The sequence below is a fragment of the Phaseolus vulgaris genome, chromosome 9, assembly GCF_051622355.1.
Source record: "Phaseolus vulgaris cultivar YP4 chromosome 9, ASM5162235v1, whole genome shotgun sequence".
Taxonomy (NCBI): Eukaryota; Viridiplantae; Streptophyta; class Magnoliopsida; order Fabales; family Fabaceae; genus Phaseolus; species Phaseolus vulgaris.
In genome coordinates, this window is record NC_143506.1 from 16067287 (window position 1) to 16210600 (window position 143314).

Here is a 143314-nt window from a genome sequence, read left to right on the forward strand (position 1 = left end):
AAAGTTTAAAATTATTAAGGGCAAAATGGACATTTCATGTGAGTGTGTTGGTTGCATGATATGGTGCAGGGAGAATCAGCCTCATATTTTAGTGCAAGCCCAATGATGGAAACCTTTTTATACACACACTTTTGGTCAAACATAAAAAATTTAGTCAGTTTACCATACTTTTTCGTGTTATTGGTAAATAAGTTATATAAGAGGATTTAGTTGGAAATGTTCTTAATTTCCAACAATATTTAACAAACTTCAAACATTTTATCACTTCAAACTTCAACAAATTTAAAACAATATTTAACATTACATTAAGGTCAAAACTCGTATAGCATTGATCTAGCTCAAATTGACTATCTCAAACTCGAAAAACATGTAATATAATCATAGTTCAAGTGCTTAAACATTTGTCATATTCATACAATTTCAACCAAGTTTAACTAAAGCATTCATTATAACATGTTTTACTTCTCATAACATCAATATTAATTACTTTAAACTTTAAATTCTAGCAATATCACGTTTAAATTCTAATTAACCACAACAATACTACAATTATAATAGCTTCATATAAAATTTCTAACTGAATTAATTTCTACTTTAAATATCCATCTCAAAACAAATCAACCTATCTAAATCAATTCAAATGACTATATACAAAAGCGTTAGATACCTTTACCTTAATTTTTGTATTCTTCATTGAATTACTCCAAAATCTTAAAAAAAATTAAAGAAAGTCAAACTTGCTTTGAGACACCTAACTCACAAATCAAACATAACATTATGAATTCTGTCTAACAAAAATTATGTATTAAACATTGATCTCACATGTGCTAACATCCCACTGCATGCAACCAACACAAGAAAAAAAAAGTCAGATATGAGGAATGAGAACAACTTCTTCACTTCACTCAATCACCTTGTTGACATTCTCTAGTTGAGAAAAAAAAATGGAGATCAACTACAAAATCAGAGATGAAAAATAATAAAAGAAAGAAATAGAAACATGTTTTCCAAGAAAAAAAAAAAGGAGTGACACCAAGTGCAGACTTGCATTCTTCCCTGTTAACAAAAAATCGTGTCCTAATAAAAAATTTGGGTTTTTGACCATGATGTTATTTTTTTTTTCTTTTTATCAAAATGGGGTCCGTTTAAAAAAATTATAAATTTAGGTAAGTCGTGTCAATTCGACACGACTTCATATGCACAAATCGTACCAATTTGATACGACTCTGCTATGTCATCCTGAAGTCGTGTCAACTTGGCACGACTTCTGCCCTGTCATAGACTTCTGCCACGTCATATTTTTTGAAAAAAAATTTATTGTTTATATGTTGGGTAGTAAATTATGTAATGTTAAAAATTATTTTGATATATAATTTTCTAAGAGTGTTAGTTTTAAGGAAAAGAAATGGATAATCGTGTATGGATCATGTCCGGCGCCATTATATATCAAAATATCAAAAAATTTGCATACATGAGACATTAAATATCAAAATATACTTTTTGGCTAGTGAGAAACCATGTCCGGCATAAATGTCCTCAGGAGTTAATGGCTCAAAGTTTGAATAAGTTGATTATCCAATTTTTTGTTCCTTAAAACTAACACTCTTAGAAAATTATGTATCAAATTAATTTTTAACATTACATAACTTACTACCCAATATATAAACAATAAAATTAGAAAAAAAATATGACGCGGTAGAAGTCGTGTCAAATTGGCACGACTTCAGTATGACATGACAAAAGTTGTGTCAAGTTGGCACAACTTCAGTGTGACATGGCAGAGTCGTGTCTAATTGGGACGATTTGTGCATATGAAGTCGTGCCAAATTGACACGACTTACCTAAATTTGTAATTTTTTTTAAACGGACTCCATTTTGATAAAAAGCAAAAAAATAACCCCATCGTGGTCAAAATCCCAAAAAATTTAATTACTAAGAAAGAGATAAAAGGTAGGGGTGGCAAAGTGGGTTGAACAGTTCGCGGTCGGTAGAAAAAACGCAAGGTGAGTTACTTATTTTAACTCGTTGGTCTGCCCCGCATAATCCCCAGCCCGCACGGGCTAAGTGGGGGATGGGACGAGTTGACCCGCATAACCCATATATTAAAATGTATAGGTTTTGTCTGCACCTCCATATTTTCTTTATGTAATCTCATATTTCACATTCCAAAAATTTTAATAACATCTTACTGCGCATGTCTCGTGAAAATAATATAATGAACCTATTTACCTAATGCATATAAATAAAATAAATTCAAATTCACCTTTTCACCTAGATAAAGGTAGACTTATTTCACCTTTTCTTCAAAATTTCAAGTGAAATATTCTAATTTTGCATCCTATATAATCTGTTATCATAATAACTTTATTCCTCACATGTTTCACTTATTGTGCTTTAATTCGAAGAAGTTTATTTTCAAAGACAAATTATCTACAATTTAAACTTCATCTATTTTTTATTACTATTATATTCAGTGTACACCATTCGAAATATTTAATTTCATATACAATCCTTTGTAAAGAACCCATCAAAATGAAAAAAATATAAAAAAAAAATTGAATATGCAATCTGGCCTTTACAAGAAAATAAAAGTAAATTAAAAACCTCACTACAAAAATAAAATCTTCTTGAACTTTTCAATATTAATTTATGATATTTCGTACAGGTATGGACCGAACAGTCAACACCAGGTTCGGCTTCCACAGTCGAGCCGACCGAACGATATACATCCGTGTAGGATGACCGACACCTTCGGCCTATTAACGCTCAATCAAGGTCAGCAAAACTAAACCATCATTATGAATTAGGTAATACACTTCTAAGTACGACCCACCTCACTAATTTGACCCAATAAGGCAAGCTCATTAAAATAATATAAATAACGCATATTTCAAGAACAAAGTATCTCATTAATTATTGTACTTTGATATCCGAGTGTCATTTACTGACTTGAGCGTCGGAGTGCCTTCTGCATGTATCTCCGATCCGACAACCGAGACCTAAAGGAGCAATAGAAAGACTAAAGGAGTAAGCTGAAGTGTGAACTGAACGACTAATAAAAAAAAAAAAAGACGAAGCCAGTAGGTTCATCTTCCTACAAGGAACACAATAAAAAATATCCAAAAACATTAAATTAAAATCCATACATTGAAATGGTCCGGTAAGCACACATTCCCCTTTAAAAAAAACAACTTTTGTATAAATGTATATAATAAATACACATAAGTGAATAAAGCAAGATTATAGATATATCTATCTCACGTGGGATGCCAAAGAAAATCTCATATACCATCAATAAGTCACACATTCCCCTCTCACCCTCTCACTGTTATGCTTCCAAAATATAATAATAATAATAATAATACTAATAATAATAAATGCTCTTCTACATCTGCATTATTGAGAATTAATTGAAACCATGAGAGAAATAAATGCAGCAACACAGTCTGAGGAAATTGTCAAAAAAATACAACGAAATGTTGTACACGTAGTGGTATGTCACATAAAAAATCATACAGTATGATACACCAAATATTATGTGATACGTATTTTATACGATGAGATACTGAAGGAACATGTTGAGCAAGCATCTTTTATTAAAAAGAAAAGTGACCTCAGAGATTTTCACAAGATTCTCTTTGGTACCTCAGATTTGATTCAATGTATAAATAAGTGTTTAATTTTCTAATATTTTTAACCTTTGTTATTATTATATTATTACTATAAGAAAAGAATATCCTGGTTCAAATTACAAGGTCGATCTTATACCTTTTCACACAATTATTTATCTTCTAAATCCTCACCTTACTAATTATAGAACTAAATCCATGATTCATCGCTTTAACCCATTTATTATTAATTACACCGTGTTTGGTTTTGAGAAGAAAAATATGAGTTGTGCACGTTTGTTAAGGTAATTTGTTTATCATTTTGTCTTGCAGTTGCCCCAACTTCCCCATACATTCAAAAACTGTCATGGAAAAAGTTGAAGATTCCCGATAAAGTCATTCTACAATTTAATTAATATAATTATTCTACTTTATCATTTCATTTTTATTTAAAGAATTAATTCAAATATCACTAATATGATTTAAAGAATTATAAAATAATTTTCTACAGTTTTCAATTAAAATATATTATGATTTACAAACATTAACGCATAATAAAATTTAGGATAAAAAGAATCAAATAGACCTTTCATTTTTTCTTGTTATTTTAAAAGTATTTATAATATTTTAATATACAAAAATAAATTGTACCAAAACAAGATTAATAGTTTATTTAAAATAGATGCTAATTATTTAACATAAAAACGCTTATAACAAAAAAAATTAAGAATTAATTAAAATAAAAATAAATTTTAGACTTCTATTTAAAAAGAAATAAAATTTAAAGTTCAAATAAAATAAAATACAATAAAAGTTCAATGTGTCTTTACAAATGCGATAAATTCAATAATTTATTAACATAAAATTAAAGTTTAAGGTGTCTATTTGTAGAAAGACAAAAATTAAGAAATAAATATTTAATTTTAAAAATTTGATAGAAAAAATCGATTTAAAAATAAAATAAAATTTAAGAACTGTTTTTTGACAAATCCATAAAATTTGAAATGGAGGAAGATATTTGCTCACCTTTAATCGCTCCGATACTGTATCTTATAATAGAGTATTTTATTGTGTATGTGAATTTTAATAGGATAAAAATATAACGTTTTTTATGATATCAGTTAATAAAAACATTTGTAGCATAATTTTTTTATTAAATTTAATGTTTTAAATTTAAATTCCTTATAACTTCTTGCTTTATAAAGAAACTATTTTCTTAAACTATCTCACTTGATAATACGAAGATATCTTTCTATATTCTCGTATAACAATTTTTGTAAATATTCAGTGTTTTCTAAAGTCACAAGTGAAAAATGGATAATAATATTACAAAAGAATTTTAAAACACTCGAATATTTATTACTAAATTTGGAAGAATTTTTTTAATATTTTTTCATGTGTATATTTTCTTATCTTCTCATGTCTTTCACGCATTACTGCACTTAGTCTTAAACGAGATACTTGTATTTCTTTAAAATTTACTTTCTTTTGTTTTTATCTTTAAACTAAATTTGAATAATTTTTATAGCTAACAATGATAAATTTTTCATACATTAAATATTTTTTTATAAAATACAAAAATAATAATCATATATTAACTTAAGATAGTGTTTTTAAGATCTGTAAAATGTTATGAATTAAAAGTCATGATGAGATAAAGCATGACGTCATATTCGGCAACGAATCAGATCGAATCAGAAGGCTGGAGTCAAATCCGGGCCATGGATTTGTCTGATAAGCATTGTTCATCACCAAAACATTTAAACATCTTTTATTATTATTTGACAAATTATTTATTTATATTTGCAATTTGTGTATAATAGTTGAAACAGAAAGAGGGAATAAGAAAGGGATAAGAACAAAGAGAATCCAAGAGAGAGAAAGAATGAAAACGGCTTTAGTCTTTGAACGGTCACCTTGAATTCTTCTCACTCTCTTCTTCCCAATTCCTGTTTTCTCATCAATCTTCTTCACTTCACACTCAGGTACCTCTTCTTCTTCATCTCTTCTTTTCTTTCTTGTTTTAAAAACGAAGATTTCGATGTGTTGTGATTCTTTTCATTCATTATTCATTCTGCGCTTTTCTCTTTTGCCCCCAAACTGTTAACTCATCATTTCCAACCACAACTCGCCATCTATACTCGTATTTTTCTTGTTTTCAATCCTAATTTCTTTTTTTTTCTTCTCTTTATGATTCTTTGCCAGATTCTTAAAACTCGTCGATTTGTTCAGAAATTCCTTTGCTGAATCAAGATTTAAATACGTCAATTTCTTCTTTAAAGTTGTTACTCACCCTCCATTAAATTGGAACTTCTGTTTGTCGTCAATTTCTCAGAACTCATGCTCCTCTTTATCGAACTTTCATGGCACTTGTCAATTTTTATATTTTGATTTTTTTATTTATTGCAAACAGTTATATCTTTCATATAGTTGAACAGTGTGATTTTCTGGAAAATGCTTGAGTGGAGAAGCACTCGGCAGAATCTCTATTTACAATCATTTCAGATTCAAATACATTTAAGAGCAGTAAAGAGAAATGTAACTTCCTAGAACAACTATAAGCCACTAATCTTGAATCTGGCTATTCAGCTTTTCTGGACGTTAATTCCTAGGAATTGAAGCAATTTCCAATACAGATATGTTGCTTGTCTTTCCATTACTCATGCTAGTTTTCTTTAATCTTGTGAGTGAAGAGAAAAGTAAAAGCTTAGATGGCTCTTTGGTGGCTGGAGTCTTCTTTCTAATTTCAGTCTTGAAAAACATTTTCTTATATTTTGTCTAAAACATTTTCTTATGCTGGAATGCAGCATTGCTGAAGTTTTCCTTGCATTTCTCTCCATTCCTTTGCTATTTTGAACATTTTTTCTTAACTTCTAACAAATATGTTACTCTTGTTGTATTATCTGTTGCACTATGGTGAAAGCAATATAATAAAAACTAGAGAAAACAATCCAGAATCTTTTTCAAGTTTAACCAACTAGAGCGTGAACATCTTACTATTTTTACCCTCTTTTGCATCACGGTTGGCAAATTAGGTGGCTGATCCTTCAAAGACTATTTAATGTTATCCAGAGACACATTCCAAGTGGGGTTGACCCCTTTTAGTGCCTGAAGGTGTCTTTTAGTGCCTGAGGGTGTCTTTTAGTGCCATTGACTACATTGTATTGGAACCCAAACTTCTCACCAGTTTGGGTTTCAAAACGTTGGATGCAAGTGCACTAATATCCTTTCCAACTTAGTGGTGTTTCTATTTTTTTGCAGTTGCAAAGCAGTTGCTGCTATTTTTTGTGTGTTTATTACTTGGAATATCCATCTGGTATGAAGTCTGCGCATCATATTTGCTTTGTTTCTTAAGAATAGGTTAATATATTTGTTTGCTTCTTGTATTACTATTTATTTGTATGCAGCATTTGCAGTCATAGGAATATTATCAATGACACTTATTTTTCCTGTCTATCATTTCCTTTGATTTAAGTTTTCTTTTATTTCCCTTCTTCAAGAAAGTAAAGTTAATGTGTGTGTGTTTTTTTTAATTCAGTTCGGAATGGGAATATATCTCAGCACTCCCAAAACTGAAAAGTTTTCTGGAGATGGTGAAAGTGAGCGTCTTAGATATGGTTTATCATCCATGCAAGGGTGGCGCGCAACAATGGAAGATGCTGTGAGTAATCATTGTAAAAGTTGCTTGTTTTATAAATCAAATGACTTTTGCATATAAATCCAGAATTCCAAAGTGAATAACTATAAACCACTTGGTATTATGGCAATGTCTAGTAAGAAGTATACTGAATTGATTGGGTGTTATGCTTCTTGGTATCTGTCAATATTTTTATAGTTGCATTATTTCCCCCCTTTTCCATCAGTGCCTCAATTTGTTAAAAACTAGTATGACACGTGGAATGACAATGAAAGTTGCTTAAAAAAAGTTTGAGTTGATTGTAAAAGCAACTCTTGCTTACAAATAAAAAAAATATCATCGTAATAAATATTGTTATATATCATAATCAAGTCTAAATAAAAAGAATATCAAATAATGAGTTGCTTGGAGTTGTTTAAAATTTCTTCTATTTGAACTAATGGAATGTGAGTTGCTTGAAGATGATGACACTGTGGGACTCATGTTTCACGTTTTTCAATGTGTGAAGCAACTCATGTGAGTTGCTCTCATTGGAGATGCCTTAACACACTTTACTGGAAGTTGAAATTCATTGGAGATCACAAAATCACGAGTAATTAAAAATGTGAGACCCACAATTTTTTTTTTAAATTTCAATTAATTTCAACCAATAAGAAGGAATAACAATACATTGTTTCCCTAGGCATGTAAGCATGCTGAGTTTCAGTTGGTCCTGACTTGAGCAGGTGTTTGTGCTGTTGGGCTTACTCCAACAACACATCGTTGCCTTAGGCATATAAACACTAAAAGAGTGTGTAGCTAGCATTTATCTTTTAATAATATTATGGTTTGTGGATTCACATTAAATGTTTTGTTGGAGAAAGATGGACTTTCATGTTTTATTTATCTTGTTCTTTTATATTTTGATGCATGCAGTTCACAAGGGGACATCGTTAATTATTCTTTTACAGTTTGTACTCTCTTTAATCATGGTAGAAACAGATAAATATTTGTTAGCAAATTCCAAGAAAGGTGGAAGTCCCAGCATTTCTGTAGTCTCATTCTTCTAGCTATTTTTTCAATAGTGTGTGGCAACAATAGTATATTTGTAAAATACCCGATTGATCTCTTGTATGCATAATTGAGCTTGCCTTCTCATTTCAAAAGTTGCAATGATTTGTCTAGTGAAATGTGATTTCAGGAGTAAATGTGATGACATCGATTCTGCTTTTAAATTTTTATCTCTTAATTCATTTTATTATTTTTCACTCGGATTGCTCGTTAATATGCTGTTGATCTTTTTTTCTCTTTTCATTTTGTTAGCATGCTGCATATACTGATCTGGATGATTCGACTTCATTTTTTGGTGTCTATGATGGTCATGGAGGTGAGGTTTGAAAATTTTGGCTACTTTTATGGCAGAATTCCGTTTTTACTACTTTATTACTAATTTACAGATGTTTTTTAGCACGTTAGGGTGGTATTTTACTTTTTTCATTCCAGCTCTTTTGGAGAGCATCTCACACTCCTAATCCTACCTACTTTGTGTCTAAGAAGGCATGGAAGAGTAATTTACAATTTCTTCTAAAAGATAAGAGAAAGTAAAGAGGAAAAGAAAAATGAAATTTGGAAGCCCTATATAATCTAATAGAAAAATTTCTCTGAATATTCCCAAACGAGACACTTCCGCAGAACCCAAACCATGGTCTAAAGGGTATTTCTATTTTTTTCTAGTAAAATTTATTTATCTATTCTGAAGAATTGATAAAGTTAACTTTTGTGTTGCTTCTAGTTGTAGTTGATTTCAGCTTTTGAGGCATGAATTAAATTTAAAAAAATTTGACATATCTTTTGTGACTTGGGCATGGATTATAATGGGACATGCATGAAGACCCTGGTGCATTACCTTGCTTCATTCAATCCCATTTACACCATTGTAACTTGTGTTCCTTGATTCTAGATTCTCAAGATAGAACCTCACAGGGCTTCCATCTCTTGGTCAACTGTATTTTCTGCCGTGGTTGTAAATGCGTCTATACTTATGCTCTATTTATTGAATTGATTTTCAAAGAGATTCTGTTTGGCCCTTTTCAAACCATTTTTTATGGTAGAAAAGATCAAGGTTCTTTTATGCTTATCCTCCTCTACTACTTGGGTTTTTACTATTGTGTGCCATATATTTGACTTGTGCTACAAATTTCAATAATCCCCAACAAAACAAGAGGAAAATACTTCATTAATTATTTCTAGTTTGAAATCAGGTAAGGTGGTTGCGAAGTTTTGTGCAAAGTTTCTCCACCAAGAGGTGCTAAAAAGTGAAGCATACGTAACTGGAGATATAGGAACCTCCCTTCAGAAATCCTTTTTAAGGTTAGATTTAAAATAGTGTCCACTTCTATACAGTACTTAATGGAAGTGCCTGAATTTTGCAATTAAAAGACAAACTGGTTTCAATGTTTCATTCTTGCAAGGAGTTGAACTTTTATTCTATTAAAGAGTTTCGATTTGGTTCATCAGCTAAGATCTCAGTTTTGTAGTTCTTATTTTCTATCTTTTTCTTTTCTTTTAATACACTAAGAAATATTATTAGCAATGGTCCCTCTCAAAGTTACTTAGGTTTGTTTTATTTTATGCACTTGAATAATTGGAAGAGTATGAAGAAATTATATTTATCCTTTTTAAGTGACAAGTTGTAGCTCAATTATTAGTTGCTGATTATGGTTTGCGTATTCATTAATTTACTTTGTCCTGTTAAGCTTAGATATTATTCAGCAGAAATGGAGTACAATATTACATTGCTTCTCTTTCCTGGTCTAATTGAGAAAAGAGTAACTATTGATTACTTATACATCTCTCACTGCACAGTAAAACGAAAATACAAAAGTAAAATGTTACAAACTGGCATTTTCAATATTATGCAGAATGGATGAGATGATGCGTGGTCAAAGGGGATGGAGGGAATTATCAATATTGGGGGATAAGATAAACAAGTTTACTGGGATGATAGAAGGTTTGATTTGGTCACCAAGAAGCAGTGATGGTATCCGAGTTGATGATTGGGCTTTTGAGGAGGTAAGTGTGACATTAAAGATGGATATCCTAAATAATAATCTTCAGTATCACTTCTTCATTGGATATACTTGGTAAATTGGAGCATGCTGTGTGGCTTTTAGTAGAAATTTTCTTCTGTATCTCACAAATTTGAATTTACTAATTGCAATCAGGGGCCTCATTCTGATTTTGCTGGACCAACTTCGGGAAGCACTGCCTGTGTTGCAGTTATTAGAAACAACCAACTTGTTGTTGCAAATGCTGGTGATTCGCGATGTGTGATATCTCGGAAGGGTCAGGTAACTTCAGAGTGGAAATTCTTGGAAAATTAATTATGCATATTACATTAATTATGCATATTATCCACAGGCAGATACATACATAGGTACAAAAATTCTATTTTGCTTGTCTAAACACTATACATTATTTGGGAATGTGTGCCTTAATTTGGCTGGTCTAAGTTATTAAGGGGGCTTTTTTTGAAGGCATACAATATGGTTTGTCCCTCTTTTTTTGTAAACTATATGCATAGATGTTGTAGATAAATTACTTACAATGTTTTGCTATGGCTGTCTTCTACAGGCATACAATTTGTCTAGAGACCACAAACCTGATCTTGAGATTGAGAAGGAAAGAATCTTAAAAGCTGGTGGTTTTATTCACGCTGGGCGAGTTAATGGAAGTTTAAATCTTGCAAGAGCTATTGGTAATGTATCTATGGGCCAGTGAACTTTTTAAAATGAATAATTATGCTTCTTTTTTTATTTCTTCTTTCTTTCATTTATAACTTGAGTGGACTGTCTGGGCTGGGCTTCTGCATCTTTAGCTCAGGAATATCCATGAATTTTGTGTACTTGATGAATTCAACACCCAAACAACTTGTGTTTTGCATGTTTTATGTTGGTTCTTTACACGAAAAGGAAAATGATTTAAAACCATGTAATTGGAGATTTCAAAATTGTATGTGTACTCATGAGTCATGATGATATTTTCTTCGTGAAGATACAGATTCCTTTGGGATTTTGTGGGGGAATGGAAATGGTTTATAATGTTTTCATTCTTTAATAAGTTTCAATTAACTGCAGGTGACATGGAATTTAAACAGAATAAATTTCTTCCTGCTGAGAAACAAATTTTAACTTCCAATCCAGACATAAACACTGTAAGTTTGTTATTGTAATACAATTCAGCTAGCTGCCTCAGTGATAAATGTGCCACCGTTTCTATTTTTCTATATAATGGTAGGATCCATAGTAAAATGCATGGATAGGGCTTATTAGTAGTCTAAAGTATTAAACTTTATGTATGCATCTGCTATGACTAATACATTATTGTTGATTTCATATTTTTTACAGGTTGAGCTCTGTGACGAAGATGAATTTGTGGTGTTAGCTTGTGATGGCATATGGTATTCTTCTGGCTTCCTCATCTTCATTTGATTCGGAATGTTATGATGTATTTAGAAGATGTCATTTACATTATTAAAGTGTGATGATAAGCACCAATGGATTTTCATTCTAGGAACAGTAGTGACTAGGGGTGGTCATGGATTGGATTTTTCAAAATCCAATCTAGATCCAATCCAAATCCAAATAAATGGATTGGATTTAAAATCCATATCCATTTTAACTAGATCAAATTTAAATGGATTTTTTTTAAATCCATTTAAAGTGGATTAAATCTAGATTCAATCCATTTTGTTAATTAGATTAAATCCACTTTGTCAATTACATTGAATCCATTTTAATATGGACACAAACTAACTTGGCTCGAACTAGGCCTAAGCCGACTCAACCTGAATGCAGACCAACTCAGTTCAACATCGGCCCAGGCCTGGACGACTCGACATCAGCCCGAGCCTGAACGACTCGACATCAACCCGGGTCCGAACGACTCAACATTGACTCGAACCCCGACGACTAGGCAACGGCTCGGGCCCGAACGACTCAACATCGACCTGAACCTGGACGACTAGACAATGGCCCGGGCCTGGATGATTCAACATCGGTCTGGGCCCGTTTGGCTTGACATTGGCTCGGGCCTGCTCGACTCGACATTGGCCCGAGCCTGGACGACTCGACATCGGCCCTAACTTGGACGACTCAACATCGGGCCGGGCCCACTCTACTCGACATCGATTCGGGCCCGCTCTACTCAACATCGATTTAGGCCCGTTCGGCTCGACATCGGCTAGGGCCCGAGAGATTCGAAATTGGCTTGGGCCTGATCAACTCGACATTGGCCTGGGCCCAGTAGACTCGACATCGACCTGGGCTTGCTCAGCTCGACATTGGCTTGGGCCCGTTCGGCTCGACATCGGCCTATGCTCGGGAGACTCGACATTGACTCGACCTTGCTCGGCTTGAGATTGGCCCGGGCCCGAAAGACTCGACATTGGCCCGGGCACGTTCGTCTTGACATCGGCCCAGGCCAACTCGACTTGACATCAGCCTGGGCCCGCTCGGCTTGACATTGGCCCGGGCTCGCTCGACTCGACATCGGATGGATTGTCTTAGCTTAACTTAGATAGGGTCAAGTTAAAATCCATCCCAAAATGCAATTTGGATAATCCAAAAATGTATCCAATTTATATCTAATCCATATCCAATTAAATGGATTGGATTTAAAATCCAAAAATATAGATTTGTGTTTGAAATAAATCTATTTAAATGAATTAAAACTAATATGGATATGGATAATTATGGATTGGATTTGTACTTTGAATTTTTTGCCCACCCTTAGTGGTGACTGTTATTTGTGTCTTGTGTGGGTGGAATGAGTTTCTTGATTCATACCTATACACTGATGCAAACACCTGTAGTTTCAGAAATCACAAAAACCTGGCCTATTTTCAGTTTCCATCCCACAAATGTCTTAATTTACCCTTTTTCAGATAGATGTAAATTGATGCCTTACTATGCCAATGGCATCAATGGCATCCACAAAAGCATTGTTGATGGAATGTGTTAGGACACAACATAAGGGAAATAAGGAAACAGCTTGGAGGGTGTATCATAGGAGAAACAAAGGGTATGTGGCAGTTCAGTGGTTAGGAAGGGTTGGTCTTTAAATAAAGACTAACCGGTTTGGGGGAAGGGGACTTTTTGTGAATTCAGTTTGTAAACAGGATAATTCCTGTGGAGAAGGAAAACTTCTTTTCCTTGGTTGATATTCGAATACATTGCACAGTTCCACTAATAATACGGAGGTCATTCAGTATTTTTTTCTCGGTGTCTTTGTGGTGTATCGGTGAGTGAGTTCAGTGTACGTAACAATTGGTCCAACTTGACGGATCCAAAAGAAAAACTGAGGTCAAGGAATAAGGGATGGAATAGAGAACAGGGGCATTAGAAAAACTAATCAGCGAATGGTGGAGATGAAGACAGAGATTCACGGGTTGAAGGAGAGTCTTCTTGACATAAAAGAATTGCTGAGGGACATCAAGAAGGGAGATAGAGCGTCCGACGGAGGGGAAAACTTGGTGAATGAGGGAGAAAGGAGTGAACGGTCACGACACAGGTCAAAATCTGATATGGAAGAGGAAGGAAAACTGAAATCATGGACACGGAGGGTGGAGTTACCCAGTTTTGAGGGTACAGATTCGTCGGGATGGTTGGCAAGAGCTGAAAAGTTTTTCGAAGTGCAGAATGTATCAGGCCAAGAAAGTTTGCATCTGACTTTCATCAGCATGGAGGGCAGTGCTAACTCTTGGAGAAAGAACTCCAAGAACCATTCTTGGGAAGAATTTTCTATGGCTTTAGACAAGAGGTTTGGGGGAAAAGAAAGGTGTTCGGTCTTTGAGAAGCTAGCCAAACTCAAACAGAATGGGAGAGTGGAGGATTACATTCAAGATTTTGAGGGGCTAGTGTCCCAGGTACCGTTGACAGGGGAAGAGCAGTTACTGGGATATTTCTTCGCGGGATTGCAACCCAGAATTCGAAATCAGATCAGACCCCATGATCCAAAAGAAGTGATGAGGGAAATGGAGATTGCTCTTGATGTAGAGGAGGCCTTCAAAGAAGAAAAAGGAGGCAGCACTGGGTATAAGAGTATGGGCTCTTTTGGGTGTCCGGGAATAACCGGTTGAACGAAAGTGTATAAGGGGAACAACGGTCTGATGTCGTCTAGTATGGCAAGTAAAGCGAGGAAGTAAAGCGAGGAAGGAAACTGCATCATCCAGTCGAGAGTTCCGACCTGGGGAAGGGTCAAGGGCACTGCCTTACCCAGAGTATGTGAGACGAAGGGAAGAGGGAAGGTGTTTCCACTGTGGAGGGGCTTACGGCTCCAGAGAAGAACTTAAGAGTGATCATTTGCGCAAAGGAGGAAGGAAGTCCAGTGGATGAGAATCAGGGAGTGCTTGGGCAAATTGAAGAGAATGGAGATGAGGAGGAAGAAGAGAGGGAGTATTGCCAAATGGATCTGTCCATTTTCTCTACTGGAGGTCTAATACAACCGCATACCATGGAGTTACATGGGACTCTAAAAAATAGACCAACAATGTTGTTAATTGACAGTGGGGCTAGCCACAATTTTATCTCGACAGAGCTGGTAAAACAGTTGGGATTACATGTGGAACCCACACCAACATACAATGTGAGACTGGGGGATGGCCATAAAAAAAAACAAGTGGGTGTTGTCCAGAGGTAGAGGTATACTTGGAAAATCATATGATCAAGGAGACCTTCTTCCTATTTGAGTTACGAGGGGTAGACGTGATTTTGGGGGTGGCATGGCTGGCAAAGTTGGGGAAGTGAAAATAACGTTGACTACGAGTTTCTGCATAGGAGAAAAAGTGCTCATTAGAGGAGATCACAAGTTAGCTAGAACGTTGGTAACGCCAAAGGCATATCATCCCGAAACGGATGGTCAAACCGAAGTTTTGAATAGAACACTGGAGACCTACCTACGGTGTTTTAGTTCAGAACAACCTAAGATGTGGGCGACTTTCCTTCCATGGGCGGAGTATTGGTATAACACTAGTTTTCATGGGGAGACGCAGTGTACACCCTTTGAAGTAGTGTATGGCCGGCCACCCCCATCGTTGGCATGCTTTGTTCTAGTAGAAACTATGGTAGAAGCAGTGGAGCAGGATTTGATGATTCTGGATGAGTTTAGACTAGCTTAAATTTCATTTAAGGAGGGCACAAGATCGAATGTCTCATTTTGCCAACCGCCATAGAAGACCATCTCCAATTAAAATATGAGATATGGTCTACTTGAAGATTAGGTCGCATAGGCAGCTATCCATGCCCACTCGACTGCATCCAAAGCTGGCAGCCAAATACTATGGGCCTTTTCTAGTGGTAGCTGTGGTAGGATCGGTGGCTTTTAAACTCCAACTACCTGATGCAGCTCGAATACATCCAATGTTCCATGTATCTCAACTAAAGCTAGCAGTAGGGTTGCACGAAATTCAACCTGAATGCCGAAATAGTTGTAAGGACAGGTGGGAGGTTGTTATCAAACAAAGATCTTGGATAGACGGGAGCGAGCCATCCAAGGAGCAAACATTCCGCAGATCCTAGTAAAATGGAATAATGGGAAAAAGGACACGGCTACATGGGAAGACGTGAAGATCATCTAGGACTAGTTTCCCGAATTCAACCTTGAGGACAAGGTTGTTCTGTCCGAAGGGAGTAATGTTAGGACATAACAGAAGGGAAATAAGGAAAAAGCTTGGAGGGTGTATCATAGGAGAAACAAAGGGTAGGTGGCAGTTAGTGGTTAGGGAAATAAAGACCAACCGGATTGGGGGAAGGGGACTTTTTGTGAATTCAGTTTGTAAACAGGATAATTCCTGTGGAGAAGGAAAACTTGTTTTCCTTGGTTGATATTCGAATACATTGCACAGTTCCACTAATAATACGGAGGTCATTCAGTATTTTTTTCTCGGTGTCTTTGTGGTGTATCGGTGTGTGAGTTCAGTGTATGTAACAGAATGTGATTCTGAAAATAGTAATTTTCTTACATAAGCCCCTTTAGCTGCCTTTTTTTAAATAATTTGTTTCTCATTATTTCCAGGGATTGCATGTCAAGTCAACAACTCGTAGATTTTATTCATGAACAATTGCAATCGGTGAGTTCTTAGTTTTAACCCTTTTCTAATTGGATGATAAAGTATTGACTCAATTAAGAGTGACTGTATGCTTATTCATGATATTTAATGCGTACCGAGTGCTTTGACGGATAAGAACTCCGCCATTTGTGCTTGTAGTTGTTGAAGAGAATTAATAAAGGAATATATAATGTTTCTTGTGGTGGTCAGAGTCACACTTTCTTTGACGCTTAATGCATTTTTTCACTATAGCCATTATCTTTTACTCGATCTCTAGCACTGTGCCATTTCTGATCAATTCTGTAAATGTTTTGTGCCTAAATTTTTATGGTCTGGATGATAATGTTTTTGGTGCCACAATTTATAAAAGTGATTGTTTTATACGCAGGAAACGAAACTTTCTGTTGTGTGTGAAAGAGTACTTGACCGGTGTTTGGCACCATCAACTGCCGTTGGCGAGGGATGTGACAATATGACCATGATCTTGGTGCAGTTCAAAAGACCTGCTCAGTCCAGTGCATCAACAGAAGAGCAATCCTCTTCAAACGGACAAGCTGAACCTGAAACACAACTAGAGAGAAGTGAAAGTTAGCATTTTTCCTCAACAACAGTTCAAATATTGTATCATATATATATATATACACATATATTAAATATATGTAGTACCAATTATTAGAATGCGTTCGAATGGTCATTTTCCCTGCTTTTTCAGCATGCGGCTCCCAAGCATCAGTAATTGTTTGTAGTTTGTATTCAACTACTTGCAAGAAAGCTACTAGCTCGGTAAAAAAAAGTCTTTATGCTAAAGGAGGCATAATCTAAAACGGGTGGGGTTCTTGATTTGGAAATATTGTAACACACTCCTTTTGATACACAACTTTTCATTTTCCAAAAAATAAAGACGCCTTGTAATTTTATCCTTAAATGTGTTAAAGTTTTAGAAGTAAACCAATAACTCACTGTTGGTGAGTATGCATAACGGTCTATTTTTGCCATTTTGCTTAGGAACAGAGCTATAAGAGGGGGCGCCTTTTATGGTCTATCCATTGAATACATAGAAAATTGAAAAATCCTATTCGTGAGTGAAGTAGTTAATGGTGGCAGAGTTGGCAATCTATGTAGCACTGATCTGACACAGACACAAAGATACGTATAATTTCTAAAATGTAGAACATGAGAATACATATCTATATATTATATAATTATGAATTATATGAATTGACAATAAATAAATGTTTATGTGTATAAGTATGTTTTAAATTATTTTTTGGAGCTGAAAGATGTTTTTCACTACTAGTTCAAAATGATTTACTTTTTATTTTTATAATTATAATAAAAATTATACAATAAAATTGAGTTTTTAAAAAATTAATGTATTTTTTTTAAATTGTATTAGAATCGTATTAGAATTGTCATAAATCCAATAAATATTTTTTGAATTAGACACTTTAAAGAATATGTGTCTTACAAGTATCATACGAGCGTCGATATCCGATACGAGTATCTGACACTGACACGTCATTTTAAGAGAAGTGTCTGAGTTTCATTGCATAGTCTCTAGGCTTGATCACTCAGGTTACTGACCACTGCACATTACAAACAGTGAAGTAATTTTATTTTTTAAATACTGTCGAACTTATCAATATCTAGAGGGAGGAAAATAGTAGTTTTTTAATTTAAACAATCCCTCTTTTGTGATTTGGATTGTTTTAGTTATTTATTTATTTTTCATTTTTTTATTGACTGTGTGAAATTGTAAAACTTACTTTCTCATTTTTTTAATACCTTAACAAAACTTTATGATCCTTTATTTGGCAATAACGGCCTCAATAAGCTCTCGCATTTTTTTATACAAATCTTGGTGTAAGGTATCTTATGTTTTTGTACATTTCATCATCGATTTACATCTTGGTGTTATGCAATCACACCTCAATTCCCTTACTACATACACCCCCACCCTTCTGTCATCAGCACCGAAAGCCTCATCTAGCAGCGAAGCTCATGCCTGTAGTCACGAAAAAATATTGTAGGAGCCTAAGTAATCCCAACCGTATTGTTCGTATGGAACATGAAATATACTTGTGGGTAGAAATACTCACTGTCTAATGTTCGGAATTGATCCTCAAAAATTATTGCAAGAACAAGGGAGAGACTTTTCTTACACAAGTATTTCTCAGCATTAATCAGCAGGAATTTCCAGCATGATACAATCTTTATGCATGCCAATCATCCACTGAAAAATTGAGGTATGCGATTCTAATATCCAAGGCCATTTCCAAGACAAAGTAGTCCTACAAAAAACATGATAAAAAGTTGATAAAATGAATCAATAATACATATACAGACAATGTGATAGTCTATTTATTACATTGTAACTATCTTAAAAGTTATATCTAGAATGATTTCTAATTGATTGACAATTTGAGACAGCAAAAAACTTTTACATTGACAATGCACTGAAAATAAATAATATATGCCTGAAAATATAAAGATTGTTATCAATAATACCATTGATGATTTCTAATCAGTTGATTTGTAAACATTTACAGTGATATTACGTGCCAATCAAACTCCACATAAACTATCAGGTAAAATCAATTCTTAGTAAAACATTAATACCTTCATGCCTCCCTTTTGAATCAGGAACATACGAAAGGCCCCATGAGATAACTCAGTAAAATCAACATTTATCAGGCAATTGAGCAAATGTTCCTGCATTGGGGCTACACCCCACAACCATCATCTTCTTGAGGACAGAAAAGGCTCGATCTTTGTTCCCTGACATAGTATGCCCACGAATGAGAGCATTGTAAGTGAAGACATTAGGTTCAAGACCCATAAGCTGCAGTTCCTCGAACATCTTTCCGGCTCGGTCCACCATTCCAGCATTTCCAAAATGAAGAATCAATGAATTGTAAGTATAAAGATCAGGAGTGATTCCCCTATTTTTCATTTCACTGAAAAGAGAAAGAGCTTCCTCAAACCTGTGCGATTTTCCAAGGCCATTGATCATAAGATTATAAGAAACAGTATCAGGGTCAAGGCCAGTCAACTTTAGTTCCTCAAAGTAGTGCACGGCATCATCAACTCTGTCACTCATGCACAGGCATTCTACAAGAATGGTATAAGACTTCAAGTCTGGCCTTATCCCTTCCTTAACCATCCTTTTGAACAAATCACAAGCAATGTCAACGTTACCTGCTTTCCCAAATCCGTTGATGAGAATATTATAAATAGCACAGTTGGGCTTGCAATGATAGTCTGACATCTCCTCAAAAATATTCATTGCTTCTTCTAATCTTCCAGCCTTTAAAAGGCCGTCTATAAGAGGACCATATGTACAAGGAGTGGGAAAGAAATCACCACTCACGAGATCATAGTATAAATCTAATGCCTTATTTATGTTTTTAGATTTCACAAGGGCAGAAATGACGATATTATGGGTTATAGTATTCGGCTTACATCCCCTACAGAGCATGTTATTGTACAGTTCAAAAAGTTCATCAATCCTCTTTGACTTACCATGAGCATCAAGCAACAAGTTGTAGGTGAAAATATTCGGGGAACAACCTGCATTCTTCATCTCAATAAAAAGTTTGAAAGCTGGTTCAGTGATATTACTTCCAAGAAGCCCATCTATCAAGCAGTTATATGATTCCGAGGAAGGGTGAATTCCCAAAGTTTTGGTGAATTTGTCAAACAAATTTTGAGCATCAAGAGCCTTGTTCCGCTTGCATAGGATTCTAATAAAAGGTATTATCAAATTATCATCTAGGCAAATAGAATTGCACACCAATCCTTCAGCAAATGAAATGGCCTCTTCTATTTCTGCTTCAATTAAAATACATTCCATTAATTCTCCCCAGAATTGACTACTTGTCTGTAAACCTGGTTGATTTACAAATTCCATGACAATCTTGATTGCATCCTCAATCCTTCCATGCTTTACAACACCAGGAAGGAGGGTGTACAAAGTTACAGGATCAGGGGAGAGAAATTTCTTCATTTGATGGTAAAACCAGAATGCATAATCAGCCCTGCCTTCCTTGAGCAAGCCATAGATAATAGTGTTATAAGTCAGAACATCAGGACTACAGTTCATGATTGTCATTCTACAGAACATTTTCAAAGCCAAATCAACTGAATCATTCTTGCAAAGACAATCAAGGAGTGCGTTAAAAGTCACTGTGTTTGGAGGACATCCAGACTCATTCATACTCCCAAACAAATCAAGGGCCCTCCGGAGTTTTCCCTCTTTCCCTAAACCAGTAAGTAAAATGTTGTATGTCACAACTGTAGGAGCTAGCTTCAAATCCTTCAATCTCCCAAACATTTTCCATGCCTCATCAACTCGGTCAGCCTTGTAAAGTGTGTCAATTAAAGAATTAACTACAATTATATCTGGTTCACACCCTTCACTTAACATCTCAGTCAAAAGTTTTGTAGATTTGTCTATTTGCCCTGCTTTGCTGTAGCACTTCATCATCATGTTATAGGTTACTGAATCAGGTAAAAGCCCACACTTGTGAAGATCATTGAATATATATCTTGCTTCTCTGATCCTACCTGTTTCAGCAAGACTATATAAAGATGCATTACATGCGGCTATACTAGGCAAAATACCTCTCTTCTTCATTTTTTGAAAGGTGTCAAGAGCTTTTTCAGGATCACCCAACTTTCCATAGTAGTCAATAAAAAGAACGTATGAATAAGCAGTTGGTTCAACACCCAAAGATTCCAGATTGTTGAACAGCTCTAATGCCTCATCTAATTTTCTCAGGTTCAAAAGTCCAGAGATCAACGTGTTGTAAGTATGAAGATTTGGAAAAATCCCTTTCACTTTCATCACATCTAATATATCAAATGCCTGATCAACTTTTCCAGACTTACATAAAGCCTCAACAATTATAGTGTAGGAAACCACATCAGGAGCATAACCATCAGCCTCCATCTCACTCCAGAATCTTTTCACCATTTCCAAGTTGCCATAATTACCGAAATTGCCCATTAAAGTAATGTAAGTCACCTGATCTGGTTTGTGACCGCTAGCTCTCATCTTTGTGTATAATTCCATGGCCTTATCAAGTTTTCCTGCAACACAAAGTGCATCAATTAGAACCGTATAAGTGACAACATCCGGCCCGCATCCTTCATTGTCCATTGTCTTTAAAATCCCATACGCATCATCGATTCTCCCTGCCCTCCCAAGCACTCTAATGCATATGGTATATGTGTAGATATTTGGCTTCAAACCTAAAGTTTTCATCTCTTCCAATAAATCCATAATGGTTCCGGTCTCCCTCCTCTTCCCCAATGCTACCATTAACGCTGAGTAAGTCTTCATACTAGGTTTCATCCCTTCCGAGATCATTCTTTTGTAAACCTTCAAAGCCTCTTTACAAAAGCCAGGTTGGAGCAGGAAATGAATCAGTCCATTATATGAATAAGCATTCAAGACAAACCCAGCTTGCCTCATCTTTCCAAGTGCAAATGGTGCTTGCCGAATCCCACCTTTAATCGAAAGAGCCTTAAAGATAGTGAGATATGTATTCGGATTCCTGTTAATCACTTGCTCTTGCATAAAATCAAAAACAAAAACCATATCCTCAACTCTCCCATGAGCCCTCAGGAGCTCCAGCATGTAATTACATGTTTCAGGTGTATGCACAAGATTAGGCAACTGGGAAACCATCTTAAAATACAAAAGAGCAGAATTGGGATCCAAAATTGACTTCAAAACGCCAATAACTTCTTCAGAAGACACTCTAGTTTTGCTCTTGCCATTTACTGCAACCACTTCAGGGGCACATCTTGTCACTAAGACACCAATACCCAATTGTCTTTTTCCATGTTTCTTCCAGTTTACCAAAGACCCATTAGGCAAAGATTTCATTTTGACAAATGGGGTTCCTCCAAAGAATCCATTATTGCTCATAGCATAAACATTGGTGTCACCGAAAGCACAGCAAGAGGTAGAAGAAAGGGGCACTACAACAGCCATAGAAACACCAACGTCCAACAGTAACAAAGCAAAGGAGAGACTAAAATTCAGAACAAGCACATTGAAGAGTAGATGGTGGCAAATCAAAAGTGTATGAACCTGTCACCGTAATTGGGTATGCAAACTGAGCACAGCAGAGGGTAATGTTTGGTGAAAGACAGAGACTTTGACAAACATCAAGTTTGGGTTTTGGATATTTTTGCCACCAAAATATCAGCATGTGTAATGAAATTGTAACATTGCAGGTAACTGGGTAAGGTTTACCCTTACGATTGTGAGGTGATAGGTGAGGATACTCCAACCTTATCAGTGATGAAATATCTACATGTTTATTATACAACTGCTACTAATAAAAAAAGATAAATTCTAATCACCACTTATTCATTTAAAAGTGAAAACATTTTATTCAAATACAAATATGTGTTGATACATACATACACACTTTATACATACATATATGATTAAAATTAAAATGTTTTTTAAAACAATTGTTGATTCTTTGTTTGCCACTTTAGAAATATTAGTTGATGTAGCAATTTCTTTATTTTTAATCAATAAAATTATTTTTTTAATAGGTAATCAATAAAAGTATTTTATTTCACAATAGTTACTTTAAAGTTTAAATATTTTGGTGAAAAAAAATTATATTTAATTTACTTTATCTAATATACTGGTATGGACGAGACCGAGACACGTGTCACCTGACCGAGACACGTGGAACCGGTCAAGACTTTGGAAACTTGGCTGAGACTCCAAAGATCGTCACGGTCGTCCTGATCGACCGGCACATACACCCATTAACACTCAAGTCAATGTCAGTGAAGTTAATCTGTCATTAAGGATCAGGTAATGCAACCTTAAGTGAGATCTATTCCATAACACACATCTCAAAGGTACGTCATTTATTACTATACACCTACCTGAGTATCTATCACTCGCTTTACTGACTTGGGCGTCGGAGTACCTTTCCGCAGGTACCCCATCCGGTGTTCGCCCGAGACCGAGAGCCGAGGGAAAAACACGAGAAAGACCCCAATCAAGCACCCAACAACCTGCCCGATCGAGGACGAAGACTTCAATAATTCTCTAACTCTCATCTACCTAGCATAGCAGGAACATCTAACTTTAATAAAATACCCTTACATAAAAGAATTATTATTGTTCATAGATAGGTTTCACAAAAAAAAAATATTATTTGTTTTTTAAATAAAAATTATTCATTTTTTGAAATTTATAATTAACAGTAATGGTTTATTTATGTGATACATATTTTTATATGATCTTGTGTATTTTCTCAACTCATACTTTATGTTTCTTCATTTTACTTGTTATATTTTTTAAAATTAATTTTCATGTGCAAGAGAACAAATATTTTTCTTTTAATTTTCAATAATTTATAACTTTTAAATCACTATTCGATGTTAAAAATATACATGAACTTAATATATATATATATATATATATATATATATGTATGTATGATATACTTTAGAAATCTGATTTTTTTTTAAATTTTCTTATATTTAGAAAATAAAGAAATTAAAAATACTTACATTATGTATTGACAATTATATGTTAATTTCACATTTTATTTTCGTTTAAAAAAATAAAAAATTAAACATGTTTAATAAAAAATATTACTGGTTCACTTAATTTCAAAATATGCTACGTTGTTGTGACATGGGTGAAATGTATATCTTATTAACTAACTATGAATAAAGTATTATACATGAATTTGGTGTATAAGTTATTTTAATGAGTTGGTTTAACTTGTTAAGAATATTATTTGATCGGGAACACAGGCCCTTTTCAGGTATTTTCAAACATGTGTATTCGTATTTTTAATTTTATTATTATTATATTCATATTTAAAAAAATATATAAAAATGACAACAACTAAAATAAATGATAAGAAAAAACAAAAACTATAAGTTTTAAAAAGATGAAGATATGAAAAAAAACTCACGTCCTAATAAATGTTATACTACTATTCTACTTTTAATAAACTATTTTTGACAAACTATTCTAAATTTAAAATTAATAACTGATTTTTATACATGACCAGAATATTCATATTAAAAATAAGATAAAAAAATTAATTTCCAATTAATTATAAAAAGAATTAATTATTTAATAAATAATTAAAAAATAAAAAATGACTAAAATATTTAAAATATTAATAAAAATAAAATATAAATAAATTTGTATACAAAATACTTGGAGAATCTTTATATATAAGTAAAAAAAGTAATTTCTAATTAATTATAAAAAAATTAGTCATTTAATAAATAATTAAAAAATAGAAAATGATTAAAATATTTAAAATAAAATATAAATAAATTTGTATGCAAAATACTTGGAGAATCCCTTTATGTATATATAGATAAAATGAGAGTGTTATTTGATATAAATTAGTTTGAATATAATATTGAATATAATTGAATTTGATCTTCTAAATTTTGATTATATTAGTTTATATAATTTTTTTCAGAAATATTGTATGTTAAATAGAAAAAACCTCGTAAGTTGAACATAACTTATTTTTATATTATAGAAAATTTATAATATACAATTTGAAGATTATGACACTCTTATTTCAAATTTAAATCACTTTGATTTTATCTTATTTTATATTTAATTTTCTTGTTTTAGACTAAACCAAACACTTTGATCCTGATTAGGTGTAAAAGACTAAGGAGCAGCTGCTAGGTGCAGTCGCCAACCCAACAACATCGCCTCTCTGTTTTCTTCTATTTTGTAGCATAAAACAAAAACCAAACCCTACCTTATTATACTTGTGTTCTCTCTCTCTCTCTCTCTGTGTGACAGTGGTGGTAGCTAGCATCCTCTCTCTCTGCTCCAACCTCTGAATTTCAAAATGGTGAAAGTAAGTGAGAGCGGTGCAGTTCCCGAGGCAGTTATGGATGCAGCCAACACCACTCTCTCCAATCTCCAACTACTCCGAACGCATTTTAACGACTTTTTGTCTCTCTCCGACCCTCAAATCCTCTCCCAAATGCCCCCTCTTCAACGCGCTCATGCTCTGTTCATCCTCGCTAAAATCACCTCTACCCTTCTCGCATGTAATCCAAAAAACGCATTTTTTTTTATCATGAATGCTCCTATTTCGAGATTGATTCCACCTTGATTTTCTCTTTCTTCTGTTTTCATTCTCTCCAGTGAATTTGAGGTGTACTGGGGTTCACCCAGATGATCATCCCATCAAATCTGAGCTCGTGAGTTTCTGACAATTCTGTCTTTTTTTTAACCTTAACAATTGCTAACGAGTGTTTTTTTTTATTATTTTCGTCTTCGCAGGACAGGATACACTTGTACGAGGACAAACTGGAACGTTTGGTTGATTTGAGTAAAGGTACATTTTTCTTTCTTTTCTCAAAAATGTGTTTAGCTTTATGCATTTGTTGAATGACCTTGTTGAAAATTAACGTGATGGGTATTTGGAGATGTGTTTTTTCAAGTGTGAATTATTTGCGTTGGAGTGATTTTTGGTTTTGTTTGTGAAGCTCCACTGCAACCTTCCACTACCTTGAATTATCAAGCGGCTACACGCTTCATAGAACACTCTCTGCCTGACCTAACTTCTGGTGAGTGGTAAATTTGATTTATGGACTAAAACTTAGATGCTGTTCTTGAGATGCTTTTGATGTTGATTTGTGGTCAAATTTAGAGTTTCTTCTTGCCTTACCTTAATAAGGTCTAGGCGGGAAAACAATGCTGAAAGCATCTAAGGAATTGCTTCCAAGTTTTGTTCTTATTTTATTCCTTTCAAGGGTTATCTATTGTGTCTCTTCCAATTTAATCTAGTGTATGTAAAGAGAAGTGGTTTATTTTGTGCAGAGCAGAGGGAAAATATGAGGAACATAAGTAGAGGGGATAGAACAAAGACAAACCTTCCGGGTAGAGCAGGTCAAAAGAGGAAATATCAGTCTTCTGATAAACAATCTGTTAAAGCAGCTGCCAAGGATTTTTTGGAGAAAGCAGCCCGGGAGCTTCTTGGTGCTAACAGTAGCGGTATTAAGGGACCGCTACAAGTTGACATGTCAGAGGATGACGACGACAAACAGCCCATATCCTGATTTTCCAGAAATTTGGTAGAGTTACTCATAATGTTCTTGTTTGCTTTTTTTTTTTTGTATGTGAATTTAATGTAACCAACACAGATGATATATGTCTTTTGTTACAGTAAATGCTTAGAATTTGATCTATAAATTTAGGAATTTTCTCTTATCAGCATTGGAATGAACTCTGAACAAACAAACAGTTTTTGGGGATCTTTGCAAATATCTTGATACGCCTACTAGGTATATGCCAGCCCCCAGCTAGGAAATTATAGCACATTTGATGATTGGAGCGACTAAATAAATTTTTTTACTACTTTGTACAGATTATTTTTATTTAATAGTTTTCATTGAAAGTTTGTCTTTCATCATCACCTTATTTTCAACACCTACTGCCTATCAATTTAGTGTAACTGTAAGTTGTCATCTGTTAGCCTTTTCTATTTAATAAAAATTTGGTAGTATCAATATTGAAGTCATTGCAGTTATGAGAGTTGTTGGATAACTTGTTAATTGTGTTATGTGATTCAATTTTACCTGCAGCTTTACGGTATTGCACATGAAACACGTGTAATCTCATTTTAGATATGCTCTATAGTTCAAACATTAGTATTAGAAATGGAATTCATTGCAGCATACCAACTTAGATAATACTGTAGGAGCTTAGGACTTGTGGTCAACAACAATGGAAGAGCATGACAACTTGTAGATCACACTGCCTCTTATATGTCAAAGAGTAATCATATTTCCACAAACATCTTACATCTTTTTTTACAACAAGGAGCAATGATATCATCAATGACGTAGTTAGTCATGTTTCCCTTAAGTTGATGAAAACATATAACTTGAACCATGTAAGAAAATAATGAATTATTTTATTGATATCAATCACACCAATTACATTCTCATCATCTTTATTTGTAATAACCAAAACTTTTAAAAAAGAAAATAAAAATATGCTGAGATGAAAAGGAAGATTATGAAGATAATTTTTTCCCCAAATTGCAATGGAGATATTGAGAATATTTTTATCCTAATAATCTGCTCTTTACAACACTTCTCAAGTTGGTAAATGAATATCAATCATTCCCAACTTGTCAACAAGATTCTGGATTTTTCTTGAAAGGTCCTTCAGTGAAAATGTCTACTATCTGAAATCACGTAGGAACATGAGTTGTAATCACTGGGCCTCCGTCAAGATTATCTTTGATGAAGTGTGTCAATTTCAACATGTTTGGTCCTATCATGTTGGACTAGATTATGAGCAATGCTCACGGTTGACTTGTTATCATAATACAATTGCATAGTATTTCTCACACACCTTGAGTAAGGGCTCGAAATTCAGCTTCTACACTAGAGCAAGATACTTTATCTTGTTTTTTGCTTCTTCAGGTCACACTAGATTTTCTTACATAGTTCAGAGTTATATTTTCATCAACTCAAGGGAAACATGACTAATCGCATGATTAATGTTGCTTGTCACCAAGTTGAATTACTGTGGGTTGTAGCTTCAATGCCTCCCAAGAACACTATGTTTTGATTGCTCATAGGATGGCAACTTTGAATGCCGCCAGCTATCCTAGGGTATTTTATCTTTTATTTGAAATGTTGATGGCTATTGACACTCCATTTTGGAGATATAGAAAATGTCTTCTTTGTGTTAAAGATGTTTTTCACCCTCATTGCAAAGATTTATTTGCAAGGCTATATCCTGTGGCATTAGTTCACTCAAATTCAGTACTTTTAAAATTAAGTTTATTTCAGCCATTGGGGCTTTATTAACACCAATAGAGTGTTTTGTTAGTGTCCTTATGACACTTCTGTTGACACCATTTGGGTGTTTCAAAAAAATTTGTAATACTAGAGTACACTTTTTGTTCTACCATTAGGGTAGTTTTAAAAATCACTATTAGATTGATTTTGTGCTGTCATTGTCCTAAAGATGACAAGGTTTTAAATTCCTACATTTTTCTTTTTGAGAGACTAGACTTTTCGAGAGACTAGACATTTAGAGTGTGGGACTAGATATTAGTGGGTGGTCCGATAACGACCTCGTAACGAGCAACATGATAAGTCCACAAACCTTGTTAGGATAAGCTTTGATGCTAACTTGAACTATTTAAGAAAATAAAGAATTATTTTATTGATATCAATCACATGAATTGCATTCTCACTATCTCTATTTGCAATAACCAAAATCTTTAAAAAAGGAAATAAAAATATGTTGAGTATATATATATATATATATATATATATACTTACTTCTAGAATGTGTAAATTTAAGAACTTGTCATGTTTAGGACAACTACAAGGCACTAAAATCACTTTAATAGTTATTTTTAAATCTACCCTTGTAGTAGAACAAAAAATGTACTCTAGTCTAGAAATTTTTTAAACATCTTAATGGTGTTAACAAAATTGTCATAAGGACACTTAAAAAAACACCCTATTGGTGTTAACAAAGCCCTAGTGGATAAAATAAACTTTAATTTATTAAGTACTCATTTAGACTGAACTAATACTAGAGGAGATAGCCTTGCAAATCTTTGTGTGGAGGGTGAAAAACACCTTCAACACAGGAAAGACATCTTTCATATCTCCAAAAAGGAGAGCATCATAGTCATCAACATTTTGAGACACTCTATCTTGTTTTAAGTCACTAGATTTTTTTACATAATTCAAGTTATATATTTTCATCAACTCAAGGGAAACATGACTAATCATGTGATTGATGATAGCGAAGTTGCCTGTGGCCAAGTTCAATTACTGTGGGCCATGGCTTTTTGCATAAATGCCAGTTTGGAACACTCCTCAGTTTATTCTCGTTCCTGTTGCTCTACTATCGATACTAACAGTTGCTATGAGCAATGTGTTTTGATTGGTTATAGGTGGCAACTCAGAATGTTACCAACTATCCTGGGTTGTTTCGTTTTTTATTCGAAGTGTTGATGGCTATCGACACTGTCCCTTTTGGAGATTTAAAAAATGTCTTCTTCTTTGTGTTGAAGGTGTTCTTCACCCTCCTTGTAAAGATTTTCAAGCCTATCCTCTCTGGTATTGGTTCACTTTTGAATCCATACTTTGAAAATAAAGTTCATTTCAGCCGCTAGGGCTTTGTTAACACAATAGGGTGTTTTGTTAGTGTCCTTATGACACCTTCGTTGACACCATTATGATGTGTCAAAATCTTCTGTACTACTGGAGTACACTTTTTGTTGTACTATTAGGATAGTTTTAAAAATTAGAGTAATTTTAGAGCCTTGTTAGTGACACATGATAAGTTTTTAAATTTCTACACTTTTCCTTGAGGAATGGACATCTTGAGCATTAGACTAGATATTTGTAGGTGACACGATAGGCCCAACAAACCTCGCTAGGATAGGCTTTGATACCAACTTGAACCTTGTAAGAAAATAAAGAATTATTTTATTGATATCAATCACACCAATTACATTCTCAATCCCTATTTGTAATAACCAAAACTTTTAAAAAGGAAATAAAAATATGCCGAAATGAATAGGAAGATTCTAAAGATATTTATTTTCATAATTACTATGAAGATAATGAGAATATATTTTATCCTATTAATCTACAATTTACAACAACACACCACAATTTGGGGTTGATATATGACTGAAGAGGGAATACTTCTTTGGTATTATATGAGAAGAGACTCAATCCTCTAGCATGTTTTGAAGTGAATTGGGTCAGTGAATTGATCCCTCCAGGTTCTCCATTCCTCCTTGTTGAAAGCAGTATTATATCTGGCATTTAAATTCTAGGATACATGATTGTTCAGATTCATGCATTAGTTGGAGAATTGTATTTACTGCTCTTTATGTCTTGCTGAGTACTTTTTCACTCAAGCAATTTATCAAAATGTTCAATCTTCAACTTGGTATTAGAGTGGGTTGGATCCGCTCTTCTCTATCTTTTACTTCTCCACATCATCTGGCCACCAGGAGAGATCACCATTTTCAATTTTGTATTAGATTGATCGGGTTTGATCTAGGAAGTACCCACACCTTTGTAGGTCAGCATGTTCAACACTTTTTAAACATCACTTATTGGATACGTGTTCAGCATGTGGCCAACATCCCTAAACCTTTTATTGGCTAAGCATGTCCTAGACAATGCTATCATAAAAAAGTAAAAAAAAAGACGGAAGTGTATTATAAATATTGCAAGGCTTGATACTTTTTTTGTTAGGCTTGCATCCTGGGACTTAACTAGTGTTTTAAGTATTAATATGTTTCTTAGTACACTATTGTGGGATCATTATTATTAGAAACTGTAAGACCTAGCAAATTTGTTTCTACCATGTGAATTGTGTAAAATCTTATTTCTCAATTGGGATTTTTGTCATGCTAACTAGTAACTATATATGAATAGGGTCTCCGTATCCTATATATATAACCATTAGGCATCTAAAGTCCACATCTGTAATTCATAGGGCCTGGGGACATTATCGCCGTCCACAGCCGTTGTTAACTCCAACGAGAGCTCCATCTAAAGCCCCTCCCTGTTTGACACAAAATCCTAAAATTTTGGAGAAAAACTGGCTATACATCCTGCGACAAAACAAATCAACAATTCTGACAAGGGCGTTGGTTTGCGGCAGTGCGTAATGGACACATCTTTACAACATCTTATGTGTCCACAAATTCAATTTATTTGTTCCGTGCTTGTAGCATTAAACTTATATGCTTATCTGGCTTGAGGAGTGTTGGAAATGGACCTGTAATTAGCACTTAAACTCTAGGATAAGTGTTTCTTCAGATTCATGCATCAGTTAGGGAATTATATCAACTTCTCTTTATTATTCTTAATAATTGTCTCTTGAATATATATGGCGTGTTGAGTGCTTTTCACTCTAGCAACTCACCCAAGTATTTCTGTCTTGAGCCCTCCTGTTGGAGCTCATTGTGCAGAGGGCAATAGAGTGTCTTATGAGTTAATGAAAATTTTGAGCACAATTGGTTTAGGGTTTAGACTAAAAAGTTTGAATATATAATTTGTGATTTTTATTTAAATCTTCATTCAATGATGTGATCTTCAATGCAAAAAAAAAAAAAAAATGTGAATCTGCTATACAAGAAAATTTTGGCAATTCATCCTATCAGCTGTTTTTCTTTTGACAAGTAACAAACAATTCATTTGGAAATATGAAATTAAAGAACAGTATACATGCTAATTGTCATATATTTTCTAGAAATATTGTGAAATGGCTCTGTCTTCGTTGTAATCATGGGACTGAAAGTGTAGTGGCCTTTAGGAAAAACTTGAACAAGTTGGTTTGTGCGTCTAATATAATATTGATAATGTCAATTTAAATGCATGGAACAAAGCTACTCACTGCTGAATTACCTAGATTGTGTTGGTTGTTTCGTGTGAAGTTTATATGCTTTTCTTGTATGCTCATAAATCTTCTCGAACTGAATAGAATCTAAGTGAAAGCCTGCAACTTGCTTGAAAACTATACGTATTTTGGTCTCAATTTGCAGATTTCCATTTTGTTATTTATTGTTTTTATTGTTTTTGAATTTTATGTCCAGTGTGTGAACAAGGTGGAGCTTTGTGTCCGTAAGAGGGAATTTCACCATAGCGTTGTTGCTTTTCCATGCTTTTGGGGATGGCTTCCATTCTCTTTTTGGCGACAAAATCTCATTACTGTTCACTGTAAACATGTTGAATGTTTCTAATATCCAACATTTTAGTTTTTGGTTAATGTAAGTTTTCAATAGACAAATGGGTACTGTTGGGGTTGGATTTGCAGATCGACAATGTACATGTCTCAATTTTGGATGCTTAGGCTCTAGGATTTCCACTTGCTTATTATGGGTTCCTAATTTCAAGAACCAATTCGATGTGATTATAGGACATGCTTCAAGTTCTCAAGATCTTTAAGAGAAAATTGATTACCAAAAGTTCACACCAATAAATCCTCTCAAATGCTTACTATAATGGAGCTTCTAAAAAAATTAAATGAACAAGCTCACTTGGTATATATATTGTTGGCAGTGATGAAAAAGTTTTTCAAAGAGTAAAATTAAACAAAAATATTGATTTTCCACCTCTGAATGTAAAATTATGTGAAAAATAATCAATTAGGATGTTTTAAATATCAGGCAAAAAAATGCGAAAAAAAGGACACTGCGGTTCAAGAAGTGACAAAAGTGTGGAGAAAAAAGTGAATTTTTTAAGAACGAAATAAAAATATAATTTAACTTTTCTTCTTCCTATGTAAAAAATTTAAGATAATAGTAATTACAATAAATCAACTTAAAAGATTCTATCAAACAAATCAGCGCAGTTCAGGTTGTGAATGCCGAAAGTTTTCCAATATAGAAAGAAGCAAAGCTCTTATATTTGCTATAAAAGAATTAATAAATAAGCCATCTTAAATTTATAGAAAAGAATGATATATTCGCTACAAAAGAATTTAGCCACAAATTATAAGAACGTCACCACCAAAGTCATACTAATGATGAGATGGGGTGATTGATTTACACGAGAAAACCCACATACATAGCCAACACTCCCACAACAGTGACAAGACCAACTTGAAACGTTGTAGCACTACTAGTAGGAGCAACAGCTGGACCTTCAAACTCTGCTGGAGAAGGTGCTGGAGAAGTTGCACGAAATGTGTGCCTTGGAGAAATCACAACCACCACCAACTTTTGCCCCTTCTCACAGTGCCCCTTTGCTCCACTGATGAAGTAGAATGGCCCAGGACGCTCTAGCTTCACCTTTGTGTTCCCATCACTGTACTCTTTGATGGGGTTGGAGGTGCTGCAATTGCCATATTCCTCCCTTGTTACTTCCAACACTGAGTCCTTCCCACTCTCATATTTCCACACTGCCAATACAAAGGTGTTACTCATGAATGGTATGGAGATGAAAATAGTATCAGAAAGGGTAAAATTTTCAGGCAATTGCAATACATTTTAACCTGTATCATTTTCAGATAAAGATAACTTTTAACTAAATGGTTGTGTTCTTGGGAAGTTACCAAGATAGTCGCCAACTCTGAAACGAGACTTTTCAGCCCATTGATTGAGAGAATCTAGTTCAGAAGATGGAATCTTCCAAGCATCAATGTTGCCTCCAACTAATAGTTCCTTAGCTGCTGAGAAACCAAGGAGAAGGAAAAAGAACAAAAGGGAAGCAGAGACGGCTCTTGAGGAACTAGCCATGGTCATTTCCTTTTTGAGAACTGAAAAGGGTGTGTGAAAGATTTTACCTTTCTTACTCTCAGAAGCACGAAGTGGTGATATGCTATGGTGACTGCTAGGCGTGTTGTATTTATGGTGATGAAGAGGAGAGAAACTAGCCGTTGAGAGTTAGAAGACTGCACAGCACAGTATGTGGGGGCCACTGTACTGAGTCTTCTGATACTATGAGGGCCCTTGAACGGTTAGAACAACGGTAAAGAAAACTGATATTAATGAGCGATTATTCTGGAACTTGGAATTCACTCTACCAATTTTAACAGGCAATTAGAGTAATAATATAATTAATATATTTTATTTCACTACTTTTTTTGTCTGTTTTATTATGTTGATTTTTCTCTCTCTTGTATGTTCTCTGTCTCATGGGAGTCTATAGATATGGGTGTCTATAAATCATTTTTGTAGAAATTATCTGCAATGATATTAACATTAAATAAGTCAGGGTCAGAGACAATTATTACTAACCAAAAATTATCAATGTTATATCCAATTCACCCTAAACATTTACATGTATTACAAAAGATAAATTTGATAACAATTAAGATTCTTTTTATGCATTTATGAAAGAATTAGGCGGAAGTATGAACGTAATCAAATTTATCCAAATTCGAAGCTTGTAAAAGATATTAATAGTTAATCTTGACTCATTTATTTAACCAAATTTAATTAGAAGTTTGAATTTAAAACGTTAATTAATTAAAAGTTTGAATTTGGTTTATTAAAAAAATATTGAAACTCATTTATGACCTAATTAGTTTTAACGAAAAAAACTTAAATAACTTTCTATATCAATATAAAGTCATCAAATTATTTTAATAGTAACAAATTTCTTAAAAAAATCGTAAAATAGACCATATTTAAAGGTGATATTAGTATTTCAAAATAAATATAGCGGAAATTTCACTTCAATAGAGATAAGTGCTCCAGTAATATAACATCTACCACATAAAAGGCCGTTTGACAAGGCAGTCGAACCAACCTAAAATCTTCTGTATTGAAACGTGAATCCTAATTCAACAAAGGCAATTAAAATATTTAAAAAAAAATACTGTCGACACAGTTCAAAATTGTATAGAATAGGTTACATCTGAACATGCTAGTATCTGAATCTCAAAAATCCTTACACAAACTTTCTTCATTCTTTAAGAAGTATAGTAGATTGGTCCAAACCGCTGACTGCTATATCTAATCAATTTTGACTGAGGAGTAGATGAGCCTAGTGAACCAAAAGCATGCATAAAATCCGATAGTACCGGTCACCACAAAAAATGCATAAGAAGCTATAAGCATGTACCCAAAGTAAAATATCGCAGATACCAACTTTGTGATTTCAAGCTTGGTGAAGAAGTAGAAAGTTGCATAAAGAAAGAGGTAAAGTGCAGAGGAACCAGAGGTAAGATATGATCGCCACCACCACAAGTAATCCTCACTGCACAACTGGAAGTAGCAGAGCACAATGGTTATTTCAGCACAAGTCACAATGAGGATGATGAAGACCAAAAAGAGGAATCCGAAGATGTAGTAAAACTGATTCAACCAGATTGATGTGAGGATGAAGAAAAGCTCAATGAAAACAGCTCCAAACGGGAGTATTCCACCAATCAAAACTGAGAAAACTGGGTTCATGTACCAAGCCTGCTCAGGAATCTGCCTGGGGATCTTGTTCGTTTTCACAGGATTCTCAATTGCAGGCTTCTTGAATCCGACATAGCTACCCACAAAAACAAGTGGAACTGAGATCCCAAACCATAAAAAGATCAGAGCAAACATTGTACCAAATGGCACAGCTCCAGAAGATTTTTGGCCCCATATGAGAGCATTTAAAACAAAGAAAATGGCACAGACAATGGCAGGGAACATGGTTGCAGTCCTGAGGGCAACTTTTTTCCACTCCGATCCTTTGAACATCTTGTACAAGCGAGTTGATGAGTAACCAGCAAATATTCCCATGAAAACCCAAAGCAAGAGCATGGCTGTCATCAGCCCACCTCGGTTTGAAGGCGAAAGGAACCCAAGGACAGCAAATAACATGGTTACCAGCATCATGCCAAAAAACTGAACACCAGTTCCAACATAAACGCACAGCAAATCTGAGTTGATAGGGGGCCTAAATACATCACCATGGACAAGCTTCCAACCAGTCTCCTCCTGGGCTTCTTCTTGGGTCTCAAGCTCATTATATTTTGCAATGTCACGGTACAGTGTACGCAGCATTATCATTGCCACCATGCCCGAAAGGAAGAGAACAATCATTAATGAATTAACAATAGAGAACCAGTGGATTTGATCATCATTCATTAGCAAATAGGCATCCCATCTTGATGCCCACTTCACATCACTCTCCTGTACACGCCAGCCAAAGGTAATAGCAGATAATAAGAAATACAGCCCACAATCACATTTCATCATATAACAACAAAGGGAGGATCTTAAAGAAGAATCCAACTAGAAGGACGAAGATTTATCATGATGTGAAAAATAATAAACATGCCCATTAGTGCAAACATGATCTTAAACAGCTTCTCCTCTCAAACCATACCTTAACTTCTTATAGCTCATTCCAATAACCACACTACACCATGAAGTAAACATGTAAAATATATCATCTCCTTTGACTCACCTGGAATTCAACATCATAGGTGAAGATAATTTCCTTGCCCTCTTCAACCTCTTGGGGAGAGTTGGAGTTGACAACTGTGTTTTTAGCATGAGGGTCACAGGTTGTCAAACGAGTTGTTTTTCCTTCCCATTTACCTTCATATTCGTGTTTAACACTGCAGATTAACACCCAGTTATGAAAAGTCACCACTAAATATCACAAAAGAATGAACCAATCACAAGCAAAACACATTGCATGCAATTCCTACAGTTAGGGAATTTATAGGAATAAATTAATATGACAGCACAAAAATAATTACCTGAATGGCTTAACCTCAAAGCCCACAATTCTAGCAGATTCAGTTAGCACATCTTTATGGTACTTGACAGTAAATGCCAAATGGTTGTGAATAAAATACTTCTCCTCCTTGCTCTGCACATTTAGACAAAATAAGAAAAAGATACTAATTGGCATTCATAACAAATTAATAATAACAATAGTCAAAGTGCTATTTAAATAATGAGCATACCCCGCTGTACTGCCCTTTGAGTCCAACATGGAAACCAAGCTGATAAACAGTAGAATCCTGATCATTTCGTTTCAAGGGAACAACTAGAGGAAGGTTATCAAGAATCCTGCGCATGAAAGGCAGCACTACTGTAAGAAACAAGCCTATTACAATTGTAATAATACTTGCTGAAAATAATAGAACAATTATTGGCATATCATACATGTTCACCCGATACTCGTCACTGATCTTCTCTTTGAACTCCTTGGCAGTTTTAGCATCAAGTTTAATATTACACACAATATTGCACATTTGTGGCTCACGCATTTTAAACTGCAAAATATCAATGGGTCAGAAAACAGTTCATAACCATAACAAAATTAAGGGAACTCATAAAAGTTTAAAAATGAAAAAAAAAAATCAACTTGAAAATGAACAACCAGTTAACCACTCACACAGTCCATAAATGATTACTCGTGTCAAATAATTGAACTGAACATGGTCAGAAAATTCAGTATTTAATTACTTAATTGTTCCTAAATTGAAAACATATTACCAAGAATTTATTTATTGCCATTGTCAAAAAAAATTAAACTGTCAAGAGTAAACAAGTAAAACTGACCGCATAAAGAGAATTTTCAATGCGGTCACCACGAAGCACTTCTCCAAGATTTTCTGCACTGTCCTGTATTTTTGGTGGGGGGCAATAAGGAAGCGAATAATATGAATATGGAAGCTGGGTCTTTGTTGACGTTAATTTATTTACTTTCACTTGCAATTGATCTCCCTGCAGCAAATAAATATGTAACAAGTCATTTAAGGCCTTGAGAAGTAGATCCATAATGAATTCTAAATACTACATAGGTCGTTTGAAGAAAATTGTGGATAAAGGCCTTGAGAAGTAGATCCATAATGAACTCTAAATACTCCTCATCTTGTCCACCTTACAAGCAAGACAATTCTTTAGAAGGGGGCTACATGACAGTAGTCAAAAATACTTTTCCATCCTTCATAAGTAACATTATAGTTGGTAACAAGATAGCAAAGTGATAGATACTGAGACAGAACTTTATGCAAAACAATCTAATGACATGTCTTTTGTAATTAAAAACAACTGAAATCCTTAAATAAAACTGGAAGGAGGGTAAGACTAGAAGGTAAAGGCACATTGCATACATTACAATGATAGAAGGCAAAACCTAGGAGACAATAGTTAGTATCCTTTTTTTCTGTAAAGCTCTAACCGTTAACTTCAAATAGTATCAATGCCAAATATCGGAAAATAAATTTCTCAATACAAAGAGAAGTAGAAGGTAGGCACTGCAGCAATTCACATCTACAAAGAAATCCTATTCTCCAAAATCCTTTAAAGTTCCACATACAATAAAACAAACATCCATGTCTAGTTAGCTGTAGAGCATTAAAACAGCCATCGTAAGATCGATTCATCAACGAAAACAAACGTTGCAATTTGCAATTATAACCAAACTGTAACAGATAAACCGCAAGTAATAGAAATCAGACCTTTAATCTAGCAATAGATACATAAACACACAAAAAACGGTTCAGAGTTACGAAGTGAAAGTCCTTCATAGAAGCGATCTAAACTTCACACTCCATATTACTTACCACACACTTCCAGCTCCTGTATCGAGTTTCAGCAAAACAATAACAATTTCATAACAAAAAAAACCTAATATCGATCACAATATAAATCCAATAAAACTCAGATCTCGCTTATCGAGATTCAAGCACGGATCGAAAAGCTAGAAAATAACCGATAGACGTGTTAGGAGAAATCAAAGGTTACCTTCTGGAAGTCCTGTGGAGCGACGCCGGGGAGGTAGAAGCAGTGAGCGCCATGGATGAGAAGCAGAAGAACCGCAGAGAAGGCGAGAGATCTCCAAAACGCCATGGCGTTCGAGATCCAGATCTGGAGTCTCTTTTTCACGCGCTTCGACTTGAAGAAGAAGCGTAGTCACGACCACAGAGAGATAGGACTCGGTGCTGAATCAGTTTTTCTCCGGTTACAATTAGGTACAGTTACTGCATTCTACTTATATATGATGTTGCCCCTTAGGTGCCTCTAGTTGAATCTGACCCAACGCGTTTTGATATTTTTCTACTTTCTCTCAGGACTCCAGGGCATAAATGGGATTTATGAAATAATTAATTAACCTCACTTCTTCATTTATACGTAAGACTACAGAAATCAGATCTCAGAATTTGCAAGAACATTCATTACTCTCCCCATGTAGTAATATTTTTATATTAAACTAGTTTTTGAAATTTTTTTAATTTACTTTTCAAACTAAAAAAATCATTAGGAAATCTTTTTAATTCACTCTTTAATACTTTTGAAATTATTACCAATTATCTTTTTCAAAGACTTTATTACAGAAATTTACAAAATTAAAAGCCGTTATCATTTATTAGTTTAAATTTCTCTGGTGTGAAATTTTGGTTATTGAATTATTTTTATTGTGCATTTAGTTATATGCTTTTCACTATAAGTGTTGGTCTGTTGTTAATCTGTAGACAGATTTTAAACCATAATTACTAACATAATATGTAACAATGATGTAACACTAATATACTAACATAGTAAATGACGTAATTAATAATTAATAATTTAAAACATAGTTGAACCGGTGACACTAGGGTGTGTGTTGGCATGGTATTACAGACTGCAAACTAAAATTGCATATTTAATTTTGTCTTTTCTTTATTTATTTTTCTCTTTATTGAAAATCTTTAAAATAACTAATAAAAAATTGTATTCAATAATATTTGTAGATAAATAATGAAAATAAATAAATAAAGAAAACAAATTAGCACAAGGATAACTTGGCAAAAGGAACAAAATAATAGCATGTCGTCGTTGAATACTAGATTTTATCTACACAAATAAAATATTAAATATATCTTTTCATCTTTGTATTATAAATTATGTAGACATTGACTGAACACCGTATAATCTCTTAAATTTAGATACGAAAACATAAATTTATATATTATAATTATATAAATTGATAAAAAATATTTATGTGCACAAGTATGTTTCAGATTTTTTTTAGCATGAAAATATTTTTCATACAAAAATTTGTTCCTTATTTTTATAATCATAATTAAAATTGATACAATAAATTTGAATTTTTAGAAAATTATTGTATTTGTCATTTTTAAAATTGTGTTAGAACTGTGCTAAAATTATCAAAAATTCAACAAATATTTTTTGAATTGACACTCTGTATCCGATAGAGACATACCATTTAAGATAAGTGTATAAATTATATAAGTAAATAGTTATGTTTCCTTCTTGAACCAAAAACCATAATAACACATAAAACAATATTAAGTCATGTGCATGTAGTCTTACAAGATTGAAGCAAAATCGTTTTCACCATTCATCAAGATGTTTGTTACTCACGAGGTAGTGTCAACTCAAAGCAACGTTTATGATATAGGTAGTTCCTTATTTGGTCAAGAGCTGATGCTAAATTATTTCTTGCATTTTCCACTTATAAGTAAAACATCCGAAAGATATTATCATTGGAAAGGGAATATTTATGCAGAAGGATTACAACATAATTAAATTAAATTAGTTTCTTAAAGCATGCCACTAAAATAGTATTATAATATACTTATCGTGAAGTTTTTAAAATGCTCAAGTGCCGAGGGTGGATTGTCACTTTCGAAAATGAAGTTTTACATGTAAAATTGATGTTGTGCATTTTTAAATACTCTAAGTTTGATTTCTTATTTTTAAAATAAGTTCATATTATTATACCTTTTGCTTTAATATTTTTTTTTCTGTAAAAATTATAATTAAGTTTTAATCCTTATTAATTTTTTAAAGGTGAATAAGTTTTTCTTACACTGCTATCTCTTTCAGTTTGAAAAATATAATTAATACAGTAAGTTAGCTTTATTTTAAAAGTATAATGATTTTTCAAATTTAAAATAATATACCTTTGTTTTTATCCACTAAAATATTACATCTTACAAAATTATTATATTAAATCAAAACAGTTTAATTTACAAATGTAACTTTAAACTCTAAGTATAAGTACTATTTTCTTAATGAAACATATGTATCAAGCTAAAACGATTATAACTTTGAAACATGTATATATTCTGGTGTATGATTTTCGTGATTTTCTTGAGATTACTTTTGTATTATTTTTTAATGGGAATTCACTGTACCAGTTTTCTTTTACCTATGTAGCATTGTTCTTTTTAAAATGAATTATTTAACTGTTAATTTTAAGTGATTTTTGTAAATATTTAAAAAGTCATGGGAACAAATCCAAGAAAAAAGAAAAATATGAAAAATAATAGTAATAACATGAGAAATATACACTAGTGTCTTTTAGATTTTAAGTTTTTAGATTAAGGTTGTGTTTGTATTGAGAAGTAGAAATACAAGGATATGAAAAGTGAATATGTGAGGATTTGGGAGGAAAGTGTGAAAAAAATATATTTGGATTGAGACGTGGTATAGTGGATTTGCGAGAAAAAAATTATTGAAATTTGTGTGTGATATGATAATTGTGAGATATTTTATTTTTTTTAAAATATGAAATTACAAATTTACCATTGTTTTTTTTTTTAAAATAAAATAATCAAATATTAAGTATTTTTTTTTGTGTAAATTTAGATGAATTAAGATTATCAGTAGTATAATATAATATAATTCAATAACTAATTTCTGAAAAAAAAGTTACTTGAGAAAATAATAGTTTACATATAAAATTTTGAATATATGTAAAAATTATCAAAATTATTATATAAAAATAAATAATTTAAATATTCATAAATTTAAAAATTGTAATTAAAAATTATTTTTTATTAAATGTAAATAGCATTCTTATATTTATAATAAAAATTATTATATAATTTTTATTATAAATAAGTATATATTTTTTATTATTAATTATTATTTTATTTTATTAAAATATTTGTATTAGTTTGATTTATTTAATAAAAATAAATTCGAAAATAACTCTATGACTTTCTCTTTATTTTAAGGAAATATGATTTTTACTGTTAAGATTTATATCTCATTCTCTACCTTTACAAAACTCTTAATTCAAATAATGATATTTTCTTGTAGCTTTACTTGTAAATAGTAAATTCACAAAAATAAAGAGATTAAAAAACTAGTTTTAAAAACATAACAACACTTGCAAAAGGTTGTCTCATAGGGAGTTAATCTTAAAGGCTTCACGTGTTATTGTTTGAAGTATGTTAGTTAAAAGCTATGACTTTTTAGAATTATGATTTAGAAAATCTTGATAAGCTTTGGGCCCAAAGAGATAACACAGAAATAATTGGATACTTGAAATCATAATTTATTACTGTGAAGTGTTGGAGAAGCATGGTGGTATTTGGTTCGGTTGTTGCAATTGCAAGTGTACGAAAGAGTGAAGAGAATGAGGAAGAAAGAATTGAGTTATTACGTCATCAGAGAATGGAAAAGGCACGTGTGACGACACAGATAGCATCATCATCATCATCCAAGGTAAAAACACTACAAGACAAGGATGGAATGTGCAGGGATAAAGTGGATAAAAAGAGTAAAGAGTAGGGACAAAAGGGTCCAAACATACCTCAGGATGAGGCAGTGCCACCCTGTCTTCCTCTTTTCTTTCTTTCTTTTTTACCTTACCTGCAATGCAAACTTGACTTCAGATTCCAACTCCATTCTGCACTGTGTTTCTCTGAATCACATTTGCTTTGCTTTTGTTCTCAGAGAGAGAAAAAAGAGAAATGAAGTTCATGAAGTTGGGTTCCAAGCCTGATGCTCTTCAAGCTGATGGAAACTGTATCAGGTCAGTGCCAGTGTTCATCTCACAGCCTCACACCTTCTCTTTCTCTTCTTTCCTTTCCTTCTTGATTAGATCCTGCATGCATTTTGCACCCCTCTTCACCATTCAACCTCAATAACACCTTCATTTCATCACACATGCAGTTAGTTCTTTAAGCTTAGCCAGCCCCTACCAGGATTTTTTTTTGACTTCAAATTAAAAACAAGATTTGTCCACACACCCCAGTTAGAAGAGTTTCATTTCTATGTTAATGCAGAAAAAAATTACACTCTCAAACCAATCAGAAATCATGGTTGATGTAAATTTTCAAGGTAGTTGTTGTAAAAGTCAACAATTTATCATACATGATGATCTGTGATTGATTGGATAAGAGTATACAACACTGGGAGCGTTAGACTATTTTCTCTTGTTAGGAATAATGTTAACATTCTAATTTTGTTTCTAGTGTGTTAACATTCAAATTTTGTTTTTGGTAACCAAAAAGGGTGGGAGAAAGAGATCGTGGTCCATCCTTTGAACTGTGCTGTTTTTCACGAGCTTGTGGTCCATCATAAAAGTGATGTGGAGTACCTTCAATTATGGCTGGACACAAGCCTTTTTGATAAAACAATTTTAATAAACTCGCCGTATATGTTTTATTTTGCCTCGCTAGTTTTTGTATGCCATGGTACTGGGGTGGGGCACTCATTATTGTGTTTGTTTCCTTGTGTAAGTGGATGTGGACATTCTGGCATGAAAAATAAAATAAAAGATAGATGCAAAAAATCCAAATGAGGTTCTAGTGGACCCTGAGAAAATTTGCTAGGACTCGTTCCCCGATAATAATAATAAGGTTAAAGAGTTTCACTTGAGGGTGGAATGTTTTACAGAGGTGGCTTAACCTGGTTTGGTCCCTTTTTTGTCTGTTCTAAGGCATGCTTGACAATGAAATGTCATCTGTTACGCGTGTGGTATATGTATGTGTGCAGATAGGAGACATCTTTGGTTAATCAATATTAATTTGGAATTGTATCCAATTACCTGTTAACTGGGACTAGATTGTCTTGCATTCATTTTTCTTCCCTGCAAGTAGATGAGGACGTGACAGACAATTGCCTTTCTTCCCAAAGATTGTTTCCAAGGAAATAGTTGATTATTTTTCAAAAACATTCTCAGAAAGTTGGAAAGAAACACTATTTTTCTTGAAAATAAGCTAATCAACAAATCTAATATGTAAAAAAGGATTATTTTTTGCTTCAGACATACCATCAGGTTTTGGCCTGGGAGCTATTTGATTGCTGCTAAGACGAGAACAACGTGTAAGATTAGGATGAACATCACACATCTTGATTTAAGTATTTTGCCTGAAGGATCTCACTTCCCGGCATAACTTTAATCACTTCTTCCACCATAAGTTGACACAAAGCTTTCAGACATGGCATGTGATTAATTATGCACACAGTCTTATACATTTTGAACACCGGGGGTGTTTTGTGTGTCCCTTTTTAGTTTTCCCTGTAAAAAAACTGCCCTTTACAAGCTTACATACCAAATTTAATTCTCATGCAGGTATGTGTCATCTGAATTGGCTACAGATGTTACTGTTAATGTTGGTGATGTCACATTTCACCTTCACAAGGTACATACTTTTTTGGCATCCAAACTTTTGTGCTGTATTTTATTCAATTAATCTAATGGTATGATATGTATGACCAGGGTTACAAAATAATGTAGCTCGTACTAATTTGGGAATATTCATAATTGAAATGTTACTATCTTAGACAATCAAAGAGTTGTAGTAATGGGACAAGTTTATGTTCTAATATGCGCATTAAGTGTGCATTCCGGCCCCCCACCCACCACAAATTTATGGTTTTTAGGTGACACAACTAGCCTTTTGCTCGCTCCCTTTGTTGTTTACTAATTTTGAGCTTTTAAGAGTTGCAGTTCCCTCTACTGTCAAAGAGCAACCGACTACAAAAACTGGTATCAAAAGCTAATGAAGAGAACTCTGATGACATTTACTTGGATGATTTTCCTGGAGGACCAAAGGCCTTTGAAATATGTGCAAAATTCTGTTATGGGATAACTGTTACTCTTAATGCTTACAATGTTGTAGCTGCTCGTTGTGCTGCTGAGTATCTTGAGATGACTGAGGATGTTGATAGAGGAAACTTGGTTTTAAAGATTGAGGTGTTTCTTAACTCAAGTATCTTCCGTTGCTGGAAGGATTCTATTATTGTTCTCCAAACTTCTAAATCTCTTCTGCCATGGTCTGAGGATCTGAAGATCATTGGGAGATGCACAGACTCCATAGCTTCTAAAACTAGTGTGGACCCAGCGTACATCACTTGGTCTTACACTTATAATAGGAAATTATCTGAACCTGATAAAATTGTTGAGGACAAGATGACATTTTTAGAGAAAATTGAGTCTGTTCCTAAGGATTGGTGGGTTGAAGACATATGTGAGCTGGACATTGATCTTTACAAACGAGTAATGGTTACTGTGAAATCTATGGGAAGAATGGATGGTGTTGTTATTGGAGAGGCACTACAAACCTATGCCTTTAGATGGATACCTGATTCTGTGGATACATTGGTTTATGGTGCCAATGCCTCAAGGACTAAATCTGTGGTAGAAACAATTGTCTGTTTATTGCCATATGATAATAGCATTGGTTGTTCGTGTAGTTTCTTACTGAAGCTATTGAGAGTGGCCATATTAGTCTGTGCAAATGAGTCATCAAAAAAGGAATTGATGAAGAGCATTAGCCTCAAATTGCATGAAGCTTGTGTCAAAGATTTATTGATTCCCGCAAGATCTCCCCAGACTACTACATATGATGTTCATTTGGTACAAGGTCTTTTGAATCAATACATGAATGACGAAAAGGGAAGATGTGGTATGGATGTTGTTGAGGATAAACATGGAGAAGATGAATATATTTTAGCACGAAGGTCTTTATTGAATGTTGGCAAGTTGGTGGATGGTTATCTTGGAGAAATTGCACATGATCCTAATCTTGGCCTCTCTAGTTTTGCTGATTTGTCACAATCCATTCCAGATTTTGCTAGACCAGATCATGATGGTCTATACAGAGCTATAGACACCTACTTAAAGGTAGCATTTTGTTTATCCTCTACGGCTTTGTTGGTTATTCTTGCCGAGTTCTTAACTTTTGATTATTATCTGTCTCATACGTAAGTGTTTAGGAACAAATATAAAACATACTTTCTGAACATAATCAACATTCCATTTATTGATATGATAAGGAAACAGGTAATATATATGTGCAACTGAAACATATACTTCTGATCAGCTTCTTCAGTAGGAAAAGGGGGAGCTGATTGTTCATCTTGCATGTTCTATCTTACCTAACTGATGACATTCATTTCAGTAATTAACTTTGTTCTTCTGTCTTCAGGAGCATCCAGAATTGACTAAAGCCGAAAGGAAGAAACTATGTGGGCTGATGGATGTCCGGAAATTGACAGCGGAGGCTTCCATGCATGCTGCACAGAATGAATGCCTTCCCCTTCGAGTTGTAGTCCAAGTTCTCTTCTTTGATCAGGTAAGGTCTTCTATCAGCTTTCAACCACTCGGCCACAACAGCATGTATGACCCTTCACGCTCTCCAATGAATCGAGATGAGGGGTGTAAGAAAACAATGGGAGATAACTGCCAACCCCTCAAGAACCAGATGAGCCATTTGAGGATCAAGGATGAAGAGTTGCATAAAAATGGGAAATTAGGTAAGAAGAATAGCAAAAACAGCAAAAGTGGCCTTCAGTTGCTGCCATCAAGATCAAGGAGAATTTTTGACAAGTTATGGAGTCTGAGAAAGGTACAAGGAGAGAATAGGAGCTCGGAGACTTCAGGGAGTTCTAGTAGCCCAACTTCATTAGGCCATGGTGATACCAAATCATATGGTCTATCTTTGAGACACCAGAGGCATTCCATCTCTTAGGGAGTTAGTAGATTATTTGGAAAAGATGAGGAGGGAGATTCAAATTGCTGTCTAAGTGTAAAGTGGTAGGATGTTACTTTCGTATTTGCAATGCATGCACAGAATGAGGAAAAAGGTGCATTAGCATTGGATTAAAATGTAATGTAGTTTATGTTTCATTCAAGTGTAAGAGTAAGACCTTCCATCGTACAGAATGTTTGGTAATCCTAATATATTGCCCTCTTACACAACTTATTTGATTTTGCAGCAACCGTTCATGGCCTCTTCTGCTAATTATTTTTAAAAGCTTAAAAAAGAAACCATTGATGTGATCCAACACTGTACTAGAATCAAACACCAGTTTTTTAAGAGCAATCCTTGCACCTGCACGAGGGTGTCATTGTTAAGCATTTTATTTTATTTTGCTCCGATCTAGAAAGTTTAAATATATTCAATTGATTTTAATATTGATACCCTTTACTTAATAAAGATTTTTATATTCTGAACTAATAAGATAATATCTAAGGCGTAACTTCTAAAATAATCATCATAAAATTGGATGATTCTAATTAAATTCTTTTATTGGTAAACGCTAGTTAAGGGCCAAGGCCTGCATGGATCCTAAAAGTAATATATTTTTTGAATCATAAGATTCTTACGAATTACTTATTGCAATAATGAGAAACCCTGTGATAGCTGGCCGTATATCCCAAGAAGATCCACTGGTCATTGTTTCCGTTGACTGCAGATTAAAGTCAACCGGGGTAGTAGCTGTATTACAGCAGGCAAATTATAGTGCAACTATTGCTTATGCTATCTCGGTCACTATAGAAAACCATGAGACACACTCCCAGGATTGGTGTTCACTGTGTCTTTCTGTGTTATAATATTTTGATTTTGTCGAACACTGTTTTTGCATCAGAATCATCCTCTTCTCGCTGTAAAGCATGGTTAGTGCAATCCATTCCCACCAATATGCCCCACCTACACCATGTTCCTGGCACCCTCTCTACAGGTATAGTTGTCATTATTAATATTTGTGGCAGTAGAAACATGTGTTGTCCTGAGAAATTGTTATGTGGTCCGAGATTACATTAATCCCAGATTTCAATCTTTCATCTCTGAGACTCATGATTGAATTGTAGGGGATGTGCTTCGGTGGCTGGCTGCAAACTCCACCACGAGGCTTCACATAATTGCTCAATACTGGCAGCTTCTACCTTCCCCCAGCGATCCTCGATCTGGGGACTATGGATACACTCAAGATCAGATGCATGAATTTGGTGCCAGTCAAGGTGTTTCTCTTTATCAAGAGTTGGATGCTGCTGCTGACCGGAATGTTAGCATCAGGTGCGTTTCAATTTGGCTTACCATGCTCATGTTTCAAGGGTTTTAGAGTGTGTTGAATACTGAACATCTATTAACTTTCAAATGGGGTTTTTCAACATGGAGGGATGTTTGTGTTTATAATACATTGGCAAGGTGATCTTAACCTTTGTTTTATGGTTCAAATGGAAATTGTACTGAGGTAGGTTACTGTCCCACTCTGGAGTATATCCAACTTTTACCTTAGAACCATCCAAACTTGCTTTCGGAAGGCCAAATGTTGAGAATGTGACACTGCTGTTAGAGGATTGGTGGGGCTCCGGCATTGTCCATGCCAAAGTTTGGATATCTGATAATAGGGATGTGTATATTGGATCTGCAAACAATGACTGGAAATCTCTCACACAGGTAATTTAGTTACTGTGCTATATTTGATTATGTTTACTCTCTTTTTTCTAATGTCAATTGGCCTCCATTAATCTAGATTATGAAGCATCGACCCTGTACTAAAAAGTCATTATGTTGCTTGTTACCTCTCTCCGTTGATCATTAATGTTACCTTTCTGTTGGTTGCTATCTTCTCAATAGATATTTATGCTAATATAACTCTTCTTCATTGTAGACTTCTGTTATCTGTTCAATCCATGATACTTGTCTCATTATTTATTACTTTCTGGCTCTAGGTCAAGGAACTCGGAATTTATTTTACTGATTGCTCTGAAATAGCTAAAAAGGTTGAGGCGTACTTTGACAATTTATGGACACTTGCATCTCTCAATTCTTCAGCTTACACAAAAACAGTGTTTGATCAAGAGTGGCAAGTTGAGAGGAAGTTTCCTTGCTGGTCACATTTCATTGATCATGAAGAGAGGTGCAAGTAAGTTCACTTATGAAATTTGCTTTGCTATTTTATACTCTGATGTCATTTTTTTATTGTTTATATTTGAATATTCTTACAAAGTTAAGGTGTTTATACAACAAAACTTCCTTCCTTCCCTGGAATTTCTCTGTTCTGAGAAGATAGAATGGTTCACACGACTCTGTGAATAAGTGTTAGAACAATGTTAACTGTGTGTTTTTATGTGAAGACAAAAGGTTGGTTAGGATTTTAACATCAAATAAAATGTAGTCTTACCCATGAACATGAATATGAGAGGCAGGAGTTAGCAAACTTCAGAAAGCAAGCAGATGGAACTTAACAAGTTTGCATCCGCAAGCAAATGAATGAGACAGTAAACTAACTATGAGGAAAGAACATCCTTCACCTTTTAGTTCATAACAGTATCTAATTATTTTTCACAGGTCACCTCTTCCTCGATATCTGGAGACTCCTCATGTTGCAGGATATCCTATTCTGTCTGACCCTTATATGTTTGTGGTTCCATTTCAAACCCCTGGGAAGAACTACTCAACAAAGCTCCCCCAAGTCAGCTATCTATCCTTTGCACCCCCAGAGGTAATGTTTACTTCTAGTTATTTTGTTTTCCGGGTGGAACCTGGACAGAAGAAATAGGTTGTCTTAGAGTTACATGGTAGCACAAAATTACCATTTAAATAATTTTCTAAATGTGCTATTATCACATGCTTGTTCACAATGAGTGGGGAATTGATTTAGATGCAGAAGAGATGGATCTTCTAGTCTCATTCATTGAATACAGTTTGTAAATGCAACTCATTGAATTGGGAGTTAGTGCTATAGGGCTCTTCGATACTAGAGCTAGGAATGGACAAATTTATGTTTAATTCTGAATATAGTTCACCTCGCACCATCTCCAATTTGCAGAGAAATCTCCAAGCCATTATTTATGCTTTTAATTCAAACCTATTATTTAGTCTGAATTGCTGCAGAAACTGCTCCCTCATTTTTCCATAATACCCTATGTAATGAAAGTGTAATAGACTAGTCATTGCTGAAATTTTTTGCCAACATTATTTTCAAAGAAAAAAATTCCTGGTGTAACACTGTACCCTTATATTGAACATATTAAGTTGCCAATCTTCATTGGATCATCATTGCATTATTGGTGGCTGCAGCTATTATTTGGCAAATATCAAGCTGATGAGCAGGCATGGATTGATACAATCAAGTCTGTTGGAGATAACCAGACAGTTAGAATCAGTACAATGGACTGGTTAGGTCAGTCAGAATTTATGGACCAAACAATTTACTGGTCTTCCTTATCCTCTGCAATATCACAGGTAACTTCAAGTGTTCTGGCTTCCTGCGTTTTCTTCACTCTTTTTGCTGTTTTTGCCCCTCTGAAATTTTTACCTTTTGGCAAAAAAATTATCCTAAATCTAATAGAAGATAAAGCATCCTGATTCGTGAAATTCTTACAGTTGTTTGGTACCATTTTGAGTGACATGTGGCATAACCCTATTCTCACTAGTTGCCACTGCAACTCTACACATCTCAAGTTCAGACTTTTCAAATTCATTTCTATAGTGTCATGAGTCAAGTTCGATATGGTGTATAAATGAATTGTCTACCGAGATTCATATTTGGAGACGTTAATGGTGTATCAACACGAATCAAGGAATCTCAGATAAATCAGCTAAATGAAAAACAAGTATTTATTATTGAATTAGACCAATAACAAGATCAGATGAAGAAAAAATAGAGTGAAGATTTTAGTATATATCAGAGAATATAAAAAAAAAAACAGACTACACACTAGCTGAGAGTTTAACAGACTACACACTAGCTGAGAGTTTAACAGACTACACACTAGCTAAGAGATTACATATTCTTGACTACACTAAATGTTTTAGGTTTGAGATCTCAATACTCTTGTCCGGAACAATTTCTATAAAAAAATTCTCACTTTCTAACAAAGTTTCGCATAGCAGGTGGTGTTTTCGAAGAATGCAACAGTACAGGTATTGGTTTCATATTGGGCACACTCCATCAGTAACACAGATGTGTACCTGAAGTCTCTCCTCTACACCAACAATCTCTGCTCTTCCTCAAAGTACAACAAATGCTATGGAAAAGTTGAGATAAAATATTATGTGGTTCCTGGTTTCAACATGACAGGACCTGCTATTCACGGAGGAACTAAAACAGGAAACAAATACCCTGATTTTACAAGAGTCAATCATGGAAAATATGCAGTTAGTGATGTAAGGGCACACATTGGGACTAGCAATCTTGTATGGGACTACTTCTACACAACAGCAGGTGTCAGCTTTGGGACATACAACACTGCCATCATCTCTCAACTTAGGGAAATTTTTAATGCTGATTGGAACTCACCCTATGCTGTTCCTTTAGAAGAAATGGAGAAAGGTCACAAAAGTTCCATTTAATCAAAGAGATTTTGATGGATCAGTCCAAGAAAGATGAAAAGAAACTCAATTAACAAGCAATGAGCATGAGATGAACACTTGGTGTTGTTGGCATTTATTTCAATGTGTATTTATATTTTTTTTTTCTGAAATGACTATACCATAATAACATAATTAGGAATGTGGTAAATTTAAAAATGTTACGTTAAATTCTAACATTCTTGAAAATGATTTTTAGAAGTTAGATTAAAAAGACCCTAATAATTAGGTTAACAAGTTTTTTTTTTCTTATTTCCATGTGAAAACAATGTCAATTTCGTAGTTTGAAAAGAGTGAAGGAGATAAGAGAAGAGTGTCAAATGAAGAAGGCTTTTAAGAATGATAAGCCCCAATGTTTTTTTCACGCAAATAATAATAAAAAGCTGAAATTATCATTAATCAAATATGCTTTTGCAACATAATTAGTTATGTTGCTTAAAATGTGAAATAAAGTTTGATCTTAAACTTCCATCATTGACACCTATAATTGATTATATAAGAGTTTTTTTTTTCTTTTCTTATTATAATAACAATAACGTAATAATAAAAAAAAAAATTTAAAGTCTCAAAAAAAATTTACTCTTTTATTTTATTTTATTTTCTTAGATATTTAATTAAAAATCGATTTTCTCATTTGTAACAAAAAAATCTTAAACATTCTTAAAAATGAATTTGAAAGTTCATTTCTTTTTAAAAAAAATTGTTAATTAAAAAACACATTTACAAATTTTGTTGTATAAAATGTTTATCATAAGGAGTGAAAAAAACATAAAAAAAGATAATATAGACGGAAAGTATTTAAATTGAATCAAATTATTGGAAATAATTGAAAAGTTAAATATATTTTTATTTTATTTATTATTTATTTTATAATGAATAAATATAAATATTATTAAAAAAAAGTAAGATAATTAATTATATTAATTTTTATGTAAATATGTTACAAATGACACTAATTATCTCATAACAGAAATTAAATAGATCAAATCAAAATTGAATCATCATACTTAAATAGTAATATTCTTAATTAGAAAGAATTGTATACTATTACCACTAATTATATTTTTATTTTTTGTCTTTGTGTTAGACGCTATAATTCTTTCTTTTAACACTTAACATGTTATTTTCCATTTGTAAGTGTCCTTATATATTTTCAATCACAATTGTTTAAAGAAAAATCCTCAAATGTTTAATAGCACAATTTTTTAATGATGATGATGATGTTTTTAGATCATCTGTAAAGTGGATGGACATATATGCATGCTTATAAATATTTATTATGAAATTATCACTACGATGCAAAAAAAATATTTTAAACCATTACACTTCCTAAAAGTATTTTTATTTTATCTTAAATATATTTATATTTTTTATTATTATTAAAAAAAATCCTTTGCCTTTTGAATATCTAATAAATCGAATTTTTTTATCTTTATCATTGTTTATCACTTGGTTAAGAGTCACTAAATATTTCTTTAAGATTTCTTATCATAAGTGTAATGTGTCGAGTAATGATCATTTCCTTGTTTATCTCAAAGATAATCAATACATTGAATTATATTCAAAGTTCAAGATTTTGTAACGAAACATTCTTCTTTTATTATAAGTATAATTTTGTAAATTAAGGTTTTGAAATCAAGAGAAACCCACCAATAATAACAATTGAGTTTTCAGGCCAAATTTTTTCTAGCACTTCTATACAAGTGTAACAAAAAGATATGTGTTTGCCTTTTGACCCATGTTTAGTGGTAAATTTAACCAATCCTTGTGAAGACACATTAAGTCATAAACTAATCACATTGAATGTCAAAATAAACAATAAAAAAACATGAAGAATGAAAATGGATTGATATCTTTTGTTGACAGCTTATAAATGTCCTATCATCTTTTTTAATGACACCAACATCAGTAAAAAATAATCCCAATTTACATCATTGGAAAACTTTCGATATTTATTAATGTTCAGAAAAACATTATTAGATACTTAAATGAAAAGACACTTGAAGGAATCCAAAATTTAGTTTAAGGTTTTTATGTTTTTACTTTAACTTATAGAGAAACATGCATTATCTATTGTTGAACTAAATCGCATATTTTAATCTTAAATGTTATTTTGCATTTACTCAAACAGGTTTAACTACAGAGCAAAAAACTATTCATCTGAATACTATACATACCTTCACTTCAAGTGAAACCAAAGCATTTAGGGTTACAAAGTTCTCTTTTTTAACGGGGTTAGACTTGGAGATGATTAGCCTTATAAAAGAGATGATGCATCGACATTCGGGTTAAGCTCAGGATATCATGCAATACTCCCAACTAGCTAAAGCATTCAAGAAAACATCAAGTGATATCTACACTGAACAAAGTCAAGGAAATGAACAGAAGAGACATGTTAATAGTTCCGTCTAGCAAAGTTGGGTTTCAAATTTAAGATTTATGCCCATGCTAAAGAGCTCCTGACATAATAATTTTGCTCCGTAAGGGACATGGGCAACCACAATGTCATCTGCAGATTCACAGTGGCGGCAATAAGGTCCTCGTACTTTCCGGCCACCAGAGACTGGCCGCATGATCACATTTGAAACATTTTTGCATCCGCTGCAGATGTGAATCTGAGACGAGTCACTGAGAGTAAAGAGGCGTTCATACAGGTTGGCTGATGCACCGTGAGCTATCAAGCAATCACGTTCCATTTCACCGAACTTGATACCTCCAAATCGTTTTCTGTCGGCTACAGGCTGTCGGGTCAAAGGGTGAACAGGACCAGTGTTGCGGAATTTCACCTTGTCTTCAGACATATGATGCAGACGTTGGTAAAACGTTGGTCCCATAAAAATGAGTGATCGGACCATCTCACCAGTCCTTCCATTGTATACCCTCTCGTTTCCCCATCTTGAAAACCCAGCTCTGCCATATCCTCGAAAGTAACATGCGTGAGGGCTCAGTAAAACAACGGGAACATAATATATACAAGCTTTAAGAATGAATTTAGGCAAAATACTTCCTAATTTTAAAGCAAGACTAGAACACAGACAAGAGACCATCGAAGACATTTTAAGCAAATAAGAAAAAAGTCATACAGTAAACAGGAGCAGAAATGCAAGTTCATTGTCTAAACAATGGGTCACACAGTAATCCAAAGTTCAAACTGCGTTTGAAGTAAACTAAATAGTACGATCAAACTATACCTGTGAAGCTGGTCAGTAATGGCATCAACAGAAGGAGTGGAGAAAGGCGTAGCATGTCTCAGTTTACCACCACAAGCAATCCCCTTTCCTAAAGCAGCCTCTAGCAGCTGGCCGGGAGTTTGTCGTGATGGAAAGGCATGCGGATTAATGACAATATCAGGAACAATGCCTTGTCTGGTGAAAGGGAAATTTTCCTGACACTCCAAAAATCCCAAAACACCCTTTTGTCCATGCATACTGGAGAACTTGTCACCAAGAACTGGACTTCGAACCTGCAGAATTAGTAAATAAGATATTTATCCAGAGATCAAATTGAAGTTAGCTTTCAAACATCCACGTTCAGATGATGCACAACTTAATGCATGCCCATCTACATGTATGTACTTGACCATACAGCAAGTCATGTTCACTGCAGAAATTCCTACAAGTTCAGACACAAGTATCTTTGATAATGTTCTTTGGTGGTCACCAGTTACCTACCTGTCTCAATGAAACCGCCGCAAAATTTTTCCCCTCGTCATTTGAAGACAGCACAACCTTTTGAACATAACCCCTTTCAGTGTGCTTTAACTTTACACTATTGTCTGCACCAGACTCAGCACACCGTCCAATAATAATATCACCACTTTGCAAGTTTGCCCCAACATATGGAAAGCCATCATCATCAAGGCTATCAACTCGGCCAATTTTACTCTGTAGCTTTCCAAAATTTACAATGTCTTCAGATTTTCGCTTCTTCTCTGAGGATTGCTTATTATCAATTTCAGATTTGTAACTCCTTATGTGCTCAGATCTGAACATACCACGCTGTAATGACGCACGGTTCATCACCAAGGAATCCTCTTGATTGTATCCCAGATGTACATTGACAGCCACAATTGCGTTCTGCCCATTATAGAATTCTGCCTTTGGATGTATTTTACTTTGACCCAGTGGAGAGGTTGGTTTTCCAAGACAATCTGAAGCCATTGTTTGAAAAAGGGGCCTCTGGGGATAGTGTAACTGATGAGACAAAGTATCAATTCTGGTATTCGGGTTTAAAGTAGAAAAGCCAATAGCCTGTGAGGAGTGCTTCTGAGATTGGTAGAGTACCCTCCTTGCATGGTCATGATTGGCAAATGGAACAAGTGAACAGCTTAAACCCAATAAGAATGACATATCAAGTTCACAGTGTGTGTACTTCACAGATCTTTTCCCCTCTTTTCCAAATAAATACTGAACACCCCAGGCAGTACAGCAGTCTTCCTCTTCTTCAGGTCCAATCAGCTCAATCACACCTTCTTCCAATAGAGTCCGGAAAGAGTAGCGGTCGGATTTAAATCTTTTAATCCTGAGAAGATTACCAACTACCAAAAGAGGACGTAGAATCCTTCCTGCATCAGAGTATATACGCACTTCATGTTGAGATTGATCTCTCTTGATTTCCACCTGCATGGAAAGTAGTAATCACCAGGTTCAAAAGAAATAGGATCAACTAAACTAACTCGTACTGATGTATTGCAACTACCACTATAATGAGAGTGAGAGTATAGATGTTTGACAAAAATTATGTTCCCCAATAAACTTAATGATAGAACATGCAGACAACAATATAATCCCATCAATAAAAAGTTCATAAAACTGATACAACAACAGCTAGCTATGGATGTAGACGGAGAGATAGACAACTGAAAACCCAGGAGAGGAAGGGTGTCTTCAAACAATAGCATCATCATTCACAGAGAAAAGGGAGTCCAAAGAGTTAAGCCAATAATGTGATGCAGATGTTAGTCATTGACAACACAGTTCTCATGATGACAAACTAAGTTACAAAAGTATTAGCCAATATAGACATAAGTTTCCAAATGCTTAAATAGTAACTAAATCATTTGTTGATATCATCTGTGCGGTAGGTTGTCATGCATTAAGCTGTTAAACCTGTTGACCTTCACAAGATTTGACAGTTTATAAACGAAATTAAAAACATATAACATCAATAGCAAAAGCCTTTGCCCACAAGGTGAGATCCATTCATGGCTCAAATTAAAAGAAGGTTCTTAAAGATATATAAAATATGACTAGTAGAGAATACAAAACACATTAAAAGTGAACCTGATGAGGCAGTTTATTTTTACGTCTTTCACTTCGTAGCTCAGCCACAAACCAACTGGAATCAGGGCACACTCCAACCCAATCACCGTTTAGGAAGACTTTGTCCTTGTTTCCCATATGAGTGGTAGTATCATTGACAAGTTCTTCCATTCCACAATTCAACAATGTAGGCAGTATAGATTCAGATGCATTAGATACATCGGTGCTTACAAGTCCAGTGACAGCCATATTTTTTACTAGTCCACAATTTTCACCATCTGGGGTAGAGAGGAAACAAACCTTGCCCCAGTGAGAAGGATGCCTGCAACCGCAAACGTGTTATAATACAAAAAAAAAGGAAAAGAATTAGCCATAACTTAGTTGTGTAACAAACAGCATAAATGAAGAAAATAATAATAATAATAATAATAAAGAACTACAACTTGAAGTTACTTACGGATATCTAGCATCCCCAACTTTTCCTGTGTACTGGACTTGCTGCCTCGCTCTTCTTAGCTCAGCCATGGTTTGTAGGGGATTAGTGCGCCCAACATTTGCAACCACACCAGAGATCCTTTCCATCCTTTTGTACGGATGTGACCATGCTCCTGTTGAAAATGCCCTTTGCAGACCATTTGTAATTATTGAGGCATCAAGATAATGCTCAATTGGGCGTACATCCCTTTCTCCATAAAGGTCCCTCTGCAATGCCTTTGACATTCGCTTTCGAGCATGAGCTATGTGCACTTTCAACTCACGGTCAAGAAGCTCACTGGCCAATTCAAGCCTCTTATTACGAAAATCATCCCTGTTGTCGCATTTTCTGCGGCCAGTATATGCCAGTAAGAGACCCTTCACCATATATGCAAGGAAGCGTGCCTTTCTGTTTAAGCCGCTAATTCCAGGAAAGACATACATTTCAAGGCACTCCTCAATAGACTCAGGAGGTGGAAATTGTACACTTTTTATATACTTCTCTAAATATTGAACTGCATTCCTACCTCTCCGAAATGCTCCACATTTCTCATCAGCATCACAAACAGACGCAAGGAGAATATTCTGAATTCTGGCATCATCATTGTCACAACCAATGAGATCTACAACATCTTTATCAGATGTGACACCAAGAGCGAAAAATAATACCCACACAGGAACCTCAACTGATAAAAAATACACAGTAAGAAACATGTCTCCATTCTGCCCTTCTTCATTCCTAGAATTGCCTACCAGTTTAATAACCATCCTATTTCTCTTCATCTGTGACTTGTAGGCAATCATCCAACCTGGACTGTTCATAACCCAAAGCCGCTTTAAATACAGTTGCTCCTGTGCAATAAAAGTCTGCAACGATTTTTTCCAGGAAACAAATTCCATATTACTAAACATACCCTAAATATTAGAGAAATACATCGCAAACACGCAATAATCAAGAGATAAATTTCCATTCACCATCAGTGTAAAAGTTTTTACAGTGTGAACCAATCAGAAAATTTGCTAAACATGATTTTAAAAGTAGTTATTGTAAAACTCAACAAATAAAGGCCTACAAAAATCAAAACACGAAGTTAAATTCAACCTAAAAATCGTTAAAAATTAAATACAAACCAACCTTCTCGGCACCCTTGATGAGAAAATAACCTCCATGGTCAAATTCACAATCATCCTTTTCACCATTCATCCAACATAAATCCGACTTAACCATGACAGGCAATCTCCCAATGATCATCTCCCTCTCATCTTCCTTCAGAATCTCCTTATCAAGGTACTCTTCCTTCCCTGTCTTGAACTTATCACTCCGAACCTTCTTCGGAACATACACCTACAATTCCACACAAACACACATCAGAAATTGCTCTAACAAAGGTAACAAACCTACATTACACACACATTAAAACAACACCGGCACTCTGTTTTTCCTACCTGAACTTTAACTAAAATTTTTATTTTCGAAGCGTAGGTCATCCTCTGAAGCCGCGCGTGTCGTGGAAGCATCTTAAACTCCTGCGCGTTGCCCTCACCGCCCCAGAACATGGGCTTGTCTAGCGTGACCTTGCCGAACTTGACGGAGGCGTAACGGTAGTGCTCGTTAGCTCCCTTCTTGGAAGGGTCGAAGCCGGGCGTGACGACCAGTTCGCCGAAGCCATCGAAGGTTCTCTGGAGGCCGACGTTGGCGTAGTGGTTATAGGAGTTGATTTGGTGGCTGATCAGACCGTACTCCTCAAAGAACAGCATCGAAAACTTCTTGCAGTGGTATCGGAACGCCTCCTCTCCGCCGAATTCTTCGAGGATTTCGGCGTTGGTCGGGTCGAGGTCACCCAGGTCGTCGTCGAAGCCGTCGTCACCGTCGATGTCCATCATCGCGGCGGTCATCCCTGCCTTGGTGCCATCCTTACTGGAACCAACGTGACCCATTCCAATCAATGCGTTTCCTGAAACGAAAACAAAGTTAGGGTTTTGGTTTTTCTACACTCTATAGTGGGAGTGGGAGTGTGAAGAGTGTTAGCTATGAACAACACGTTCGATTTGCTGCAGAAATTGATATGAAATGTTTTGTGCGTGATGCGGAGGGGTATAAATGGGAAAACACTACCTCTTTACCTCTGAGGTTGTCTCAAGTGAAAATGTTTGTAGTTTGCTTAGAAGGGGAACCCAAAGACGCATGTGTCCTCTGGTTTCACCTTTACACATTATTCTTAAAATAACATATGTTAGAGAGGAGAAATAGAATAAAAGTAGCATGATTAACACCAAAAAAAATATGCTTTTAAATAAGAAAACTAAAAGAAAAAACATACTTATAAAGACTAAATGATAAATTTTAGATATTTATTATTATATGTATGTGAAGATGCTTGAGTTTACTTTACAATGATGAAGAAATATATAATATTTAATATAAATAAATAGTATTATTTATGATTAACTTACTCTTATTTAATGTACCGGTCCGGATGGGTGACGTGGTGATCGATCGAATTAAATAATACTTCAAGCTACACAATAAATAATGGCAATTACAATAATACTTAATATTTTGATTAAGTGAAATATGGTAGAAATGTTTTTTTAGATATTCCAACGTACCTATATATCAATATATCTTTCTATTAATCAAGGATCACGATGCATATCAGTCAATAACTATAAAAGTATTTGCGGAGGTGTAAGGTACATTTTTACCAATTATCAATATATATTCTTTGCACATAGTACTTACTTCATCGTTAGATTATCTTTTTCAGGTCACCCTGACCAAGCATCAATAATTAAAGGAGAAGATTTGAGGACAAGAGAAAGGTGACAACCGGTACGTCAACAATTGTACGTCCAGTTTCAAGTACTATCTAGGTCCTCTTTTACCTACACAATAGAGATACATTTAAAATTTGAATTTTATTTGTCTGTGTCATTAATAGCAAATATAAATATTAAATAAAGGTACATTTAGGAAAACAATAATTAAAATTAAAAAAAATATATAAAATATTAATTATTTTAATGAGATAAAGGGTATAACTATTCAAAGATGGGCAAATAAATTAGTAATATTTTCTTTTTTAGATTGGTGTGTATTCCTGCGTATGTGTTTGATATTGGTATACATCTGTTTTGGGAAAATTTATAAATGTGGTGTAATTTTCCTTCTTTTTCTAAAAATTATAAGTCTTAGAAAAATTATAAAAATGAATAAGTTGTGTGTGTAACTTGCAAGCATGAATTTTCAAATCTCATTTTTATACAAATTTTAAAACATAACCATTTATGTAAAAAAGGAGAAAAATTACATTATATTTCTAAATTTCCCTATCTTATGCATGCTGATTTTCTGGTACACAAATGCAATGTAAAGTAACTGTGAGAGATTCACAGTAGACTAAACAAGGAGCACTTATTTTGCTGGAAACATATAGGTATGATGCTGATACCTCAAGAAGGGAGAAGAAAGAGCAGGGTTATATCAGCAAGCATAGCAATAAGAAGGCATAAATCACAACAATTTCCACCTACAAAAAGATGTCCAAAAATGGAGTATCCACAAAAAGGCCCTGTGAAGTTGGTTCTTTCACAACATTCTTAGGTGGAGATAATGTAATTATGGAGAATTTCTGCAACCCTTTCTGCAGACAACATTGAATTGCAAATAAACAAGGAAGAGTTGTTAATTTCTCCTCTATAATTCATCAATTAATGAGTAGTGCAGGGACTACACTGTAACAGAGGAGTATTATGTATTTCAGAGTTTGTTTTCAGAGCTAGAAATTTCTTCAGCAGGGTATTTGAATTGGATAAAACTCATGTGGGTTGGAGGTACTGGTTGTTATAGGGCACCACTCTATTTTTGTGAAAGAGAAGGGTGGGAGGTTATAAGGTTAATCAACCTCACTTTTGTAGGGATATCCTTAAATGTTCATAAAATAATTATTTCTAATTTTTTATTTTGAATTAGTTTTTAATACGTAACATGGGTTAAAAAATAAAGAAAAACAAGTATAGGTAGGGAGCACAATTATTTTTATCAAATTTAAAATTATATTATTTTAAAAAATTGTTAAATACTCTATAATATAAGTTGATTTAAATATTTTATTATTAATTATATTTTTTTTAAGTTATTCAAATATTAAAAATAACTGCACAACATTACAAATTACTCATTGAACCCTACATTATTATTAATTTTATCTTCTTAAAATATATAAAAACACAGAAAGATTCGTTCCTTCTAATAATAAATAAAAAGATGCCAATTTTAAAATACAATCGTATTTATTGCATTAAAAAATATATTTATTATAACTCTGTAAACAAATTAATAAAACAATAACTTAAAAAATAATATATTTAAAAGTTATAAACAACAGTACATTTTATTAACATTATTATAATGTTAAAAGATAAATTTAAAACAATATTCAAAGTTTAAACAAATAATTTTAATGGAAGTTTATTTTTACATTATTATCCAGGGTTCAAATCTCTATTAAGTCATTTTTATACAGGGTTGCAGTTTCTTATGCTAAATCATTATTGGGTATGGTGTTTCAATTTTTTTTAAAATGACTCGTCGTCTGAAATAACCTTCAACCCCATTTTCCACCATCTCTAACAATCCTTTTGGCTTCTCTCTTCCACCATTGACAGAAACACTGCTCTCTGACACCGGGCTTAATGGTTGCCAACGACAATCCTAGCAAGGAATCACAATTCAAACATATTTGTGTCTATTGTATCTAAGGAGAGGAAACACTAAATAAGGCACTATCATTGCTTCTTCCATCACCTTACTGTCCCAACTCGAGTCACACGCCACCATTAACTAGCTCGACAATAACTGGTGTTTATCACTATTTTATACATCTTAAATGATTGCATTATTTATCAAATGTGAACTTCAAAGTCATGTGTGTTATTGGCTTTGAGGGCTTCAAATATTGTAAGAACATATTGAAAGAAGAAATTAATTTTATCACTTCTCACTCCACAGTGAATTAATTATTGGATGTATTATAAAATAAAGGTTTTAATTTAAAATATTTCAAAGTTATGAGAATTAAATATTGAACATTATAACTAAAACTAAAATTGCACATAAAAAACTAAAACAAACTAAGTCAGGTTTTTTTGGAAGAATGAGCTCGTAACAAAAAAAAACTATGAATTATATAAACTAACTACCAGCAAATACAGTTGAAATACTTATTATTCAAGATTAGTTGTTAAAATTCTTATTATCCAAGGTTATTTTGGTGAGTTTATAAAATAAATTTTATAAAAATTATTTGTAATGTAAAGTTACACTTTAAAAAATTTAGATAATTTAGTTATAAAATATTTAATTATTGAAGTTTGAAAAATCTGGAGCGTTTTATTGAGATTGTACAATAAATTTTTGAAATTTAACGAAGGTTAAAAAAAACCGTTATTTTACTGAAATTTTAGAATAAATCTTTGAAATTGAACGAAGATTAAAAAAATCTTTGTTATTTTACTAAAATTTTAAAATAAACCTTTGAAATTTAGCGAAAGTTAAAAAAACATTTATTATTTTGTTGAGATTTTAAAATAGACTTTTGGATTTATGGATCTTTATTTTTTAATTTAAAAAAAAATATTCAATCCATATCGACTCTAAAATTTGTTAATTATATTGAATATAAACTCCTAATAACATGGATTTAAATTTAAAATTAAATTAAATTAATTTGAATTTTATAATTATAGAATAATATTTGGATTTTTTTTTCTCACAACCATAAATATCACTACAACAGATCTCAAGCCACCAAACACCATGACACCGTACATACATAGTTATATGAATCTTTAGTTCATAAAGATTGAACAAAGAAATTAAAATAAAGTCAATATAAAATATATATATATATATATATATATATCTTTTACAAACTTTTATATTAAAAAATGAATTCATTTGTTCACTTTCCACTATTTCTTTGCAATTTGGTCGATGTGACCTTGATGTATATAACAACAAAAAAGGAAGTTAACATTATTGCTTCCTAGAGGGAAGAATGAAGCATACATGTGGTGGAAGTTTTTATTTATAATGAATATAAGGGCATTAACCAATAAGAAGAATGAACATGCATGTGGTGAAAGTCTTCATTTATAATAAATATAAGAGCATTAACCAAGACGTAGGTACTTAAAAATGTGGTGTTATTAAGAGAGTTGTTATTACCATATCATAATGGAAGGAGAGGTGAACAAAACATACACTATAGGAAGTACAACCTTTAATTAATAGATAAACCCTTGCCATTCACAAGTTTTAATTTTTCACTTTTTTTTATTAAGTAAATACTTAATTTGGGTATGAAAGATTCATATACTAATTCACAAGTCCTTGAATAATTTTTTTTTTTTTTTTATGTAAATGGGTTATTGAAATCCTTTATTTCATGTAGTTAAGTCCTTCCATTCATAAAAATCTTAATAGAAATTCATATATAAACATTATTTATATTTAAGGGTGACAATGTTGGTTGTTCATGTGGATCGGCTCACAGTTTGTTATGAAATATGCGAGATGAGCTCACTATTGTGACTCGCTGACTCATTTAGGTTTGTCTCGTATAATCTGTAATATGTGCGAACTAAGTATGGAGTGGGGCGGGATAGCTTGCTAGCTTGTATAATAATAAAAGTGATTTCTTTCTACACCTCCTCAAATTTTTTCCCAATTTCAAAAATCGAATTTTAAAAGTCAAAATAGTTGTTATAGATTTTGGAAGGTAAAATATTTGTTCTAAAAATGTTATTTAGAAGTTATTTTTTCTTCTAAATTTTCGTTTATAAAATTGACTTCTATGGTATGAAAATTAAATTTCAAAATTGATGAGGTACATAAAGAAATTTGATGGGATGCAAGGAAAAACACCCTAATAAAAATACAAAATTACCTCCTCCAACTTTTGTTTTTAAAATATTATAAGTGCATTAATATTATTATTTTTAATAAAAAAATATTTTTCTTATGCAGATTAACCCGCAAGCCCACATACCATCCTATATGAGAAGCAAGTCAATAGATTGAACCTACATTACTTAAGCGGGATGGGCCAATCCGACCGCATTTGACGAATCAATGCAGGACGACCATCTCGCATTGTCACTCATATTCATCCTTGATATTTGGGTGTGAGACATAGTGAAATGAATCTTAAATACACACAAATGAGTCATTTAAATAATTCATCATTTTGCATATAAGTCATTTTGACACACAAAAATACAATTCATAAGCTCATTTCATACATCACTTCCAAGTTAATTGAAATCAAGGAAGTAACAAATAAATGTTGGATATTTTACATCGACTAGAGATAAAGACATTTCATAATATATAAGTTGGTGCAAATCTCACCTTATAAACTGTTTTTATAAGATTGAATTAAGTTTAAAATCTTCATTAAAAAAAAATCATAAATCAACCACGCAATAATCTCATTTCACATTAATAGGCATAATGAATGAACAAGTAATATCCACAAAATGAAACCTAAAGTAAAACATCAACTCGTAATCAATTGGATAATTAAACAAAATCTCACACCCCAATACATTTTTACAAAACCATCTCACTACTCTTCCTTTGTCACCGTTGCCAAACCAACACAAACTCAAATGACCACAAATTATAACTTTAAAATCTCCACCATTACCACACATCGCACTCACCTACAATTCAACTTCTCCACAAAAAAAAATACACAATTTGCAATAATCCTAAAAGTTCAAATACAAAATCACAAAACAAATTCCTTAAAAAAACAAAACAAACAATTGAAATAGAAAAGGAGAGAAAAACAAGTTGATGACTTTTTTTAAGAATAGGTTAATAGTTATGCAGAAGGAGAAATGTATGATAATGGTGATGTGGATTTTGATAATGCAAGTGATGAGAAATCAAACATGATAGAGAGTTAGAAATTTGAATGTATAGAAAAATAAAGTTGAATTACAATTATCTTAATGCTATAAGAGATCCACTATATTATGTTTTTTATGTTTTAAAATACTTTAAATATTTTAGAAATGTGATATTTAACCTATACAAATGTTTATTTAAAAATCAAAATATATGTGATTATTATTAAAATTTAGAAAGAGGTAATAAACTATCATGTTTCTAAATAATAATAATTATTATTATTAACATTTTTTCTTAAACAAAGACCATTGACTCTTTTTTTTTAAAATTAAAAGTATTGTTTTTACTACTATTGGACATTTTAATAGACATGTTCAATCACCTCATTATTTCTAGTTTTCATACTCATTTTTACTTAAGAATTTCTTTAAATTGAGAATTTATTTTAAAATAAAATTAACACCGTTAAACTTTTTCACGTATAATGTGTATAACGTAGAACAAAACAGTAGAAAATAAAACAAAGTTAAATATTTTTTTACTAAATATGGGCACCTATCCAACAATAAATGGTCTGGAAGATTAAAACTTTCAATACTTCTTGCATAATCCATGCATATGCAGAACTTGCTCGAGACTCTGTTTGCTTTAAGGATGGTACTGTTTAAAAGAAATTATGTGAATGGATATCCATACTTTGGATCAAGGGATGTGCAGAGACAGACTGGATCTGCATGGAGAGTGATTTATCTCATCCTTTTCATATGCATAGATTTGAGGAAAAAGCTACCTAGGATGGTGGTGTTTTACCTTTTTGTTTTTTCATTCATGCAATAATTTTATTTTTATTATTTTTTCCATCACAATTATCATATTATGATATTTTATACTTTATTCTATATATTTTCTCTTCTTTATAAATAATTTTGTTGTACAATTTACTCCATATATAATATTTTTTTATTATAAAATATCTACATAGTTATGTATCTACATACAATCTAAATCAATGAATATAAAAAACTTTCAAAATGTATAAATAAATATAACAATAAACTTGTATATGTTTACATAATATTATTTTTATGATTATTTTCATGTTTCGATCATATTAAGTAACTCGTATTTTTTTCAAAAATAATTATTTAACGGTATCGAAATAATTTATTCAATTGTACCAAAAATAATTTAAAATATTTTAATTAACTCAAATATACATAAAAATATTTCATTAATTAAATATTTTTAAATACAAAGATAAATTTGTAAAGTTACATTTTAAACTTTAAAAAAAAGTTAAAAAAACTTCAAAACGATTTCATCACCCACAAACTCCGACTTTCCTTACCCATCCACCCTAACATACTCTAATCTAAACAATCTCACTTTCTTCACACTTTCTTCTCACACATCCACTGTCTCAAATCCTCAAATATCTTCTCCTCAATCCAAACACAAACTAAATCAAACTAAATGTTATATAACATTATTTTCTAAACTGACATCCTAAGAATTTGGCAGTTAATGAGCAAATAAGAAACTGATATTTTAAATTAACGATAACACGATATTATTTTCTTAAACTGATTGCGTTGAGAAGGCTTCATTCGAAGCGTTTCAGTAAGTATTCAAGTTCAACATTTTTTGTGAGGGGTATCAACCATTTCTGGTACAACATAGAAGCAATTGATGGATCAACCTTGTATTTTCCTCCCTTTTTTATATCATTGTCAATGTTCACGTCCTGCCCAAGCACCATGGCCTTCTTTTCAACCCTCTTCACCACCATCTCTTCAACCTTCTTAAGTGTCAATAATTTCAACAATGTTTCCCTGTCCTGCACAACAACCAAACATTTTGAAATTTAAAACCTTGGTAATGACCAATAACCAAATATTTGCTTGAAATTAAGGTAGGTATTCACAAGCTAGGTAGCATAGACACTCACACCAACACTGATATGACATGAGCACGGACACGAACATCCGTATAATATACAAGGACACATATCTATATATTATATAATTATGAGTTATATAAATTGATAATAAAAATTTATGTGCACAAGTATGTTTCAGATTATTTTTTGGAGAGAAAAATGTTTTTCATGACTGGTTCAAAAAGATTTGTTTCTTATTTTTGTAATCATTATAAAAATTGATACAGTAAGTTTGAGTTTTTTAAAAAAAATATATATTTTCCCTTTTCAAAATTGTGTTAAAACCGTACTAGAATTGTTAGAAATCCAACAAATATTTTTTTGAATTAAACACTTCCCAAATCCGTGTTATACTAGTGTCAGTGTTCGATATATGAGTATCTGAACTTCATATCACAAGCTTCACTACTTAACTCGCATCAGCACACTCTCCATCACTATCTAGCCACTACAATGATTAAGAATGAAAACATTATATATACCTTGGCACGAATTGAAGGCTCAAAGGCTTTAGGATTTTCTCTAAATTTGGCCTCAGCTACAAATTTTCCATAATGAATCCTTCTGGAGATGGCCTGCAGATATTTTATGGAATAAAATAAATGGTATGCCAAGTAACAACCAACTCTATTTTAGAAGAACACATTCGTTGTTCTGCATAACTTCATCACCCATGAACTTACTGATAAAAGACCTTAGACATGAAATCTCACCTGCAACAACGTAAGATCGGCAGCAGCAGTTTGTGCATAGTTGCCATCATCATCGGAAGCAACAAACAGTGGAAGCAGATCACTAAAGTACAGTTTCCAAATGTCCTTGTTTATGTTAATCGAAGCAGCTGCAGGATGCAAAAACTAAAAACAATATTTGAGTAGATCCTTTTTCCACTAATTAAGTAGCAAATCATGCACCAGTTTTTGAAATTACTTGTGAGAAGGGGCAATGTGGCACAACCGAGGGTGGTAAACTTTTTGTGGAGAAAGGAATTTCTTCAGGATTAGTGTATCTACCTGCCTGCAACATACCATCAAATCAAAACAAAAACAAAATGGCAAGCCTTGGTATCAAGTATATTAACAATTATTCTGACAAGGCTTTTATTAAACTATCTACAACGACAATTACAACAGTAAAATCAACAATCAACGTTCAGTCTATGTAAGCACAAACACGGACATGAATACAACACGACACGAACACAAAGATATGTAAAATTTCTAAAATATAGAACACGGAGACACAAAATCTATATATTATATAATTATGAATTATATAAATTGACAATAAAGATTTTGTACTGGGATGACCGACCGGTCTACGGACCCGATCAACCCATGCGCCCTACTTTAAGGTAGGAGGTCGACCACGTGTCATATATGGTCGACCGAGATAAGGTGCTCAAGTTAAAGGTTGACTCGATTAGCAAAGGCTAACCCATGGGTAGGAAACGGCCTAATCCAACCCTAATCACTAAACAACCCCTAATCCGGCCCAACAGCAAGAGCCCCATCAAGGTAATATAAATATCACGCATTCCAAAGAAGAAGGTACGTCATTATCTACAGTATTCTAACCATCCGAATACGATACCTCACTGACTTGAGCGTTGGAGTGTCATCTGCAGGTACCCCACCACCCCACCAGTCTGAGGAGTCGTTCGGCTAGGAAGATAAAAGGAAGAACGTGCGAGGAGACCGACCGAGTGATATCTGAAGACAATAATTCTCCCAGTCCCCAAACTAGTTCGAGAACAGATTTATGTGCTCAAGTATATTCCATATTATTTTTTGAAACAAAAAGATGTTTTTTCATGATTCACATGGATTTGTTTCTTATTTTTATAATCATAATAACAATTTATACAATAAAGTTTGAATTTTGAGAAAATTAATGTTTTAAAAAAAAATTGTGTTAGAACCGTACTAAAATTGTCAAAAAAATCTAACAAATACTTTTTTAATTAGACACTTCACGGGATACGTGTCATACGAGTGTCAGTGTCCGATACTCATCGGACACCGACACATCATTTCAGAAAAGTGTCCGAGTTTCGTTCAGCACGTTCAACGTTAACACAAAGTAAAAGAAAAAGACTAAGGTGAAGTAAAAGGTACCTTGGATTGAACGGCCTCAGTGTTGTGAACGACGAAGTCAAGAATTGAATCTTGAACGGAAGTGTAGTTCTGATTGTAGGTTGGGGAATTCAAAGGAAATCTGGATCTCTCAATCAAAGCAAATATGATGGTGTCTTCTTGTCTAACCAGAGACGCTCTTGCTGAAGCTACTGTGGTCTCTGCTTTCGCTATTTTGCAACTCGCCAACACGAGAAGCGACACGAGGAACCGAAGCATCATCTTATTCGTGGCGTCAAAGAAACTTTTCTGATTGTTTTAAGACTCCACAAATGGAAGAGAACACACACCCGTTAACAGAAAACAACAACGTTTGATTAGAAAACACACAGAAAACAATGATGTCTTATTATACGTGTGAAACGGCAAGGTCAATTCAATGGTCAAGGCTACCCGTTATGTCTTTATTAATTTGGGAATCAAACTCAAACGGAAAGTATTTGTAGTATTAATTGTATGCATGACACTGTGGAACAAAAAGACAAAATTGCTTTATGCATTTATTTAATGAAAAAACATAGAGGAAAAAAAATGTCTGAACTTCATGGTATTTCGAAATAGACGATAAACAAAAAGTGGAAGAAAAAGAGAAAGAGAACCGTTTGAGCCACACATGTGAATTAATTACCACGTTGCACGAAACCATCTTATCTTCCATTCCTTCGTTTCTTCTTCTCGGTTTTCATATAAATACCATACGTTTCATTAATAATCACAGGTTAATGCTATATTGGATTTTTTTTTTTATGGGAAAATTCGGCACAAATTGTCAATGCATGGAAAAAAAAGTTTATAATATTGAATTGTATTATAAAGTTTGGTTTATGAGAATGAATGAGTTAACACAATGGTCATTAATCATTTGTTTTTTCAATGAACAAATCCAACTTATTTATTGCACTATGGTGATCCGGATTAGGAATGGAGCTAGATTTTATTCCAAGAAGAGAATGAGAAATTGATACCTGAACAATGAGAAAATGTTGCCTTTTTTCAATCCAGCACTTTCCCTGGAAAAGAAAAGAAAATAAAGAAGCTATTTATTGCATAATCTTTCATTAAAACTGGGTGTGTGACAGGCTGAAACCGTGTGCTAAACTAAGCAAAAGTATGAAAATAGGGTAATTTAAAACCTTTGAAAAAAAAGCTTTTTTTTCCTAAATTGGATCAATGGTGGATGAAATCAATCTTAAATAACAACTGGTGTTCATGACAATTAATTTGTTTAGGAAGATAAAATTATGAATATTAAAGGATATGGATACCTCTGTTATAGAAAATGTTAATATTAATTGTGTTTTTTTTAATACTTAGTTGTTTCTCTTTATAAAAGTGAATAACTATTATTTTGTCTTTGTCCATTATGATTCTAGTATTTATTGATTGATTATTTCTTTCTTTGACTAGATCTATAACGAGTGTAAATTTGTATATATTCATATTATTGTTCTGATTTCAAAACAATTAAAGAAATATTCATTCTCATATTTTTATTCTCTTGTATTCATATCTATTCTATTTTATAATAGTACACGTGATACACAACTTTTTTATATTCTTTATATTGAAATCGTACGAAGTCAACACAGACCATACAAAAAGTCGTATATTATATATATATATATATATATATATATATATAATTTTTCTATCAAGATCATACATTCTTATTTAAAATCAGTTTCATCCCAATAACTTAACCCAATTTAATAAAAAAAAAATCAAAACAAATGCCCTTAGATATCGTTCAGAAGATAACTTAATAGTTGTGTTGAAAAGACATGTGGATCACAGAAATATATACGTAATTTTTTTCTTTTAAATTCATATTGCTATTATAGTAGTGACCCATTATTATTTTTATGTATTCTTTTAACAGTTAATAAAGTAGAAGAATTTATTACAACAGTAATTAAAAATAAGAGTATTTTAATCTAGATCTATTTCAATTGAGTATTTCTTAATTTATAACTCATAACCTAAAATATTTTATTTTGGAAAGGAGTGTATTTTTTTCAGAAGTAAACATTGAAAGAGATATAAACTTATTACAATACGGCCTCAACTGTCTCAGAATACTTTAGTAAAAACAAAATTAAGCTTTTATAATTAAATGATAAATTTCACAACTGAGTTCCAACATATTTGCTTAAGGTGAACATTATGCAATCAAGTTTCGGTAGAGAAAGAAAATTATAATCTTTGAACAAGATGATTGTCTACAAAAACTGCAGGGAATCAAAATACTGAAGAAAAAAAGAGAGACGTATATACGTATAACAGAGGGTCATTAATTGTACTACTCAATAATATTGGTTGCTTAATAGACTTCATACTGATAAAAACTTATCCTACAAATTTACTCAGCTTTAAAGCAATCTCAGGATCAAGTGGAAAAGTAAACCGAGAAGTTTCAGGAACATGTTGTGAGAGAAGTCGTGCGGTGTCTTTCCACCAAGTAGCCTCTATCTCTTTCTTCATAAGCTTTTGTGTGGTACATTCTAACGCAGACTCCAGCTCTGTTATCCGTTCTTCCAGTCTTGCTTCAAGCAGTTCATGCAACCTTCTCTCCAGTTCAATTGGAGGAACTCCAAATGATACGTCATAACTTGCTCCTAGTGGTTCCATTATTATTTCACCAAAACTTGAACTATGGCTGCTTTTTGAACTAGAGTCCTTAACAGTTACCTGCAAATTCCTTTTTTCAGCCATTCTGGAATATAACCAATAACTTAAGTAAAATGTAACACAGGAGTATTTACAACCTACAAAAAAAGGGACAACCACACGAATAATAAATGCAGCATATAGCCGCAAAAATAGTATAAATTTCATTTGGTTCTTCTACCAAGAGTAGCCTCCGTATCTAGAAACGGTATTTGGTGATAGTACAAGGGCTTTCCATGAAGCTTCATCTACATGTTGGCATTCAACTGATTAAGGAGATTATTCTCACATTGATATTTGAAAGGTTCGTGTATCTAGCAGGTTGTACTAAGCATGTAATAGTTTTCTGACAATGTGTTGGTTGACACATACCTCAAAGAAACAATAGAAGAAATTACTTTGACTGGGATCTAACTGGAGCAAATTTATTCCCTTCTTGATTAATTATAAATCAATGGAACAAAGTTGTTCATTGCCAGCATCAGGAAAAGGTAATTAGGAGGAATCCAACTATGAAACAATCTACCTTGACTCCCTCTTGTTTTGCATCTTCGAATCCAGCTTCTCCATCCAAATACAGCTGCAACCTCAGTAACTCATTTTCAAATTCTGCCTGGAGATCATTTATTTCTTCTGCACATTCACCTTGTTCACTTATGTTACATTCTAGAAAATTATTTGGAACCATATTTCTTTTTGACTCTGGTTGAACATACTGTGTTTGTGAATGGATAGAAATGTGACTATCAGAGCTGGAAACTTCTTGAATATCGGTCATGGAAAGGGCAAGAGCGTCATTTTGTTTCAATGGCTTAAGAAACGCATCTTTACTCTGAAGTTCCCCTTTCACATCTTGAAGGAGCACCTCCATTTCTTTCCGCAGCTCAACCATCTTGCCGAGCTCATTTTTACTTGCTGCAAGCAGATATAGCAAGCCACAACCAACCCCAAGCTTAAAAGATGTATCACTCTCATGTAACTGTCCTGCTGCATAACATCCACAACATCATACAGTTAACAACAAAAACCAGGAAAAGGACAAAAGTAAAACTGCAGAAGTGTGATGAGAATGAAAGGAACAAAGCCAATGAATAAGTAAAAGAGAAAACTAATTTGCCTTTTTCATCTCTAACAGAAACAAAAACATTAGTTGTCTATGTATCTGTAGAATTGATATTCAAAATAACAAAAAAGTTAGAAAATAATTTCAGTTGCAAAAGGAAAATTCTAAACCCTAAACCTCATGGAAAGAATTAGATTTTGTCCTACACGTACAAAGTTAGTAATTGCTGAACCTGGAATTATATTATATACAATTTGACAAAAGTGATGTATGAATATAACATTGGAAGAGAACAGATTTCACGCAGAATCTCGATACAATATTGAAAACCAATATGTTGATGGATTGCTATGTGATTCCTTACAACACAATGCAATTTCAAATGAACAGATTTCAACCTTGCAATGTAACGAATCACGTAGGCAATTCATAAACATACAATCTACAGTATTAACCAATTTTCATAATTAAAAACAAATCCAAAAAACACGGTCAACAGTAGTACAACTACCTAAGGACTGATTAGGAAATCAAACCTAACGGTAAGGACACTAGCGAAGCATCGTCAAAGGAATTAAGCACACACAGTAACAGTTACGTATCTTTTGAAGCCAGGATTATGAAATTAACAATAAACAAATTGAAATCGAAAATAACCAGAGATTCTCACTGGAATCATCGCTTCCTTTTAGTTCATTCGTCAGCGACGGCGGGGCGTCCAAATCACCGGTCTCGTGCCGCCGTTGCTGAAGTCGGACACCCTTGGCCGGCCTCAGCGGCGCCAGCAACGACGCAACGAGCCTGCGAGGCGAAAAGCACTTCTTCGGCGGTGTTTCTCGGATGGTGTCCATGCAATCGACGCCGTCGTGATCTTGGTCGGCGAGAAGAATATCGGCGATACGTAACCGACGGTGGAGAGAGTGTGAGTGAGCGAAGGGACAAAATTTAAGAATTGGGGATTTAGAGAAGAGGTGTTTCTGTTTCGCTGACATTAAATTGCTTGATGATAACGATCGATTCAACTTCAAAGTTCAACCGAGAGACCCTCTATTTTGGATTTTGGAGGGAAAACTAAAGTTTCTCTTCGTTATACTTCTTCTCTATCCCCCACCCCTGCAATATACTTATCTGTTAATTATTCATAAGATTTTACTATTCACTCCGAACATGAAGATTATATAATAATAATAATAATAATGTACCGTGAGGGCTGCATAATTCATATAACATCTTGAATCCCAAAGTTGGGTTGACCGACTGTAGTCGTGACACACATCCGTCGGGTTGACGATAGTTCATGTCTAATTACACTCAATCAAGGTCAGCAAAGCTAATCCGTGATAAGGAGCTAGGTAATTCAGTCCTAAAACACAGTCCAACCCCTAAACCTGATCCAATAAAAAAAAGTCCACCACAGATAATATAAATAACACATATTCTAAGAAACAAGTACGTTTACAGTACTCTAACAGCCGAGTGTCGAACTCTTTTACTGACTTGAGTGTCGAAATGCCTTCTGCAGGTATCCCATTCGATGTTTACAAGAAGACTGAAGCTACGAATGAAAGGAAATGAGCAAACAGAGAATGTTGAAGAACAATAGGATCGACCGACAGGAATAAAACGAATCCTCTCAGTAATTTTTTTAGGTCCTAACCCTCACACAAAAACAAATAATAATAATAGTAATAATAACTTTATTATTTTATTATTCATTCAACAACTTTAAACATATTTTAGTACATATTATTATTACCCAGCATCGAAGACAAGATGGTTCCTAATATGCTGTTTATTTTGGCTGTATATAAAAGGGAATGGACATTGGTTTAGGTATTAATAAGAGGTTTTGTTAGAAATTAAGAAAAAGAAAATAAAGTATTGGTGGTTTTGGTTAGCTAGTAATATAAGTATCAATAAATAAATCAAAGCGCCAAACACTTGTATTAATTATGCCATCTCCATTTGCGTTAGTTCAAGAAAATACAATATTTTTTTAATATAATAATATTATGGTAAACATCCTTATAATACATGTTTCATGGGACCCGTAGAAATTGTAGACGTGCAAAGTAACATCACATAATTGAATAAAAAATAAGTGTCTGAAAAATAATTTTGAATAAAAAATTATGTCAAATCAATAATTAGAAAACACTCTGCTTGATTCGTGGTGTTATCCGTTGTTCTTTGCTGTTGGCATATAGTTGTTTTGTTTTTTGTTTTTCCATTCTTTGATCAGTATTAAAATTTCATTTTAATAATTTACATAACAAAATATTATTTTATAAGATTATACAATTTTTTTAATCAGTGGGAAAGGGGCAGAAAAATCAAGAGAAACAAACATTACTAATTAGATATGAGGAAGCAAGAGAGTTATAATCGGTACATTTGTTTGTGCTTTAAAAATACTGTAAAAAGGAAAAAATATATCAGCCTTTTCATTTCATTTATGATAGGAAGAAAAAAAGAGAAAAATGCTAGCTTAACCTGTCTTTACATTATAAGTATTTTCACTTTAGTTTTAAATTTAAGGAAAAAAAATATTCTTAATATTTATAATTTGTCATCCACTTAATCTTGTGTAACAGGACTGTTTTTTTTTTGTAATTTTATAAATGGTTTCTGTTAGGAGATGAACTTAGAGAACTGTTAAAATTTTCGTCATCCTCCTTCGACCGGACAGGTTGTTAGAACTTCACTGGGATCCTTCTCGTCTTCGTGTTTCTCTTTCGTCTCTCAATCTCGGATGAATGCCAAGTGAGAGAGGTATCCGCAAAAGACACTTCAACGCTCAAGTCAATAAAGCGGATGATGAATATAAATTAAAATGGTTACTCGATTTCCAAAAACTAATTTAATATTATTATTTGTAAAATGTAAAAAGAACAACTCTAAAATTTTATTTCATTCCTGAAGGTATTAATTTCAAATAGAGTAATTCTATGTGTATTTTAATATATTTATGATGTTTAAAAGGTATAACGAACCAAAATTCTAGAGGCAAATAACAATACATTTATTGTGCGTAATGGTTTGCTAATTTTATTTATATTTTTTATCAGCACTAATTTTATTTAGATAATACTAATTATTAATCAATACTCCCGTGACTCTGTGTTCTTGTAATCAAATGGCCAAAACCCTAAGGAATGAAAACCTCGATAATTAAAAATTCCGTGACTTTCATTTATTGCTCTCATCAGACATATGGTGCCATATATTCTACCCACCATTGTACTCTTGCAATAAATGTAACACCTACTTCTAAAGTTTAAACAAATGTACAAGTTAATATGAAAAACAGATATATAAATCAATTCATTACAATCAGATTTGCATAGAAATTTGTTTTCATGTTAACCTCCCTAAGGTGTTTTGCATGGAGTACAAAACGAGAGGGGTTTAGGGTTTAGGGTCTTGTTGGTTTTTTTCCTTCAACACATGAATTCAATTAAAGTTAAAGATTTTAGGTTGAATAAAGATAAAAACTATGTATTTCATAGTATATGAATTTTATAAGTGAGTTTTATAAAATTAAGTTATATTTAATATTTATTTTTTAAGATGTTATGAAGTCATTTAGAATTTATTATATCAAGAATTTGTTAAATTATCAAGTCATCTGTCATCGGATCGCTATCGAATCATTATCAAACTACTCATTATATAGTCTCACAGAGTTGACAATCCCAATATGAGAATATAGTACGTTAATGTCTCACATCAATTTTATAAAATTTTGTTAAACTTAAAATTAATTGTGTACCGGTATGGGCGAGGCCGAGATCCACCTGGCTGCCCGAGGCCGAGTCAGCCTGACCGAGATCAGAGGAACTTGGTGGAGACTTGAGAGATTTGGCCGAGATGACGAGGCCGATGACCCACTTGGCCGAGATCTTACAAGACTTGGCCGAGACGACCGAGACCATGGGAATTTGGGCGATGGCCGATCCATACCAGGGGAACTTGGCCGACGGCTGATCCCTATTACCGTTAACGCTCAAACCAAGATCAGTGAAGCTAATCCATCATTAAGAATTAGGTAATACAACCCTAAGCGGTATCCACTTCGATAAACGGACTCAACAAAGTAGGTCCATTAGAATAATATAAATAGCACGCATCCCAATGAGTAAGGTATGTCATTTATTACTGTTCATCTACCTGAGAGCTGACCACCCGCTTTATTGACTTGAGTGTCGGAGTGCCTTCGCAGGTACCCCTACCATCCGGTGTTCACCCGAGACCGAGTGCCGAAGGAGAAGCAAGAGGACGAGAAGAATCTCAGCTCATCACCCAGTCACCTGACTGACCGAAAAAATGAGAAAAAGACTTCAATAGTTCTCTAGGTCTGATCTCCCTAATAGGAACAAATTGTTAATATTTAACTTCACAAATAAACTTTAAGGTAACCAATTGTTTCCTCTCACTATTGTCGGAGTAGACAATTGCTTAACCTAATGGTATGATGAACTTAGGATCTTTTAGCATAGAACTTACACATCCTCAATTTTAATGTTACGTACTGTCACCGTCATCACAAAGTGTTACATCTGTTTGAGCTCGATTACATAGACAAAGGTCAATATATTCATGTCGTTTGACATGTTTGTCATAGGTAAATCATTATCCATTATTGAGGCTTTGGGGTACGATGATGACTTGAGTAAATCACAAAAATAGAACCATGGTGGTGCTTTCCTTCAGAAGTTGCAACAAGGATAGACTTATCCTCTATGCTTCTTTGCACCATCACATATAATTGCAAAAAAGGTGCTAGGTTATTATACCACTATGACTTATAAAATAACAACAAATATTAAGAACCATGGAGTAATAGCAATGCATGTTTTACTGAAATCATAAGGAAAAAAAAAATTATAATGGGTTAGGATTGAGAATTTTAACAGGGTGATTTTTTTATACAAAAATTTAAATACTTTATAATTAAATATTTCTTTTAAGTAAGAAATTTAAAAAGAAATTAAAATTATAGCTAAAATTTTAGGAAAGTAGTTAAATTCTTTATAATTAAATAATTTGAATTTTTTCTGTTTTCAAAATCGTCAACACAAAGTAAGATTTTAGTTCAACAACTCTACATTTTGTATTTGTCAAATTTGTCATGCACACTTCAGTTATACATCATTTCAATGGAATCGTTTTTTATATATGTGAATTTAATATTTATTAATTAGAGTGTAATTTAACTTGAAGTCGTATCTTGCATAGACTTTACAAATTTATTATATTTTTCAAAAGTTGTGAGTATAGATGGTGATTTCTCGTAAATTATTTCGTACTCCACATTTACAACTTTTTCAATTCTAAAATAAAAATAAAATTTTTTCACTTTAAAAAATAAGTGTCATAATGAACCGACTATTTCCTTTTAACGTTCAAAATTTAGAATTTTAATAATAAATGCACTTTTTGTTATCTTTGAAATGGAACCTTTCATGATTTACTTAAAAGAAAAGTTCACTAACTCAATTGTAAATTGTAATGTTAAAATAAGTATTCATTATTGTGAAAAGCGCTTTCATCAATCCACTAACTTGTGTTTTTGGTCTTCAAACAAACTTTGCCAAAAAATTTATAACTTCCATCTATTTTTAAGTTGTTATTTATAAGAAGTTGATGATTAAAATGAGTGAAGTCTAAGAAGTTTTAGGTTTGGAAAAAATTGAAGTGGCTGATACATAAAATATATATATATATATATATATATATATATATATATATATAAAATACATATATATATAGGTACTGGTAAGGACTGAACGGTTAATATCTGGTTTCGGCTTCTACAATTAGGTTGATCGAAAGTTCCACACCCGTGTGGACCGACTGACACCTTCGATCTAATTACGCTCAATCAAAATCAATGAAGCTAAGTCATCATTAAGAATTAGGTGATACACCTCTAAACACGATTCACCTTACTAATACAGTCAAACAAGATAGTCTCATTAAAATAATATAAATAGCGTTGATTTCAAGGAACATGTATGTTATTTATTAATGTACTCTGACAATTGAGGGTCGAACTCTCTTTGTTGACTTTAGCGTCGGAATACCTTCTACAGGTATCTCATTCAGGATTTACTAGAAGACCGAGCAACTCAGCAATTGAGATTAGAAAGAGCAGTGGGAAGTTCATTGCAAAGGAAGCTGAAGTGCAAGCCGACCGCCCGATAGAAAGAAAGAAGACAAAGTCTCTCAATAGTTCTCTAGGTCTCATTTCCCTAACGAAAAGAATATAATAACTTAAAAAAAATGTTATAAGAAAAAAAAGTCGTTGCCAACAGTAAATTCAACCATGGCTAAGGAAACAACTTTCTGTACATGCACATATTGCAGGTTTGCTGAGAAAACATGGCTCTGAAGAATAAGAAAAACTGTTTGTCGTTAAAGTTGTTCTAAAATGTTGCCAAATTTATTTAAAATAATATATAACTGGTCTCAAAACCACATCAAAGTGAAAACAGGAAGCCGTGAAAATCGAAGTTACAAACGTGAAGAACTGTTTTCAAAAGAAAATTTAATCGGAGGAGGGTGAGATCCAAGAAGATGAAAAAGAAAGTGTACGAGCATAAAGGGGGTGTAAATAGCAACACCCATGATTTGTATCCATGATTTATAATCAATGGGTGATGATATTTTGACATTTTATTCCACTTTACATTTATAATAAAATATTAATATTTATAATAAAAAAATTAAAAAACTTTTTTTAATAAAAATATAAAAAAAATGTAAAATATTAAAATAATTTTTAAAATTAAAAATAATTAAAATATTAATATTTAGTAGAGCTAAGGATAACGCTTGAAAAAACCATTTTTCATACTGAATTGATCAATTTAAACATCTCTATTTTATTTTGAGTAGGAACTTGTATAATTTGTTAGTTGAAACTGAATTCAGATTTATTTTTATTATTTACAAATCGATTCATACAATTTAATATACAAAGTCTGAATCCGGATTTAACTATCGAATCAAAATAATATATATATATATATATATATTACATTTCGGAATGACCTTATTTCTCTAATGGTCCCACCATGTCACTTCTGAGCTGCGTGCAAACAGTTCCATTTCAGCGATATTGCACTTAACACGCTTTTTACTTGGTCTCACACCACTCCTTTAGTAAAATACTGTAAGACCAAAAATAATAATATCTATGGCCTTATTTCACACTTTATATATTTAGTGCTTTCTTCTAAAGTACCTAAAAGATTAAATAATATAATATTTTATAGGTAATGATTATTGATTGGCAATTTCTATTTTATATATATATAATTTTCTTGATCTTTCTTTTCATATCATATTATATTATTTATCATTTTCACCTTTTTTTTTTCTCTTACTAGATGTCTAATATTTTTTCTAAAGGTATACTTTTGCTTTGATTCACTTATGTGTTGACCGACCAATACCTGCCTTGTTGTGATTACCTTTGATAATTAATATTTTGTTTGAATGAAAAATAATATATAAAAAATACATGAGAATTGAAATAAAACATAAATACGTTAAAAAATATTATTTGAAGAAATTTAAAGATATATAATCAATTAGAGAAAAAGAAAATCCACTTACAAGAAGAAGAGAATAAAAACAAAAAAAGGTTATACAAAGTAAAATATTGGCTCATTAAATTAAAAAAATAAAAAATTACTTCTTTTTTAAATAAAATTATTTATTATTTTTAATCTTTTTATATAATGAAATATTTATTTAGTTTTTATAAAATTAAAAAAAAAAATAGATAACCAACCCTTCTCTCCCTTACCCTTCACCCATGTTCTCATTTGAACAGGGATTTAGTTTAACAGGTCTTCTATGAGAATATATGATCTCCCTCTTATTTATTTAAATTGATATAGTTTATAATTGTTTTATTTGTAAATGTTTTATTCAAATAATGTAATTCAAGTTTATTAAATAATATTTTTCTATGAAACTTTTCAACTATCATCAAATAAAAAAATTTCAAATATTAAACAGTTATTAATAATTCAAAAATCTTAATGTTGATGATTATTTTAGTTAAATCCAATTGATATTATTTATTTCTCAAAGTTTACCCAAAAAATTATTTCGCATTGACAATTTTTTCTATCTATTAAAGTCAACCACAATTATTTAAATTAATATTCATCTGGGTTTATTTTTATGACATCATAAACTATGTCTTTTTTTCTACTTTTCCATTAATGCAAAATAAAAAATATTTTTGAAGTAATGTTGACAAACAAATCTTAATTTAATTTCTAATTAACATTAAAAAATATCCTTACAAGTTACTAACTCTCTAAGATCATGACACTCAAATTTCAAACAAAGTAATATTGTTTAGTCTTATTCAAGTTGATAACACTTCAATGTCTCAATCAAAATCAAGTTAAAAATTAGAAACAATATAAATTTAAATAAAATTATTCTCATAAATTTTTTAATTTTTCATATATATATTTTTTTTCTTAAAAAAATTTAAGTAACATATTTTATCATGAAACTTTTAAAATTTTCTATATGGATAAATCCTCCTTTTTAAATTCTCAATCCAAACATTATATAAAAGTCATATATGAAACGATTTTATCATATTGTATTGTTCATACAAATGGAAAAAACACGGATGAAAATAAAAAAATATATAAAGACGGAAAAGTGGGAGGATGTTATTTTAGGACATGAATGAGGAAAGAGTTAAAACTGTATTAATATAAATAAATTTAGATTGTGGTGGGAAATATATTATATATGTGAAATAAGGATTTACATTGATATGGAATAATTTATTCATGTAATTGTAAAAATATTAAATTTATATTTGTTAATAAAAAATTTAGATTAAACTGAAAAAAATTGGTTGAGTTTTTTTTATATATTTGTTAAATGCAGATTTATGTTGATATGAAATAGTTTATGAATGTAATTAGAATAATTTTTCATTAAATTATTAATAAACTTTTATATATATTTTTTTATTTTTTTATTTTTCACTTTTTTTTTCTTTAATCCAAATAGTTCACTTTCCATTTTTTTTAAAAAAATTATTGACCTCATTTCTGACAACTTTTAGCCACCATTTACACAGTATCATGTGGTGTATTACAGTTGTGTTCTGACTTTACAGCAATTTGGGCTACAACTTGTGAATCTGGTATCCAACTCATCCTTTTGAAGCCGATGTTAGAGTTTAGGAATATGATAGTTTCTATACAATTCTTAAAAATAAATATATATAATAAAAGATATAATTAAATGATATAAAAAATATTAAAATAATAATTTTAAGATTTTTAATGTGATTATATAAAAATTTGGAATTTTTTTATATATTATTACCCTGGACTTTATTATCAGTTTAGAACATTTTGTATGGAACACAGGAATCCCAATGTGATAGGTGACAAAAAAAACTAATGTTAAATTTTTTCAATCGAGATTGCCAATTAAATTAGAATAATGTCATTCACGAATGTTTTAAACTATTTTTTAAATTTTATAATTTTCTAACAAAAATTATTAAAATATTAGAGGTTACCCATCAAAATATTTACATACATTTTCTAAAACAAAAACTTATTATAAGTTCATAAAATGGATTGGGTTCAATGGATTAATCCATCCTAACCAGATTAACCTACTAATTTTACTTATTTATTTATTATTAATGGAAAATAGTTTATTAAAAAATTATTAAATATTAATCAAATTTAGAAAAAATAATAATTAATCATTATATTGACTAAAATGTTATAAAATATTTATAAATTAGTATCTAAATTAACTATTACACACCAATTTAAAAATTATTTTATAAATTTTTATTAATTATAAAAAATATTTTAAATACCAATAATTTTTTAGTTTATAAAATAATTTCTAATTAATATAATGATTAATTATTTTAATATATAAAATTAATTTTTATTTAATTAATTTTTATTAATGATTCCTCCTATCTTTATATCTTAAGATTATCTTTATATATCATAAGATAATAAAGAAACAATTATAGTTACATAATTGTGTTATTGAAAGAAGTCTTATAATGATTGTCTTGTTGATATGTTCCATCACTTTTAGGATATATTTTTTAATTTTAATTAGTAAAATAAAAATATAGAATATGTAAATCAAATGGAAAATTTTCATTATATATTGTTATAGTTATTATATGTGAAAAATATGAAAATAAAGAATAATTATAATTTAAAATATTACAATTTTGCGCTAAAATTATTGATAAGTGTGAATAGTTCACAGTAATATAATTTAATGGACGAAAATTTATAAATTAAATGTCAATTGTGAATTTTAATAGAGTAATTTTAGATATACAAATTTTTTCAAATTTTAGATATATTAGATAATTAACTTTCTAATAGAATAAGTAAAGCTTTTACCTTGTTTTGATTTTAGAAGGACAAACTTAAATAAGTGGAACTTAATTATATCTAATCTATATTTACATATAAAAGGTATTTATCAATTTTATCTTTATATTAATATCTATTTTATTATTTTATATTGGACATTTCAGTCATTTCATTATTTTTTAGGTATTTTAATAAATAACTAATTATTTTTATAATTAATTGGAAATTGTTTTTTTTAAACTAATATTTTATCATTTTGTAAAATCAGTTACCAATTTTAAATTTTGAATGCGACACAGTTTATTAAATGTTTTGTATGACGTGGAGTAGTTTTTTTTCTCATATTTTTATCTCTCTCAAAAATCATATTTGTTCTACTTTCTTATCATTTGACTTTTTAGTCTTTCTTTGGAAAAAAATATGAATGAATGACAACAGTTGTTTCTCCACAATGACTCAATATGTGTCTGTGATCTCCGTCAACAACATTTGGCGAACGACAATCTTTGAATGTCACGCGTGAATGATCTAGAAGGAGATGTGAACGAGGAGCAAAACAACTTATTCTTCTTTACTTCAATTACATATTTCTTCACGGATCACCTATTATTCTCATCACAAATGTGACATCAAAGTTTCTCCAAATTCGCCAGTAGAATTTTGAGTTTGTGATTTTTGATGTGATATTTCATTACAAAAAATTAGTATTATCTACGGATATTAACCACAGACAACATTACCTACGGATATTACCCACAGACTATAAATTCGTAGGTAAATTCAGCATTACCTATCAACTATTATCCACCCACGAATCTTACTGCCTACAAACTTTTACCTTACCTACCAACTATTATCATAATAATTATATACATAATATTAAAAATATTATTATAATATGGATAATTATAAAATCATAATTAATAAGTATACATATTAGTAATATAATTAATATTATATTAATAATATGAATAATATTTTTATTAATAATAATAATAATATTAGTAATATTAATAGTATTAATGATATTAATAATATAACAAAATTAATAATATTAATAACAATAACATTAATAATATAAATACTATTAATAAAAAGATTAATAAAATTATTATTATTTATAATATTAACACTATTTATAATATTTGATAATATTAAATAATATTTAATATATTTAATTATAATAATAATATTTAATAATACTTATAATATTTAATAATATTAATATATTAAATATATGAATAATGTTATTAATTTTTATTTTATTAATTATATTATTATTAATAAGTATAATAATAACAAGGTGTAATGGTTAAAACTTTTTTTATTTTTTTTATAATAAAAAAAGTGATTTTATATTTAAACATACAGTTACATAATCGATTGAGTACTTAATTGTCTAACTTTTTTAGAACTTTACAACACAATTCGCTCATGATTAGAGGCATAAAAATTCTACAATAACAAAGTGATGAACTATATAAAGTTACTGTCTCTCTCCCTTTATATCCCGCGATACATTTTTCAACATATTTTCTATATATCTTAATGAATATCATTAATATTGCAAACAGAAATTGTGTAAAACTTGTTTTTACAATCTTAAAATGTAAAATTTGAAATCACGATAATATCACATAAAACTTCTACACACATACATACAGGAAAATTATATTTTGAAAAGCATATATATTTTTGAAAAAAAAATTGATGGGCAATATATAGTTTATATATAGAGAGAGATGCTGTGGAATAGATAATAATATTAATAATAATAATATTAATAATAATAATAATAATAATAATAATAATAAATTAAAAGCAATATATATATGTTTAGTTGAAATAGATGCATGTATATGAGAAATAATTCAACGTTTTGGCATAGAAGTATCATCTAGAATTCTTCCTGAGATGGCAGAAGCAAGTGCTGCTGTGAAATTAGGATCTCTGGTCAAAGAAGTAGCCATTTGTTGAACTAAAAACTGATGGATCAATGACTTTTGCGCATTCATGTCAACCACTCTCGAGTGGACTAATTCAAGCGCTTCAATTCGACCAGACGAGGCTGAGCCACTGCAACCTACTGACCCTGTACCACCACCACCACCACCACCACCACCAGGGCTTTCACTTTTCCCTGATATCTCCATTTCATGTTCACCATGGTTGTGCTCTCCTTCGTAAGTCGTTACCAACACAGTAGGATCCTCCACGCTTCTCTGCACCTATTTAATTAACATGTTCATCATCAGTTACACAGAACAAAATCACCCTTAAAATCTGTACCAAAACTTAACATAGTTAATTACCTTCTTCTTCACTGGACATCCTGGGGCATAGGAACACTTGAAGTAAGCCCTAGGAGAGGGGTTATCTCTGGTGACTTTTTGACCATATTTTCTCCACTGGTATCCGTCCCTCACATACTTCAACACCCAAAAACATCCTCAGTTAGTTCTTAGAACCTCCAAATACCTACCCATAAAATTATCATATTCATCAAGTAAAGGAACCAAGTTATTTCACACACCAAAATTTGTGATGCCAGAGATACAATGAGCTTAACTCATATTTACATATACATAATTACTCAAACAGTAACAGTGATAGATGGATCTCAAAAGATATCAAATACACTTACTAAGCTGGTATCAGATGCATCTGTCCGTACAAACACTTTGGAAACCTTTGGGGTGGTACTTTGCTTAGGCCTTTTGAATGTCTCTTCCTCAGTGTTGCACTCTGCATACGCGTTGACGCCATTCTCGACCTTTCTTTTGGGGGATGGTTTTTCTTCTTTCTCAAAATCTGCGTTCTTCAGTAGGTTGAACTCACTCACATGTTTCTGCAAAGCAACATAGCTCTCGCATACGTGCTTCAGCGTCTCAGATAGCCTCTTGTTCTCACTATTTAGACGCCTCAACTCTTCAACCAAAAATTCCCCCTGGTCACAAAACTTTCAACGAAATCAGATAATGGCAAAAAAGGATAATTTTATATCAGGTTGGCGTCACAATATGCATGTGTGTATATATATATATACTAACCGCGACGTCTATGTGTGAAGAGGGAATAACGTTAAGGTTGAGAGAAGTGTCGACACAGGTTGGTTCCATGGAAGAAAGATTTGCTTCAGAATTAAGGGACATGGGGAATGAAGGCAAAACGAATGAAGAGATAGATTAGTTTAACTGGATATAAGAGAATGAGACACGGAACTTGTATATATATAGTAAGAAAATAATATACGAGAGTTATAGAGTTTTATTATTATTTGTTGCGAGGAAAGTGGCACGAAAATCAGGACGAGAAAACAGTCTTGTACAGTTTCCTCGTTTCCCTGTTGTCTGTATTTAAGCCACGCGCATTCCGCAGATAAAGAAGAAAACTTCCTTTGTATTTCTTAACAAATAATAATTAATGTGCTTATAGATAGTGTAAAATTTTTCTAACAGTAGTTGATTATACTGTTTTTATAATAGAAGTGATATCCAACATGTTTATTACAGGTTTTTTTTTTTTTTTTTTACTAATGGGTTATTTTTTTTGTTTTTACTAAAATGAGGTCCGTTTAAAAAAATTACAAATTTAGGCAAGTCATGTCAATTAGGCACGACTTCTGTCATGTCATACTAAAGTCGTGTCAACTTGGCACGACTTCTGCCCTGTCATACTGAAGTCGTGTCAACTTGGTACAACTTCTGCCCTGTCATACTGAAGTCGTGTCAAGTTGGCACGACTTCTGCCGTGTCACTTCATTCTCCACACCATCAGATTCCTTACACGTATAACTTTTTACCTTCTCCTTCAGGTACTTTTTCCATTCAACCAAATATATTTGGAATTTTTACATTCACCCCTCTTTCTGCATATAATCCAACATCATCCATGCACTATCGACCCACAATGCCCTTGTTTGGAATGCGAGAGAAACAGAAATAAGAGTTTGTTTTGTTCTTTGATATTTTTTGGATAAGTTATGGTTAGGGGGATGAATTTTTGTAGAATATGAAAAAGAAATTCATGCAGTGGTCAATCGGAAAGTAATGCATAAAGAAAAGGCAAGTTGATAAGGAAGGGTTTAGATGTTGTGTGATTGACCGTAACAATATCTCATTGACTTGAATAATGGCTTTATCTTATTGATGAGGTTCATCTTAGTTTTCTTCGCTGTTGACCGTCCTTTAAACGCTTGTGAACACCAAGTCTGATTCCGTTTCTTGTTTCACTGCAATACGTCTTAATCATCTTTCCCCCCACTCTTGCTAATTCTCCATTTCTATTATTTGAATTTCATGACACATATTTAATATCTATTTCAAAAAGTAAACATTTACGTACATTTCTTTCTAAACTACTTCCTGCATTTAATGAGATAACAAATACTATAATAATAATACTAATAATATTGGTGGTGATATATTAACACTAACAGTAAAAATATACTCACTTCACAATAATACATGTTATATGATTTGAAATTAATTGATAAGGAACTCTATGTTGAGAAAATACGTGAATTATTTTAAAAAAACTAAAATTACTCGAGAAAACTTTTTTTTTAAAAAGTGAAGGGACCACTGCAAAAGTTTAAATTATTTTTAAAAAAAACTTTTTAACCGAGTAAAAGGTTTTTTAGACTTTAAATTAATCAAGAATATATGAACGGTGTTTAGCTTTTGTCTCTACTGGTTGAAATATAGTGTAAGGAAAAAGAAAAATGAGAGATTCCACTACAAGAAAATGATAGATTTGCGTGGCCAGAAACGGACGCTTATGCGTCTGCTAAGCATCTCACGAAAAAATTCTGGAAGCATTAACCATTAGACCAAACAAATTCTTTGATCATATTATCATTTTTATTATACTTATTATTAATATAATTTATACATATTAATATAATTATTATTAATAATAATAAAATAAATTATACTCATATTATTAAATTATTATTAACATTATTATTAAATTATTATTAACATTATTATTAATATTATTATTAACATTATTATTAATATTATTATTAACATTATAATTAATATTATTAGTATTAATATTAATATTTAATAAATCTAATAAATTTAATATTATTATCATCAATTTAATAAATTTAATTTAACTAATTTATATCATAATTTCAAAAATAAAATAGTTATGACAATATATAAATAAAATAAATTTAAAATAAATAATATTTAAAATAAAAAAAAAATATTTTATATAACATTTAAATAATTTAAATATATATTTTATTTTACTCAATTAATTTTAAATCAAACGCTGATTTAATTTAATAAATCTAATTTAATTAATTTATATTCAAAATTGATAAATTAAATAATTTATTATAACATTAAAGAAATAATTCTAAAATAAATATAATAAAGAATTAAATATTAAAATATTTATAATACATTAAAAATATTTAAATTTTAAAATTCTAAACATGCGTGAGCTATAGCGGACGCATATGCGTGGGTTCTGTGGGCAACGCAAAACGGACGCATATGCGTGGGCCGCGGTCGACGCAAAACCGATGCCTATGCGTGGGCCGCGGCCGACGCAAAATTTTAAAAAAAATAAATTAAATTAAATTATGCGTCCGTTTTGCGTCCAATGTAAATCTTGCGTGGGCTTTTACTCATTTTGGTCGACGAGAGTAGCGTCCGCAAATGGCCAACGCAAAAATTTAGAAGCTAAATCAAGTTTTTCTTGTAGTGTTCAAATATAACCAGAAGGCATAATTTTCAATTATTTCAATCAAGAGAAAAATCAATGAGAGGGAAATCACGTTTTTTTATTTATTTATATATTGTAATTTTAAAAATAATAAACAATGTACATTAAATAAAAAATAAAGATTAAAAGTTATTTCAATTATTTTTTGAAAATACATGATTTACTTATTTTTTTCATTCATTCAAGCTAAAGGGGAAAAAATTCCGCTTCCCTTTATTTGTACTTATATCTCTATTCGAGAAAAAAATATTTTCATTATTTCAATCATTTATATATTTTTATCTATACTATTTCCTCTTTATCTACACTTAATTTGGAATTAATGCAGTTATCATTATTTTTTTCTAAAGGGGAACTTAATTTATAACAATATTTTTTGCTACACCCAAACGTGTCTTACAAAATTCAAAGAAACGGAAAGTCCACTAAGTTTCATGCGTAATTACACTGCATGATATCATCCCGCAGATAAGTACCCTCTTCTAGAAGGTTCGGCCTCCATAAATTGATGCTCATTTTCAAAACGTAAAATAATATTTTTAGTTAACAATTATCCATATAAATTATTTCTGCGCATGTTTACCTTTTTTATTACAATTTAAGTCATGAAAAATGTTTTTAATGTACATAACAAGTTTAATAAATCTGGCCCTGTGTGAGTAGGAGTTGTAGAAGAAAATGTGGAAGTAAAAGATTAAGAAGATATTTAAAAATAAATGCATTGACCTTCTTGAAATTTACTATGTCAGAATTCATAGAAGGTTTGGTCGTGGATAATGTAAATGTACATTCAACATATTTTTTCTATTCAGATTGATATCTTGAAATTTTTACTATGTAAGAATCGAAGATTTGGTCGTGGATAATTATAAATGTACATTTAACATGTTTTTTCTATTCAGATTGATATCTTGAACCACTAGTATGTATGAGATTTATTAAAAATAATAAAAGATAGAGGTTTGTCACGGATAGAGCTAGAAGGACTACGGTCCTTTTAGGTATATGAGGTAGAGTTATCTGTTATGTTTTTTGGGTGTGAAGGTCTCAAAAAGTTTGATAAGTATATAGGTGTTTTGTTTTATATATTGTATTGAAGTATTCCTAAAAAATCTTCATTATTTATTTATTATAAAAAAACAAGTCTAATAAATAAAGTACGTAATGATAACTGTTAATAGATAATCGATAATTTAAGACCTAAGATTTTAGTACAGCTACACTCTATTTACGCTTTTTTTTTTACATAAATCTACGCATATGTTTTATTGCAATTTAAAGTGGTAATTCAGTAAATGATTACCATTTCGTAGTTTGTTTCTTAAAATACATATCATATTCTAAAGAAATAAAATCTTAAATTGTCAATAAATAATTATAAGTAATTCAATATGTGAACCTCGATACAACCCACATCGTGGAGGAGTAAATTCAGGTTGGATCAAGGGTTCCAGTATTTTGGGGTAAATGCGTGTGTTTTGGGGGTAAATACGAGTGAGAGGAGAATGAATTTGAGATAGAGCAATGATATATGGATAACCACATTTTTTCATACAATCATATTACAACTCTCAATACTATTATTTTAATACTTTTTTATATTATTTAATTACAAATTTACTCTTTACTATATATATATATTTATTTATTTCTAAATCTATCACATCAAGATTGTATACAACTCTTTGAGTTGTCACACTATCATTTTCTTTTTAGATAAAGTCATATTCACTTGCTCTCACATAATAGATTCTAATGGAAAGACATGAAGGCAAGAGAGAATTGACTTGAGTGTCTTTTGTACCTGCACGGTTCCATTTATGAATATCGATTTCTTCTATATTTTCAACCATAATTAATTATTTCAGATTTTATCATGAGTATAAATTATATTAATATATATATCACATAATTAATTATCTTTATGTTTTTAGTTGATAATTGATTATAAATGTTAGTATATATCATACAATATTTTTATATTTGAATTGATAATCGATTATGCCAATCTTCATATGCATCTCATAATTAATTATGAGTTACATGTTTGTGATAGATAAATATTACAAATTTTGTGTCTTATGGTTTTTGTGTACAAACTTTGCACAGTTTAGGACGTGTCAGTCTTCAAAGTCGGTTAATGAAGTGTGGCGCACAATTTGGGTTGGGGTGGTGGGTGAAATTTGGATCCACAGGAATTTTATTATCTTCAACAGGGGAGTGGCTAATGCGTCTGAAGTGTGTGCACGGGTGCAAGCAAAAGTTTGGTCTTGGATTAATGTTAGATCTCGATTCGCTTCGTTTCCCTTTTCTAGTTGGTGTATGGTACCTTTGGAGTGTATGAGAATGGTTGTTTGATGTAGTTTAAGTCTATGTCCGGTTAGTGATTGTGTTTGTTAGTTTGAGAATTTTAGCTAGTAGTTGGTTTGGTATCTCTTGTTTCTTTTGTATAAGGGTTGAACCACCCCTGAAGTGACTCGCATTTATTAATTTATTATTGTCGATAAAAAAAATGGTTTTTGTGTATCACTTTTTATTTGTTTATTTCATACTCATGTAGTTTTGAAATATCTTCATTATGTAGTTTTAATGTATTTTAAACTATTTTTCAAACATTTGTTATAATTTTCAATATTAAAATTTAATTTCTAATTGAAATGTTATTTTTATGATAATTTTTCATGTTTCGACAATGTTAACCATGAATAATATACAAAAATTTAATTAACTAAAATATACACAAAAATGTCTCTTATAATGATAAATTTGTAAACTTACACCTTTTAACATTTTAAAAAAAATGAAAATTCTCTCTTATATGACATCACTCACAAACTTCAATGAAGTTTACTCATAAATTCATTTACATTCCTAAATTTAAATAACTTAACTTTTTCACAATTTTCTGTCAAATCACTCCAAATTCAATTCCTTAAATCTTCGTATAACACCTTCCTAATTCAAAGGATTGGGATTGAAAATACATGTTAATTTCCTGTTTTAAAGTAATTTAGACTAAAAAATATTTAAAATATAAGTAATTTTGATGACTATAATACTGAATTGTTCTTTTTATTAAATTTTAGATTTAAATATAATTTTAATACTTTGATTTAAGTTTTTTATCACACAAATTATAAAAGTAATCTTCGGTTCTCGTAATTAGAAAACAAAAATAGTTTGCTTCAATTCCTCTGTTGAAGTATCATTTAATATTTTGTTTGTATAATAATATATATTTTAGTTTTGCATTCATGTCATCAAATATTTTACATTTCTTTAAAATATTTATTTTGGGAATGTTTTGATAGAGTTTTTTTTTTTTCCAAATTATAACACTAACGATATCCTTTGAAAAAAATAATTATCCGCATTCATACAATGTAAAAAAAAAAAAAAAATTAATAGAGAACTTCGTGTTTGATGAGAAAAATATGTCGTTTTAGTAAGTTAATGAAATTAATCTGATCATACATAAATAATTGGCCACAAAGTTGAAAGATTTAAATGTACTTAAGTCAAAATTTTATTATTAACTTGCGTAAAAAGCAACAGTGTATTTGGTTTCACGTTTGAAACATGGTTTTATATATTTTTCAAATGTAAATTTTGAAAATAAAAAGTTAGCATCTATACAAAATTAGAATATGGTAATGTGATATGAATAAGTTAGTTAATCATGAAACTACGTGGGTAAGGACAATATAAGATTTTCAAAAGTGGAAAAAACACAAAATAAAAAAACATAGAGGCAAATTCAAGGAAAAAAGGTTGTTCTAAATAAAAGTTTGAAGATAAAATTGACCGAAAAGAAGACCTTGACTTGAATGAAATATATGAGTAGTAAAAGTTTGGAAGTTTCCTTAGCTATAAATTAATTGGCCCATTTGGATGTACTCAAACTCAAACTTTGCGTCTCGCCAATTAAATAACATGAAATTGTCCAACTCAAAGATTCTCACACACACTACACGCTCTAGTTTAGGTCTTCTCTTCTTAAAATAATACTTCATCTTATTTAATTCACAGTATTCCATTATCAAATTATTAGTACACCGTATTTTCTTTTTCTCAACCGTTTTTCTTGCCAAAGTTTTTCGTCTTTACCAAACAAAATATGGAAGATAGTATTATCGAATCGCATTGGAATCAAGAGAATGATTTGAACACTTTTTAAGTTATTTGGTTGACCTACACTTTGCTCTCAACTGAACTCTCATCTTTTTGTTCTTCCACTCCTCCTACTCGTTCATTTTGGACTCGAATGTTACTTGTAAAAAGTATTCTGTCGTTCAAGTCAGATTTTAGCACTAGACACTCAGTGTTTAACATTAGATGATTGCGTACTTGATCTTTTGGAATATGTGCTAATTTATACAATTATTTTAGACTCATTGTGGTTAATAAGCCTAATAAAAGAAGATTATATAAATACTGAGTTATTTATGTCAAGTGCTCTGTACCATATTCCAAGTCAAGGTAGTGAAGGTATAGATTGTGTGGGCGTTGTTAGATTCTTCTACTTCACATATCTAAAAAGTTATTATTATTATTATTGAATTAATTTACTAAAAAGTTTTGAGCGAAAGTTTGTTTGGAGAGTTTAAAAAAATCACAATCTCCATTGTTTTTTACTCCATCACTCACATTCTCACACATTGATTTAATATATTGTGGTACAAGATCAAATGATTTAATAATTTTATATTAAGTTAAATATTATTTTATAAATTAAAAAGACTAATAATATATAAAAGATTTTTTATTATTAATAAAATTTACTTTAGATATTAATATTTTTTTTAATTTATAAAATAATATTTAATTATTATTTAATATTTTTTTAAAGTGTAATTTATCTTTTCTAAGTTTAATTTTTAATTGTTTTAAAATTTAATAATTAAAAATAACTACTGTTATAGACAAGATATAGTTGTTGATTGTAATTAAAATATAATTTATACGTTGATAATGTTTATATTATAATTAATATGTTAGAAATATTTCTGTACTACAAGTTGTATTTGTGTAATTAATCAAAAGCATTTATCCTATTCAAAGCTCATGAGTAAAAGTGATATTTAGGGTAATATTGAACTTGCTAAAGTCAAGGTCGTTATATCTAATCATATTCATAACTATATTACTTGCAATTGCAACCGTCCAATCATTAAAAATTGTTCATCTCAATTTGTTAAGACACAAAAGGAACCTTTATTTCGTAGGATAAGTTCACACTATACATGGACATTAGGACACTTTTAAATTCATGGAGAATTAAAGGAAATCAATTATTTTTATGTAAAATTTAAAATATTTTATGATAAAATGTGTGGTTTAGATAAAATACTGTTTGAAAATTTAAATTTTTAATTTTTTAAAATTATTTAAATTAGAACAAAAATTGTATAAAAAGTAAAATTTTCTATATAAAATATTTTTTAAAATGTTTTATATTTTCAAATTCATATTTCTTATTTGTATTTTTTATTTCGACTTAATTTTAATTAGAACATAATTAATATGATAAAAAAATTCTTTAACTTTTTTAACATGAGTGATTGTCAAGTTGACGTTTTTAATTGATTGGACATTTTTTTTATATACACAAAATTATTTGATTACTTTTTTTTATCGGCAATAATTATTTTATTACTAAAGTGAGTTAATATTATTTTTTCATTTGAATCAATCATGATTCTATTGATCCATATGAACTATATTTTTTAACCGATATTAATTAATCTTTTTTATTATTTAATATTAGATTATTTTTAATTAATGTCGATCGAATTAATTTTCACATTAATGTTTTTTCAAGTTAGACTGAAATGATTTCTTAATAGATGTTATTCAAGAATTTACCGTTTATTTATGAACTTTAATAGATGTTAGTTTTAATTTAATATTATTGGAATTATTTTTTATGTAAATCATGATTATATATATATATATATATATTCAATGAGTAATAACAGAGTTAATTTTTATTTAAAAGACAGGATTTGTTTAAAAAATATTACTAAAAATTTATTAAAAATATTTTTTAGAAAACTAGAGTAAAATGGAATTATACTTAGTGGAATAAAAAAAAATATTTTTTTAATTCCTTTTTTAAAATGTGTGACGTTGATACGTAACCTTATAAACATCATCATGCGTCACAAAGTTTGTCTTTTGATAATTTTTCCACGATATTCCTTTTGCACCATACAAAACTTGATTTTTCAACCAACAATCACTTTCTTTTTGCATATTTTTCCATTCCATAATGTTGAACAATGCTGATTTATTTCATTTTTTTCCAACTTTTTTGGGAGACTTTTGAGTTACTTGTTATAAATTGTAACTTGCTTTGTCTTCAAAAAACAAATTTAAAATGAAAGATGACATCTGTTTATTTTCTAAATTTTCGTTATGTTTTGTGCTTATTTTCTTATATATATTTTTAGTTTTTAGATTAACCTTTTTGTTTCTTTTTATTTTTTTGTGAGATTTATCTCTAACCTTTTTATAAGAAATAAATGGCATTGTTCACAACACTTTTTCTCATCAGAAGGACTGAAGAGTACCATACATTAAGAAAGTAATTTCAAGATATTGAAAATACATGTAAAACTACTTATTTATAATGATTGTAGAATACTTAAATAGATATAGGTAAAAGGTCTTTTATTTATAATAGAGAAAAGGCAATTGAAAAGATAATAGTTAATGATGTCTCAAGCTCTGAAATAAATTAATAACAAAAATATTTTAGTTTAAGTCTAACTCAACATTGTCCTCATCTCTAGTTGCACACTCCATCATGTCGAGAGTTACAGCTCGTGCATGACACAACATATTATGGGTGGTCCGATAACGGTCTGATCGGCCCAACAAACATTCGTTATGATAGATTTTAAATGACTTTAATACCATATTACAAAGTGGACTTTAAGCCTAATTCAACCTCCTCACGCCGTGGGATAACATATTATGGGTGGTCTGATAACGGTCCGATAGCGGGTGACCTGATAAGTCTAACAAACACTCGGTAGGATAGACTCGAAATGACTATGATACCATATTATGAAGTGGACTTTAAGCCTAACTCAACCCTATAAAATCAGTTCATGAAGTGAGGTTTGCACTCACTTATATATTATGAAATTTCCTAATCTCTAGTCGATTTAAGATCTCTAACCGAAATAAAATAACAAAAGACTTTGTTTTTCCTTTGTAATTCTTAAAATATTAAAACTACTCTTTATTTTATTGATATTTTTTATTTTTCAATGAATGATTTGGAAAAATTCCAAATTGAGTTTTTTCAAAAAAATAAAAAATTCAAAAAATATTTATGGATTATATAATTGGAAAAATATTTATGAATTTGAGATTTAAAAACAAAATATTACTGATTGTATAATTAAAAAAAAAGATATCTTCAAATTCAAAAGTACTTTCTTAATTATGCAAATAAAAAATAATACATTTTAAAATTGTAAAATTTAAATGTACTTTTTAAAAACAAAATAATCTTTGGACTGATTTACAGAGGTGTCAGGATAAGTTTTAGAGATGCAGAAAGAAACCACCAAACAGATATGAGACTATTTCTTCCTGCACCTCCATATCTTCTTATGCCATCTCCGTACACAACATGAAAATACATTTTTATCCTTCTTGTGTCACCCCATAAAATAGTTTCCAGATTATGTAATTCGGAAACTCATTTGAAAAAAGACTTCCAGATTACATAATCCGAAAGCTAAATAAGACTTCCGAATTATGTAATCCGAAAAGTAATCATGCATATGAAAAAAGGCTTATGGATTATGTAATCCGGAAGCTAATTTTTAAGGACAGTTTTGTCTTTTCCGCTAAGATCGGGTGCAGTGATATGGTGCAGGAAGCAATTGCCAATGTGAAATTACATTTGGGCTAGCAGCCCAATCCACCAAATTAATGTCCAGAGCCCATAAATTTAAAGAAGGCCACTTCTTTCTGCACCACCATAGTTTTAATGTTCACCTTATGGGGTGGTTAAAAGACAAAATTTTACTCCAGCCGCCACTGTCACCCCCTTGTTGTTTATGGCAGTTTGTTGTCACGTTACTACCACCGATATCTTTCTATTTTGTCATGAATTCAAGAAAATAAAATGTTTTAAATTATATAAATAAATAAAATATTTATATATTACATAATTTAAAAGTTAAAATAATTTATAAATTATACACAATTTAGAAACATTTTTCATATAAAAAATGATTTATTAATTGTACAATTTGAAAATAAAAGAACATTTCTAGATTATAATATTTGAAAGTAAATTTATTTTTCAAATTACATAATTCAAAATAAAAAGTAATTTTCTAATGATAAAATCTGAAAAAAAAATTCATGAAAAAATATAACTTTCAGATTTTATAATCTAAAAATTATTTTTTTCATTGACTAAAAGAATAAAGTGGAATCTTTTATATTTATTTGGGTGGAAGAGGAATTATGGTGGTGCAAAAGAAAATCTACTTTAATGAACAAGCCCCATGACCCAAGCCCACACTAGAAATGGTTGCGAAGAATCAAAGAGATTGGGAATGCTTTAGAAATTCTCTAAATTTCTATAAATTAAAAACCAAATTCATTCCTAAATAAACAAGAGATATGGCAATTAATATTTTCATGTAGAATAAAATTTTATATAAAAAAATTTATATTCTTCTCAGTCGATACAACTTATATTTCTTGGTCTAACACTTAACCATAAAACAAAACCAGAATTTCATATAAATTTAATGTTTAAGAAAAACGTGAATTTTAGTGAGTCCTACAAAATTAATTTCATATTCCTTCTCAATTCATATTCAACTAAACAATTAAAATTTACCATTTTCTAATACACTCTCTTATTTTAATCATTTCTAACTTATTATTATTATTATATATAAAAATAAAATTTAAGTCTATCTAACCTTAAATTCATTAAGATAATATTCTTATAATCAATTAACACATTCGAGATAATATATTTTTAAAATTTGAAATTCAATGATCGTTTTATCTCATCTTAAAAATATTTCAAAGAATTAAAGGAGAAATATAAATTTAAATTGTTTTTTAACTCAACCATCATCCCAACATTTTATCTAATAATTACATGTATTATGAGAGTTAGAAATAAACATTTATGGGATAAAAAATATAAATTGATTTGAAGCATCGGTTAATTTGAATTTTAAAATCATAAACTATTTATTAGTTGAATATCAATCTTGTGCCAGCGTGACTTGAATCTAGACCATTTTAGAGTTTTTGTTGAATTCTTTATGATTTATTTATATTTTTCCTTTTGAACTAGTTTGTGCGTTGGAGGCTGAACCCTTATAACTGGGGTTTAGATTCTCTGGTGCCATTAAAAAATACACGACAATGTCATCACATCAATTTTTTCGAATACTTTACTCTCGAAGAGATAAGTCACACTAACAAACCATACTCCTAACTAATATAAAATGTTTGTAGTCATCCTTATTGTAACACTCTACATCTAAGTTGGTCACAAACTTGACCAATCAAATCAACCATAACGAGGAGGTTGCATGACGACATGTGATTGATCGATTCATGACGACGAATCATAGATTGACCAAGTCAGTAGGATTAAATCCATAATTAAGAGTGGTTTAACACAACTCTAAACAGAAATCAACCTCCTAATCCGGTCCATCAAAAAACGCTCGTTAAGGTAATATAAATAACACAAATTTCAAAGACCAGGTACGTCATTATCTACAGTACTCTGACATCCGAGTGCCGATACTCTAACTGACTTAAGCGTTGGAATGCCTTCTGCAGGTACCATCTCCGCTTGTGGAGCCAGACGACCAAGAAGAAGGAGGTGAAACAAGAAGCCTGTAATGATAGTGACTGACCAAAGGTAGAGAAAGAAACAATCATTCTAGACCCCAACACCCAAGAACACTTATAAACATCACATCTTCTTTTATGCGACTTTCGTTGTATGTTACTGTTATAGCAAGAGCATATATTTTACGTTCAAAATGTTATAATAAACACGAATGTTCTTACAGATAGAAGAGGTGTTGCTTTTATAGTAACACTGGTCACTTATTCAGTTCCTTAATCAACAATTTAATCATAGCAAAAAACAAAAGGTCCTTTCGCCATTTGATCGCTTTAATAATGGTGTAATGCTGCATAATCGCTAAGATATATATATATATATATATATATATATATATATATATATATATATATATATATAATACAATAAGATCAAAAGGGAAGTGTTGTTCTACTGCTATTAGTTGCTGAAAAAGATAGAAAGTGAGGGGTATGAGTTTGTTCCGTGCGGTTTATATGTCTCATCAGTAATTCCATGTGGCGTGTTCCACTTTCCTGTTCATATCTTCTACATCTTTTTTATTTCTTTAATACACTGTCTCTTCTATTCTTGTTACAACTCATTTTTATGGGTGTTAAAACAATCTCTAGTCAATTATGGAAACCATTGTATTGTTAGTGACAGGAACAATAATTGTAACAAAAACGTTTTCTTAACACCCTCTGCACCATGACACACATTTAACATTGTCAACGCGGTAAAAAATGATGACGTGAAAATGGTAATTTTGTAACAATAATGATTTCAAAAGTATGTCGGAGATTGCTTCTCTGAACTCTTGTCCACCACCACCGAGAACTCCTCCAGTGATGCTCCTCTCCATATAGCCAAGCGAGATCGTCATTGCCGCACTCGACGTGACGACGCACCAGGAACAACTTCGCCACTAACAGCAAGAGGACCGCGTGCAGTCGCTGTCGTGGACGATGGTGCGGAATTGGTCGGCGTCAAAACAAATCCACACGACTCTCAGAACGCTGTCATTTGATGATTCGACTATCGAAAAGTCCTTCACCACAGAAATCGAAGGCGAAACTCTGAATTTGGATAATATATTACATCGATTATTACTAAAAATCGATGTAATATATATATATATATATATATATATTAATATATCAGAACTCTTTATATTTTTTTAATACACGGTCTCTTCTATTCCTATTACAACTCATTTTTATGGATGTTAAAACAATCTATAGTCAATTATGTAACTATCCATAATGGAAACCATTGTATTGATAGTGACAGGGACAATAATTGTAATGAATGAAAGAGTATTTTAAGGATCAAATAATAATGTTCAAACAAAGGTTAAGAGAAATAATGGAGGTTGGTTGCTGCACTTACCCAACTAAGACACTAAATTTGAAATTTGGAAATAGTGAGCAAAGTTTGATGGGTGACCAAATTTCAATAAGTAATAAAAGGACAAACATATATTTTGTTGAAGGTAACTGTTTCAAACGATTTGGCTTTCATCCTCATCTCTCTCAATTCACCCACAAACTTTTCTGTCACTCCTTGCCTGCTTTCAAATTTTGTGGTCCCCTTCTTTACATAAATTCTTTATCATCTATTTGTGTTGGATGCTTCTGCTTTTTGTTGTCATCTTGCCATTTGAAAATGCCTTGCATTGCACCTAGCTCAATTTTTCGATATCCAATATATTAATGTTCTTTTTTGTCATGGTGTAAGAATTGACCTGGTCATCATCACTTCTTGTAATTTATGTTTAAATTACCATCTGCTTACATGTGGCATGCATTTTGAACTCTGAATTTGACTAAGAACATGTACAAGAAGTGTACACAAAAGTTATTGGAGACTCACATTTTTTCCTACCTGCATTGAAGATATATATATAAAAAATACATTGGTATATAAACCTTATGAAAAAAAGAGTAAAATTAGATAATATTAGACTTTTTACTTGAATGAACAAAATTTCAACAATTACATCACTGTCTTTCTCTTTCACCTGCAGTTTATAGTGTTGTTATGGAACTGAGCCCCACGGAAATGAATTCAGGAAAAGAGCAACCATATGCAGCAGTTCATAGTACCCATATGTTGGATAAACATCATATGGTACCATAAAAAACATCAAAGCATACTTTGACTAACAAAGAATTCATCTTTCAAAGTATGAATAGTCAAGTTTCAAATCTTTGCAGAGAAAAATGTCTGTTATATTGTCAAAATTGTCAAAATATATTACAATTGCTTTTATAAGAACTAATTTATAATAAAAGTAACTCATACGTTATACTGTTGTTTAATTTTAAACTATTATACAAATTCAATTATTGATTTTTACATTAACTATTTTAAAAGTTTTATTTATGACTACGTCAGAATGTGATAAACTGTTAAACTGTTATATAATCATGTGATAAACTGTTAAAAGTGAAATAAATTGGTAAATTATAATAGATGTTACTCTTGTCACCGTACATTAATTTATTTTAAAATAACATTATATTTAAATTTATTTTGATGAGTTAGTTTTCTGGAAATGAGTTAAAATTTGTCCCAACTTATATAGTATAAAAAAATTACTATATAAAAAAATTTAATATTTTAATTTATTTAATATTTTAATTTCAGTATAAAAAATTTTAATATTTTAATATCTAGTTGATATGTGATTAGAAGTCGAAGAATAGTTTTGGACACGGTAATGACTTCCATTCCGAAAGTAACAGCAGCACCATAATTACAATTTATATACAGTCTCACCTTAAAGAGGTGCAAAACCCTACTTTCAAAAATTAGGCAGGGAATAAAGACGAAAGGCGACAAACCCAAAAAGCCCAAAGCGGAAGAAAAATAGTTAGAACGTGTCACAGTTTCTATCTGTCACACTAATTATAATTGACTAGTTATTATACAGTGCTAACGACCTGCTTTTGACACTCCTCACCGTGACAGACGGGGACGTTAGCAGCACACGTGGCATCCCCTTGCCACGTCCAAACAATGTCCTTCAGCGCCGGCCTAACGTCCTCGTCGCAAAACTTCGCGTATTCCAAGGTATCGCCGGCGGACTTGGAAAACTCCACCACGGCCACCTCCGGCGCCACCTCGAACACCTCCGCCGTGACCGCCAGCCGCCCCTTCCTTCCCTCGGTGGTCCCCTGGAGGCGGATCTTGAAGTCCTTCATCTCAGCCACCGTGAAACTCAGCCCCCTGGCCGCGGCGGCGATCTTGGCCACAATCGCCACCGCCGAACACTTGGAGGTGAACACCGCGGCCGTCTTCCGTTTGGTCTCGAACAGCCCCGAGAGATCGAAGCCCGACGACATGGAGGAGATGAACTCGAAGGCGTTGAAGAACTTGGGAACCTTGGAATTGTTACCTTCCTCCGTAACCGCCTCTTGCTTGTCGACCTGACACGTGTCGGCGACGGAGAACAGCGGAAAGCCTTTGCGGAACCAGGGGACGCGCGTGATGGCGGAGATGGTGGTTCTCTTGGCAGGGTCGGCCACGAGAATCTTGGAGATCAACCTCTTGGATTCGGGGGAAAACCAGGGTGGGAAATCAAATTCGGCTCTCAGGACTTTGTTATACATGGTCATCAGATTCTCGTGCTGGAAGGGGAGAAAGCCCGCCAGAAGAACGTACAGAACGACGCCGCATGACCAGATATCGGCTTTTGACCCGTCGTACCCTTTTTTTCTCAGGACTTCCGGCGCCACGTAGGCAGGGGTCCCGCACTGCGTGTGGAGGAGTCCGTCGTAACGAAGCTGCTCCGGCAGCGCAGACAAACCGAAGTCGGAGATTTTGAGGTTCCCGTCGTCGTCCAGGAGGAGATTCTCCGGTTTGAGATCGCGGTGGGAGACCCCTCTGCTGTGGCAGTAATCAATGGCGCTGATCAATTGCTGGAAGTATCTGCGGGCCAGATCTTCTTTCAGTTTGCCTTTGGAGATTTTGGAGAAGAGTTCGCCGCCACGCACGTATTCCATGACGAAGAAGATTTTTGTCTTCGTCGCCATCACTTCCTTGAGTTCCACCACGTTTGGATGTCGCACCAAACGCATAACCGAGATTTCGCGTTTGATCTGTTCCATCATCCCTTCCTTCCGCACCTGCTCTTTGCTCATTACTTTGATCGCCACGCTCTCGCCCGTGCTTATTTGCTTCCCGTAATACACTTTGGCAAACGTCCCCTTACCGAGAAGCCTCCCCATCTCGTACTTTCCGAACACCGTGTGACACTCTTCCATTGAGTCACTCACTGATAATCACTCACAGACTCACTTTTTCTTCTTCCTTTTCAGGTGCTGTACGGTGGATTGTGAAACCCCATTTTTTTTTTTTCTTTCAAGAGGATTCTGAGAAAAAGTTTTGTTAAAAAAATGTTTGGAGGAGAGAAGCACTTATAAGAGAGTGATGATGGTTAAGTGGTTTGGTTTTAGGGTGTGGAAGTAAACCATTGGAGCGAACGGTATTTAGTTTTGGTGGGGCTTACCCAAAACCCATAGATTCAAAGATAATGCATGGCTCTCCCATAACCTCACCCATCTCAAAATGGGCCACGCTGCATTATTGGCGTTAAGTGCAATTTCCTTGTTCCTCTCACAACACAAAACCCATCTTCCAAGTCTCTTCATTCTATAGATTCTATAGTTTCTCAATTTCCATTGCTTAATTGCAAATTCTTACTGTTTACTGTGTTTTTTTTCTAATCCAGGGCATTAAACATTAACATCTTAATCTAATAAAATCCTCTGTAAACTATTTAAATCCTTCACTCAACCCTGTTGCAATAAAATTTTGTTTTTATAATTTTATACAGCAATACACTATTTTTGTACGTTTATTTATGGTGGAATTTGTTGTGAATCTGATGAAAGTTAGGAGCAGTTTTGTGGTTCTCCTAAAAGCATAAAAGTATGATGCGTTTTTATGTTTAATGATTTTGTGGCATTTGCGCAACTCCGTAATACTAAATGAGATTCTTTTGCCATGTTTGTTGACTATTTATTGGTTTCTTCTCAATTGCGCTTCAGTAAAAAATCTCAATATCGTATTCGTTTAGAAGAAAAATAAAAATTGTGTTTTCATTATGTCTTACAGAACGACAATTACTGAAATACGTTCGTATCTGAAAAGCTAAAGGTCTAATAAATAAAAATACACAACAAAAATTATGATAAATCGGACACAGGACGACCGAATGTATTAATAAATAATATCAACTAATAAATACGTAGTAAATGTAGTTACTATTCAACATTGAACAAGTTAAAGACACGTTGAAAAACGTTTCTGCAATATCGGGAAACCATTATGCACGATCTGGAGACCACTAGTCATAATACATGTCTTGGCAGCCAACCATCCAGCCCACGTAGGAAGAGGCTCAAGTCAACTTATATAAGGGACTTTTGAAAGGGAGAAAATGTATGTTTTTGATATCCTGAGAGACTAAACTATTCACTAGCACTGAGTTGAGCATCGAAGTGCAATCGCAGATACCCCGCCAACCGACGAAGCACGCGTGAAGGAGGAAGAAGTTTGAAGAATTGAGAAGATTATTGTTGGCACGACAACAAATTGCGTATCGAGTGGATCAACCTTACTCAGGCTCTGTCATCCACGCAGTTACAATACACTTTTGTTGTTATTAAAAAAAAAATGGTGGTGGACCGGAAAATGTTTGGTTGGGCATGATTTCATTGTTCTTTACTTGCAATTAATGTGTTAGGGTTTAGATGCTGGTTCATACTGGGAGTAGAATTTATTGGTAATTTTTTTTATTTTTGCAGTATTTGTTTATTTTAATGTGGTCTCCAAGGTTGACGGATCAACTTGGTGCTTGAGTCAATTGATTTTTGCAATGTCCTTTTACATAATTTATAGTTGGTAAACTCCTTTAAAGTTTAGCAATAGTTGTGATTTATAACAATATTTTCTTTCAAAAAAAGTAACTTTAGTTTTAGAAAAATAAAGCGATCTTTATAAATCTTAAAATGTGTAATTTATGACTTTTTTGAATAGTTTTTAATATGCTTTTTAAAATAAAACTAGCTTTTTTACGTTGGAGTGAGACTAATTATTTAAAAATTATTTTTCAACAAAATTACCTGAACAAATATTTATTATAACCATAAACAATTATATAAAAGGTGCTATTAGAATCATTTAATTTTCATAACATTTCATCAATGGTGAGAAGTTGAAAATGATAAATTAGTTATTGACATATTAAATAAAGCACAATTTTTTTTATAGTCAAACATTGAAGAAATTAATTAAATTATAAAAAAATTATGTTATTTACACGTGTAAAAAATATTTAGTGTACTTTCATTTTATATGTTATTCTCATACATATAATATTAATCATATACATAAAACTTGTTAAAGTAAATATCTTATTTAATTTTATAATTAACTAAATATTAATTTTTTAAAATATTATAATGTAATTTTCCTTTTTAAAGTTGTGTCATGTCATTTCTTTCTATAGTAAAATTTGCAAAACAACATTACTTAATTTTGTATACATGAGATAATCAAGTTTTAGTATAGGGTTTAAGTGATTGGTGGTAAAAGTAAGAAACCAAATTACATGCTCAATAACTTGCCCATTCGAGATAAAAAAAATACACTTTTATTACTTATTATTTGCAATATTTTCAATTTTGTGTTATTTAGGCATGGTAAATTTCAAACTCGGTATCCTTTAATTTTAAGTATCATTTTAAATTATTATAAGATTAATAATATTAGAATGATTTGGTTCAAACTTATTGTTAAACATCAACGATAAAACTTTTGATATATTTTTTACTGTGAGAAATTAATATTTATGAAAATAAATATCATTGAAGCAAATATCCATTGATAATTTTCACTATAATTGAGGAAAACTTTCTACCAGTATATCTCATTTGTATTTTTACTAAAATTCGTAGAAAAATTGTCCGAGAATATCAATAAGTTTCTTTTGGTTTTAAGACATTAAAAAATTTAGTTATTGACAAAAATTTCCACTTGCTGACAAGAAAAAATAACCGATAACAAGTAAAAAATATATATAACATATGAAGAAGACAATTTTTTTTTTAAAAAAATTGTATTTTCTAGAATAAGTTTTAAAAAAAGTGCGAATCAAAAAAATGCCCATAAAAATAATCAATGTACTAGGGTTTTAATTAAGTTTTTAAATAAACAAAAGCAATAATTAAGGGATAAAGAAGGAAGGTATTAAAAATAGAAGAATATTGAAGTAGAAAGCATAACAAAAAATGAGCATAAACCTTAAATGGCAATGCAAGGGTAGCATAAGGGGACAATTAAAAGTGGCACAACACACAACATCACTTTATAATTATGATTTGACTATAAGTGAATGAACTCGTGTAGGAAAATCACTCAAGTATAAAAGTTGAACAATTCGCAGATAGAATTAATATAAATCATTTTTATTTATTTTTAAATAAAAAATTTTATGATAGGCATCATTTAACTTAAAGATCTCAGGTTAACATCTCAAATAATAATAATTTCTTATCACATGCAAAAAGTATTTTTATTTGAAAAATAAATATTTGACAACTATTTTTTCGTTGCACTATATTACAATCTCCCTTCTTTAAAAAGATAATTTACCCTTCAATAAATCTATCCAATTTTATTTGGAAATGGTTTTTATTCTTGTAATAGATGTACCTAATTTTTATCAGATGCAAAACATTATCAAATAAATAATAAAGTGAATCAAAATTTTCAAATAAAGAAATTTCACATATTTTTTAAATTATAATTTATTATTTTATTATTTTATTTTAACAAAAATATTTGTTTGAAAACAACATGACAATCATGATGTGAATTTTTTTTAACAAATTATAAAATTAGAAATTTATTCTTTTGACGTTTTAAAAAAATTATTTTGATAACTTTCTTTTCTGATTTTATAATTATTTTAAATTAATAGAAAACCTTTTGGTGGAATAGTGACATTATGTATAATACTACCATTTTCGTACGAGTAGATATATAATATGATAATTATTTATTTTTATAATTAATTTAATTAGTTCATATGTGCATTAGTGTATATGTATTACGTACATTAGTGTATATGCATTAGTGCATTTGTGCGAGTTGACGGAGGTCACAACCGCTGCTATCATTAATTCTTAATTTTTTGCAAAGAAATAATAAGAAACCAAATGATAAGAATGAATAACAACTATAATTTTTAAGAAAGATGAAGATATAGAAAAAAAAAAACTGCTCCACGTACCAAACTGTTAATAAACTGCCCCACATTCAAAATATAAAATTACTAACTGCTCTTACAAAATGATAAAATATTATTTAAAAAAAAAAGTTTCCAAATAATTATAAGAATAATTAGTTATTTATTAAATGCTTTAAAAAATAATGAAATGACTGAAATGTCCAAAATAAAATAATAAAATAAATATCAATATAAGGATAAAATTGATAAACAAAAAAGAGCAGTTAAAGAGGATAATCCTCTTTATATATAGGATTCAAAGAGATTTGGTTCATGTTACTAGTGAGAATGAAAGAAATAAAATAACCCATGTAATGTTGAAGGAGAGGGTGGGAAAGGTCAATTATGTTTGTGCTGAATGTATTATAAGAGCAAATACTATACACTAATAATTGTTTTGCATATATTTTTTATTTATTTTTTTACTTTTACTTTACAACTCTCATTAATAATTATAGTTGTTATTCCTTCTTTGGTTTCTTATGCGTCTGTGTGTCCGTATTTTTTAATTTTATCATTAACATTTTCAAAGTCATAACATTACTACAACAGTAAAGAAAAATGTTATTCAAAATTTTATATTTATTAATAATAATTCTCAAATTAATGGAACAAATAAATAAAAGAAAATGAAAGAATAAGGTATGCTTGTGAGAGACGTGTGTGCATATTCATGCGAGTAGATCTAAAATATAAAATTGAAATATTAAAAATAGATAATTATTCAATTATTAGTTATATGTGTTTATGGATGTGGCATATGTATTATATATATATATATATATATATATATATATATTCGTGCTAGTAGAATATAATATAATAATTATTTGATTTTATAATTAATTTAATTAGTTCATATGCATATAATGCACTCTCCAACCATCTCCGCCACAACCGTGAGAGACCTCGATACCACGGAATTCGATGCCGCTTGCCCGCGGATGTTGCCAGACTTGGAGTTCGACGAGGAGGAGTGCTTTGGGAAGTAGAGAAACGTCAATCCGATGAAGAAGAAGGTGGTGAAGAGGATGAGAAAGATATATGCAACTTTCAGAGTGAACCTCCAATGACTGGACTCTCCTAAATTTCCTTGCGACGAGTACACGTTAGTGGCATGAGGGAGAGGAGGCATGGACATCAGGGAGATTGGAACGTAGAGCATTCTACTATAAGAGTCCATTGTTTTTCTAAGATTTCTCCGTTCTTGCACCTTATAAACAACTTAGTTCAGATACGAAGAAGTTAATTATAATCTCATCATGGGATTTTGTATTGTAACTTAAAGTATCGTGAACTTGAGAGGCAAAGCTACCTCTTAAGCTATATTGTGATTATATGTTCCAATTAAATTTAAAATTGTTACATGCGGCCTTTTCTCATGTGATCAAGTAATTATTTGAACATAATTTCGTTTTGTGTGGCATGGTAATGTTCTGAATTAGTATAAACATTGTTAAGTAGAAGTTGGAAATTAGAAATTTGTTTTTGGCATATGTTTGTTGTGAAAACCTTCTAAGTGTCATTTACTATCTATTGTAACTAATCCTGATTACTTTGACACAGGCGTATAAGCGTGTGTGTGTCCGCATTTTTTATTTTTATCATTAACATTTTCAAAGTGATAATATTACTAAAAATGATTCAATATTTTATATTTATCAATAATTCACAATTTAAAGGAATTAATAAATAAAAGGAAATGAAAGAATAAGGACTGGTTGCGAAAGATGTGTGTGCATATTTGTGCGAGTAGATCTAAAATATATAATAAAAGTATTAAAAATAGATAATTATTCAATTATTAGTTATATGTGTGCATGGATGCGGCGTATGTGTTATATATATATATGTGCAAATTCGTTCTAGTAGAATATAATATAATAATTATTTGATTTTATAATTAATTTAATTAGTTCATATGCATATAATGCACTCTCCAACCATATCCGCCACAACCGTCAGAGACCTCGACACCACAGAATTCGATGTCGCTTGCCCGCAGATGTTGCCGGACTTTGAGTCCGATGAGGAGGAGTGCTTTGGGAAGTAGAGAAACGTCAATCCAATGAAGAAGAAGAGGATGAGAAGATATATGCAACTTTCAGAGTGAACCTCCAATGACTGGACTCTCCTAAATTTCCTTGCGACGAGTACGCGTTAGTGGCATGAAGGAGAGGAGGCATGGACATCAGGGAGATTGGAACGTAGAGCATTCTACTATAAGAGTCCATTGTTTTTCTAAGATTTCTTCGTTCTTGCACCTTATAAACAACTTAGTTCAGATACGAAGAAGTTAATTATAATCTCATCATGGGATTTTGTATTGTAACTTAAAGTATCGTGAACTTGAGAGGCAAAGCTACCTCTTAAGCAATATTGTGATTATATGTTCCAATTAAATTTATGATTGTTACATGCGGCCTTTTCTCATGTGATCAAGTAATTATTTGAACATAATTTCGTTTTGTGTGGCATGGTCATGTAATGTTCTGAATTAGTATAAACATTGTTAAGTAGAAGTTGGAAATTATAAATTTGTTTTTGGCATATGTTTGTTGTGGAGACCTTCTAAGTGTCCTTTACTATCTATTGTAACTAATCCTAATTACTTTGACACAGGCGTATAAGTGTGTGTGTGCCCGTATTTTTTATTTTTATCATTAACATTTTCAAAGTGATAATATTACTAAAAATGATTCAATATTTTATATTTATTAATAATTCACAATTTAAAGGAATTAATAAATAAAAGGAAATGAAAGAATAAGGTCTGGTTACGAAAGATGTGTGTGCATATTCGTGCGAGTAGATCTAAAATATATAATAAAAATATTAAAAATAGATAATTATTCAATTATTAGTTATATGTGTGCATTCTACGGTAATAGTCCATTTCTAAGATTTCTCCCAAGGTTTTTGCACCTTATAAACAACTTAGTTCAGATACGAAGAAGTTAACGATAATCTCATCACGGGGATTTTGTAACTTAACGTACCGTGAACTTGAGAGGCAAAGCTACCTCTTAAGCTATATTGTGATTATATGTTCCAATTAAATTTATGATTGTTACATGCGGCCTTTTCGCATGTGATCAAGTAATTATTTGAACATAATTTCTTTTTGTGTGGCATGCTCATGCAATGTTCTGAATTAGTAAGTAGAAACTGGAAATTATAAAATTATTTTTGGCATATGTTTGTTGTGAAGACCTTCTAAGTGTCTTTTACTATCTATTGTAACTAATCTTGATTACTTTGACACAGGCGTATAAGCCTTTGTGTGTCTACATTTTTATTTTTTTATTAACATTTTCAAAGTCATAATATTACTAAAAATGATTCAATGTTTTATATTTATTAATAATTCTCAATTTAATGGAATGAATAAAAAAAAGAAATGAAAGAATAAGGTCTGGTTGCGAAAAATGTGTGTGCATATTCGTGCGAGTAGATCTAAAATATAAAATCAAGATATTAAAAATAGTTTATTATTCATTATTTATTTTTATAATTAATTTAATTAGCTCATATGAATATAATGCACTCCCCAACCATCTCCGCCACTAGTCCGACGAGGAAGAGTGCTTTTGGATGTAGAGAAAGACCAATCCGATGAAGAAGAAGGTGGTGAAGAGGATGAGGAAGATGTAGCCAAGTGTCAGAGTGAACCTCCAATGACTGGACTCTCATAAATTTCCCTGCGGCGAGGACGCGTTAGTGGAGGGAGAGGAAGTATGGACATCGTGGAGATTGGAATGTAAAGCATTCTACAGTAAGAGTCCATTTCTAAGATTTCTCCTAAGGTTCTTGCACCTTATAGAAAACTTAGTTCAAATACGAAGAAGTTAATTATAATCTCATCACATGATTTTGATTTTGTAACTTAACTTACCGTGAACTTGAGAGAGGCAAAGCTACCTCTTAAGCTATATTGTGGTTATATATTCCAATTAAATTTCTAATTGTTACATGCGTTCTTTTCGCATGTGATGAAGTAATTATTTGAATATTATTTCTTTTTGTGTGGCATGCTCATGGAATGTTCTGAATTAGTAGAAACATTATTAAGTAGAAGCTGAAAATTATAAAATTATTTTTTGCATATGTTTGTTGTGGAGACCTTCTAAGTGTCTTTTATTACAGTCAATGAAGATAAATATTCATTGTCGGATGTGGTGCATCAAATGGAACGCACGTAATCGCAATTTAGAAATGGAGGTTCTGATGAACCTTAATTGCAAATGAGAAAGAGACAATAACTCACGCGTAAAAGAGATAAAAACAGAGAAAAAAAATACAAAAGAAATTCTTATTTACTTGTGTATTAGAGAGTAAAATACATGGTGTATATATAAGAAAAAGACTAAGACCTAGATGAAAAAAGAAAAGAAAAGTTGGACCAAACAAACAAAGTCCAATAACTTAAAACAAAAAAACTAAATATGTTAACATCCTTTACTATCTTGTAATTAATCCTGATTACTTTGACACAGGCGTATAAGCGTATGTGTGTCCGCATTTTTTACTTTTATCATTAACATTTTCAATGTCATAATATTACTCAACAATAAAGAAAAAAATGATTCAATATTTTACATTTATTAATAATTCTCTCAATTTAATGAAATGAATAAATAAAAAAAATAAAAGAATAAGGTCTGGTTGCGAAAGATGTGTGCATATTCGTACAAGTAGATCTAAAATATAAAATTAAAATATTAAAAATAGATAATTATTCAATTATTAATTATATATGTACATGCGAGTATGTGTTATATATATATATATTATTTTATTTTCTTTCGTGCAAGTAGATATATAATATGGTAATTATTAATTATTTAGTTTTATAATTAATTTAATTAGTACATGTACTATGTGCATTGGTATGCCAGTATATATGCATTGGTGCAAATACAGACAAATGTTAAAGAAATCCAAAATAAAAACTATAAAAAAATAGAAAAAAAATTCAACATATCACTCTAAATCCACCAACTATTTGAAGGTAGTAGGATCACACACGTTGTCAAAATATTCAAACCCTTTTTATTTTGCAAAATCTGAAAATTCTATTAAAAACCAAAAAACAAAATATTAGTACAAGAAAAATATCTAATTATATGATTTTTCAAAGATTATTCACTTTTTTTCAAAAGTTTGTCTTTAATTTATATATGTATGAAAATCAATTCGGTTTAACCCACCTACCTTTATTTCCACAAAATTGGGAAAAGAACAGTACACATGTTTACATCTCGTCCGGTTTAATTATATTTGGATAAATCAGTAAATAATATTCTAATTCTTATAATTTTAATTTTACACGTATATTTAAAATAAATTTTATATCAATCTTTTAATGGTATTTTAATTTATAATTTAAAACAAAAAAATATATAGTATATCTCAAGCCAAAATTATAGTTTTAAAGTTTATTATTTAATTATTTTACAACTTAAATTAAAATATATTTCTAAAAATTATAAAACTTACAAAAATAAACATAAATTTTAATATATTATTTTACGTCAAGAACATATAAAAAAATAGCATGCTGAATATGGTATGAGTACAAATTCTACATAAGTAAATTATATAGAAGTATCTTTATTTTATTTTAAAAGAAAGTTGAATCGTAGTTATATTTATGTTCAATTATTATCAGTGAAAATGATTTTTTTATGAGTTGTTTTAAATTTTCTACCATAGCTAGACAACTATAATGTAGACAATATTAATATAAAAAATGCGATATTTTTTTACATTGATTATCAATTAATATAAAACTTATATATGACATCATTTGTATTTACAAATATAAAATACTTTTACAATAATAAAAAAGAAGCTCAGAAAATATTCTCTACATAAATTCTCTTCACAATCGAAATCAAAAGTGCTATATAAATTTCTCTTAGGATTATATACTTCAAATTTAACTTAATACTAATACCAAAAAAAAATTAAAGTTAATCTATAAATAAACTTGATAAAATTTAACCTAAGTTTAATCAAATTTAAGATACAAAATTTAAAATAAATATTTAACTTTAAGCATTAAATTTAATATCCACCATATTTATAAATAAGTTATCATCTTATATTTTACATTCATTTGCAAAAACACACCTAAACACACACACAATATATATATATATATATATATATATATATATATATATATATTAATTTCATAATAAACAAAACAAATAAGAATGAAAGTATGTTCTTTGTTATAAAAAAAAGTATTAAATAAAAAAATAATCAATTATTATATTAATTAAATCATATATTATTTTATAAATTAAAAAATATTAGTTTTAAAACAATTTATATTATTAATAAAAAATTATGAATTAGTTTTTAAATTTATTAGTATCTAATGTTAGATATATTTTTAAAAACTAACTTATAAATGTTTATTAATAATATAAACTATTTTAGTTATTAATAGTTTTTTAATTTATAAAATAGTATTTAACTTAATTCATATAATAATAATTAATTATTTTGTTTTTAAAATTAAATATTTTTTAATATTTTTTGTTTAGTGTGAGTTGCAATATATTATTAGTTTTCAATGTAATTTTAGTGGTTAATACATTTGTTATATAAACTTACAGTGTAAATGAGTTTATAATGAATTGAAATTTTGCATGCTGTCTAAACAGATGATTATTGTTCTTATATGGGGATTATTAAATAGTTTTCTGAAGCACATTATGTAAGCAAATTTATGAATAGATTGAGAATGTGCCTTCCTGATCTTTTATCCATAAATTTATATTAAAATTTGCGACGTGAATCCAAATATCATACAAAGTACACATATTCCAACTTAGATTTATATTTTTCTTATTCAATTTTTTATAACATTTTTTCCACCATTTTTTTATATTTTATTTTTTTAGCATGAAATTTATTTTATATTTATATTTTTTTCTTTTTATTTATTTATTTTAAGGTGTCGTTAGGTTTATGATAGCCACAAAACACTGACCGATAGTCCACCAATTTTGCCCACAACTAAATTATGATTTTATATATATATATATATATATATATATATATATATATATATATATAACAAATCGATTTATACTTTTTTATATTATTATACATAAAAACAGTTATGAATAATACGGAAAAAGACATCTTATATTTTCTAATAGAAAATAATAATTAAAAATAGTGTGTGATTTCATATTGTGTTAGTTAATGAAAAAATAAGTGATTTATAATTAGTCTTGTTTTTTAAATTTTAAATACAATTTAGAATAAATAAAAATATAAAAGTATGTATATTACATAATATTATAGAAGATATTTATTTTTTACTGTTCTCGGTCTAGTAATGTAATATGATTGGATGTAAAACTATAATTATTGTTTTATAGATAATATGTTTTTATTTTAGATGGAGGATGAGTGAATTAAATAAATCGATTAAAAAAAAAAAGTAAGAGTTCAATTCTTAGTTTAATTTTAGGAAAACCTAAAAAAATCGACCTCTAGAAGACCTCGTAATTTTGACCGCAGAGAAATGTAACTCAATCATAATTATATTTTTTAAATAACAACACACTAATACAGAAACTAGAAACAGTTGCAAAATTCCGCAACTTATTTCAAATTATATTCAATCTGTTTTGACTGTTTTATAGATTTTCTAAATTTTATTTAAATTTAAAAATAACTAGAAATCAAAATTTATTTAGACTAGTTCAATCTTTAAAGATCATTATAACTCATAAAAGTCCTATAATTATAAAAGATTCATTTATTATTATTGTTGGCTTATGCGTATGGGCGAACTATCATCAATAAGTTAAAAATTTGATCTACATAAATAATGAAAATAACGTGAAATATAAAATTTGGATTAATTAACATTAATTAGACAGTAAAGAAAGAATCATAACGACAAAAATTGGATTAAGATTGACTCCATATATATTATGTAAAATCTTAAAATTAGACCGATCACAAATTAAGTTAAAATTATAGTTATTCTTAATTATCTTGGATATTATGGGTTTTAGGTGGTCTATATTAACATGTGGTGTAGATTATTATTATTATTATTTTATATTTAAGATTTCATTAATCATTATAATCAATCTAAGTGTGTGAAATGGTCCAGTTGGAAAGGAAGGTGGATGATATAAAGCTTGCAAGTGACTGAAATTATTCCTTGAACTGTGGAGCCATCAATCAAAATAATGACTTCTGGTACACCTCCATAATTCATCATCATTCTATTTAAATTATTGGCCATATCAATGTCTTTTGTGCAAATCTTTAATTAGACCCTATACTAAGTTTTTAGCTGTTCTTCACCTATAGGACCATCCATTGCTTAGATCTCAAGTGCAAATAATTAAACTATAGACTCCAACCCCCTCTTTTTTTTTTCTCTTATCTTTCTTTTATAATACAAATATTAAAAGTAAGAATGTTCTGGATTGTATTAAATTTTCTTCCTATAAGTTTATCTTTTCTATTACTTAAACATTTCACATCCTATGATTATTTTCCCTTTTTAAGTTGGGCGCAATTGAGAAAATGACAATTGTTATTGTTTTTAAGTTTTAAAATAATCTTTGTGTTCGGAGGAAGCTTAAAAGATGAGGCTTAAAATGTGATTATGTTTTGGTTTGTGTTGCGTTTACTGTTAGGACAAATGTTCATTGAATGTTTCGTAATCAATGAAATACGTGTTTTAGTTACTATGTGAGAATTAGGTTTAGGGTTATTCATATTTTTCATGAGGAAGATGCGTGTACTGATAAGTTGACTAATTTATGATTTATTCGTAGAGAAACTATTTATTGGTATAATAGGCTTCCATTTTGGCTGCTCTTAGAATTTTTTATGAATATGTATAATCTACCTATATATTTTTGTTAACATATGAGTTTTGGTTTAGTTCTCTTTATTTTTGTATTTTTTTTATAATAATATTTTTTTTCATGTAATGATAAATGATTGTTGTTATTTGAGATGTCAACTTAAATTGCATAATGATATCTAACATAAAAACTTTTATTTTAAAAAAATAAAATTAAAATGATAAATAAAAAAAAGAGAAAAACAAGAGAGAAAAAAAAACATAATAGTTTCGGGTTGCTTTAACCATGGATAATCCATTATTAGGAGTTTAAGTGTAAACCCATATCACTCCTACAAAAGAATTGTTAAATTCAAAATAACTAAATAAATGTATAAATAATACTCATGAAATTTAAAATACGAAAAATATTTTTAATAAGAGAAATACAGTGAACTTATTTTTCTAATTTGGAAAACTTTTTGAAATAAGACAATGTGAGATTCGCCTCTCGTACAATTTCTTTCTCTTTATAAATGAGATATAATCTATAGAAGATTTTGAAATACTACAAATTGTTAAACAGTAATTACAACGTCACAACATAACGAGTTTCTTGAATGCTTCAACATAACGATTATCAATTATTTATAATCTTAGTTTTTTTTTTTTAAATCGTATTTTAATTCGACTTCAATATGTTTTTAAAATGTTAAGAAAACTGAAATAGTACGACTTCAATACGATTTTAGTAATTATAAAGAAACTATTTAAAATGTTACGGGTCAAATTCAATTTTTTTAAAAACAAAAGTTATTAATTTTTTAAATTTTTTTCTTAAACGACGTAATAATTTAAAAAATATTTAGTTATATTATGTTAATTGAAAAAAATATATGAAAACTAATAATAATAAAATATTAAATATAAGATGCTAAAAAAATCGAAAATCTAAAACTAGAACGTGAAGATTATATAATAAAATATATTTGATTATATTTGTAATACTGTATTAATATTTATATTCATAATAATCAATAATGCAACAGTGTATAGTTAATTATATATTTTTCTTATAAATTTGCTGATTTTGTCCTGAAATTTGTTTCTCCTAAAAATAGTCATATTTTTTGTATTTTTATTTTATTTCTCAGATTTTTCTTCATATATTCGTCTACATGAACAGCAGTGTAAATGAGATGCATGCACTACTGGGGGAATAATATTTATAAGAAATTGATACCTAAAAGTGTAATAATAATAATAGTAATGATTATAAAAAAAATATGAAATAACATTGTGTAAGGTGGTGGTCCAAAAATTCCACTTTTCTTCTGTCACTATCACAAATCCCTCTCTTCTTATTGTCTTTAAAAAATAAAAGAGTATAAATGTTTTTGTTTTAGAGATTGGGATGAAAATCTATCTCAGAATAGAGAGTGCAAGTGTTGCATACATTTAGGAGAAAAAGACATTTATTTTACTGGTCTTGTCTATTATTAATATATTATCTTTTATTGTGTTAATTAATTTTATTTTGTGACATTCTTAATTTATCTCACTCAGTCATAGTTGTAACTTGTAACCAACATATTTTTAAGTGGTGCAGTCATTTTCATGTTAGCTGCAAAGATAGACCACACTTCAAACCACCATAACTGTATCTTTCCTTACTTACCCATCCACTCACAACTGTCTTCAAAACCTTTCAACTACACTTCACATATCAAAATCAGTTGCACATGTTCTCCACTCTGTCAAAGTCATTTTCACATAAGTTAATATGCCAATCAATGTTTTAAAAATCACAATAATAATTTATAAATATCCCCTAATAAGTGAGAAAATTGAATAATAAGAAACAAAGTGCAATTCTAGGACCAAACAAGTTTTATTGAGTTTGTTATATAGTTAAAGAGAATTTATCTAGACATTTATATTGTATTATAGTTAATGAAGATGAATATTTCTTGTATGATGTGGTGCATCAAATGGAGCGCACGTTCGTAATGGAAAAAATGAGGTTATGATGAATTCTAATTGCAAATGAAAAAGAGACAATGACTTAAGTATAAAAGAAAGAAAAACAAGGAAAAAAATACAAAATAAATTCTTATTTACTTGTGTATTACGGAATAAAATACATGGTGTATATATAAGAAAAAACTAAGATCTAGTTGAAACAGAAAAGAAAAGTTGAATCAAACAAACAAAACCTAATAACTTAAAACAGAAAAACTAAATATGTGAACATATTAGTTAAAATAACATTTTTATCAATAAAAATCATATAAGCGACCTATAAATCAAAACAAACATGTGGATGTTGTAAATAAATGTATTTAACTATATTGTACACTATTAAAAAATTATTAAATAAAAATTAATTTTAAAGATTAAAAATAATTAGTTATTATATTGACTATTATTTTATAAATTAAATAAATTATTGGTTTCTATTGTTGGAGATCCCACATCGACTAGAGATTAGAGCCTTTCATTGTATATAAGTGGGTGCAAACCTCAATCCTATGAGTCGGTTTTATGGGGTTGAATTAGGTTTAAAATCCAGTTCGATGAAGAGCTCTGCTGCGCTTCTCTCTTCATAGTCTTAATAGTAGTCACACTATTACATGCAATTTTTGTGATAAATATGGTCATACTGAGGCTGTTTGTTTTTGCAAAGTGGGTTTTCCTTGTGGTAATGTTAAAACCTCAAAGTTTTCTTTTACTAGAAAAGTCTGCACTTTTTGTAATCGTCTTGGCCTTTGTTTTTGCAAAGTGGGTTTTCCTTGTGGTAATGTTAAAACCTCAAAGTTTTCTTTTACTAGAAAAGTCTGCACTTTTTGTAATCGTCTTGGCCACACTGTTGACACCTGTTATAAAAAGCATGGGTTCCCTCCTGGCTACAAATTCACCAATTGGACATCCCAAGCCAATAATATGATTACTACTGACACTTTTTCTGAGCTTTTTCCTAAAGAACAGGATGTAAAGGGGATTCAACTTACATCACAACAGTGTCAATTCCTTACCAACATTTTGCGTCAGCAAAACCTTGAGGATCCTGCCCCTCACACTCAAATTAATCAAGTCGGCACCATCTCTACGGATGAAATCCCCAATACTGAGCATTCTTCAACAGGTAAGTTTCTCTCTTCACTATCTTTTATAAAAGAACCTTGGATTATTGATTCTGGTGCCACTGATCATGTTTGTCACAATTTGAACGTTTTTACTACTTATACTAAAATTAAACCTGTCTTAATTAGTCTTCCAAATGGTCAAATTGTTTATGCCACATATTCTGGTTTAGTACGATTTTCTGATCAGTTTTATTTGTCTGATGTGTTATACGTGCCTCATTTTCAATTAAACTTAATATCTGTTTCTAAACTCACACACCAACTTAAATGCACTTTAACTTTCACTTCAACCCACTGCATTATACAAGACAATCTCACTCAAGAGAGGACTGGTATAGTTAAAGCCACCGTTGGCTTGTACCTTGTCACTACCTTGCCTGCTTCTAGTCATTCTAAACCGCATTGTTTTGCTCCTTTTATTAATTGTAATATCACAGACAAAACACTATGGCATTATAGACTAGGACACCCTTCACATGAAAGATTACATGTCTTAAGCAAACAATACTCTTTTATTACTGTTGATACTCATCATGTATGTGACACTTGTAGTCGTGCAAAACAGAGAAAACTTCCTTTCACTTTAAGTAATACTGTTACCTCTGTTATTTTTGATCTTGTACACTTTGATATTTGGGGACCATGTTCCATAATTTCTATGCAAGGTTTTCGTTATTTCTTGACTATTGTTGATGATTACTCGCGTTATACTTGGGTTATTCTGCTGCATAACAAATCTGAAGTGCGTCAACACATCATTAACTTCACTGTTTTCGTTCAAAATCATTTCAAAACTAATATCAAAACGATTCGTATTGACAATGGTGTTGAGTTTGCTATGTCAAATTTTTATGCTTCAAAGGAAATTATACATAAAAAATATTGTGTTGAAACACCACAACAAAATGGCATTGTAGAACGTAAACATCAACACATACTAAATGTAACCCGGGCTTTACTTTTTCAAGCAAATCTTCCTCCTATTTTTTGGGAATTTGCTGTAAATCATGCTGTTTTCTTAATAAATGCTATTCTTACTCCATTACTTGATAACATCACTCCTCATGAAAAGTTGTTTGGAAAACCATATGACATTTCCTTTCTAAAAGTGTTTGGTTGTCTCTGTTATGCTAGTACCATTACTGCACATAGGAAAAAAATTAGATGATAGATCTATCAAAGGTATTTTTCTTAGCTTCCCGCAAAATACAAAAGGTTATATTATCTTAAATTTAAAGTTTCATAGCATAGAGATATTAAGACATGTAATCTTTCATGAAAACCACTTTCCATATAAATTGGACAGTGGTTTGCATAAGGACCCTAACACTTTATCTCTCCCTATTTCTAATGCATATAATTCTGCTTTTGATTTTTTTTTTCTGATACTGCACCTCTTGTCGAGCCATGTGCCTCTACTCCTGCACCCAATACTGTTCCTCCACTAGCCTCATTATCCTATGATCTTCCAACAAATAGTGCCTCTGCTCCTGCATCCAACATTGCACCTCCATCAGAATTATCACCGCCTACATCTCCAGGAAGCATCTCACCCCAATTTTCAATTTCCAAGAAGATCAGCTCGTCCTCACCGACAACCAATAATTTTTAAATTATTATCTAATTATTTGATAAGGTTTTAACTACCAGTTATTTAGATTTTAATTTTAGTAACAAAAATCTTGATAACTAATTAGATAACAATTTTAAAAAAAATGAAAGCATAACAACTCAACCACAATAATATAGGAGTGGTGCACATACTGCTGCTCCTAAATCCTTCATAAGTGTGTTTTGGGATTTTAATAGGTTGATGTGTGTTTATGTAAATTGTTTTATGATTTTGTAACATATTTAATTGGACTACTAAAAATAAGTTTTTTTAATAGAGTTAAAATATTCTTAAATATTTTTATTTATTCATTGTTTTTTATCCATACAAAATTCAACGATCAAGAAGAGGAATACAAGAAGATGCCATAAATTTAGATAAATACAATATGAACCTCAAAAGACCTAGATAATTCTTTTTCTCCCCTACCACAAAAAATATCTTTTTATATATAATATCATTTTAATAACATATATTTAAATAAATTATTTTGTTTCGATACATATGAACAAAAATAGATTGATTGGTTCCAGAAGCTCATCAGGATTAGGGTTAGAATATGTGTATTATTCACTTATAAACATACATCTCCACCAGTAAGGTCATTGAATTGATTTTCAATTCTTATATAATAATGACTTTAGAACTTTTATCTATATTACATGTTTATGTTTTACTCATAATTAAATCTGAAAAGCTAGTAAAGAACTATTGTAGTAATGGTTACCGAAAGATGGTTGATTGATAGTTAGGTCAAATCTAATAATCTTGATAGAGATGTAGTTTTTTTACTGTATATGAAAATGTTCATTTTTATGATCATTACTCCATGGAATCAATCACCTTTTAGGTCTTGATAGAAAGATAATACTTAGACGGATTTGACATAAACACTTTTTAATAAAAAAATTGCCATTAATGTCAAATATTTGCACACATAAAGAAATATCATACACCGAAATACCCAAAAAGTATAGAATCTTATCTCATGAATAGACATGAAAAAATGTAATATGAATTTTAATCTATCAGCCTAAATATAATTTTAGAAATGATATCATCCATTTTTCATTAAAAGGTAATAAATAAATATGAATTGATATCGATGCTTTAACTCTGTTATAAATAAAATGTTTTAAAAAATTACATTTTTTTTTATGTTTTATAGTTAATATTATCTAAAAAAAATCTTCAAAAATTTACTCAGTTAATTAATTACATAAAATATAAAAAATCTTATTTCATATATATTTAGTTTTTTTTTTCAGAATATAAATACAAACTATAAAAGATAAGATATGTATACGATATCCAATCATATTAAAACATCTAATTTATTTAAATTTTTCAAAAAAAAACTTTGTAAACACAACTTTCACTTAATCCATTAATAACATTAATAAGAAAGCTGATCAAATCCAATTTTACACTCTAGATTAAAATTCACAATTTATATAAATAACTGTAATATCGAAATTTGAAAATAAAAAACTTCACGATATATATATCCTTATTAATTTGTGATAGCTTGCAATCCAATCTAAACAATCATACTAGAAAAAGGGTGTCTCTATGTTATGTTGGAATAATGAAATGGAAAAGAATGATATTAACTCTTATAATTGATTTATTTAAAATATGATTAGTGAAATTTACTTTATTTTGGTATGATATATCTACTTATTCTTTTAACTACTTTCCACCAAACAAATTGACTAAAACTTTTGATAAGATATCTCTTTCAAATAATATGATTTTATTTATGAAAATTGAAACTGAACCTTTACTTAAAACATTCAAACTCAATTATTGAAATACCTTGGTGGCAAATTTAATTTGTCATATCCAAAATAAAAGTTGGTAATATATGAGACATGATGTTTTGCTGATTACAGTGTCAATGGTTTCATTGCATAAGCCTAACATGATAACCAGTAGTAGATAGCTAATTGACTACTTTTAGTCACTCCACTTTTATCTCTCTTGATTTGCAAGTGCAAAGCCAATTTTATCTCTCTTGATTTGTGAGTGCAAAGCCATTTTAATTTTTGAAGAAAAAAAAACGGAGAAATAAAAAATGAGAATGAAAAGATGCCATGTTAAGAATATAAAACTCCGACTTACAGTTTTAATATTATTTTAAAAAAATCCGAATTTTAATTATTACAATTAAGCCTAACTCAATACCATAAAACTGATTTATGAAGTGAGGTTTGCACGCACTTATATACATATATACACCGAAATATTTTTATCTCTAGTCGATGTGAGATTTTCAACACACCTTCACGTCGAAAGTGACAGCTCATGCGTGAGACAACATATTATGGATGGTCCGATAATGGTTGATAGCGGGTGACACGATAGACCCAACAAACACTCTAGTTAGAATAGACTTTAACTTTAATAACATATTATAAAATAAAATAAAGATGAACAAAAGAGTAAAAAAGAGACAAAATATATGAAAATTAATATCTCTAATATTATTTCATTGAGATTAAAACAAATAGTCTAAATGTATACAACTAGTACATTCATTATAGATTTAGCTGCTAAAAAGATAAATAAGTACACTAATTCTAGATCTATCAATCAATAAATATTACAATCAAAACAAACAAAATAAAATAAAAGTTATTTAAAAAAAAACTAATAATTAAAAAGAAAACACAATTAATAGTAGAATTCTCGTATAACTCTCCTTTACCACTAATATTACATTAAGAATTAAACTCAAATCTATAAAATTAATTTATAAATTAAGGTTTGTATAGTCGCTTTCGAATACTTGCAATAGAGCGAAGTTTGAGCAAGGTGCGATGAGAACGCGAAATTGCTATCAAAACTCGCAATAATGCAAGCTACAAACTTGGACACTTGTCATCTTTTAACACTCTCATTTTCATATCATTCATCTTATTTCAACCTTAAACCGACACGTACTTCAACATCTGTTCCTACACTTTTGGATCACTCTCTCATCAGTTTTCTAGACTTGTCTTTCATTTTCCAAAACCACTTCAAATAATATTTTGAAAAATATATATTTATATAGTTTTGTACTTATTTGTGTTTTTTGAAAAAAGTGTTTATATTTTTACGAAATTTAAACTTTAATTATTCTAAAATTATGCATTGTTTTCATTTGAACAAAAGAAAAACAATTTTCAATAAGTATCATGTAACTCGCGCTTTATTTAAAACATGAAAAATTAGTCAAATCCAATAAGAGTTTAAGCCCAGCCAATTTCTTGGTCCACCTCCATTTCTTCCTACATCTCCATAAATTTTTCAATTTCAAAATCACTTTTAAGCAAGAGACGCAATTTTTTTATTTATTTCTTAATTGTATAATTCGTAAATCTTTTAAACTCTAAAATTCAGAATACAAAACTGTATATTATGAATTTTGAAGTTCAGCAAGATTTTTTTTTTTCAATTCTGATTTGTATAATCTCTATACTTTCGAACTCTATATTTCAAAATACAAAATTGTTTTTTGAATTTTAGATTTCAAACTATATATTTCATAATATAATTTTGTATTTTAAATTATAAATTTCATAAAATATTAGATGGGTTCAAAAATGTATTTTATAAATCCTAAAATTTATAATACAATTTTTTATTCTAAATTTTAAAGTTTGAAATGCATTTTTTGATTTGGGAATGCATTCCAAATTCAAGAGCTCAAAATACAATTTTTATTCTGAATTTTACTATTTGAAAAGTATTTTGAATCCAAGAAATATATTATGAATTTTAAAATTCAGAATACTATTTTGTATTCTAACTTTTATAATTCAAAAAATATCTTTTGAATTCAAAGATACATTATAAATTTTAGAGTAAGGGTAAATACATCCTGAACTTTAAAATGTGGAATACAATTTTATATTTGAAATGTATGAATCCGAACAAAAGGAGGAGTGTCAATAAAAAAGATGAAAAAGGGTAAAATTGTCATTTCAAGTGTTCTATGGAGTCGCAGGAAGAAAGAATAGAGGTACAGGAAGAAATTCACTTAAGCCCACATGCTGGCCTTCCAGTCCAGCCCAAGCCCATGTAACTGACCCCGTTCCAGAAATAAGCCCAACGAAGAATCAAATCTCATAAAAAAAAAGTGCATTCGCGTTGAGAGCGCAGTGGGAAGAAGAAGAAGAAGAAGAAGAAGAAGAAGAGGAAGAAGAAGAAGAAGACGAAGGGGTTGACGTGTGAGATAAAAGAATGGAGGACGATAAAATAGTTGGATACGTTACCGCGTACCTGAAGAAGAAAGGTTTCACACAAACCGAGAAGATTTTCCAAGAAGAGTTTCAGCACAACAAAACCACCAATTCATCTTCCAGTAATTCCCTTCTCGAACCCGACATTGCCAACCACCTCCTCGCCTTCTCTCAGTACTTCTCTCCCTTCTCCAACCTCCTATCGTTACCCTCCGTTCACGCTGCATCTCCTCACCGCACTCACTTTCCCGCTTTCAAACCCTATGTTTTGCAGATTGGAGAGTGGTCCCGCTAGGTTCCACGACGGCTACAGCAAACTGCGAACATGGACTTATTCTTCACTGGATTTGTACAAGGTAACGCGCCTCTTTTCACTTTCTTTTTATCCGTTTTTTTTTTCTGTTTTGGTTTCCGCGCGTTTTTGTTACGTCTCTCGCCGTATTTCTGCAGCACGAGTTGCTTCGCGTGCTTTATCCCGTGTTTATCCACTGTTTTATGGACCTTGTGGCGAAGGGACACGTTCAAGAAGGTAATTTTCTGTGTTCTAAATAGGGCACTTGTGCAATGCAGCACGTGTTTTGTTTTGTTGCTGTGTTTGTTTGTGACTGTGGTTGCTGTTTTCAGCTCGGAATTTCTTCAATACTTTTCGTGAAGACCACGAAATGATGCACTTGCGTGACCTTCAGAAGTTGGAAGGAGTTCTTTCTCCTACCCATCTGCAGGTTGGTTCCTGTCTAAAGTTTTGTATTGGTCTTTTACTTTTTTCGAGGTTCTTGGATCGTTAGCAATTAGTGTAAAATCTTGTGCAGGAAATGGAATTCGCTCACTCTCTTAGACAGAGCAAATTCAACATAAAGATATGTGAGGTAACGGATTGATTCTCCTAGGTTTGTTTATGAGCAGCGCTGTATTTCTTTTTATTTTTCACACATTCAAATTAAACCATCTCAGTCAACTAGTTTCTCCAACCTCCAGAACTCTAGTTCCCTGCCCCTTCTGTGGCTTCTTCCCTTACTGTTTAATCATGATTACATATGTAATTATTTGGACCAATATTTGTGATGCTTTTGTTCCTTGGGGGTTTTCAGGCCATAATGTATGTTGGTTCATGCCTATAACTTAAATGCAAATCAATTTGGTTTTCATTTAGCTTTTAAGTTGTTGTAGGTTCAACTCTTTATTGCTAGTTATTCAAATTAGTTGGTTTTATATGCTGGATCATGGTCGCTTGTTTGTGATACTAGTCTTTGCGTAATTTTATTCTCTGGAATTAATGTGTATAAATTTTTTCCACCCTCTCATTTTATATTTTGCACAAACTTAATTGTGGTACATTCACACACTGAATCACCGAGGATGGTGAATTTGAAAGAGGCATATAGAGGATACTTTGGCGTACCCCGGTGTCTCTAGTCCACAGTACACCTGCTGCAGACAGGGAATGCAATGGTGAATGTAATGTTGCATCCTATAAGCCAAGTTCAGATTTGCGAAATATTAATATTCTATGAAATGTTTAACTAACTCATCTATCATTGTAGAAGTTGACCCTGACACTAGGTTTTCACTGAGTCAGTTTTTTTCCTGGATAAACTTTACTGGTTGTAGTGAAACAAGGGTCATTATACAAGGCTCACGATTGCATTAAAGCTTTCTGCCTTTAAATATAGTTTGATTCTTTTCTATTTGGGTTTAACTTAAGTGTCCTTAGCCAAATTATATTTTCCGTGTATATAGTAAGGGTATAATTATAGTAAACTTTGTCCATATCAGCATACAACCATCTTAATCTAAAACCCTTTCAATTGCAAATTATACTCAATAATGTCACGTATCTGTATGTGTACACTCCAGGGATTGTGATTTAGGTGGCACCACATTGATGAGTGGTGGCAACTATTCATCATCTTTGTATAGTGTACTCACATGTTCAAGTGTGGAGCCAATGGCATCAGATAACTTGTTGATTGTGGGGGGGTGGAATTTGGGATGTGTCATCATTTCTAATCTCTGACTCACTTGGCTACCCAGCATTTACAGTGGGCATTTATGTATGCCATTGCTGTTGATTACCTTTATCGTGGGGGATTTGGCTCGCAAGGGCTTAATGGAAGTATCATGCAGGTGTTAGACTCAAGATTAGGTTATATTTTATTTTATAGATATATGGAATTCATCTATCCACAATGTCTTTGGACTATGTTAAGAAGGATGACTTATTTTTGTCTTCTGAAACACATGAACCATCACTGTGGTCTTTACATTTTTCCATTAAAATGGAGCTAAATAAATGGGGAATGCTGATAGCAGTTGATGTTTTGCCAGTATTCCTATGAGCTTCTGTTGCAACATCTACACAGTACGCAATCCACCACTATACTTGGTATTATAAATGAGCACATTAACTTTCAAGGTACTTTTATTTATTATGGATTGCATCCTGCTCATTTGAACTTCTTGTTATTGCATACACTTCATTGTATTTTGGTGTAATGTAGTTTCCCCTGGACAACCTAGCTTAATTTCTGATGATCCGGAAGCTGTTACCCTTACTGGAAGCAGCCAGGAAGCAGCAAACCGGATAAATCAAAAAGAAATTCATTGGGGGGTGAGTCTATTATTATTTCTACTAATTCTGATAAAGTTACAAGTTTTCCTGGTTATCTTGTTTCTGTACATACAACCCTATTTATTTACGTTTGCAAGCTTGGTGTAATGAAAGTGTCATCATAGCGTGAGAAACACTTGAAACTTTTTTTAATTCCCTGCTTTCCCTAATAGTGTCTACGTATTTTTTTTTTCACTTTGTTTTCTGTTAGTAAATGGTGAATTTTGTTGTTTGTTAGAATTTTTTATGCAAATATATTGTTTTAAAACAAGAAATAAAGTGTCAGGTAGGCAGTTTTACAATTTCCTGGACACTTGTTAAAAAGGAGCTTTTTATTCTATTTTTCAAATGAATGGAATTACTTATTTAAATTATTAATGACTGATTCAGTAATTATCTGATTTAATTCTCAATGTGTTTCTCCTGTAGTTACTTGAAGACTCTCTTGAAGAACGGCTGGAAAAGGCAGGGGCCTTGCTTTCAGACTCTGAAAAGGGTGAAGGGGAAGCAAAAGAGGGGGAGAATGACGAGACTAAGGTATATCAGTTATAAAATTCACATGACCTGGTCAATTTAGTAAATTTTACTTGCTTATATTATATGAGGAAACACAGTACCTTTTATTTCTAGAATGTCGGTCTTTCAAGCAGTGTGTGTGCATGGATTCTATTCTAGGATGTCTTATTTGAGTGTTTTTTCACTATAGTTTTCAAATATTCTTTTAGAAAAGATCATTTGAAGGGGGAAAGCAAGGTGGTGGTTCAGTCAAAAAAGTAAAAAAGGACAAGGGTGGTAATGCAACTGGAAAGAGTGCAAAACCTGAAGCTAATACTGTACCTGCAGCTCCTCGAGTAAAGCCTGAACTCCCCTTACCCATAATGTATTCTCTCAATCCCATATCTTCATTTACCATGCTTTTTAAACTAGTAAGATGAGGATCAGAGCTGAAGGCAATCAAGGGATTATGTTCGTTTTCTTTTCATTCAAAATTGTATTGCTAATGTGAATGCCACAATTCTAAAATAATTGATGGAATTAAAGTAGGAGCAAAGCAGTCATTTTATTGGCATATGTTTTCTAAAAAGGGTTTTTCTTTTATTGATGACTTTTCTTCCCTATTATTTTATAAGTGCCATTTCTGTTTAGCCATATAGTCAAATAAAAAAATCAGCATTTAGTCATTCACATATTTTCTAAACTAAATTTAATGAGTCTCCTTTCTGTTGTGGTTGGAATTAAAAGTTATTCTTATAATTTGAGTCCTTTTGCTTACAGAATTTATCAAAGTTCTGAGACTGGGCTCTATTGCTTGCAATGTTTTTGTTTGACACCTGCAATTAGTTGAGTGGAACCTAGATTAATGCATATCACTGAGTGAATTTATGTTTGTTGGGCTCCGTTAGTGCATTTTTAGTTTGTTATAGATGTTTAGGGTTTAGGGTGTTATTTTATTTAGCTTTAGGTTGAATGCTTGTTTTGTTCTAGACAGGAAGAAAGTTTAACCTGAAAAAAATTCATGTGGAGGTGTGGGCATGACTGCTTTTTGTATATTTGGGGGTTGTAAAATGAAATTTTTTTTATTAGAAATGGGAGGGGTGACATCAAATAGGAGGATAACAAACACTCCAAAAGAAGAAAATCTAAATACAACCATAAACATGGAGAAGTTAAGAATGCAGCTAGGTCTCTGCGAGCAAGGCTTCCCACTATTGACCCTTTATTTCTGTGGAAATTGGGTGGAAAGAAATAGAGAATGGAGAGCAGGTAGAAAGTTCCCATTTAATTTGCCTGACACAATAGAAACGAGCAAGATTTTTTTTCCTACAAATTCTCGTATGGAAAGACTTTTTCCCGTTTCTATTTTTAAGTGTGGACTCTAAACTCTATTTTTGTCCTTCATTTCTCTTTGTTCCTTAAAATAGGATGAAAGTGTATACATTTGTTATTCTTTCTGTATATTTCTCTTCATCCAAAGAATTCATTCTTTTCACTATATTTCTATTCATAAAAGACAAGATGTAAGAGGGCAAGCCTCTACTTTAAATGGGAATTCCAAGTCTAACACTGGGTTGATTTGGGACTCCTCTGTGCTGCATCAATCATGTTTAAATGGAAAGAGTGGTCATGTAACTTTGTACAGATGATCCTACACTTTAAAGGGGATATACTTTGAATTGGAATTCCATGTTTGGCTTGTTGCTGATTATTTTGTAGCACAAGTGGGCTAATTGGATGGGTTGGTAGGTAGTACATATCTATTTTACCTGTTATTAGTGGATAAAGTGTTTAGATCCTGCATTCCTCATAATTTTGAAGGGGAAATGGGATATTTTTATTTGTTTCTATCGAAATCAGATAATAGTAGTTGAGCTCTTGAATTAGTCAGATATTCAAAATATTCATTGGACCAAAAGCACATAATTTCTTAAGTGATTCACTTCCGTATATTTTGTTATCCAATGATTCCATGTAATGCAAGGTATTTAATATCACTAATACTAATGATGTAAATATCTCAATGATTAGGTTGTGACTTTTTTGTTACTTCATTTAATTGAATTTCGTAATGCTGAATCATTGCAGCCCAACTGAGGTGGAACAGTCCATCCTTGAGGATTTAAGGAACCGTGTACAGCTCAGCAGTGTTGCATTGCCGTCAGTTAGCTTTTACACATTTATAAATACACATAATGGGTAACGTCCAACACATTTATTATTGTTTTCTATATAACGTTTGGATTTCTGTTGCTTAATTCATTTTTGCATACCATCTCAGTTTAAGCTGTTCATCAATATCCCATGACGGATCATTAATTGCTGGAGGATTTTCTGACTCATCACTGAAGGTCTTTTTTCTTCTCTATATTTCCTCTTATATTCACCTCTTCAATAGAAAACCCTCTTTCTCTGGAGTTCTAAATTGATTGAATTTCTGATTGTATGCCCAGGTTTGGGATATGGCAAAGCTTGGACAACCGCCTGTCAGTTGTAAGTTTGTATTTGTAAATTTCTTTTTGTTTAGACCTAGCTGTTACTGTTGCATCATTGCTTGAGAAATGTGAATTTTGTCAATCAAGTACAATGGTTCAGAGAAAGTATAGTTTAAGAAATACACTGATGAAATAAACTTGTAATTAATTTAAGCAAGACATTCAGTGATATAGTAGTCATACTTTTAACTGCCTCGTGTATAAAGAAGAGAAGAGAGCTTCTTAGCTAGCAGTACCTCTCTTTGTAGTCATCTTGTGATGGACTTATTGACTTGGACTTTGTTGAAGAAAGTCTGCTGGATTATCTTTTAGTCTATTATGAACATAAATTCAATTAGAAAAATAAAGTTTTGGTGGCTTAAGAATGTGATCCTGACCAGTGTAGACATTCTATTTCAATATGGTTTAAGAATGGATCAATTTCCCCCCCTCTAATTGTTAATCGGTAAAACACCCAGGCTCTAGTAACAAACTTAAGATTTGAGTTGAAAAAACAAAGCAAGCTTGAGTGGACGGGAGCTCATGCAATTTCCTAGCATTTTGAGCATGATCAAATGGTTTTGCATGTTGTAAAAGTCTGGTTATCAATTTTGCTATTATTAGCTCTTTCGCAGGGTGAGAATGACACATCACCAAATGATCAAATGTTTGGGCAAGGTGTTGGGAAAAGACAGTATACACTGTTTCAAGGTCATTCAGGACCTGTTTATGCAGCCTCTTTTAGTCCTGTGGGAGATTTTATCCTTTCATCCTCAGCAGACTCAACAAGTACACTTTCTTGATCTCATTTTTTGTTCGTTCTAATTTTGTTCTTTTATATTATAGTTTTAATTCTGAACCTTACGAATATTAAATTTTTATGCAGTTCGATTATGGAGCACCAAACTTAATGCCAACCTTGTTTGTTATAAGGGTCACAATTACCCTGTCTGGGATGTTCAGGTAAAACAATTTTATGTTTTGATAGTGAATGTAGAATAAGATACCAGTTGCATGAATAAAAAATTAAAGATAAAAATTAAAATATGATGTATACTTTAATTGCTTAAACAAATGTAGCACATGCTTGTATATGCAAGTTAGACCACATTCATCTCTATATATGCTCCAAATGTCTTGTTAATGTGATCCACTTTATTTTGTAAAATAAATAAAACAAGACAGGAATGAAGAGCACAACGAGATATCCTAACAAATGACGTCAAGCCTCCCCTTTCTTTTTAGCTTAATATTTGTGAGGGAAAGCCTTTATAATCCCACCCTGTTTATTTTCTTGCATGTTTAATGTGGTATAACGTGTAAATGATACAAACTAGTTCTTCCTCTTTTTCCTCTGTAATTTACTTCATAGTTTTTACTGGTAAAATGTCATGAAATTTTTGTTTGCTATGATAAGAAAGTTTTGAAATTTCTATGGGATTTGTTGAAGAGTCAATGCTGTGCTTTGTACCCTCAAGTTAATTGTTGCAGCTTGCAGAATTCTGCTTTTTAGCACAAATATTTTTTTTCCTCTTTTTTCACCTTGGGACGTCATTCTTGTCTGCATGTACATTCTGGAAGGCTGTGTTATTTATTTGTTTTTATGGATGCAGTTTAGTCCTGTAGGGCATTATTTTGCCAGCTCTTCACACGACAGAACTGCTAGGATTTGGTCCATGGACAGGATACAGCCCTTGAGAATAATGGCAGGGCACTTGTCTGATGTTGATGTAAGTTATTGCATTCCATATTCTTTGTTGCTTCTGTTTTTTTTCGAGATTTTGTTCTTTTCTGGGATCTATATTTGCCACTAGCTTATTTAATTTTCTAATTACGCATCGATTGCTTCGGATTCATATACCTGTGATTTAATTATTTGTACATCTTTAAGTTTATGATCAAGCAGGGTTCTGTGAAGTCTGTTTTGAATAGGGGAAATTATCTTTTATTCTCTTCTGAAGTCATAATAGTGTAAGAATTCCTAATTGGTTATATGTTCAAAATATTTGTCTGCGAAACCTATATTTTGGCACCTAATCTTAGAAAGTTAAAAAGGAGCTATACTCATTATTATGTATTAAGAAACAATCTTGACCTATTTTGTGATCATTTTTAGTGTGTGCAATGGCATGCCAACTGCAACTACATTGCAACTGGTTCCAGTGACAAAACAGTTCGACTATGGGATGTGCAGAGTGGTGAGTGTGTCCGGGTTTTTGTTGGTCATAGGGGTATGATTTTGTCTTTGGCAATGTCTCCTGATGGTCGCTATATGGCATCTGGTGATGAAGATGGCACGATCATGATGTGGGACCTCTCTAGTGGCCGCAGCCTCACACCTTTGATTGGGCACACGTCCTGTGTCTGGTCCCTCGCATTCAGGTGATCCCCTATTGCTGTATTTTATCATAATGAGGAAGTGGATTAAAGGTTTTTGAGGTTGCTATCTCACTTTGGTAACAATACTTACTGGCTATTCATAATGGTTGAATGTATCAGTTCTGAAGGTTCTGTTCTAGCATCTGGATCTGCTGATTGCACTGTAAAATTGTGGGATGTAAATACGAGCACCAAGGTTTCAAGGGCTGAAGAAAAGTAAGTTCGTCTATCATGACAATTGTTTTTGAATCGTTTGGCATAGGAAATCTTTTATTTCTAACTAATCCAAGTTCTTGGGAAAATTTATAAAATTTGTCTAGTAATTATTCAATTTCTACAGCAATAAATAATATATTTACCACGAAGTATCATTGAAAGGTGTATTAACACTCAATTACCACGTGAAACATATATTTTCACTTACCGTCATTGTCAGAGCCAGACCGAAACGGCAAGTTGAATCAGGAATCTGACCAGTCTTCGGTCCAAAACTTTCTAAAATCTGGATTTCATTTGAATCGAGATAAAATCCGTCAAATTGGAAAAACTAGGAAAACCGACACTTTTAAGAGATACAACTGGTTTGGCTCTTGAAGCATTTTTGTTGTTGTAGCTGGGTATTTTAATAGATTTATAGTTGGTAATGAACTGTTTGTTATTATTGATTTTAAATAAGATGTGTATTAGATTTGTTTCTTTTTATTTGTAGCATATTTATTATGTTATGATTTATCACACTTTCAAGTGAAGTTTAATTTTTTTTATAAAATATAATGTTTTATTAAAACTGGTTTGACTCTGGTGGAAGCCGTTGAACTTTTGAACTCGAAATCCATATTCCGTTACCTTTTGACAACCTTGGTGATACCTCTAATTTGTTGTAGAAGTGGGAACGCTAACAGACTTAGATCACTGAAAACTCTGCCAACGAAATCTACCCCAGTTTACTCATTGCGGGTAAGATCACTTGACGCTTGATTACATGCTCATGGTCATGGATAATGTTGATATAATTTTGTAGGATTGAAGCATGCATGTTTGACACTTGCATTCTGTTGTTTGAAACAGTTTTCTCGAAGGAATCTTCTTTTCGCGGCTGGGGCTCTAGCAAAAAGTGGCTAACATATTTGAGTATGTTATGTTTACTAATACATAGATCAGATCAAAGTGGTAGAAGCTGAATTTATCGCCTAAAAAGCAACGCGCATCATAGTTTTGTACTCCCTCTTCTGTACCTCCTATATGTACGGAGGAAATTCCGTTAAATTTTAATGATATTAAATTTGTCAGTAATTTTTATTTTTTATAGTTAATCATATATTTATTGACACATATTCTCTTTTCATTTAATTCATGTATTTCCACTCCAGTAATTACTATCAATCTTTTATATTGTTTCTGGATAAAATAAGTTTTAGTTTTATAAAAATGATTGCAGTAAGCTTAATAAGATTTTATAAGAAATTCCTTAACAGTATTTTGCCATCAATTTTTTTTTTCCTCTATATGAATTAAGGTACGGTGTATATATGGTGGTAAGAAATAATTAACTTTTTGCTGCGTACACACGAAGAATGGCAATTGGAGGAGCCTTGACAAGTCAATAGTAAAAAGACCCTCATTCTCAGTAGCACTCCCCCAATTTATTGAAATGTGTATATATATATATATATATATTGTTAGTGAAAAAATATAGTCTGGCATGTTCGTGGTGGATCTATTAATTTATTAATTATAACCAAGACGCTTTCATTGAGTTCATTTTTAAAAGAGAAATGATTTTTTGACACCTTTTTTTCTTTGCTCCAGATTACAATTTTTTTAAGTGTTAGATTACTTATGTAATAGGATGAGTGTAATTTAGTGTATTGGGTGTCAAATAATAATACTCTTTTTAAAATATCTCAACTGAGGGGGAAAGTTATGTCAAATCACATACAGTGAAGAGGACTTTTATGGTTAAGTGATGAATGAAATATTTCTACGCAATTTTAAGGTCTAAATGCATAGATTAAATGATGCAACTTTTTTAGTTTAAATAGTGATTTCATGTGGTGCCTTAAAAATTTGTTGAATTTTTGGCAAATAAACGGATTTAGTATGCATGTGTATGTATATACAAAGACTATTCAAATCTTGGTTCATCAAAAAGAATAATCCTTTTTATTAGATCTAACCTCTATTAATTAAAGTAATGTCATCTAATTAATCAAATGTTAAGAGTGTTTGAATGCCAATAACTAACATGAAATAAGTAAAACAGACGGAAATTTTACTTTCAGAATTTGACTACAAAATTCTGATAGGAAAAAGGCATACATGAATACCATGAGGCTATAGTTTTTATGATTAGAAAAACACCCGAAAAGCCGTAGTTATTGGTTTGAGGTTGAAGTAAGATGATTGATAAGGTTTGTAGAGGCAATATTAGAAGCTTGTATGGTTAAGTTGCATCCTGAAACCTAAAACTGGGATTGAGAGAGAGTGGGTAGTTTAATATTGTTGTTCCAAAAATATCTCCAACTCCCAATGATGACATGGGAAGCATATTTCCTCAACTTGCAACGACCGCTACAGTGACTCACATTTGAAGGGAACAGCAATTACAACCACACGTTCATTCCTCTTTGCACTTCTCAGTGAATGGTTTTAAATACACCACGGACATTTCATTAATGTTGTCTTCAGCATTCTAAAACTCAACTATTTGTATCCTTCCTTCTCATCTTTTCATTTATTTCCATTGCATACCACAAGGCACATAAACAAGGTACAATGTAAGGACTTTCACAGACTAATGAACAGATAAACATGATAACAGTTTCTCTTCAGAAGGGTGACATGTTTCCACAAACCCAAAGTCAGCACAAGTAGTACTTTGTTTCCCTTTGCCTTTTGTCAGCTACTCCACTGCAATCCAAGGCTTCCTTTTGCTTTCTCTTCATCAACTAACTCAACCAGTCACACAGGCATCAACACAATAATTCACCACAATTTTTAAATCACAACATTCTGAATCCAACTCTTCATTAGCAGACCCAAAATTAAATGTCAGTCCATATTGTGCAGAAAAAAAAAACCACTATGTATATGATTTCAAATACCTACTGAGGACAACAATCAAGATGATTAAGAGAGCAGACAAATCAAGAATACAAATTTTCCTAATTACTGGTTTTACTGAAAACATGATAGATTTTACCATGATACTGACAATGAAGCTATTGTCTCAATGCTATCTTTCAGTACTTTGATGCTTTATTACTGAGCTCCAAAGTGTCATTTGAAAATTGATCCTGAACCATTACAAATACAAACACATCCTTATACCATGCTGGGGTGTGTTTAATTTGGTGAATAACTTAATTAACTCTTCATTCAAATAAGAGCTTGAATTGTAAGCTACACTGAAAAGATTTCTTAGTTATTTTTTAAAAGTTTAGCTGTAATGTTTATTAAAATAAGGTTAAATAATATATTAAAATGACCTAAATCACTGTCATAAACTTGTATAATAGCTCTTCCAAAAGTCCCTTAAAATTGTTGGAAAAGTTATACTAGAATATTAACGTGGAAGGATATACTGTTAAATGAAGATGCAAGCTTAACCACCAAAGACTTTTTGTGAATCATTCGCCTAAACATTAGTAGAAAGAACAATTAGACGGTCGAATTATCAATCACTATTTGAATTTGAATGTCTAATCAAAAGTGGAACACTGTTTACTATGACCTGATAAGATTAGATAAGATTAAGCATAAATAGAGAAAGCAGGTACATGGTCTTCAATTATCATAAAGTCTAAAAGAAACATAAATAAGTGGACAGATTATGAAACAACCACTTTGAGCTATAAACCATGATAAGGGTTGATAAGAAAAAAATAACAAATTTGAAGTGTATGGAAAATCAAAACATAAAAATATGTCAGTTATAAGTTAGTTCTGAAATGAAAATGAAATCCAATTAACTAAATGAAAAAGCTTTCTACTTTTACTCTTAATTAAAATGTCATTTTATTTTCTATTTACAAAAAATTGTATAAAAAAAATGTAGAAATGAGTGTCGTTTTTGTATTAAAAGTAAAAAAACAGAAAACCTTTTCTGGAATCAAATAGACAATTTTAAACTAGAATTTACACACTTCCACATACAAATGTTTAAAATATACCAGAATGAGTTCACTCGTGCAATCTTTAAAATCTTGAACAAAAAATTTCTGTAGCTTATGCAAATGCAAGCCATGGAATCAAAACGTTTAAATAAACTTTCACTTCAGAAAAAAGTCATAGAATCTGAGAAATCTTAACATGTACTTGGGCTTCCAATTCAATTTTCTTTCCATCACGTTTATCATTTCTATCTTGTTTATTTTTTTCTGGGTGTCACCAAACAAAAATACAGAACTTAAAATAATAATATTCATTTTATTTTTAATTTAAAATTCTAATAAAAATAATAACATTTTGATAATATTTGTTTTATTTTTAATTTAAAATTATAATATACATTATTATATTATTAAAGTGGCTTGTAAAGTATAATTTTTTCTTGTAAGTGTCAAAGTATTATTTCATTACAAGAGTAGCAACCAGTGAAATGTTTTTCAATGAATCAAACCACTGCTGTATAAATCAATAATCCATGTGGTTATATAAGAAAAAAATGCTTACAATAATCATCACCATAATTCATAACTTATTTTTCAGAATTACAAACCAAATTGAAAGACAAAAAATTGAGTACAAAAAAGAAAATCATTGATATGGATGGACTTAGTTGCAAACAAGTAAATGTGTATAAAGCTCTGAACTTCTAAAGATCTCTGATTCGATTTTACGACCAAAAATCATTGGTAAATTAATCTAATGGAAGCGTAAATCGTGTTCATCATTTATACATGTGAAATCCATATCAATTAATCACACACCTTAAAAGAAAACTTCAAATTTGCCCTCATTTTAGAATTTTTATATATGAAATATAATGGTGATAAATGTAGTAATAATATATAGAAAATTGTGGAGCATATATTCTTCAGAACATAGCATATATAAATACAATTGAATCTAAATAATTCCATGAAAAAAAAGAAGATGCAATCATATCCGTCACGTACTCCTTCTAATACACCCACCAATTCTATGTTGTATTTTCACCCATTGGATATATATTGTCTCCATCAAAGGAAAACCAAAATAAATGTGAAAAGGATATATAGGTGGTTCATATTAAAACCCCATAAAAGATCAATTCTAAAAGTTATTAAATAAACATAGAACCTTTGAATCCCTATTTGAATTTAAAAACTACAAAATCTTATTGCCATTAAAGATGATAACTTAAAGACCAACACATCACCAAAACCTTTTCTTTTCGAAAACCTTGACCAAATAAATGGGAAAATAATTAAATTGTTATAGTTAATATCATTTGATTTTATGTAGAAGTAACAGGCCTATAGAAATGAATTTGCATTAATTAAGCACCACAGGAGTAACAGGCATTAATTAACCTATGTTTACCTAAGAGATATGTCTGATTAAAGATTAACCTCTTCAATTCTCCATGATTCATTCACTATATTAAACATTTTAGTCCCCATTCAATATATCATGCCACTAGTTAAACAAGGTATTTCTAATAATTAACAGTAGTCAGCAAAAAGAAAGCAAAAAATGTAAACAGTGACAACATAATGATGCTGCTTTTCCAACATCCAGAATAAGTAAGAAGGGTCAAAGCCTAAGCTTAAATCTGCATCAAACTCGGAGAAATCAGGGTGCAGCTTGTGCAGAATATCAATCCAAACATTTATTTCAACACTACAAAATTCAAAAGTAAAAAGAACTTAACAAGAAAATCTCCGAAATAGTGAAGACATAGCAAGGAGAGAATCGAAACAGTGGTCACATTCCCAAACTCTCAAACAACTTTGTCGTAGCTGAGTACAAAGAACGTACACTACAGTTAAGGTGATAGGGTTTAACAGATAAGCCAACCAAAACCGGTTAAGAAACGCATCCAAAAGTCCAAGATACTAGAATCTAGCTAACCTGAGGTGGGCACAAAAACTAGTCAACAGGAACCGGTACCTCTTACGGAGTAAATAAACCTCGTTCGCATGTGCAAGAATTATAAAATATAGGGAATGATGAACATGAAATCAGGAAGACAATGTTAGACAGAGAGAAAAAAATTGTGATGACCACACTAAATGACGTGAATGGTCCCATGTTATGCTATGCATATTAAAAAAATTGCCGCTAATTAACCTGCACTGTTAATGAGGGAGTTCGTTCTGCCACGCTATCAAAAGTCACGCTTTTCTGTTTAATTACAGATAATATAAAATTGAATGATGATCAGTAATATATAGAAAATCCATCTGGGAATAGATCATGAAACTGAAGCATAAAAATAGGGAAAGAAACATAGAAACATAAAAACGACACTGGTTTTCTTTTCACTGTTTGATATATATATAATCAATTAATAAACAATGAACCTGTTGTGAGGCATGGATGATGTTGTTGTTGTTGTTGAGTTGAGGTCCATGATGAGAGTGTGAAAAGTTGTGGAGAGAGTGTGTGGGGTTGAGTTGGGGTTTGTTTGGTGGGAATTGGAACAAAGCAGAGCCAGTTTGGAAGTAATTTCCAGCACTGGAAGTTGACAGAAAGAGAAGTGAGCACGCAAAAGTAACAGCATATAACTATACCAGGTGCCTCTGTGTGCTCACTCTCTTCTGTCAATTTCTATGTTCCAAGAAAGAAAAACAAAGTGGAAGGGTAAGTGCTAAAAGCAAATGACTGCCCAAATTTGGAAAGCTTCACAAAAAGGAAAAGTGGATTTGAAAAATCAAAAGGGGAAAAAAATGGTAATTGAATCAGATCTGGAGGAATAGAGAGATACCCATTAAAGGAAAAACGAAGGACTGTTGTCATATACGATCCACACCATCCACCCACCCACCCACCCACCATCTTATTTATCCACAATTCAATTACTAGAAAAATGATTAGGGTTTGATAATTGATACCCATGAAGAACATCACAAAATAATAGGAAAAATAACAGGTGTATTAACGTATAAACTTAGTACTTAAAAAAGTGAAAAAAAAATTGTATGAACAATTGTTTAAACTGATATGAGATAGTTGTTAAGAAAAGTAAGATGTTGAAAATGGAGAAAGAGGAGAAGAAAAAAAGAAGAAAGATGAAAGACGAAGCAGAAAGAAACTGATAGTGTTTGTGTTGGTGGTTGTGGCATAGGTATGAGAAAGCCCTTACTCATGCAACACGTCCCAATGACACGTATGAGATCCCAACCCCCCCCCCACACACACCTCAGAGACTCTGAAGTTGGAATAGTTAACACACATCTGCATCTAACTCCCTTGAAAGACGAAGAGCTAGAAATTGGAAATGATAGAGCAGCTTTTCTCTGCACACACAGACCCTTAAATAGTTAAATGTCACAAATGACATTGCATTTCATTTCTTCTTTTTCTCTTTTTCCCTTCTAAATCTGTCAATCTTATGACCCCAAACCAAAACATCATCATAAAATCATTTATTATTTATCAGATACCAATCATGATAATATTTTCATCTTTCTTTTCGTTTAGAGATGGAAGATTGGATGCGTCAACATATAAAGAAAATAAAACAACAAACAATTTTGTTTATATATATTTGTTTTCTATTATAATAATAATAAACAATTAAAAATAAAATTATCTTCTTTACAGTTAAACAATATTTCTTTGTATTTTTTTTTATTTTTTTTTCATTTTGTTGTTCTATCAATGGAGTGTGTGTGATGGGGGGAGTGAATGTGACGTTTTAGGAGAAGACAAAGAGAACAGGAAGGACACGATAAAAGGGAAGAGAGAGATGATGGAATGATGAGCGTCTGATGAGGAAAGGGGCGTTCCCTGCCGTGTGATCAGAGTGGGTACCAAAGCTGTTACGGTGGTAATGATGTATTGGAAATTGGGCTGATTGGACTTTGGGCCTGCGACATTTGGGGGAGACAAAAAACCATTAGGATTCACTGCGACCACACGTACTGTAACGCTTCCCAAACATCACTTCACTCACCCTATTCCTATTCCTATTCCTATTCCTCCTATTCCTGTTTCTACACCTATTCCTATGCCTATTCTGCTTTTACTCCTTTCATCTACGCTTCTCCTGTTTGCAGTCTCACTTTACATCAAAACCTTATCTTCTTACCTTACCACCAAATCTAACCCCTCTTAATAATTCCATTATTTTCTCAACCACAAAATAATTCTATTTTTTTTATCTATGTTTTAATAAACTACATTAATATTTTACTAGTAATATAAAGCAATAAAAAAACACCTGTTAGTATTTTAGCAAATAATCCATTGACCTAAAGTGGAGTGAAATTTGATGGAAAAAAATACATGGAAGCAACACAGAATTTAACGTGATTCGATCGTCAATCTAAATTCATACAGACAACTGTTAGGTTTTCATTATATCATGTTGCACCCAATTACTAGTACAATTATTTTTTTAAATATAAATTATAAAATAAATACATAATAATTAAGTTCACTTACTAAACATGGTGTTTAGTCAACCCAACTCAATTGATGTTGACTTCATAGCCAAACAAAATTATATTTAAAAAAATGTTTTAATGGTAGGTTGAAAGCAATGTGATGTTATTATTATAAGAGAAATAATTAGAAAAAACAAAAAACAAAAAATAAAAAACGAGTGAGATAGGTACGTGAGAGAGGCATGAAAGGTGTACGATGTGCACCCAAAACGGAATGGTTGGCCTTTGGAGTAAAATTGAGGTGTAATTAATTTTATATATATTTTATTAATAATTAAAAAAGAAATAAAAAAAAATAATGATGATGTTAGCCGTAGAGTGTAGCAGAGAGAGGCAGAAGCAGGGACCGTTCCTTGGTACTTTGTACCATTTTTCTTTAGTCGTTATCTCTCTGTTTTTTCTCTTTTTAATCGAAACCCTATTCCCAACACTCAATATTCAAACCCTATCATCTTCTTCCCTTCTTCTCTTCTCTGTAATTATTTACCCATCACTTTTCAACCTCAAAATACACCTCCTAACTTAAGTTTAACATCATCAATCCACTACAATACTTTCTTAAGTACCTTTCATTTCACTCTAAAAATACTGCTATAAATTCAAATAACTTAATTCCTCAACCTTTTCAACCCAGATTCATTTAGATCAAGTTTCATCGTCAGTTTGTGTACTCATCTACTTTTTTAACACAATATAATTATAATTTTTTTAAATTTATAAATTTATTCAAATTTTTCTTATTATATAGTAAAAATTATAAAATAAAAATTAAATTTTAAAGACAAAAATAATTAGTTGTTATAGTTACTAAATTATAAATTATTTTAAAAACTAATCAATTTTTTTATTGATAATAAAAATTAAGTAATTAGATACCAATTTAAAAACTATTTAATAATTATATAAATTAATTTAAAAATTATTTTCTTTTAATTTTTATAATAATTTTTAATTTAATCATTATAATAACTATTTATTTTTGTGTTTAAAATTGATTTCTATTTCATAATATTCTTATAGTCTCATTATATATTAATTTATATATCCAATTATAATATCTAAGAATTGAAATTAATTTTACTGATGTGATTTAATTTTAGAAAATAATGATTAAAAACATTTTTTTTGAACAAAATTGAATAAATTATTTGTTGGTCTTATATATGACCATGCAAGACCAAATATTTTTTTTTTTTCCATTTGGAATTTTAGATGGAAAGGAGTAATATATTTTCCTAGTTTTAACTGTAAAATTAAGTAACAATTGATAAACTAGTGATAACTGATAGTTCAAGCATCTTAAACTAAGTTATTTTAAATCTTAAATATTTTGTAAATTTATCTCTTAAATTATTTAAAAATATATAAAATGACACATATGATATTTTTACGTGAATTTCAGTTTATGGTTAAAAATAGGTGTTTCTAGTTTGTTTTTTAAATTTTGACTTTAACTCTTTGCTTTTTTTATATTTGTAGATGAATTATTTTAATCACAATTTTTTTAATTTCAAATATTATGTTTTTCATATTATATATCTTATTGTTAATCTTGTTCTATGTCTTAAAATTAAATAAATATAACTAATGCATATTGTAGTAGATGTTACATTTTTGTTATATTAGTTAGAGTATTGATTAAAATAAATAGTTAAATATAACAGTATTCAAAAAATAATCAAATAAATCCATTATTATAAATTTCTTCAAATATAATATTTAAATAATAAAATAAATAGTAATACTTTAAAAACATTTAGAAAATATATCATTTTAAAAATTACTATTTTTTCTATAGTAAAATTGTTTAAATATACGAAATTGATAACTAATTATTTCTATTTGTTTAAGAAAAATATAGTCCATAGTTACTAAAAAAACATTTAATTATTATTAATAAATTAAATATTATTTTAGAGATTAAAATAATTATTAATATTTAAAATAATTTTTATTATTAATAAAATTTATAAACTAATTTCTA

At 31.3% G+C, this 143314-nt stretch overlaps 14 protein-coding genes across 34 annotated transcripts; 5 read left to right on the plus strand and 9 right to left on the minus strand.

Moving 5' to 3' along the window:
* The first annotated feature begins 5429 nt into the window (after positions 1 to 5429).
* LOC137820291 (Protein phosphatase 2C family protein) lies at positions 5430 to 17041 on the plus strand. Of its 7 annotated transcripts, none has more exons than XM_090295029.1 (13): positions 5454 to 5593; positions 6644 to 6722; positions 6848 to 6968; positions 7147 to 7269; positions 8548 to 8611; positions 9475 to 9594; positions 10146 to 10296; positions 10449 to 10574; positions 10858 to 10981; positions 11361 to 11437; positions 11631 to 11683; positions 16297 to 16351; positions 16719 to 17041. In XM_090295029.1, exons 7-13 carry the CDS (start codon positions 10147 to 10149, stop codon positions 16920 to 16922), a joined length of 789 nt encoding a protein of 262 aa, XP_090151155.1. In that variant the 5' UTR covers positions 5454 to 5593; positions 6644 to 6722; positions 6848 to 6968; positions 7147 to 7269; positions 8548 to 8611; positions 9475 to 9594; position 10146; the 3' UTR covers positions 16923 to 17041. The 7 variants fall into 7 exon arrangements, with proteins under 7 accessions (XP_068480380.1, XP_090151152.1, XP_090151151.1 ...); XM_090295027.1 differs by having other exon boundaries at positions 9486 to 9594; XM_090295026.1 differs by having other exon boundaries at positions 5431 to 5593; positions 6644 to 6968; positions 9486 to 9594.
* A 1103-nt stretch (positions 17042 to 18144) lies between these two features.
* Positions 18145 to 22665, minus strand: PGR3 (proton gradient regulation 3). 2 transcript variants are annotated; one of them, XM_068625368.2, is made up of 3 exons: positions 18950 to 22665; positions 18430 to 18621; positions 18145 to 18335 (listed from the first exon to the last, which is right to left on the minus strand). In XM_068625368.2, the coding sequence occupies exon 1, from the start codon at positions 22329 to 22331 to the stop codon at positions 19011 to 19013; it is 3321 nt and encodes a 1106-aa protein (XP_068481469.1). In that variant the 5' UTR covers positions 22332 to 22665; the 3' UTR covers positions 18145 to 18335; positions 18430 to 18621; positions 18950 to 19010. The 2 variants fall into 2 exon arrangements, with proteins under 2 accessions (XP_068481469.1, XP_068481470.1); XM_068625369.2 differs by having other exon boundaries at positions 18145 to 18621; positions 18950 to 22650.
* A 2321-nt stretch (positions 22666 to 24986) lies between these two features.
* LOC137820330 (Sas10/Utp3/C1D family) lies at positions 24987 to 32352 on the plus strand. 3 transcript variants are annotated; one of them, XR_016515719.1, is made up of 6 exons: positions 24987 to 25414; positions 25512 to 25567; positions 25650 to 25704; positions 25856 to 25936; positions 26195 to 26443; positions 31966 to 32352. XR_016515719.1 is itself a non-coding variant. In XM_068624360.2 (6 exons), exons 1-5 carry the CDS (start codon positions 25210 to 25212, stop codon positions 26426 to 26428), a joined length of 636 nt encoding a protein of 211 aa, XP_068480461.1. In that variant the 5' UTR covers positions 24996 to 25209; the 3' UTR covers positions 26429 to 26443; positions 31966 to 32352. The 3 variants fall into 3 exon arrangements, 2 of the variants coding, with proteins under 2 accessions (XP_068480461.1, XP_068480462.1); XM_068624360.2 differs by having other exon boundaries at positions 24996 to 25414; positions 26190 to 26443; XM_068624361.2 differs by lacking the exon at positions 31966 to 32352 and adding an exon at positions 30864 to 30973 and having other exon boundaries at positions 25011 to 25414; positions 26190 to 26443.
* A 441-nt stretch (positions 32353 to 32793) lies between these two features.
* On the minus strand, positions 32794 to 34057 carry ENODL15 (early nodulin-like protein 15). Its single transcript, XM_068624362.2, has 2 exons — positions 33426 to 34057; positions 32794 to 33272 (listed from the first exon to the last, which is right to left on the minus strand). The coding sequence occupies exons 1-2, from the start codon at positions 33613 to 33615 to the stop codon at positions 32917 to 32919; spliced, it is 546 nt and encodes a 181-aa protein (XP_068480463.1). The 5' UTR covers positions 33616 to 34057; the 3' UTR covers positions 32794 to 32916.
* Positions 34058 to 34657: 600 nt separating this feature from the next.
* On the minus strand, positions 34658 to 38994 carry LOC137820329 (transmembrane 9 superfamily member 8). The gene is made up of 7 exons (XM_068624359.1): positions 38563 to 38994; positions 37375 to 37539; positions 36976 to 37085; positions 36774 to 36879; positions 36564 to 36676; positions 36266 to 36419; positions 34658 to 35988 (listed from the first exon to the last, which is right to left on the minus strand). Exons 1-7 carry the CDS (start codon positions 38665 to 38667, stop codon positions 34831 to 34833), a joined length of 1911 nt encoding a protein of 636 aa, XP_068480460.1. The 5' UTR covers positions 38668 to 38994; the 3' UTR covers positions 34658 to 34830.
* Positions 38995 to 42407: 3413 nt separating this feature from the next.
* On the plus strand, positions 42408 to 46766 carry LOC137822530 (phototropic-responsive NPH3 family protein NPY1). Its single transcript, XM_068627423.1, has 4 exons — positions 42408 to 42586; positions 44132 to 44201; positions 44510 to 45685; positions 45990 to 46766. Exons 1-4 carry the CDS (start codon positions 42525 to 42527, stop codon positions 46530 to 46532), a joined length of 1851 nt encoding a protein of 616 aa, XP_068483524.1. The 5' UTR covers positions 42408 to 42524; the 3' UTR covers positions 46533 to 46766.
* Positions 46767 to 47170: 404 nt separating this feature from the next.
* LOC137822019 (uncharacterized) lies at positions 47171 to 51243 on the plus strand. Its single transcript, XM_068626895.2, has 7 exons — positions 47171 to 47526; positions 47657 to 47861; positions 48044 to 48245; positions 48521 to 48714; positions 49140 to 49293; positions 49872 to 50036; positions 50688 to 51243. Exons 1-7 carry the CDS (start codon positions 47349 to 47351, stop codon positions 51144 to 51146), a joined length of 1557 nt encoding a protein of 518 aa, XP_068482996.1. The 5' UTR covers positions 47171 to 47348; the 3' UTR covers positions 51147 to 51243.
* A 2223-nt stretch (positions 51244 to 53466) lies between these two features.
* Positions 53467 to 59130, minus strand: LOC137820414 (DNA-directed RNA polymerases IV and V subunit 2). Of its 3 annotated transcripts, none has more exons than XM_090295298.1 (8): positions 59024 to 59130; positions 58346 to 58854; positions 58035 to 58244; positions 56883 to 57766; positions 56447 to 56747; positions 54836 to 55783; positions 54356 to 54627; positions 53467 to 54074 (listed from the first exon to the last, which is right to left on the minus strand). In XM_090295298.1, exons 2-8 carry the CDS (start codon positions 58835 to 58837, stop codon positions 53573 to 53575), a joined length of 3609 nt encoding a protein of 1202 aa, XP_090151424.1. In that variant the 5' UTR covers positions 58838 to 58854; positions 59024 to 59130; the 3' UTR covers positions 53467 to 53572. The 3 variants fall into 3 exon arrangements, with proteins under 3 accessions (XP_090151424.1, XP_090151423.1, XP_068480596.1); XM_090295297.1 differs by having other exon boundaries at positions 59016 to 59128; XM_068624495.2 differs by lacking the exon at positions 59024 to 59130 and having other exon boundaries at positions 58346 to 58972.
* Positions 59131 to 66345: 7215 nt separating this feature from the next.
* On the minus strand, positions 66346 to 69907 carry LOC137823000 (chorismate mutase 2). Its single transcript, XM_068628065.2, has 6 exons — positions 69860 to 69907; positions 68877 to 69158; positions 67690 to 67776; positions 67473 to 67616; positions 67242 to 67334; positions 66346 to 66657 (listed from the first exon to the last, which is right to left on the minus strand). The coding sequence occupies exons 2-6, from the start codon at positions 69114 to 69116 to the stop codon at positions 66424 to 66426; spliced, it is 798 nt and encodes a 265-aa protein (XP_068484166.1). The 5' UTR covers positions 69117 to 69158; positions 69860 to 69907; the 3' UTR covers positions 66346 to 66423.
* Positions 69908 to 71068: 1161 nt separating this feature from the next.
* LOC137822079 (WRKY family transcription factor) lies at positions 71069 to 73775 on the minus strand. 3 transcript variants are annotated; one of them, XR_016515844.1, is made up of 3 exons: positions 73295 to 73767; positions 71934 to 72548; positions 71069 to 71582 (listed from the first exon to the last, which is right to left on the minus strand). XR_016515844.1 is itself a non-coding variant. In XM_068626985.2 (3 exons), the coding sequence occupies exons 1-3, from the start codon at positions 73614 to 73616 to the stop codon at positions 71241 to 71243; spliced, it is 1125 nt and encodes a 374-aa protein (XP_068483086.2). In that variant the 5' UTR covers positions 73617 to 73775; the 3' UTR covers positions 71069 to 71240. The 3 variants fall into 3 exon arrangements, 2 of the variants coding, with proteins under 2 accessions (XP_068483086.2, XP_068483085.2); XM_068626985.2 differs by having other exon boundaries at positions 72088 to 72548; positions 73295 to 73775; XM_068626984.2 differs by having other exon boundaries at positions 72088 to 72545; positions 73295 to 73760.
* An 11055-nt stretch (positions 73776 to 84830) lies between these two features.
* LOC137822918 (putative WRKY transcription factor 40) lies at positions 84831 to 86359 on the minus strand. Its single transcript, XM_068627942.2, has 4 exons — positions 86090 to 86359; positions 85684 to 85986; positions 85352 to 85468; positions 84831 to 85267 (listed from the first exon to the last, which is right to left on the minus strand). The coding sequence occupies exons 1-4, from the start codon at positions 86189 to 86191 to the stop codon at positions 84911 to 84913; spliced, it is 879 nt and encodes a 292-aa protein (XP_068484043.2). The 5' UTR covers positions 86192 to 86359; the 3' UTR covers positions 84831 to 84910.
* Positions 86360 to 101363: 15004 nt separating this feature from the next.
* LOC137820299 (CBL-interacting serine/threonine-protein kinase 25) lies at positions 101364 to 103512 on the minus strand. The gene has a single exon (XM_068624292.2). It carries the CDS (start codon positions 102921 to 102923, stop codon positions 101583 to 101585), a length of 1341 nt encoding a protein of 446 aa, XP_068480393.1. The 5' UTR covers positions 102924 to 103512; the 3' UTR covers positions 101364 to 101582.
* A 21151-nt stretch (positions 103513 to 124663) lies between these two features.
* On the plus strand, positions 124664 to 134102 carry LOC137820907 (transcription initiation factor TFIID subunit 5). Of its 8 annotated transcripts, none has more exons than XR_011082713.2 (20): positions 124664 to 124951; positions 125052 to 125133; positions 125228 to 125306; positions 125402 to 125499; positions 125587 to 125643; positions 127103 to 127190; positions 127276 to 127385; positions 127815 to 127922; positions 128111 to 128265; positions 129969 to 130079; positions 130162 to 130231; positions 130334 to 130373; positions 130979 to 131143; positions 131241 to 131317; positions 131968 to 132084; positions 132246 to 132325; positions 132471 to 132736; positions 132854 to 132949; positions 133618 to 133690; positions 133802 to 134102. XR_011082713.2 is itself a non-coding variant. In XM_068625235.2 (19 exons), exons 1-19 carry the CDS (start codon positions 124779 to 124781, stop codon positions 133853 to 133855), a joined length of 2019 nt encoding a protein of 672 aa, XP_068481336.1. In that variant the 5' UTR covers positions 124664 to 124778; the 3' UTR covers positions 133856 to 134102. The 8 variants fall into 8 exon arrangements, 2 of the variants coding, with proteins under 2 accessions (XP_068481336.1, XP_090151285.1); XR_016515515.1 differs by having other exon boundaries at positions 131973 to 132084; XR_016515517.1 differs by having other exon boundaries at positions 130990 to 131143.
* Positions 134103 to 134984: 882 nt separating this feature from the next.
* Positions 134985 to 140348, minus strand: LOC137821068 (uncharacterized). The gene is made up of 4 exons (XM_090295661.1): positions 139236 to 140348; positions 139002 to 139063; positions 138421 to 138559; positions 134985 to 137163 (listed from the first exon to the last, which is right to left on the minus strand). The coding sequence occupies exons 1-4, from the start codon at positions 139440 to 139442 to the stop codon at positions 137005 to 137007; spliced, it is 567 nt and encodes a 188-aa protein (XP_090151787.1). The 5' UTR covers positions 139443 to 140348; the 3' UTR covers positions 134985 to 137004.
* Between the last annotated feature and the right edge of the window lie 2966 nt (positions 140349 to 143314).

What these genes read in the sequence shown, in the direction of transcription:
- LOC137820291 (XM_068624279.2), top strand. Translation starts at nt 7,153, where the DNA reads ATGGGAATATATCTCAGCACTCCCAAAACTGAAAAGTTTTCTGGAGAT. An exon ending in CTTCAGAAATCCTTTTTAAG is followed by an intron (nt 9,595 to 10,145) that starts GTTAGATTTAAA and finishes AATATTATGCAG; the next exon opens with AATGGATGAGATGATGCGTG. An exon ending in TTAGCTTGTGATGGCATATG is followed by an intron (nt 11,684 to 16,296) that starts GTATTCTTCTGG and finishes CATTATTTCCAG; the next exon opens with GGATTGCATGTCAAGTCAAC.
- PGR3 (XM_068625368.2), bottom strand. Translation starts at nt 22,331, where the DNA reads ATGGCTGTTGTAGTGCCCCTTTCTTCTACCTCTTGCTGTGCTTTCGGT.
- LOC137820330 (XM_068624360.2), top strand. Translation starts at nt 25,210, where the DNA reads ATGGTGAAAGTAAGTGAGAGCGGTGCAGTTCCCGAGGCAGTTATGGAT. An exon ending in ATCCCATCAAATCTGAGCTC is followed by an intron (nt 25,568 to 25,649) that starts GTGAGTTTCTGA and finishes TCGTCTTCGCAG; the next exon opens with GACAGGATACACTTGTACGA. An exon ending in TTTGGTTGATTTGAGTAAAG is followed by an intron (nt 25,705 to 25,855) that starts GTACATTTTTCT and finishes TTGTTTGTGAAG; the next exon opens with CTCCACTGCAACCTTCCACT.
- ENODL15 (XM_068624362.2), bottom strand. Translation starts at nt 33,615, where the DNA reads ATGACCATGGCTAGTTCCTCAAGAGCCGTCTCTGCTTCCCTTTTGTTC. An exon ending in CAGAGTTGGCGACTATCTTG is followed by an intron (nt 33,273 to 33,425) that starts GTAACTTCCCAA and finishes TTGTATTGGCAG; the next exon opens with TGTGGAAATATGAGAGTGGG.
- LOC137820329 (XM_068624359.1), bottom strand. Translation starts at nt 38,667, where the DNA reads ATGGCGTTTTGGAGATCTCTCGCCTTCTCTGCGGTTCTTCTGCTTCTC. An exon ending in TTGAAAATTCTCTTTATGCG is followed by an intron (nt 37,086 to 37,374) that starts GTCAGTTTTACT and finishes GATATTTTGCAG; the next exon opens with TTTAAAATGCGTGAGCCACA. An exon ending in GACGAGTATCGGGTGAACAT is followed by an intron (nt 36,880 to 36,975) that starts GTATGATATGCC and finishes TTTCATGCGCAG; the next exon opens with GATTCTTGATAACCTTCCTC.
- LOC137822530 (XM_068627423.1), top strand. Translation starts at nt 42,525, where the DNA reads ATGAAGTTCATGAAGTTGGGTTCCAAGCCTGATGCTCTTCAAGCTGAT. An exon ending in GCTGATGGAAACTGTATCAG is followed by an intron (nt 42,587 to 44,131) that starts GTCAGTGCCAGT and finishes ATTCTCATGCAG; the next exon opens with GTATGTGTCATCTGAATTGG. An exon ending in CTATAGACACCTACTTAAAG is followed by an intron (nt 45,686 to 45,989) that starts GTAGCATTTTGT and finishes TTCTGTCTTCAG; the next exon opens with GAGCATCCAGAATTGACTAA.
- LOC137822019 (XM_068626895.2), top strand. Translation starts at nt 47,349, where the DNA reads ATGAGACACACTCCCAGGATTGGTGTTCACTGTGTCTTTCTGTGTTAT. An exon ending in GACCGGAATGTTAGCATCAG is followed by an intron (nt 47,862 to 48,043) that starts GTGCGTTTCAAT and finishes GTACTGAGGTAG; the next exon opens with GTTACTGTCCCACTCTGGAG. An exon ending in TATCCTCTGCAATATCACAG is followed by an intron (nt 50,037 to 50,687) that starts GTAACTTCAAGT and finishes TTCGCATAGCAG; the next exon opens with GTGGTGTTTTCGAAGAATGC.
- LOC137820414 (XM_090295298.1), bottom strand. Translation starts at nt 58,837, where the DNA reads ATGGGTCACGTTGGTTCCAGTAAGGATGGCACCAAGGCAGGGATGACC. An exon ending in TCATCAAGGGTGCCGAGAAG is followed by an intron (nt 57,767 to 58,034) that starts GTTGGTTTGTAT and finishes AAATCGTTGCAG; the next exon opens with ACTTTTATTGCACAGGAGCA. An exon ending in GTTGGGGATGCTAGATATCC is followed by an intron (nt 56,748 to 56,882) that starts GTAAGTAACTTC and finishes TTGCGGTTGCAG; the next exon opens with GCATCCTTCTCACTGGGGCA.
- LOC137823000 (XM_068628065.2), bottom strand. Translation starts at nt 69,116, where the DNA reads ATGATGCTTCGGTTCCTCGTGTCGCTTCTCGTGTTGGCGAGTTGCAAA. An exon ending in CCGATCTTACGTTGTTGCAG is followed by an intron (nt 67,335 to 67,472) that starts GTGAGATTTCAT and finishes AAATATCTGCAG; the next exon opens with GCCATCTCCAGAAGGATTCA. An exon ending in AGCCTTCAATTCGTGCCAAG is followed by an intron (nt 66,658 to 67,241) that starts GTATATATAATG and finishes GTTGTTGTGCAG; the next exon opens with GACAGGGAAACATTGTTGAA.
- LOC137822079 (XM_068626985.2), bottom strand. Translation starts at nt 73,616, where the DNA reads ATGTCAGCGAAACAGAAACACCTCTTCTCTAAATCCCCAATTCTTAAA. An exon ending in AAAAGGAAGCGATGATTCCA is followed by an intron (nt 72,549 to 73,294) that starts GTGAGAATCTCT and finishes GATGTTATGCAG; the next exon opens with CAGGACAGTTACATGAGAGT. An exon ending in CAAAACAAGAGGGAGTCAAG is followed by an intron (nt 71,583 to 72,087) that starts GTAGATTGTTTC and finishes AGGAATTTGCAG; the next exon opens with GTAACTGTTAAGGACTCTAG.
- LOC137822918 (XM_068627942.2), bottom strand. Translation starts at nt 86,191, where the DNA reads ATGTCCCTTAATTCTGAAGCAAATCTTTCTTCCATGGAACCAACCTGT. An exon ending in ATGCATCTGATACCAGCTTA is followed by an intron (nt 85,469 to 85,683) that starts GTAAGTGTATTT and finishes TGGGTGTTGAAG; the next exon opens with TATGTGAGGGACGGATACCA. An exon ending in GATGTCCAGTGAAGAAGAAG is followed by an intron (nt 85,268 to 85,351) that starts GTAATTAACTAT and finishes TTAATTAAATAG; the next exon opens with GTGCAGAGAAGCGTGGAGGA.
- LOC137820299 (XM_068624292.2), bottom strand. Translation starts at nt 102,923, where the DNA reads ATGGAAGAGTGTCACACGGTGTTCGGAAAGTACGAGATGGGGAGGCTT.
- LOC137820907 (XM_068625235.2), top strand. Translation starts at nt 124,779, where the DNA reads ATGGAGGACGATAAAATAGTTGGATACGTTACCGCGTACCTGAAGAAG. An exon ending in ATCCTCAGCAGACTCAACAA is followed by an intron (nt 131,144 to 131,240) that starts GTACACTTTCTT and finishes ATTTTTATGCAG; the next exon opens with TTCGATTATGGAGCACCAAA. An exon ending in GTTTCAAGGGCTGAAGAAAA is followed by an intron (nt 132,950 to 133,617) that starts GTAAGTTCGTCT and finishes AATTTGTTGTAG; the next exon opens with AAGTGGGAACGCTAACAGAC.
- LOC137821068 (XM_090295661.1), bottom strand. Translation starts at nt 139,442, where the DNA reads ATGCTGTTACTTTTGCGTGCTCACTTCTCTTTCTGTCAACTTCCAGTG. An exon ending in TGCCTCACAACAGGTTCATT is followed by an intron (nt 139,064 to 139,235) that starts GTTTATTAATTG and finishes GTAATTAAACAG; the next exon opens with AAAAGCGTGACTTTTGATAG. An exon ending in TTAACAGTGCAGGTTAATTA is followed by an intron (nt 138,560 to 139,001) that starts GCGGCAATTTTT and finishes TGAATTTTGTAG; the next exon opens with TGTTGAAATAAATGTTTGGA.